Raw genomic sequence first — 121,896 nt, 5'->3', positions numbered from 1 at the left:
TGGGTCTAATAGTGGGATGAAAATCAAAAAGATATGTAGGCACAATTACAAACTTTTTTTTTCTTTTTGCACCATCAATTCGACAAACAAATGGTATATGTAAAGTAGGGTGTAAACCTTAAGCCCCCCTTCAAACCTCAGTATTCTGGGGCAATAGGTTAATGCATCTTTTAAAATGAAACAAATTATCATTTGTAACACAGAAAGAAGTTATATTTATTGGTAGCTGTCTTTTTCAATGCATAAAAGGACAAATCATCAATTATAAGGCTACATACTGTAGAGAACATATCAGGAATACCAAAAGGCTATAAAAGCCCATATTGGCACGTGGCAGTACACAATTGTGACCTAACTGGTTCAAATGTATAGGGATAGAAAAGGCTAAAATATATTGGGGAGGGAGAAATATTAGGAAAACCTTATCACAAAAAGGATAGTGTATTTACAAGTTGGAAGTATTTCAAGCCAAAGGTCATAACACTGATTTTGATACCTTTACAGGCAGGATTTAAATGGAAGAAAGTAGGAGAGGTATCAAATAATAGTCCAAGGACTGGAATCCTGAAGAAGGATACAGTTGTGTTTGAAATGCTTGAGAAGGTCCTTGGCTATTTGAGTAGCCTTGACAGCAGTGTATTGCCAGCAACATGGCAAAACACAAGCTCACAAGGTGTTAAAATGGTCCAGTCAAAGTCCAGACCTAAATCCAATTGAGAATCTGTGGCAAGACATCAACATTGCTGTTCATAGATGCTCTCCATCCAATCTGAAAGAGCTTGAGCTATTTTGCTATTTTACGTTTTTGGTTGTAACATGACAATATGTGGAAAATTTCAAGGGGTACGAATACTTTTTCAAGGCACTGAACATGTGGATTTTTTTCGTTTTTTTTATTTTGAATACATTTGCAAGATTTCAAACTTCTTTCACATTGTCATTATATGGTATTGTTTGTAGAATTTTGTGGAAAATTACATTTTATCCATTTTGGAATAAGGCTGTAACATAACAAAATGTGGAAAAAGTGAAGCGATGTGACTACTTTCCGGATGCACTGTATAATCCAAAATCACCTTCCTGCCATTCCTCTCATACTTGGTAGTCTTCAGTCTCCCAAATATTATTGCAGCCTAACAAAATGTTTACTTTTCAAATTTGTTCTTAATAAAAAGGCCAAATAACCACAAGGCTGAAAATCCCTAAATTATACTTGACTGCTTGTCTTTCCTGTTTCATTTAACCAGACTTCCAGTTTTTTATTTGACCACTGTTGATGGATAATACAGGCATACCCCACTTTTAAGTACACAATGGGACCAGAGCATGTATGTAAAATGAAAATGTACTTAAAGCGGAGTTACTCTTAAAAAAAAATATTCAAAGTCAGCAGCTACAAATACTGTAGCTGCTGACTTTTAATAATCGGACACTTACCTGTCCCATGGTCCAGCGATGCAGGGGAATGAAGCCCTGCTCGTCTCTTGCTCCCCCTCCCCCATTGTCACTTTGTGAGCCCGGCTTTGGCTTCACAGCCGGGCATGCACTGCGCATGCGCAAGACGCATGGCGACTTGGCCGAGCAATCATCTGAGACCTGTGACGATAATTGCAGAAGGGGAGGGGGAGAAGTGAACTGACTTCCGGCACCACGGAGCCCCCAGAGGAAGTGGGAGCTGGAGCCCTCTAAAAAGAGTAGGAGGAAAAGATTTGCCGCCTTGTCAGGGCCTATAATTGGCTCTAAGCCAGGGATCTCAAACTGGCGGCTCTCCAGCTGTTGCAAAACTACAAGTCCCATGAGGCATTGCAAGCCTGACAGTTACAAGCATGACTCTCACAGGCAAAAGCATGATGGGACTTGTAGTTTTGCAACAGCTGGAGGGCCGCAAGTTTGAGACCCCTGCTCTAAGCCCTGGTTCACATTGGTAAGATTTGACATGAAAAGTAGTTTCTGTACTACTTTTTGCGATTTTGGGCTGTGATTTACATTGACATGTCTCTGAAATTGCGGTCGAAATCGGGACTGACATGCAGGAGTGAAATCGTGTGAGTTCAGCTGAACTTGCACAGCTTCATTCCCGTAGCTTAGTGTGAACTTGGGCTTAGACTTAAGTGGTGGTTATGTTTTTTAATCCTTTGGAGGTCAGGGATCTAAATTAATTACTGGAGAAACATGTATAGTGGATAAAGCCAATTGTCTGCATGTCAGCCTATCAGATATACTGTAAATTAACAGAATACTTTGTTAAGCTGATGTTGCTTTTAAGGCACACATATAGCATGTCTGCAGTCTCTGACTATCACCTGTAGCATTCCTGCAATCTCTGACCATCTCCCGTAGCATGTCTACAGCCCTTGACAAGTTTTGTAGCATTACATTCATTGAATAGTATGTGCATTTATTTTGGTGATGTCAGTGGCTGCCCCTTGAGGCCCATTATATCAAGTGTCCACCATTGATATTGGCTGTATATCCAATATCAACTCTATTAGCAGAGTCATCTAAGTGGTGCAGATTTATAAAAGTGTAGTGGGATCACTTTGAGAAGTAATAAGCAGCTCTTAACCTGGCTATACACATGTCAGAAAGAGCAATCATACTTTATTATATATTTTTTTCAAAGTAACAAAGCAATTAAAAACATAGAACAATGGATTCAAGTAACTGCAGTAAATTACCCTAATCGAGTGTGGTGGAAAAATCTGATCGGTATGATCTTATGCCGCATACACACGTAGCCGACTATTCAAAGGACTTAGTCTGGCGGACTTCCCGCCTGACTGTCCGTCCAACTTTCCGAACGGGCTACTTGCCCACACACGGCACTTTTTCAGCGGACTAATACGGCATACTAAGTCCGCCGTACTTTTGAAATGAACGGACTCGCCCACACACGTGGAGGAAAGTGCGCTCATTTTTAGCGCATCTCCAGGTAGGCGGGGCCCGCGAAGGAGACGTCGCTGGCCCCGCCACCTGGTATGGACTTAAAGGGCTACCCCAATGCCGAAAAAAATTGGCGTGGGGGCCCCCCCCAGGTCCACATCAGACCCTTGTCTGAGCACGCTACCCGGCCGGCCAGGAAAAGGGGGGACGAGCGAGTGGCCCCCCTCCTGAGCCGTACCAGGCCGCGTGCCCTCAACATGGGGGGGTGCCTTGGGGAAGGGGGGCCGCGCAGCCCCCCTACCCCAAAGCACCTTGTCCCCATGTTGTTGAGGACAAGGGCCTCTTCCCGACAACCCTGGCCGTTGGTTGTCGGGGTCTGCGGGCGGAGGGCTTATGTAAGGGGGCCCCCGGATACCGCCCCCCCACCCTATGTGAATGAGTATTGTCTGCCGAAATGCGAGTCCGGCGGGAAGATTGGAGTGCAAAACTACTTTCTAAGTCCGCCGTACTTTCGGGTCAAAAAAGTCTGCCGGAGGCTACACACGGGGGATTGTCCGGTGGACTTGAGTTTGCCGGACTTTTCCACCCGATTGTTTGATCGTGTGTACGCGGCATAACTCTTATGCCGTGTACACACGACCGGACTTTTTGACAGCAAAGATCCGACGGAACGAATCCGCCAGACAATTCGATCGTGTGTGGGCTCCATCAGACCTTTGCTGTCTAAAAATCTGACGGACTTTAGAAATAGAACATTCAAATCTTTCCGCCGGAACCAGTTCCTATTGAGAAATCCATTCATCTGTATGCTAGTTTGATGGACAAAAACCGATGCTAGGGCAGCTATTGGCTACTGGCTATGAACTTCCTTATTCTAGTTCGGTCGTACGTCATCACATTCAAATCCGTTGGACTTTGGTGAGATTGTGTTTGTCCAAGCCCGTCGTTCGGAAAGTCCGTCGGAACTCTGCCGAAAGTCCGTTGGGAAGATCGTCGGACCTAGTTTTCCGGAAAGTCCGGTCGTGTGTACGCGGCATTAGCTGGTAGATTGCTTAGTTTCTGTTTATTTCTTAGCAATTCCAGGTAACTGGTTGTAATTGAAGGAAATATGTGATCTGACCAACATTACCAGACCATTTTTTGCTATTCGGCACTGTGTTACTTTACCTGGCAATTGTAGGGTCATGCCACACTGTACACAAATTACATTTTGCTTTATTATTATTATTTTTATTGTGTTTAAAATTTAGATACAAAACAGAGCCTATTGGGCATACCCAGGCTCAGCCCACATACATCACAATAAAATAAACAATATAAAAATAAAATCTTAACAGTAGTGCCGCTTGGCACTAGAACAAGACTACATGCTCCAGTAGCTTCTGAGATTGCTAGAATATTGTAGGTATCAGCCACTCAGGGGTAATATTAAGCCACATTTAATAAGATGGAAGTGACAATTAGTAGACATGTGGGTTAGATGTGGGTTCCACAAATATTACATTTTCATCTTTTTTTTTTCACACAAATAGAGCTTTTGGTGGTATTTGATTTTTTTTTTTGTGATATAAACGAAAAAAGACTGAACAATTTGAACCCCCCCCCCTCCCCCCCGATATTTTCTACTTTCTGTTATAAAACATGTCCAATAAAAAAAATCAGAAAATCAAATTTCTTCATAAATTTAGGCTATATATATTATATATATATATATATATATATATTATATATATATATATATATATATATATATATATATATATATATATATATATGTATATGAGCTGAAATCTGCTGCCAAACATGTGCTGTGTCCAATCACAGCACGGGTAGGCAGGGGGCAGGTTCAAAAAAAGTTTTCTTCAGAGCAGAAGCAGGTAGGAATATAAACTGTCTGAAAAAAGTGCAGCTCTATCTCAGGTATTATCACTCATGTAAACCAAGTTACCTCTAAGCCCTTGTACACACGGTCAGACATTCCGACAGAAAATGTCCGATCGGACCGTGTTGTCGGATAATCCGACTGTGTGTGTGGGCCCCATCGGACTGTTTCTATCAGAATATCTGACGGACAAAGTTTTAGAGCTGGGCTACATGATCCGATCGGACTTTGTCCGATTGTGTGTACAGAATTCCGATCGGACAAAGTGCCACGCATGCTCAGATCAAATTCCTAGACTAAAGCTATTGGCTACTAGCCTGAACGTAGTCCCGTCGTAACAAAATAACATCATCACGTTCAGAACGATCGGATTTTCCAACAACTTTGTCCAACCGTATGTATGCACCGGTTTCGGACAAAATCCGTCGGACACCGGTTTCGGACAAAATCCGTCGGACAAAATCCTAAGGATTTTGTTGTTGGAGTGTCCGACCGTGTGTACAAGGGCTAAGACACCAAATAATGTCAAAATTTTATATAGAAAACAAAATATTCCAATACTTACTAAACAAGTGTCAATCAATTCAATACAAAATTATGAAAAATGTGTATCATAACAATATCTTATCCCAATATACAGTATATATTAAAAAAATTGTGTTTGAAAACAATTGTCTTTTGCCTCCACAAAGTGTCTCTTCTTTATTTCATGCTTATCAAACCACTCACTTTAAACTTATGCCGCGTACACACGATCGGAATTATGGTCGGAAAAAGCTCTGATGGTTTTCCCGACTGAATTCCTAAGGAATTCCACTCAAGCTGTCTTGCCTACATACGGTCACACTAAATTCCAACCGTCAAGAACGCGGTGACATACAACACTATGACGAGTCAAGCTGCTACAAACTATCGTAATTTCCGAAAACTTGTTCCGTCTGAAAAATTGAGAACATGCTCTCAAATTTTTGCTGGCGGGAATTCCCGCCAGCTAAATTCCGATGGAGCCTACACACGGTCGCATTTTCCAATGAAAAGCTCTCGTCGGTCTTTTGCTGACCGAAATTCCGATCGTGTGTACGCGGCATTAGACCTCTTAAATCATAGGAGGTCATATTGCGCCTGACATGTATAAGGGTAGAAATCTTTTGCATCAGTTTTCAGAAGCAATGGTAGCAGCAAAGCGCAGTGGTGGGTTACCAATCTCCTTTATTAGATAAAAAACAAAACATGCACAAATGGAAGGAGGATAATAGAGTCCAAATTATTTTATTTGCCTGCCTGCACAAAATCTGCTGGTAACTCTCCTTTATCCAACAATCAGCTTCCCTACACAGATTCGCAAAGGAATGCTCTATTTTGACTCCATTCAGCCTGGGTTCACACTCATGTGAATTTACAGATGGTTTGATACATTTAGGAACACACAGATTCGCAGATCATGTAAAAAGCATAGTATTCCATGACTTTGGTTCACATCTATGTGTTACGAATTTGGTGTGAGAAAAAAAAAAGGGACCTGTGCTTGACTGCGGGTGCGATGTAAATTCCTATGGTGCAGTGTGAATTTTATCTCCATAGGCTTCAACTGAACTTGCAGTCAAATCGCAGCACACAGTTCATATCTCTGCATATTGTCTGCCTCCTGAAATTTCAAGACAAAAAACGGATCAAATTCGCAGTACATCGCAATGCAGTAGTGCGAACCTAGGCTCAAGATTCTTATTTGAACTGAAGCCCTGATGAAGGGGGGTTTTTTCCTGACTCCTGAAATACCTTGATTGTTTTTTCGTACAAACTAATAAATGAGTTTGGACTCTTATCATATGGTCTGGCGCACCTTCCACTTGTGCATGTTTTTCTCTGGTAACCTACTGGGGTACTCATTGGAGGGTAACTTTGTCTGTTGTGAGCATCCTAACCTGAGCCAGTGAGTTCTCTGAATGTATTTGTCCAATAACTATTATGTATGACCTCACATCAACATTCCAGTGCCTGCTTTTTTTCTTCTGCGAAAAGGCTACATTATTTCAGACGCCAGAAAGTAAAAAATAGTCCTAAAGTTTTTTTTGGGTGGTAGGAATGGGGCCTGCAGGATACAAAGATTTCATTTTATGGATTGCTATACCAGATTATAATATATTTACAATTATGACTTGTGCAATGCTTTACTTCATCCTTCTATTTACCCGTTTTATTTTATTTTCACATGGGGCTGACTCCATTTTGATTAGCAAGGGATCTGTTCAATGATCAGAGCAGGCAGATAACAGGTCTGTGTCCGCTCAGTTTATGCAGAGCTGACATGGACAAAGCCCACCCTGCTCTATGGAAAGCCAGGTGTAAACGGACTCTGCTGTCCACTTACACCTGACTGCCCTCCGCTCTGATCCGCCTAGATGGAGGGGGACAGATACCCTTCTGTTTTTGTTTAGTGGACCCAATCGGATTGGCGGTAGGAGGGTTTAAATGGACACAAGTCTCTTTACATCCACCGATCCATAGGGCTTAATGGAGGGCCTGATCAGGTCCACCTGAAAAACTGACAATTAAACCTAAATGGACCCTTCAGGTGAAAGGGCCAAACTCATTATTTAGGTTTACTTTATGATTGAGTTGGAAATAAGGCATGCCTATATTCCCTTACAAAAAACAGTGGGAGTCAAGCTTTACCTTCCCAACTGTCATTCTTCAGCAAGGAACCTGATTAGTTACTCAGGGACATCAGGGCCATTTTTAAGGCAGGGCAAAAGGGGCAGCTTCCCTGGGCCCTGTCATTGTTGTGGGGCCCAAAGCAGCTGCTTCATACTTGCCAACTATCCTGGTTTAAATTCCCTCATCCCTTGAGGTTTTTAGTCCCGTGCTTTGTCCCAATATCTCAGTGTGAATTGTTGCTACTAATGCTGGCCAGCTCTGCCCTATTGTGGTGTACAGATGACTCACATGCAGACCCCGTGCTTACATGTAAATTACTGCAATTTGTATGTAAATAGTGGTGGCATTCATATGTAAATAGCAGCAGCAGGCGGCATTGGTATACAGTGGTGTGAAAAAGTGTTTGCCCCCTTCCTCATTTCCTCTTCCTTTGCATGTTTGTCACACTTAAGTGTTTTGGAACATCAAACCAATTTAAACAATAGTCAAGGACAACACAAGTAAACACAAAATGCAATTTGTAAATGAAGGTGTTTATTATTAAAGGTGAAAAAAAATCCAAACCATCATGACCCTGTGTGAAAAAGTGATTGCCCCCTAAACCTAATAACTGGTTGGGCCACCCTTAGCAGCAACAACTGCAACCAAGTGTTTGCGATAACGTGCAATGAGGCTTTTACAGCGTCCTGGAGGAATTTTGGCCCACTCATCTTTGCAGAATTGTCCTAATTCAGTTACATTAGAGGGTTTTCGAGCATGAACGGCCTTTTTAAGGTCATACCACAACATCTCAATAGGATTCAGGTCAGGACTTTGGCTAGGCCACTCCAAAGTCTTCATTTTGTTTTTCTTCAGCCATTCGGTGGTGGACTTGCTGGTGTGTTTAGGATCATTGTCCTGCTGCAGAACCCAAGTTCGTTTCAACTTGAGTACACAAACAGATGGTCGGACATTCTCCTTCAGGATCTCTTGGTAGACAGCAGAATTCATAGTTCCTTTTATCACGGCAAGTCTTCCAGGTCCTGAAGCAGCAAAACAGCCCCAGACCATCACACTACCACCACCATATTTTACTGTTGGTATAATGTTCTTTTTATGAAATGCAGTGTTCCTTCTACGCCAGATATACTTGGACACACACCTTCCAAAGAGTTCCACTTTTGTCTCATCGGTCCACAGAATGTTGTCCCAAAAGTCTTGGGGATCATCAAGATGTGTTGTGGAGAAATTGAGACGGGCTTTGATGTTCTTTTTGCTCAGCAGTGGTTTTCTCCTTGGAACTCTGCCATGCAGGCCATTTTTGCCCAGTCTTTTCCTGATGGTGGAGGCATGAACGCTGACCTTAACTGAGGCAAGTGAGGCCTGCAGTTCCTTGGACGTTGTTGTGGGGTCTTTTGTGACCTCTTGGATGAGTCGTCGCTGCGCTCTTGGGGTAATTTTGGGCGGCCGGCCACTCCTGGGAAGGTTCACCACTGTTCCATGTCTTCGCCATTTGTGGATAATGGCTCTCACTGTGGTTCGCTGGATTCCCAAAGCTTTGGAAATGGCTTTATAACCCTTTCCAGACTGATAGATCTCAATTACTTTCTTTCTCAATTGTTCCTGAATTTCTTTGGGTCTCGGCATGATGTGTAGCTTTTAAGGATCTTCTGGTGGACCTTACTGTGTCAAGCAGCTCCTATTTAAGTGATGCCTTGATTGTGAACAGGTGTGGCAATAATCAGGCCTGGGTGTGGCTAGAGAAATTGAACTCAGGTGTGGACAACCACAGTTATAGTATGTTTTAACAAGGGGGGCAAACACTTTTTCACACAGGACCATGATGGTTTGGATTTTTTTTCACCTTTAATAATAAACACCTTCATTTACAAATTGCATTTTGTGTTTACTTGTGTTGTCCTTGACTATTGTTTAAATTGGTTTGATGTTCCGAAACACTTAAGTGTGACAAACATGCAAAGGAACAGGAAATGAGGAAGGGGCAAACACTTTTTCACACCACTGTATATACCATACCCCCCTGAGGTCATATCCACAGTAATCTCTAGCAACCAATCAACAAGCAGAAATCATGTGTTGTACCTCTAGCAACTAATCAGTGAGCCGTAATGTGTGCTATACTTTTGGCCACCACTCAGTGAGTGTTAATGATACACTGTAACCATTGGCAACCAATCACAATAGCTGCCTGATCTGATTCAGTAAACTGAATTTGAGTTTAGCTGCTTTTTATTTTATGTCTCAGAGCAGGTGGAAAGCAAAACTCCATGGAGGAGGGCCCAAGAAAAGTTTTGCTTAGGGTCCAATCTATATTAAAAACGGCTCTGAGGAACATTGCGGATAGTTTTTAAGAAATGCACTTCCACAAATAATGGTGGAATGCAATTTTATTACAGATTTTTTTCCCCCCCTTAATCAGAACAAATTTTAACTGTGTAGCTGACACTTTGAGGGTTCCCTGTTCTGTCTGGATTTAAAATTGCACACAGAAACATTCACTATTTTTAAAAAGGTAATTTCGAATAAAATAAACTGCAATCTTGTGGCAGAGACGCCACGTACATCGGCTGACATCTGCATCCCTGCCATTTGGTTCTGTTTAAAAGAAGGAGGGGTGAGCTTTGGGCCAAGAATGGGAGGATTTCCCTTCTGCCACGTCCTCAGCCCAATCAGCTCTCTACTGAATGTTTAAGTGAGCCTCAGCCCAGATGTTTTGTGTCTTGTAGAGACATGTACTGTATGAGCAGCTGCTGCTTTGAAGGCTATAATCAGGTCTGTGTTTGGAACAGACTGTAATAATCCATTTCGGAAAACACTCAATCCAGGCCATGGCAAAATATGTCCATCATGGGCTCCTGCACCATACATTTAGGCCTTCCTTACACAGGATTAAGCTTCAATAAGAGCAATGGGTAAAGCAAACTTTTGCAGAGCATTTGCAAAGCTTTCAGCAAGCTTCAAAAGTTTTTTTAAAGGCCATGCAGTTACATTGTAGGAAAGAATGCAAGCACGTGTTATATTGAACAGCTGGGATTGAGACTCTTTAGTCTTATGCCGCGTACACACGATCAGACTTGGTCCGTCAGACAATTCGATCGCGTGTGGGCTCCAGCGGACTTTTTCTTCCCAAAAGTCCGGCGGACCTAGAAATAAGACTGACTTCAAATTTGTCCGCCGGACTCAGCTTTTAGCGGACAATCCGTTTGTCTGTATGCTGGTCCGATGGACTAAAACCAAAGCTAGTGCAGCTATTGGCTACTGGCTATGAACTTCCTTATTCTACGTCATCATGTCCAAATCCGTCTGACTTTTGGAGTGATCGTGTGTGGCCAAGTCTGTTCGTTTGAAAGTCCGGCGGACCTCAGCTGCAAAGTCCGCTGGATTGTCCGACGGACCAAGTCCGCCAGAAAGTCAGATCGTGTGTACGCGGCATTAGCCTTTATTGTCACATACTTAAAAACTGTAGGCACAATTTTGTGCATTTCAAATTGTTAACTATGGTCGTAACTATCAAATTTTCTGCCTATCAGATTTTCTGATGATTTTTTCCTTCAGATTTACCAAAACCATATAATATGAGGTCAAACCTTAGGAGTTTCAATGTGTATGCAATCAGGCAGGCCCTTGCACTACATGGTTTTGGTAAATGTGAAGACAAAAATCAGCAGAAAATCTGATAGTGTGTATGGGGCTTAAGAGTGTTTTAAAAGCAGTTAGATTGTAACTATGACAAATTAATAAAATATAGCTAAATAACGGTAGGAAAATAACATATTATTCTACTACCCATGGCATTACTGTTGTTGTTGTTGTGGCCTGAGAAAAACTAAATGGCCTGTGTAAATTTTTCTTTTTTGTCTAAAAGGAAAAAAAAAAACCTCAATACTTTTTCTTTGGGTCTCTTTGCATATGTATCATCAAGACCATTGCTTTAGTTTTAATCATTCTTTACATATTTATTTGTTATAGGTACTTATATGGCGCCCGCAATCTATTCAGCACTATCCCTGCCCTCGAGGAGCTTACAGTCTAAGGTCCCATTTATACATACACATGGGGCCAATTTAGACAGTATCCAATTAACCAGTATGTCTTTGGCGTTTGGAAGGAAACCTGAGTACCTGGAGGAAACCCACGTAGGCACAGGGAGAACATGCAAACTCCATGCAGGTAATCACCACCATGCTGCCTGGCATATTCGTGAAAAAGTTATCTAGATCTACATAGATCTAGAGGAAAAAATACAAAGGACACCAATATTTAAAGAACTCCTCTCTAGGTGAACTATGTACAGAGATTTTTTCATGAGGACCTGCAGTACAAGGATCTACCTGCTTTTGCTTCAGCCATACTTCCTACACCTCTCTTGTTGCTTCTGGATCATTACCCCGCCAGTCATCAGAACACCAGTAATCAGGGGATATCTCCTGGCAGCTCTCACTGGTTCCTCCTGTATTAATTTGAAAGAACCAGTAAGAGCTTGCAAAGAAAATCCAATCACCTGCAAGGAGGAAAAAAACAGCATTTTTGCTTCCACGTGATTGGATGATGGAAGTCAGTCGAGCTCCACTTCATTTACTAAGCTCTGGAGCAAATGCCGAGTGCAACTGCACTTTACAAAGTGCAGTTTATTTGTCTTTAGTAAATCAACCCCTCAGCCACATTAAAATCTTAGCAGCTTGTAATTTATATGCACAATACGATTCCCTTATATAATACGATCATTTGCTCTCTGGCCAAATAAAATTTTGCAGTTATTCATAACCAGTGCAGCAAACAGATCATTCAGAGGACACCAATGTCTCAGTGCAGGTAATGGGTTTCCTATCTATTTATGGGGGTGCAAGAGCTGTGGTTGATGCCTGACCACATGTTTACACCTGGAAAAACCTCAGACCAAATATATGAATAGCCTGTTGTAGTTTTGTATATTTTCTACTGCCAGGCAGGAAGTATAACTCACACAGCTGTCAGCCCCGCTCTTACAAGCAAGTGTCTATTGAAAACTCAGATCCCTGTAGTAGGACATATGGTTTGTAAGGCCTCATTGACAATCACAAACTGGTTGGAAGTGTTTAATAAATACAACTTATAGTGAAATTGCACTTTGCCTATACTAGGCAAGATGACAGGTCCGCTTTACAGGAGGGATGTTAAAGTGATTGTATACAACCCATTAAGTTTAAAATAGAAATGAATGGCAAACCATTTTTGTATAGTTATAAAAATAAATTATAAATACAGTTTTTCCCTTTTTTATAAGTGATCACATTCCCTCTGTTCTTAGCTGCATATTAGCTGGGGGAGGGGGGAGAAGCAACAGCACATTGAGCTTTCCATTGAATGGCTGTGCAGCGGGGGGGTTGGGTGCCTGGACATGCCTGATCACATTGGAGGAGAGCAGGCAGAGTTCCCAGCATAGCTAGAGAACTGACCATGGTGTGTTCTCCTGCTTAGTGGGGTTAGTTTTTATTAGGAAAGTAAGGGGACTGGCAGAAACACCAGGGATTTCACATAAAGGAAGCAATAGGATACCTTCTCATACAAGTACATGGCACAGCAGGCACATATCAGGAATACGAAGTGTTGGTAACAAATTTTAAGCAGTCAAAATGTACTTCTCTTGTGCTCTCCCACCTCCACAATTTGCTGCCAGGGCACCTACGATTCTTGTATAATGTTCAACTTTCTGAGCAAGGTAAAAATATATACAGTGCTGTATGCTGTATGTTCTTCCCACAATCACACTCACTCTTGATGTGAATTGTGGTATGACTCGTATATTATTTTGCAGAGGTTTAACTAGTGGGGTGAAGAAATATATCTGAAACATTGTAACATCAGGTTATGGGTCCATACCATTGGCACCCCCCCACTCACCCATCCCCCTTTACCCAAACAAGAAGGCTGTGCATGTTTTTATAGATAGTGTGAAGACGGGTTGGAGCCACTATTATCATATTATTACTGTCAGGACAGGAAGTGATGGGAAATCTCTTGAATGGGGACGCAGACAAAAACACAATTGTAGTACAGTGAAGAAGGGTTGGAACTGCTGAAATTTTTTTTCTTTTTGTCACAGAAAACCTACCAGCCTTACTTTTACAATACTTTTACAATACTTATTTGACTATTGGTTTACATAGGTCCTGTTATTTTTAGTTACACCTCTACTGTCCACTAATGTAAGAGAGCAATCAGGGATTGGTCAACTATTTTTTAACAGTGGAAATAAAATGTATTTCTATAGTAGAACATGATTAAATGGATCTGGAGTGTTGACAACAGGGAGATTAAAGTAGGGTATACACCCTGAGTTTTTTTTTTTTTTATGAAAAAATGAACAGATCCCCACATCCACACAAGCAATGTAGATGCAGGGATCCTCTATGCTGCTCTATTGTATTCTGACAGCGGGGACTACACCCTCATTCAGGCATGTACTGACCATCGGGACTACCGGGAGATTCCCGGAGAGCCACTCCTCTCTGACAGTGAGTGATCACGATTTCACTCCTGTCAGGAGGAGCAGCTTTCATCATATGCTGGAGTGAGCATTAGGCTTGGGAGTCTGATGTAAGGGGCTGGTGATGGGACTCTGATGTAAGGGGGCTGCTGATGGGACTCTGATGTAAGGGGCTTGTGATGGGACTCTGATGTAAGGGGCTGGTGATGGGACTCTGATGTAAGGGGCTGGTGATGGGACTCTGATGTAAGGGGGCTGCTGATGGGACTCTGATGTAAGAGGCTGGTGATGGGACACTCAAAATGTAAGTGGGCCGGTCTGGATGAAATCCAGGGCCAAATTTCTGTCCCAGTCCAGCCCTGCCCCCATCGGAATACACAGATCAGTGCTACAGCCATAGGCTGTGACTGTCAATCAAATGCTGGTTTTCCAACAGGACAGTTCAACAGAAACCAGTCATTAGGCTGTCTTCTGTGCAAATGGCAGTGGTACACACAGAACAAAATTTGAAACCAGGCCGATTTTCAGTCCATGTATACCCTGCTTTACAGGTGAGAGGGGGATGAATATTTCTTACCAAGTATTCCAGATTCCATCAAGAGTCTCCTTGACAATGATCACTAAGATAAATAGTGAAGGTGAACTACACAGACAGCAATAACATCTGACAGAGGTTCCAACCTTTTCCAACTCTCATTCAAAACTTAGTAAAGCTTTGTCTACAGAAGACATCACTAAATGGTGGACCATGGTCTGGATACGGACCAAGTGACAGTTCTGTTTGGACTGCCACGGCCTTGCCATTTAGCTGCCTGTGTGTCCTTTCTTCATCCTGCTGATGCCACTACTGTCATCTTTACAGCAGGACAGAGGGCGGGAAGTGTAATCAGTCTGCATGGAGGGTAGGAGCTGCCCCGCTTTCCAGTTAACAAGCGGCTGGTTGATTACTAGGACGCAGGGCGGTTCTAGCAATCAATCATCCACTTGTTAATAAGAGAAGTTGGGAAGCTTCCACCCTCATCCAGACTGATCACACCTCCCACCCTCTGCTATGAAAGGTAGGAGAGGAAGGGGAGATGAGCACACTGAAGGAAGGGAGTGCTGGCTGCTATCTAAACAGTGGACCGCCATGTAAAGTGCAGGCACTGAGCTGTAACAGGGGGTGCTATAATATAGAAGTAGGGGTTGTACTGTAAAAGGGGGACTTTAATGTGAAGAAGGGCTGCAATGTAAAGGGGTACTCTGATGTAAAGGGGGTGCTATTATGTAAAGGGAAACTGTGTTGTAAAAGGGGGATTTTTTATGTGAAAGGGGCAGTAATGTAAAGTGGAGACTGCAATATAAACATGGGAGACTGTAGAAGAGGGCTGCAATGTTAAAATGCGAAAGGGGGCGGGATTGTAATGCAAAAGGGGGGCTGAGATGTAAAGATGGAGGACTGCAATGCAAAGGGGGGGACTGTATTGTACAGAGGGGCTGTGATATAAAGGGGGAGACTGTGATGAAAAAAGATTGCAATGGGATGTAAATTGAGAGGCACTGTAAAGGGGGTTGGGACTGTGATGCAAATGGGAATAATGTTATGTAAAGAGGGGACTGTATTTTAAACTTCTTGGAAGCAGGGACTTATGTGAATGCACAATATGTAAGGTGCTGTGCAAAAACCTGTAATACATAAAGGCCCTTACCCTTTTCTCCACAGAAGGAGGAATGGTTGCCTCCAGCATGTGAGATGATCCCTACATAAAAGAGCCTCCAACTCTAAGAAGAGCTCTGCTGTTAAAGGAGAAGTATATGGAAATATATTTCTCCTCAGGGCTTTTTCTCAGTGAATAGGTGCAGGTACTCCCCCTTCCTTAGTCACCCCTTTTCCGTACCCTTACCCACCGTTCTTTGGTTACACCCCCCTACCCACCTCTAGATACTGCCCTTTTAGAGAATACAGAACCAAGTATAATTTTATTAATGATAACAAGAAAAGCAGTATAATAAAATCCCCTGTAGCCAGTAACAATATAGCCCTCTCCAGCAACAATAGATTCCCGACAACAATGGACCACCCAAAACAAAATCCCCCTGGCAGCAGCAATAGACCCCTGGCAGCAACAACAGATCTCCCCACAGCCAGCATCAATAGACTCACTGGCAGCCAGCAACAATAGACCCCTCCCTCAACAGTATATCTCTCCTAGCAATAACTGACCCCAGCAATATAAGAACCACCCCCAGCAACAGTAGGTCCCCCAACAGCAACAATAGACTCACCTGCATAAATAGTTCCAGCTAGAATAGATGCCCCAGCAGCCAGCGTCACTAGACCCTGCAGCACACTCCAGCACCCCCGGAGCCAAAACTGTGTTCCCCCATGTTCCTGCTGAAAAAAAGCCCTGCTTCTCCCATAGATCATAGGAGTGCACTTAGCTCTGCACTGCTGTGACCCAGACATCACAGAGCTGGTCCAGGCTCTGCAGGGATCCAAAGAATAATATCGGGATCCCAACAATAATATCCAAAACCATTGAGAGCACAAGCCAGCCACTCCTGCCTCCTCCAAAATCCGGTGCCCCAGTGAGCGCCGAAGAGGCATAGTACAGAACGGCGACTGACAGTCATGGCTCTGTGCTCATAGCAGACCTGGGAACTGAGCTATCAGCGGTCTTTGATGGCTCAGTTCACACTGTAGAACCAGCAAGAGACAGCTGCCGCATCAGATTGACTTCTAGATGACTATGTACTGTATGTTTGTTTTTGTTTTTTATTCCCATGCCTCTCTTTTAAACTCTTCACGCTGCTTGAATTTTTTATGCTTTTCCACACTATTATTGGCTTTTGTTACCAACACCTGGAAAAACATTCAGAAAGTTTGGTTGCACTGTTGCTATTTATTGCCATTGTTTCCTACAAACTATACAAGTTTCATCAAACTAACATTGTTCAACCAACAGACCAGATACCTTCTATTCATATTACCCATTTCCTCTCTAGGTTTAGGAGACTCTATGGATTGTTCTGGTCTGAAATCTGAGGTTACTTTTTTTTTTATGTACTTTTGGCTTCATCCTTAGAATAGGCTTGTCGGGGGGCTGGATGAGTTTGCACAGCCTCCCCTGAAAAAAAAAAAGACAGAATGAGAAAGACAGACAGCTCAGTCCCACCCATCCTGCTTCTGCTCTGTGCTAAGTTATTGTGCACCCTTCAGATTTCTTCAGACCATCCCTGAGGCTCAAGCTCTCTCTCCTCTCGTGTTGCAAGGTATGAACTATCTCCTGAACAGGCTTCCTATACCTATATCTCCATATAATGCAGCTGTCTCTATCATCATGGAACTTTCCAAGTAGAACTGCAAGTTCTCACCCTGGAAACTAAGTATAGAAATGCTGCTCTATAGGAAATGGGTACATCTTGAGAAGCATAATTATTAACGACCTGAATTATAGGTGTGGCGACATAATTACTATAGCTACATCTTATATATCGTATTGATATTCTAGAATACTTAATTAATTAATTATCCTTAATTAATTGTTACATTTATGCTTATATCATTTTAATCCATTGCATTAAATATGTCAAAAGGGAAATATTTTTGCATTGTTCACAAAAAATGTTAATTTAACCCTGTGTACTTTGTCTGCCACTGATAGGCACACTTTTACTCTTGCTCGAAGGGACCTAAGGGGTTAATTTTTTTCCCCCTGCTCTTAAGACAACATGTTTTAAAAATTCTAGAGATAAGGAATTATGTTGGCAACATTGGAGAGATGCACAAGAATTTGAACAATCCACTTCATAAAAAGGTGTGATTAGAACAGTAAAGGGAAAAGGATTTAAAACAAGAAAAAACAATTGTGTATGTAAATAATGGTAGCTTTTGTAGCATGTTTCTATCTATCTATCTATCTATATATATATATATATCTATATATATATCTATATATATATCTATCTATCTATCTATCTATATATATATATATATATATATATATATATATATATCTATATATCTATATATATATATATATATATATATATATATATATATATAGATATAGATATATATATATATATATATATATATATATATATATATATATATATATATATAGATATATATAGATATATAGATATATATAGATATATCTATAGATAGATATATAGATATATATACACAAACACACATCTACTGAAACATTTTCTTGGAATGTATGGAGTATTTCTCTAAAGCATGTCAGCCAATGATCTTTGAGATCTTTGATAAGCTTTAAAGCAACAGCCAAACTGGTTAAGTTATCATTATATAAATGTTATACTGATTTTTTTATTTACTTTTATTTACATGTACAAGTATGTATTAGAAATATCCCTTTTAGCCAGGAGGTGTGGTCAGATGTTGTACTTTACTCCCTATAGTTGCCAACCTACATTAACATCCTTACTCTTTTAACGTAACACAGATTACGATTTTATCACCATTATTTTACATACTTAACTTAAAGTTACAATTTTAAATATATTTTTCAAAATAAAGTTTGGACATTTTGGTGAGACTTACAGCTAAGTTATGCTTAAAAAATGAGAAATGAGCCTCTCTATGTTTTTTTTAAGTATGATCATAACCCTAAACCTTAAACCTTTTATCTCACTGTGAAATGCAAGTGCCATAGGAGGTGTTAGTTGATATATGCAATATAGAGTGGTCTGTTGTGGATCACATAATAGATGTTAGAGAAGGATGAGGACAAGCAGGAGTGCTTTCTATCACTGGAATGTTATTAAAGTATTTTAAGCATGCCCTTGAGGAGCAGTGACTGGAAAATAGTCCAGAGATAAACAACTGATATTGAGTATAACAATGTTGCGTAGAAGAGTGTTAAAAAAAAATGAAAAGAAAAAGACATATTATGCTATTTTGGAATATCACGTTAAATTCTAATAATAATTCTAAATATAATATGTTATAATATAAAAAAAATGTAAACATGTTTTTCTTTAATTGGTGCAGAAATGGCAATATACATTGCCAATAGTCAACAGATGATGGACAGCAAAATTAGCCATAAAGCATGCCTGTCATTGCGTGGCAGGTCCCTATATAGAGTTGTAAAAAGGGGTTAACACAGCCATTGTCTGCCACATAGGCAGAAAAAGGGGGATGGGTGGGATGAGAGAAAGGAAAGGAGGGGGGGGGGAGGGTTGAGGCTGATGTTGTGTGGGAGAGAATCAACTTTTCAAACTTGCTCTTAGTTGAGCTCCACCCTGCCTGGCTCCCCTCTCGCATTACTCAGGCCCAGAGGAATGCTAGTTGCTGTGGTAACTTAGTCAGGTCCTAAATGGTATGACGGAGCACGCTTATGTCAAATCTTTATTTTCTCCACTGTCCACCTCCATCACAAGTTATTTTCTCCGCTGTCCACCTTCATTACAAGTCACAAAGTTGTACAGCATGCAAGCATTGTTTGATGGCTACAGTTACCTAGACAAAGAAAGGCCAATGTTCATCTAGTTTAGCCACCACTAATCCCAATGGTTTAGGTCCATATAGAGAGTTGGGCCATTGATAAAAATATTCCCACAAAATCCTTTCATAACATTTGGGTATTTGTAGTGTCATTAAGTTATGTTGTAGATTTCACCATTAATACTTCTTTAGGGTATGGCGTTCCTTCCACACTTAACCGTTTTCACTATGCTATCTAAGCTCATTCCAAACTGATGTCCCTTTGCTCTGTGTACAGTTCTTGAGATAATGTTTTATGTGTCAAAACCTTTTTTAATTGTTATTAAGTTAAATTGTACTTATTAAATAATATCTTTAATCGAAGCAACACAAGATACATTTGTCTAACCATTCACTATGAGACCCTTTTATTAAGTTGCCCACTTTTGACCCCTTTCCAAATGTCCTGCACACAGTGCACCTCATATATGGCCTTACAAGTGATTTATACATCTGTAATACAATTGCGGAATTAAATCTGGACTCCAGGAATCGTGTGTGTTACACAGAGACTTTGGTCCAGCTTGGCACAATGGAAGTATGTATATCTAATTTCTGATAGACCCCAGGGCAAAATCAATGTAGTAGTTGGTGCAAGGTGGAGATTGTGACATTACTGCTCATCCTCTCCACCTCGTGAAATCAAAGAACACTTCTTTTTAATGAAAAAATACTAGGTGTTCCATGAATGGTGGTAATGCCAAACCAGCAATCGCTCTGTATTTAATATACAGAGGGGGAACCTCTTGCACTGAACCCGAGTAGAACCTGGAAGATTGCAGCAGTCGCTGTAGTAGCGCAAACTACAACAGTGATTGTCTACTTCCTCAGGAATCCCTCAGGTATACAATAGGCACATTTACATTGTGCTAAGCTGGATCAATGTAAATATGCAATAAAGATCATTCCTGGAGTACAGATTTAAATTTTTTTACCTTTCTATTTTTACATTATAAGATTTTACTTGACTTTGCAGCTGCTGCCTCTGGTGTTCTCCTCCTCTCTCCAATGCTCCATGTTGTGGGTTTCCTCCCATACCCACCTGTCCTCACGTACAATGCAGGACTATTGGCCTTGCAGTGTAGTTGATGATGTCAGCATGTCACTGCTGGAGCATCTTAGAAGAGGTTTCGGAGGACTGGTTGCACAGAAAACCCTAGACTTAACTGTTAGGACAACATAAAACTTTAACTCTATGCTTAATGAGCTTTTGACTCTGGCAGTGTGGAAGGGCCATTGCAAGGGTAGTTGTTTTTTTTTTTAATAAGGCTTTAAATATCTGTCTCTGTAGCAGAGTAATACATGGAATTTGGGGACTTTGGATCTGCTTTATGTCTGAAAGACACATTTTTATTAAAATGGCTGCACCCAGAGTCAATTTTGTACTGCTTTAAGAATTAAAGTTAGCTATAGTCTGACTGTAAACTCTCCTTTAGATTTATCCATATTACATAGTAGTGACCTACCTGATTACATACAAATCAAATGGATTGTTAGAAATCTAATGAAGATTGAAAACTCTTTGTAACAAGGCTGGCTAACCTAAACAGTCTAGGAGCCTTGTGTTTTTCTAATAATTGACCTACCATTTGTCCATTTACAGTCACCCTTTCCTTTGATGAAAAACTCCTTTTAGTGTCATTGCCTCATCTAAAATATATTTTTTTGTTACTGCTAGAAATGCTCACCTTAAGTAAAGTGAGCAATAACTTCACGCCAACCAATCAGAAATGGCCTATATGAGTCGCCGAGTCGTGATTTCTAATTGGTTGTTTTACCATTGCTGATTATTTTTATATCACATTATAAGAGTTCCAGTCTGAAGGGCAATCTTTATGTAGAATGAACTAAAGTTTGCATAAAGTACAAATAAAAAATATGATATTTTCAATTGTTCTTTAACCTCCCTGGCGGTATGATTCAGTCTGGAATAAGGTGCTGAAAGCGGTACAATTATTTTGCATGGAAATCTGGCTTTTATTTTGTAGTCCAGTAATTCTTAGGAATAACGCTCTGAAATCTCTTCAAACCAGAGTCTAGCGGACATCCCGGGTATGATAAAGTTTATAATATAATAAAGAATAATAAAAATTATTCAATAATGTAATCAAATCCAAAAAAAAATGAAAAAGGGACATGTTTTGGTTGCTATGGACAATCTCCAAATTACAAGCAGTAAAAAACAGTATTTATAATATAAAAGTGCATGCAGGGCATTGCACAAACCACTAGGGACAAAGGGGGTGTGTATTTTTTACTACAGCACTGTAATCTGTAAGATTACAGTGCTGTGTGTGTTTTGTGTCTTTTTACATTTTTGAATTTGCCGCCGTTCTCCGCTCCCGTGCGTCGTAACGTCGCAGGGAACGGAGCTCGGCGGCATTCGGCACTGTGAATCGAGCGCAGGACGGCTCGATCACACAGCGCGGCGGACATCGCTGGATCCAGGGGACAAGGTAAGTAACGTTACCTGTGTCCTCCCCTGCATCGAGCGGTGCAAGCCCGAGTCTGGCTCGGGGTTACCGCTATTGTAATGAAATTCCCAACCCGAGCCAGACTCGGGATTACCGCTGAGGAGGTTAAGAGGAACTGCAGTCTGCTCACATAATTTGTAATAAAAACATCAAAACATCTTTGCTATTCTGAAGCTTCCCATCAAAACCACTTTGCATATTATTTTATATATATACTGTGATTCTGTACTTGCCAAATATGCTGCAGAAATCTCCCTCCACTAAGTCTGACTGCAGCCATTTTAACTGTGGGCAGCTGAAGCTGCTTCCTCTTCACTTCCTGGATTTACACAGACACACAGGGGCACGCCTCCAGCTCTGCAGCTCTCATTGGCCCTCTTATGACTCAACCCCCTCCCTTCCTGTCAAATTCTCACGAGAGTGAGAGAGAGAAAGCAGTGCATGATGTCATAATCCTAGGCTTTTTCCCAGACAAGAAACAGGAAGTGGGCTGTATTTAGTTATTTACTGGCAGAAAAGTTTTTTTTTTTTTTAATATCCAAAGTTAAAACAACAAGAGCAGAAGATTTAATAGATAGAAAGATGAAAAATGACTGAAGTTCCACTTTAATGTGTTAGTTCTATGGCAGCCTACATTTCCTTTGTTTGGTCTTTTTACATATAAGAGTATTTTCTCAATGGCTAACCTTTGCCATATTTTTGTATTTTCATTGTCTGTATGTCAGCATATAGCAAATATATGTAGCAGTTGGTGAAATAATACCAATTGCAAAATAAACCATCTATACATTTTATTATTCTGAGTAGGGTCAGGAGTAAAACAAATTGATTGTCTTAAACTACTAAGCACATAGAAACTTAATACATATAGACACAATAAAAAAAAAAGAAAAAAAAAGTAAAGAATTATTTAAATTAACTTAAACCTATGTGTAAGGGAATCTGAAGCTGGTGGTTGGGAGTATATAATGCCAGTCCATTCCTTTTTAAGATATAGCCCTCTGGTAACTGGAGAGTAAATAGAGAAGCAGCAGACTGATGAGCTCATCTCTCTGTCACTTTGTTCTCTCTTCAGCATTATCTGCTGTACAGGGACTGCAAAGGGCTGATACCAAGTCAAATTTAGGAACTTACACTGCTTACATTTACAGAAATACAATTAAAGTGGAGTATAGCTCAAAAAAAGTGAAGATTTGCTGTTATATGGAACATTTAGAATTGTGTCTAAGCAGTACCCTGAAAATTTACCTTTTGACTGGAATGTGAATGAACCAAGGCACTCCAACACCTACAACCACCATAGCTGTGTATCTTTAGGGCTGACTGCTAGTCTTGAGATTTGGTTGCTCTCCTTGCTGGAGGCTCTGACATGAGGAAGAAAATCCCTTCCTCTACAAAGATGGCTCCATTCTGAGACACAGTGCAGAACAAGGGATGGAAAGTCAGTAATGGGAAAAGAACAACAACAAGTAATATTGGTGTCCCCCCCTCCCCAGGGAAATAAATGTGGGGTATGCGGGCCCCCCCCCTCATGAGACAGACAGCCTCCTTTCTTCCTCACTCTGATCTCCCCTCCCTCCTCTGTCCGAGCCGGGGAGCGCCATTGCGGTTGAGACAATTCAGTGGCGGCTGGTGGGTCGGCGGGTCTTCTCCTCCAGCCATGCTCTCCTCTCTCCTCCCTCCTCTTAGGCATCTAATAGGATCGCCTGTCTTTTTTTACCAATCTGGAAACGGGTCTCATAACCCGCTTCCTGATTGGCCAGAAGGAGGATTAGTATTGAGAATAGCGAATATTTATTTGCTGTTGTCACGCAACTGGGTGGGCTCGGAGCTCAGTGCTCTGTGCCCCAAGCCCATCCTTGTTTGAAGCCTATTAGAGCCTCTGGCTCTAATCACATGCTTCAACCCCCCCATTGGAATCCATGGTCCAGCGTCCTGCATGTAGATCAGGGGGCCGAAATCATGGATAGGGGGGCAGCACCTGTGTGCCCTCTATGGACGGGCCGCCAATGGTGTTACTAAAGGTTATTTTTTTTAATTAAAATAACAAACATGTCATACTTACTTGCTCTGTGCAATGGTTTTCTACAGAGCAGCCCTGATCCTCCTCTTCTTGATCCTCCTCTCCTGTGGTCCCCCACCAGCGATCCTGGCTCTTCCCCCTGCTGAGTGTCCCCACAGCAAGCTGCTTGCTCTGGGGGCACTCATGTATGCTCATTCTTATAAGACAGACAAAGTGGGGCTCAGCCCCCTCCAATGGCTCCCACTGCTGTCTCTGAGCCACGAGGAGGCAGAGAGCTGGGACAGCTGCTGCTCTCATGCACATCACTGGATCGAGATTTGGTTCAGGTAAGTATTGGGGGGGCTGGGGGAGCTGCATACTGGAGGCTTTTTAGCTTCATGCATAGAATGCATGAAGGTAAAAAAATCTTCAGTGTTTACAACTTAGTCATGTATTAAAGTGGAACGTCACTCTTTCAATTAACATTGACTATTTTTAATACTTATGCTACTAACCTTAGTAAACTGATAGGAAAGTATATCATATTTACTTGTTTTAATTTTTTTTGTTACTTCCTGGTTTCCAGGCCTTGGCAAATAATGTCAAACATCCCACGAGTCTTCAGGAGGGATTTTCTCAGCTAAGCACACCCTCCTGCCTGCATGTCTGAGCTAAGGGCAGTTGGATTCTAAGTAGTACATGCTACATGAATAATCTGCCCTTATCCAGGATGGCCATTGTTAGAAATGCTAGGGGGTGATTTCTCAGCAAAATAAAGCATGGAGGCATGGGTGTATAGGTAAGTTTCCTTTGAATATAAAAAAGGAAATGAATAGCATTTTTGGTTTGTGGTGCTCAGATGCAGTGTAGTTCCACATTAAAGTGGTTGTAAACCCTTACATATACCTATGAAGTGACTGGTCTAAGGTGATATATAGAGATTAAACAAATCCCCCTACATAAGTTGTACCTGTTTATCTGCAGTCTTTTCTACATCCGTTCAAAGTCAATCATTTATCAACTTGTCTGAGAGTTCAGAAAAAAGGGGGCGGAGAGCCGAATTTACACTCTGAGGAGAACTCCGAGAGCTGATTAGAGAGAAAGGACACACCCCCTTCAAACAACTCTCAGGAACATAGCTGAGTCAATAAGCTAGAGCTCCCTCACCTGTCATCGTTTTTCTCTTGGTGTCAGGAAAACTTGTCAGAAGTGACTCATGCTGAAAGCAGAGGAATGAAGTAGCAGAGGAATGAAGCAGCCGAGAGAAATAACACTATGAGGTTGATTTACAAAAAGGCAAATTCACTTTGCACTGCAAGTGCACTTGGAAGTGCAGTCGCTGTAGATCTGAGGGAAACATGTGAAATGAGGGGAATCTGCTGATTTTATCATCCAATCATGTACAAGCAAAAATTATTTTTCTTATTTTCCTTGCATGTCCTCCTCAGATCTACAGCGACTGCACTTCCAAGTGCACTTGTAGTGCAAAGTGGATTTGCCTTTAGTAAATAAACCCCTAAGTGTTCTTAATTGAGATAAGTACTGTGGAGTGATATGCTTTGCTCATATTTCATGTCTGAGGTTTACAATCACTTTAATGTTTACAGAGCTGCATTAATGGGAGCTGCATTAATGGGTGCCTTTTATATTAGCCCAGTTTTTAGCTTTAAGCTACTCTTATGCATAATCCAGTACAGGCAGGGGACGGAAGGTCAAAGCCACAGCTTCCCAAATGAAATCAGTATTTGCATAACAGAGTAGCCCATACCACTGCAAACATAAAATAAGTAATATATAGCCACCTGAAAGTGTCTACTTTTTCATTCAGCTGGGTATTTACTAACTATAAAATAGCTAATGCTTCACTGCAATTTTTAATATATGAGAGGTCTAAAATTATGTTTTATGGTGCCTTATTATCCTACAAGCTTGTCCCTGCTGATTCATAAAAACTAGATGAGCAAAAAGTGTATATCCATAGCAGCAAACGTTTTGTAACCTGCATTAGAAATGGCTGCTGAGATCTGAAAGATTAAAATGGACAACATTTTTAATTTCAATCGGTCAATCATTATCAACAATTTTTCATAGCCAATCCTTCCCACATCACCCCAGCACCCACCTTCCATGACATAATCTTAGCATAACATATTTATGGATGGTTTAGTAATCTAAATTTCAGTTTGTACAGATGCCCAAACACTTTCCCTGGCATGATTCAGTTTATGACTTCGCTGGGCGATGACGTTAGTGCGATGATCTGTATGTACACACAACTCTGTTTCACAGGTGGATGTCTTTGGGCTGCAGACCAAGATAAATTTCCTTCTCCATCCTTACCTCATTCATGATGGACATGCAAGTGTAATATACCTGTGGTTCTTGAATAAATACTACGGCTCTGATAAAACTCAGATACATGACTTGGGCTGATTTACATTGATGAACGTTTGTTGGGCATAACAACCAATCAGAGTTCAGCTGTTGTTTTTATATATGTAAGATAGAAGATAAAAAAAAAAGGTACTTCTTTGGTTGCTACTAAAACATGGACATGTTTTCTTCTTTTTTTTATATTTTCTTCTAGGTTTTTTAATATATTTTCTTTTTTAATTTTCATATAGTCTCATTTTAGTAGGCCATGATTGTTTTCCAAAGGAAACAGCAGTACATGATAGAAGTTCTACTTACAAGAACCAAAGGCACATGGGACCTTCTCCCCTTTATTATTTACAGAACAATCCTTTGTGTTTCGTAGCCATGCCACTTTAGACAAAATTTCTTGTTTTTTTTCTTCAAAAGATTTGAACCAAACAGCTGAAATTTTCAGATGTCCACTAGAAAAATTATAAGAATGTTTAACAAAAGTAACTTTGCTTGACCTAATGTAGGACCATATGAAATGTTCAACTTTTTTTTTTAGTATGGTTAAAAGTAAAACCGACGCACATACAAACACCTCATCAGTGAGCATGTTCTATAAGCAAAGAAGTGCATCTTCCAACCAAGCCATCTACCGCCTGTCTCCAGCAAAGGAGAAGAGAGTATGAACAGGCAGTAAATAGCAATATGTTATCTTACAACTTCCTATCATCAGTGTACATTAAGAAAGTTGGAGAAGTCTGAAGTCTCAGCATAGATTCAAAACAAGACACTAGAACATTATAAGTTACATGTGCAGCCATTTTTAAAAGTTTTGAGATACAGTGGGTAAGGATTATAGCTCTACCCCAGATTTTATTGCTGTCTAAAGCTGGCCATAGATGGATCGAAAACAACTGGTTCAGCAGGGACCAGCTAAATTTCAATCCATCTATGACCCTTCCCGCCCGACAGAATATGATCTAGGGATTGACTTCTGTCAAATGGGACTGTTCGAAAATCTTTGCCAATCAGTGGGCTGCATGGCTGCAGCACTGACTAGTATATTCTGACAGTGGAGGAGTCTCTGCTGTCAGAATACAGCGACACAATAGGGAGGATACCTTCATCCACCTCACTTGTGTGAATGGGGGATTCCGTTCATTTTCAGGCTAATCAAAAAACAAAACAAAAAAAAAAAACGAATAATCTATGGGCAGCCTAAGGCTGGCCATACATTATACAATTTTCTTATTCAATTTCCTTTAGATTGACCTTCAACTATGTAGGATAAGGGTCTGCCTGATTGGACACAAATTTAAAGTGTTTAGGTTTGATTTCATATTGTATGGGTTTGGTAAATCTAAAGAAAAACTGCATAATGTATGGCCAGCCTAATGGCGCGTACACATGAGGGGATTTTCCATTGGAAAATCTTGGATGGTTTTTCCGACGGAATTCCGCTCAAGCTTGGCTTGCATACACACGGTCACACAAAAGTTCGCTGAACTTTCCACGGTCAAGAACGTGGTGGCGTACAATACTACGACGAGCCGAGAAAATTAAGTTCAATGCTTCTGAGCATGCGTCAAATTGATTCTGAGCATGTGTAGGAATTTTGCGTGTCGGAATTGCTACAGACAATCGAAATTTCTGATCAAAACTTTTTCCGACCGAAAAATTGAGAACCTGCTCTCAATCTTTTGCTGGCGAGAATTCGGCCAGCAAAAGTCCGATGGAGCATACACACAGTTGCATTTTACGACCAAAAGCTCTCATCGGTCTTTTGCTGGCCGAACTTCTGATCGTGTGTAGACTAGATTGTTTTTGAAACTGATGAATGCGTTGGAAAAAAGAGTTAACCCCCCTAGCGGTAATCCCGAGTCTGGCTCGGGTTGGGATTTTAATAACAGGAGCGGTAACCCAGAGCCAGACTCGGGATCGCATCGCTGGATGCAGGGGAGGACACAGGGAGAGTTACTTACCTTGTCCCCTGGATCCAGCGATGTCCTCCGCGCTGTGTGATCGAGCTGTCCTCCGCTCGATTCACAGTGCTGAATGCCTCCGAGCTCCGTTCCCTGCGACGTTACGGCGTACGGGAGCGGAGAACGGCGGCAAATTCAAAAAAGTAAAAAACACACAAAACACACACAGCACTGTAATCTTACAGATTACAGTACTGTATTAAAAAATTACACACCCCCTTTGTCCCTAGTGGTCTGTGCAGTGCCCTGCATGCACTTTTATATTATAAATACTGTTTTTTTTCTGCCTGAAATTTGGAGATTGTCCATAGCAACCAGAAAGTCTCTCTTTTTCAGTGTTTTAGGATTTGATTACATTATTGAATCATTTTTATTATTCTTTATTATATTATAAACGTTATCATACCCGGGATGTCTGCTAGACTCTGGTTTGAACAGATTTAAGAGAGTTATTCCTAGGAATTACAGGACTACATTATAAAACGCCAAATTTCCATGCAAAATAATTGTACTGCTTTCAGCACCTAAATCCAGACTGAATCATACCGCCAGGCTGGTTAATTCAAGTTTGATGGTGAACAATTATATACTTTTTGTAGACTGAGGTATGGAAATGGTTTGCCAACGTGTACCTGGACACACCTTAAAAAGTCTTAACTCAGACATGATGATGCATTGTTGATGGCTTAATTGAGCTCCAATGGCAATTAAAATACAATATTGTAGAAAATTTAGGCTCAGGGAACTCACTGCAGTCTGCTATTTGCATAGTTAGTTACTGATAATGATATACTGATTTGCGAAGCATGGCATCAGGATATCTGTGTACTGATCTTTGAAGAGATGTTTTGGTAAAGTGGTGTGAAGCCAAATTTATGTGACAAACAAGGAGTACTTTTTTAACTCCCAGTAGACCTCACATACCAGAAAAGTATTTTAAAAACAATGTTGTACACATCAACTAATTGTATTTTTCATATCATTTTGCAACTCCTTAGCTGGTATTTTAATTAGCACGGCAAATAGTAATAAAAACTTGAAATTTCTCCAATTTTATATTCATTTCTGAGACCATTTTTATAGAGAAGTAGGAAAGTCAAATCTCTACCCCTCTATGGAAGATCATGCTTAGCAATGTTCATACTGGGTTAATTGGATCTTCTGGTCAATCTTCCATGATGAACCAGCCAATGTGTATTTCTCTGTCCTGGAAGTGTACAAAGTGAAGTATTTCCAGACATAGATGAGGCTCAGGCATAAGTCTCTTTTCATAAACTTAGTTTACTCTTCTGAAATAAACTTGTTTTTTCCTTGCAATGAGATCATGTGGACCTGAGGTTTGTTTGACACAGGACACGGTTCCTCTTCACAGCTTTCCAACCAAAACACACAAAGTTCTTTACTTCTGCGTCTATGGGTTCAGCAGTTAAGGACCATCTGTTACTTTGCTGGGGGCAGTTGGAAAAAATAAACAGTTCAATCTAATGGTGCTCACAGATTAAATATTATGGCTTAAAAAGTTAAAATAAAAGAAAGTTCACCCTATATAATGTTATTTTGTAATCTGAGAGATCTTAATGATATACCTGCTTGGGTACATTTACTCAAGAGCAACCAGTTTGTTGCTTTTTGGTGATTGGTCCTACTAAATTGGATGAAACCTAAATTCTGAGAAACATGGAAGCTACTATTATTGGCTCTCATTTGTTTAAAATATTGATTTTTGGGATTTCAGATCAGCATAAACAAATCAGTTTTAGGTTAAGAGCGAGGTCATTATTTTTAGTGGGTATTAGGTGTTTTGACTTGACCTGGTTACATTTTGTATGTTATTCTTGACTGTTCCTAGCATGTGTCTAGATTTCCTTTTTTTTACCTTTACTTTGGCTATTTAGGGTAAAACAAACGTTCACACAATGCACCACTTCTCAGTAGCACATAATTATTTTCTCGTACCCTCTTCCATTCTATCCAAAATTAAAAAAAAGGTTTGGCTGGACATTTACTTTAAAGGAAACATTTTTAAAGAAGTAAAGAATAAAAGAATATGCTTGCCATTTTTGACTGGCTGTCTTTAGCCTCGGGCAAGTCAGAAAAATGGTCGTACTTCCAATCTACATACTTGTTCCAAGGCAGTGAGAAAGTATTGAAGGCCTAGGGTTATCATGACAGCCATGCATCTAGCAGTTTCAAAATCAGAGCCCAGCAATGGCAGTCCACATGTTTTTTTAGGCGTTTGTGTTGATGGGCTTGAAGACATCAGTTTGACATCAGATTAAGACACTTCTGAGATCATTTAAAATGCATTGGCAGGTTTATTTGACCTGAAGTTTCTTTTGACCTATATTTGACCTGTTTCACATTGTTTTTTCTTTTCCTTATGCATTGTACACACGGTCGGACATTCCGATGTATTTTGTCCTAAACTGGTGTTGCATACACAAGGTCGGACAAAGTTGTCGTAAAATCCGATCGCTCGGAATGTGATGACGTTGGTTCGTTACGACCAGACTACGTTGAGGCTAGTAGCCAATAGCTTTGGTCTCGTAATTTGATCTGAGCATGTGTAGCACTTTGTCCGATCGGAATACTCTACAAACGATCGGAAAAAGCCCAATCGGATTTTTTTTGTTGGAAAATTTGAGATCCTGCTCTCAAATTTTTTCCGGAGGAATTTCTGATGGAAAAAGTCCGATAGAGCTCACACATGATCGGATTTTCTGACAATATAATCAGATCAGACCTTTTCCGTCTGAATTTTCAACCATGTGTACAAGGCATTAGACTTATATGGGAATGCAAAACCTGTTTGAAGTGGACAAAAGATTATCTCACATGGAAACCCCTGTGAGTATAGGGGGGGCTTTGAAGTCCCAACATGATATGTACACAAGTAATTTCTATAAAAATTATATTTATTTAACCAATCATTAAAAATATATGAGTAAAAAAACAGGGTTTAAGAGCAAAGCCAAAAGGCAGGGGGAGAAGTAGCGCACCTACAAAGATTTATGTGTACCCTTAACTCGAACACAGACAGGAGTGATAGTAAATACACAAAATATTGATGCATAACATCCAAATACTCTTATCTGATAGGCAATCAACGCGTTTCACTGAGCAGTAGCTTCTTCAAGACTGTTTGGTTGTGGCGGTACAGGCAAAGTTATCTTAAAGCAAAGATTTGTTAAGAATTTTAGAAATCATTTTACATAATTCAATCTATAAGATCATGTAGTATAATTATATGGCTTACATTTAGCGGTATTCTCGTGGTCCCTGATATAAAGCAGTCTGTGGCGCAGACACAGAATCTCAAGCCAACCCAAGGGTAAGTGCATGGAGGCAGGTGGGAGTTCTAAGTATAGAATATATTGGAACTAGTGAGTATAACGTTCAACCGAAGAGCATTCTATTAATGAATGTTATAGGTTGTTATATGTGTATTTACTGTCACTCTTGCCTGTTTGAGTTGAGGGTACACATACATCTTTGCCGGGGGCTCCACTTCTCCCCCTGCCTGTTGGCTTTGCCCTTAAAGCCCGTTTGTTATTCATACATTTTTAAATATTTAAATAATATTGCGATTTCAGCCATACATTTTGTATGGCTAAATTCGCATCACACAGACATCCCAGGTGATCTGCACAGTAATGCAGTGCGAAACACATGCAATGTCTGTGATCGCACCAGTTTGAACCCAGCCTTAGATAGCCAAACACCCATAGAGTTATACCTGTGGCCTTTGTGTGCAGCTTTCCTGTAGGTAGATAACATTTCATACATTTATTTTGAATAGTAATTAGGAAACACTTATATTGAAACATAGAACGTTTTAAAGAGGCTTTGTTGAACTTTTACTTGTTACACAATAATGAATGTAAAAAACAAGTTAAAGAAAGATGGATGCGGTTCTTACAGTAATAAATTAAATATCTCTTTTGATTTTCTTATCAACATTATAAAAATGACAGTTGTAATGCCTTTAGTCTTAATGGACTTCATGTATGAAAGTTTGTCCTTTGCCTACATAGGTTGTGCTGAAAGTTATCCCTCATTTTTTCTCATTTCAGAAAGTTGGGAGGTATGCTCCAGACATTTCCTAGTTCAGTGATGGCGAACCTCGGCACCCCAGATGTTTTGGAACTACATTTCCCATGATGCTCATGTATTCTGCAGTGTAGTTGAGCATCATGGGAAATGTAGTTCCAAAACATCTGGGGTGCCAAGGTTCACCATCACTGTCCTAGTTGGTAGATTTCCAGCCCTGATTATACAAAATAGGTGTTCTCTTTTGACACTTTACAACCTGTGGTCCTCTATAAGTACTTGTGACACTGCAATGTGTGAAAATTCTAGATGGAAGGAAGGGAAGACACATAAGAAAGTTTAAGTGTATGTCCAGCCAAAGCTTTTTTTCTTAGTTTTGGATAGAGCGGGAAAGGTTTTCACTGGTATCCGTTGGAGAGATTTCCCATCACTTCCTGTCTGGTAAAGCCAGTGTGAGAATCTCTCCAGCAGCAGTACAGACAGATATACCAATGTTTTTCTTTAGTAGCATAGGAAGGGGCTAAAACTCCTGTCAGATTTTTATTCCTTTCTTTGACCCCATTACAGTTTTTTTCTCAATTCCTGCCTAGTGAAACTGTTGTCACCAGGACAGGAAGTGAGGGGAAATCTCTCTAACAGAGCCCCACATAGCAACAAAAACCTAGTTCTTATCCTTCCCTGCTCACTCCAAATGGAAGGAACATTTTTTCGCTTAGTATACACATTAAAGCTGAACTTCATGAGCAAATAATTGTCTAAATACAATAATCATGCATATTCTTACTTTACCTTTGTGTAAGAGCTTCCTGAGATATACTGTAGACCAGTCATTGCTTCTTGTTTTCCTTGTGCAGGGTGACTGGTCTTGTATCCACTCCCTCTGTAGTTTTCTGCAGGCAGCCTGTAGTAGGTAGAGCTTCTGGTGTCCTCCCACAGGATTGATCTCTAGGCAAGCAATGTGCAGCACAGTGATGATGTCACTATTGTGTTTGCAAACCACTAAACTAACTTGTAAATGCAATTGGCACATTCAAAGTGAATTTATATCCTCTTTGGCTATAGTGGATTATATTCCAAATAAAGTATTTAAGCCCGTAGTTCATTTTTAAGTTTTAAAATGTGCCTTTGGGATAACCTTGAAGAGGCAGTGAGATTAAAAGAAAAACCTTTCCAAAGCTTCTTGAAAATATTGGGGACACCACAGTCATCTCCAACCTGCTGTTGATTTTGGTCAGGGAAAGTGTTTTCGCTCTCTGATCTACAATGTGATTAAATAACCATGTTTATCTTCTAGCTGTGGACATAAGGAATGTACTCCCAGAATGCATATACTGCGTGCCAGGAGGGATCCAAATAAAACAAGGTGCCCCAGTCTGTGTATACTGGGAAAGGGGCACTGAGTTCTGCCAACGGTGGCAGTAATTTTCCACCCAGACACTCATCAAAGTTTCAAAAAAGCTGAAATGACCTCAGTGTGAGAGAAAAAGCACAGAGACAGAGCACAGAGGGGATGGTGTGGCCAGAGAAAATAGGATGAAAGGAAGTTTGCTGGCTGCACAAGCCCGGCCACTTTACATGGTGTACGGGGCAGCTGACAAAGATAAACACTGACCGGAAAAAACATTAAGGGTACATGTGTAGACATATCCTAGGTTAACATATGGAGAATAAAAGTCTTAATAAATACGATGCTTTAAATATGATACATTTGCTGTATAGGAGTTTATGTAATGAAAGAGTGCAAATAATAATATATATTTAACTACTATAGCCTATAATTTTTGAGTACGACTTACTGTACATATGCATTTTCTTTCCCTTCTGTCCAAGCCAGGCTTTTGTAAATGAACCATTTTGGGTCTACTCATTAAAAACTGCTATTTCACCTGTCTCTGAGAAATAATCCCCACTGGCTTGCAACTTCTGTCACCAATTGCAAAAATAAGATTTCCCAGCTGTACTTCTTCATCCCTTTGTTCAAGGCCACCTTGAAAGTGTCACTCTTCCATCTGGCTAGTCCCACCATTGAAGTCCCAAGAGGTATAGGAAGACAAAATATGGCACAATTTGCTAGAAACCGGAGGTGGATTGTAAAGTGTCCTATTTTACCTCATGCATAGGGTGGTGAGGGGTTAGAATATCTGGTAGATTTTTTTTTCTGTATCTTATTACAGAGACTTACTCTCTTTTTTTGTCCTGGTGGCCAATGCAGATTATGTCCTGGACCTTTAACCATGGCAAGTTTTATGTCTCTTAAGCCACATACACACTATCAGATTTTCTGCAGATTTTTTTTCCTTCAGATTTACCAAAACCATATAATATAAGATCAAACCTTAGGAGTTTCAATTTGTATGCAATCAGGCAGGCCCTTGCACTACATGGTTTTGGTAAATCTGAAGACAAAAATCAGCCGAAAATCTGATAGTGTGTATGGGGTTTTACGTTGTATTTCAGCCCAACTAGCAACTACAAGTTTCAAAATCCTCACATCAAATATTTAATTTATTATACCTGATGGTGGATAATAAAGTATTAGAATTTAATCAGGTATCACTATAATATAGGTTTAATTTTACATTGAATTATAAGTGTTTACATATTTTTATATTTTTTAACTAGTTTAAATGTCTTGGTATTTATCTAAGAGTCAAATCACAGGCTTAATTATGCAAAGCTAATACTCAGATTTCAGGATTCATCCATTTAGTGCCATTTGAGTAATGAAATAATAATAACTGACTGGTAGCTGGTAGCTGTTGGTTACTGCACTTCACATATTGTTCTTTGTTTTATTTAGGGCCCCTAAAATAATTTGAGGTCTGTTGTGGTCTTAATGCACCTGCAACACCCATCAAGGCACCAAAAACCAGACCTGCAGCGTGTGTTGGGATAGACTGCAGCACAGGTCCCTTGACATCCACTGTATTTGTGTCTTCGAGTGCCATTTTTAACCACTTGAGGATTTTGAACATGATATACAGTATATCCTAAAAAAATGTCAACAAAGCTTATAGAGTGCATCTCCTATGTACTGCTCTACTTCACCTGCCCCTTCTTCTCCAGCAATTCCTGGCTGTAAAAATGACAGCTGTGAATTGCTTTGTAATACACAGCAAGAGTGTCTGTCAAAATGAAGCTTGTGGATAGTCTACATATGTCATTTTAGTAAATATAATGTATTGTTGCATTGTATTTTCTATTTCAATGATATGTAGAGGTATGATCTTTGATCTGCATATGTCATCAGTTAAAGGAACCCTACAAGATAAAAAAAATAAAAAATTTAATAATATTACTAATTAAACCATTCTTAACTTTTATTTAAACCTAATCAGCCCTAACTAACACCTTTCTTGCCTACTCTGATGAACTACTATTTTAATATTACAATTTTTTACCATTACGATTCGGATTTATTTTTCGCATTCATTTGTTTTTGTTTTTTAGTGCTACAAATTACTTTGCTATGCTTTGCACCAGAAACATCATTTTTAGTGTAGACAAATTATTAAATAAAGTTTATACATTTTTAACTGTAAATCTACCTTCTTTTTATGGTTTAATATTTCCTCTTTTACAGCTATTTGTCTATAAATTTAATAAAAATTCAAATTATTTTTGCATGTCAATATTACCAATAAAAACATATTGTGTTAGATTGGTCCATGTTACTGTGCATTACTGCAACGCATAACTTAAGAGAGGCCTTTAAAGATGATGCACTTTTTAAGGATAACAGGAATTGCCACAAAGGATAATGCATGTTCACAGATGCCAAGGTACATATAGGGGCTGTCATTATCTTCTTTGGCACTAACCATCACCCCCTTAGAACATGGCCAGGCTAAGTGAAGTAAAATCGTTTTTCTGGTAGGTAGTCCAACAGAGTAATTTTTTTTCTCTGTTTTTTTTTATAACGTGGGGAAGTAATAAATCTTCTGCTAGGTTTTCATTTTTGTCTGTGTCCCTACTGAAGATAAATTTCCTTATTTCCTGTGTGGTCACTGGTGCAGAAAACAAGGGGAATTCTCCTCAACAGGACACAGTCTGTCAAAAAATCCTGACAGAGATTTTGTTATGCTATCCACACACATGTGCGGATATGCATCTGCACCCTGTAGCAATCAATTGCACCTAACTGAGGCATTGTGCAGTCATCAAAGATTAACTGCTGCTACTGTACATGATACTGCATGCTAAATGTGTAACTTACATTTTGGGGCTCTCTTAGACCTGTGGTTGGGGGTGTTAAAAAAAACGGGGTTGAGGCATCCCTAAACTGCCCCCCTTTTAAGCTGCCAAAGCAGTGGAAGGTGGTGTTCACAAGGGAAGCTATGCTATGCTGAAAAATGAATACAAATAGACTTCTTTTTATCAACATAAGTTCAGGGACAGAAAAGAGTACAATATACTGTAAAGGTAATTCCAAATTTCTCCAGTGCTTAGGCACTTTAGGCACCTTTGCCAGTACATAGAATCTTGGGGAATTGACACGAGGAGGCTATCTGACTATCCCCCCTCCATGATTCCTAATTACTGTATGGCACATGATACTCTTTTAGGTATCTTTAGATTTTCTCGGTTCACTGCAAGCTAAAGCCTAATATAGTAATATGTAAGTTACAACATGGGGTTGATTTACTAAAACTGTAGAGTGCAAAATCTGGTTCAGCTCTGAATGGAAACCAATCAGCTTCCAGGTTTTTTTGTCAAAGTTTAAAGTGGTTGTAAAACCCGCTTTGGGATTTTTACCGACAGGTAAGCCTATAATAAGGCTTATCTATAGGTAAAATTAATATCTCCTAAACATGCACAGTTTAGGAGATATTCACCCTGCATGCAGACACTGTTGTCAATGGCGCATGTGCTCTGAAGGTCCGACTTATTCTGCCAGAACTCCAGAGCTTCTATCCGGAACCAAGGGCTCCCGCACGCAGAAGTGATGTAATCGTGGCTCCGGCCATTCACAGCGCCAGAGCCCAGGAACCCGGAAGAAAGGACGGGAGAAAATGTCAGCCCTATCAGTGGTGACTGGGCCCTGCTGAGAGGGCTTTGTTCCTAGCACAGTATTTCATGTGCTAGTATGCATCACATACTAGCACAGTATTTCATACTGTGCTAGTATGTGATGCATACTAGCACATTATGTCTTTGTCTTGCATGTTTTTTTTTCTTTGGTTTACTGCTTTAATTGAACAAGCTGAAGTTAGAAGCTGATTGACTACCATGCATAGCTGCACCAGATTTTGCACTCTCCAGTTTTAATAAATAAACCCCTATGTGTCTATCACATGTACAGGCATACCCCACTTTTAAGTACACAATGGGGTTTATTTACTAAAGCTGGAAAGTGCAAATCAGGCTCACTTCTGCATAGAAACCAATGAGCTTCCAGGTTTTAGTTTCAAAGCTTAATTGAACAAGCTGGGGTTAGAAGCTCATTGGTTTCTATGCAGCAGTGAGCCTGAGTTTGCACTTTCCAGCTTTAGTAAATAAACCCCATTGTGTACTTAAAAGTGGGGTATGCCTCTACACTTACTTTTCCATTATAGCGTATATATCACTAGTGTCAGTTCTTAACTAGATACTAGTTAGTTGTAGTTAGTCGCATTCAACTGGACGAAGTTGAGAAAAGTCTTCAACATTATAAAAAAGTCCAGTTGAATGTGACTAACTACCATGAGATGGATGAATGAGAATCTTCACAAACCTTTTACCAGATACTCATGAAAAGTTCTTTTTGTCTTCAGGTCTGACTGCACAATGAGGGTCTGGATCTTCTTCGTCTTGTGCCTGGCTGGCAGAGCACTAGCTGCACCTGTAAGTGTTTTTTATATAGATGTTATATACCAGTGATGGTGAACCTTGGCACCCCAGATGATTTGGAACTACATTTCCCATGATGCTCATGCACTCTGCAGTGTAGTTAAGCATCATGGGAAATGTTTCAAAACATCTGGGGTGCCAAGGTTCACCATCACTGTTATATACAGTAATGGTTATTGAATAATAGTATTTAGAATTAGTATTTTTTTAGTAACTAACCTAACTCTTATACTTATAATCTTACACAGCAACAGGATGCTTTGCCGGAAGAGGAGGAGGTGATTGAAGATGTCGTGCAAGAGGTAAAACTACACATATTTTTGTGTTACGCATGCTTATTTAGCAAGGCAAATACTCAGGGAAAAGTTATAAACAGACCTGCTGTATTCAATGCCAGTTAATGAAGTTTACCTGGTTTTGGGGGTCCTGCACTGTCCACACTAAAAATAGGAAATTAGGGCCATGTCTAACTGCTTGCAGATTTAAAAGACAGATATTATCGCAGCCCCCTCCCCCCTACAAACTGCAAAGGCAGCCGGAAAGGTTTGTACACATGCTTTGTTTTGTTGCATGGCAAAATTTGTCATGTGATTTGGTGTACATATTTGCCAGCACACCATGGATCTTCAAATAGGGTTCCACTGAGGAGTGATCATATTGGGGAAAAGTGCAATTTTTCAGAGCCTCCCTGGACCTCTTTGTCAGGCATGTGATATCACATACCTGAGGAAGGTGTCCTACGTGGCTCCGAAACAATGCACTTTGCCCACTGTGATGTGATCATTCTTCAATAAAACCTTTAGATGTTATTTGAAGATCTATGGTGAGCTGTAAAATATTTACACTGAATTGTGATGCTTCCAGTCTACAGCTGGCTATTTCTAAAGCACCCACTACCCTAAGCTCATTCCAGAAACCTGTGCAATGGGAAAATTCACATTTGTGTTGATTGGGCCATGCCATAAATGCTAGGCTTGTGGTTGTAGCTCTGTATTCCCATTCAAAAACCCTTTAGACTGTCAACTCCCCCCCCCCCCCCCAAAAAAAAAAACAGGCATTCAGGAAGCAGCATTATCTCCTCCTGAATGCCTGTCAGCCGCTCCTGCACAACGCTTTCTGAAAAGCGATCCACCATGGACCTTCAGAGAGCAATGCAAACGCAAATGAGCCATAATATAGTCATTTAATTTTCGTTTAATATAAGCAGTTTAAGTACCTGAAGTTAGTGTGTGATTAGCCTTTTGCAGTCACTGTACAGAGCTCAGACTGGTGGATAAACAGCGCAAGCACTACTATGTGAATTGGAATTGTATTTGTGTATTTATCTGTTTTAAAGGGCTGTTTTGGGAGGGCAGATTTAAATACAATACATTCATTGAAGAGGCAGTAAAGGGTGTTAAAAGCAGACTCTGGTAGCATTGCACACAAGGAAGAATGCCACATTTGATAGTACATTGCCCAAAAAGTCCCACAAAAATAAGGAGATAATATACATAACAATATATGTATAATACATGTATAGTACAATATAATATACATAACAACTGCATGAAAGCTATCCCTAAGTGGAATTTACCAAGGATGCTAGAGGTACACACCATCAATGCCAACCTCCTGAGGAAGAAGTTACAATATGCAGTTTTTTCACATTTACACTTTGCTGATTACAGGAGGCAGCAGTTGGAGCAAATCCTGTGCAGGTAGAAGTTGGTGAATTTGATGAAGCGATTGCTGAAGAGGAAGAGGAAGAGACCACAACTGAGAGTAAGTATTGGGTAAAAATGGCATCCTAAATTATATGAGTTCATAGAGTTGATTTACACATAAGGAATTTTCCTCAGAGCTTAGTGAATGAGGGCAAGCGCTGCTGACCTCCATCATCCAATTATGTTCAAGAAGAAATACTATTTGTTTTTTGTTTCCTTTTATTCTTTGCAAAGTGAATTTTTTTACTACCTTCACTAAGCTAAGGGAAAGGTCACCTGCAAAGAAAACAACTGATTTGCCTTTAAGTAAATCAATCTCAATTAGTCTTAATGTTCAGTTATAGCATCTAAGGTGTTGATTGAATGTTGGTTTTCCAGCAGGACCATTCCACAGAAGTGAGTCTAATGAGCTTCTGTTGAACAGAGCGGGTACACACAGATCAAAATTTGTCAGGGTCTTACTGAACTGGCTGAATTTCGAATTTCGATACTTGTAACCAAAGTGAGATTAAAGCTTATTTTTTTTTTTTTTATTAAAATAACAAACATGGTATACTTACTTGCTTTGTATCCTCTTGTTCTGGTGTCATCCGCCCACACTCCAGGCTCCTCCTCTATGACAAGTACCCCCATGAAAAGCCGCTTTAAGGATGACAATTTTCTGTCCAATGGGTACCATTAGATATTCCTGCAAGACCGTTCTTAAGGAACTAAGTGATATAGAACATTTTGCTATTGATTTCTCCTCCACCACCATGTTTTAAATTCAAAGCTTATGCATCCACACTAACATGCAGCTACCTCAACAGGGGCACAACAATAAAAATCTGGAATACCTTTTCTCACTCTATTTGAAATTCAGAAAAATATGTGTTGGATGGAGTTCCACTTATGTTTTACAGCTTTTTCATCAAATGATTTATTTTTTTACAGATCCATGCCTTAACCACCACTGCAAACATGGCAAGGTGTGTGAAGTTGATGAGAGCAACAAACCAATGTGCGTGTGCCAAGATCCTTCTACCTGCCCCGAAAGTGTAGGAGAGTTTGAGAAGGTAAGAAAACAAATAGAGCATATACAATTCACTGTAATTAATACAATAAAAAAAATACAGTACATTAGTGACAATATATTAGTGTACAAATCATGGCATAGATTATATGACTGTAAGAGCGGACTACAAAATGGGATGGGAATTAAAGAAAAATAAAGTTGTCATGAATTGACTAGTATATATTCATTAGTGCCACTATGTACATTCTGAATGGTGTGCTACAAATCCAGAATATAATTTCTGATACATCACATAAGTGAGTCCCAGTGTGTAACCCTGATAAAAAAAAAAATACACATATAGCCCAGTGGCATTTAAAGGATTTTATTTTCTGATTACATTGATGTCAACTATGCTAATATGTATCTATTGTTAAGCTGTTGCTTAAAAAATTACCTTTCTCAATTTTCTCCTGCAGGTCTGTGGTAATGACAACAAGACCTATGATTCTTCATGCCACTTCTTTGCCACCAAGTGCACCTTGGAGGGCACAAAGAAGGGCCACAAACTGCACCTTGACTACATTGGACCATGCAAATGTGAGTCATGCATCTATTTAATAACAGGGTACTATTTTAAAAGTTTGTCAAGGTCAAGGTAAAATGCACTGCTTCAACCCTTTAAGTGCCCCCCTCATATGCTGCCATTAGGTGCTGGCTCTCCATACATCACTTCTCCACATGTGGCTCAGTATAATCCAAAAGAAAAGCCTTACATTGATGATGTTGTGACAGGCAAAACTTTAATAAGTGGACTAGCACATGGCGCCCCCCCATAATCAACCCTCCAACATATTTCACCCGATGGGCTTAATCATAGATTTTGGTGGTCCTGGGGGTAGGATTATGTGCAGAGGCTTGTTGGCTGATTAATTTTTGCCTGTGAAGGCATTATCAGTGTGCACCTTTTTTTATACTGAGCATATTCTTGTAAGTCTTGTAAGCAAATCAAATCAAACCAAAAACTTTTTTGAAAGTACCATCAGCCCTGTAAAATGAGAGTGATGAATTAAACTTTGACTACCTTGGTTGAATACCTGTTTAGTACCCCAATCTGCATGCTGCAATTTCCTTTGCCATTCAGCTCTGGGACAAGTGGTCAACTTCCATGTCTCTCCGGGTGTCAGAGAATTCTCCATTTTGATTTACAAATTTGACACATCACATCACAGAGATACAGAAACGGTCAAGAAGTTCTAGAAGTGGGTTGGTCCAATTTTTATGAAACTGGGAACTTCTTCAATTAAAAAAGACAGTAGGGCTGAAGAGCATATTCTTACGTAGTCATAAAACGTCAGGACATAGATGGGGCCTAAAGGGAAACGCATGGGGATAGTAATATTGCATCTGCCATTTGTAATTTGTTTTTTAGAATTCTTACTTTTAACACATAGTAACCTTGTCATTAAAGTAATATGATTACTCCCATTTATGGTTTGGAAATGTAAGCCCCTAAGTGACATTTTCCAATAGAATGTTGTAACAGGGCCCCAGGGTGACTGAATTTTAAATGACTGGTTCCAGCAAGTGTAGGTCCCAAGAGGGAAGATGTGATACCCAGCTGCTGGGAGTGAGCCGTCAGTTTCCTGCTGGCTCAGCCAACAATCAGTGAAGCCACCCTTAGGGATTAATTCCTACAATACACAGATGTGTTTAGGCTTGCTGTGTTTTATATAGAACATTCCAGTTTTTTTAAAGATGGATGTCTGTGCAAAATAAATCCATTTTTTTTTTCAAATGCTTGCAAAAAGGAAACAAATTTTCTTTTAAAAAAAAATAATGTTGCTACTTATTAAACTTTACCTTTAGTACAGGTATCATTCAAATGTACCACCTCTCCTCAGCAACCCCCTAAGCCCTCTAATCAAGACCTCTGCTGTTCAGACATCTCTGGTATGACCAGAGGCCCTGTTTATTAAACTCCTGCTAATACTGAAATGTTAGTTTCAGTTACTTTCATTTTGGATGGGTGTTGACAAGTTGAATCACCCATTGCCTACAAACCTAGAGATAAAAGGTAGCAAGATCTCTGTTCCCACCTCTGTTGACCTACCACAGTAATTTACGAGGATTTCATTATGGTTAAGTAATTCATTTATATAATGTTGTTTATGCAAGCCATTTTGTGCAATATCTAGAGTGTGGACGACCAGCATAGACATACTGGTGGAGTCCTCATGACATTTAAGAAGCCAATGGCTGATTCATCCTACCATAATCCACACATTTCACTGAACCCATCTCTTCAAACATTCCTATGTATATATATATATATATATATATATATATATATATATATATATATATGTTTCTCTGTAAAATTCTCATTTTAACTAAGAAGGTGAGTTTTTGGGTATAAATATCTTGCTGTCAAGGAGATCCTTTCTAATGACTGTGGCATGTTAACTGTTTCTGTCATCGTAAGTGAGAAACACAATCAGTGAAGTACTCCAATCCACTAAGGGAGGCAGTAGATCAGAAGGGCAAACAAAAGCTCCATTTTGACTGAAATTCTTCTACAGTAACTATTCAGATAACAACAGGCTGTATAATAGATGCTAGTGCTCTAACAATGAGGCTTCTGTTCCGATTGAGAACCTTGAGCTGTAGAGTCAAGAACTGACCTACTAAATACCTCCTTTCAGGGATCCTTGGAGGATGTAAACAGTGCCAATGGGGATTTCAGCAAAGTGTATTACTTAATCCCCTGTAGTGATGACATTGCTTGATATCTTTTTTTGTATAAAACATACCTGGGCTAAATGAACCAGCTGTACAGACATGGTTACTCATATTGTCATACTTTGGAAATATGTTAACAATGTATATGAAGATTGTGCAGATGGCTGAGCTCTTCGCTTATCTCATTAGTTAAGAAATGTAAACTTTTCTCCACTTGGTCTTTCAGACATCCCTGCATGCATGGATTCTGAGCTGACTGAATTCCCTCTGCGTATGCGCGACTGGCTGAAGAATGTCCTGGTCAGCCTGTATGAGCGTGATGAGAACAACAATTTACTCAATGAGAAGCAGAAGCTGAGGGTATGGAATCAGATGTGAAGATAACCAAATCTTGTCTCAAAGTACATCTGTCATACAATTGTTGTCCTTATGTAAATGTTAGTTGCTTGGCTGCTAAAACTTCACTTTTTTGAGTCTCAGAATAAACTCAGAATAAGTGTGCAGTTAAGATACTGTAAATTAGGTTTGAATTTAGAAGTCCTTATCTGCATGTTTTTTGAAGGTCATTGACTCAATGTATTGAAACAAGAAGGTAAATGGTATATTACAATGTACATTGGTCTTATATACTAGGATATTCTAGCCTCTCATACTGTATGTCAGAATGTATGGTAGTACTTTAGACCAATGACCATGTTACAACAACAAAATGCCACACACATGATGTAAAGCAGGCCATATGACTAAGCTTCCTAAGAAGCCCAGTGACAATCTGCTTGCAAATTTACTGAATGCAGTTGGAAGATTACAAGCAAAATTGTCATCTTCCAGGGCTGAGAGCCCTTGATGACATCACTGGCTTTAAAATAAAATAAGATACGTTATGAAATTGGAAAGGTTTAATTTACAAATGTAACTAGCATGTAGCTAGGGAAGGGGGGAAGAACCAGAAAAAGCAAAATCCCAGCCCCTTACCACGTGATCAGCTGTCAGACAATGACAGCTGATCATGTGTGTAAACAAAAGCTCAGCATGAGGAGAAAAAAAAAGCAGATCACTGGCTTATGTGCAAGGGACATCAGTCCCGAAGAGGAAAGAGGCACATCTGCCCCATCTGTGCCAGTCAGCACCCCCTGCAAGGGCCACCTGCCATTGCCACCTGCCAGTGCCCAACAGTGCCACCCATCAGTGCCCATCACTGCCAGCTATCAGTGTCACCTATTAGTGCGACTTCTCAGTGCCACTTATCAATGCCCTTCAGTGCCACCCATCAGTGCCACCTCTCAATGTCACCTCTCAGTGCACACCAGTGCCACCTATCAGTGCCCACCAGTGCCACCTTATCGGTGCCCATTAGTGCAGCCCATCGGTGCCCATCAGTGCAGCCTCATCAGCGTACATCAATGAAGGAGAAAAATTACCTGTTTGCAAAATTTTATAACAAAATATAAAAATAAATAATCTTTTTAAAAAAAAATTCAGTCTTTTAAAAAAAAATGTAACAGTGTTGTATGACCGCGCAATTGTCATTCAAAGTGCTACAAAATTGGTCTGGACAGGAGGGGGGTTTGAGTGCCCAGTAAAAAAGTTGTTAAACATAAAATCTTTAATATTAAAGTAATTAGTGTTGACAATGATCGCTATGCTGAATTTGTCATACCCAGTGTGGGTATATCCCTTGTTAACCACTTCAGCCCCAGACCATTTGGTGGTATTTGATCCCCCCTGCGGTTTTTATTTTTTGCACTATAAACAAAAATAGAGCGACAATTTTGAAAAAAACGCATTATTTTTTACTTTTTGCTATAATAAATATCCCCAAAAAAATATAAAAATACTTTTTTTTTCTCAGTTTAGGCTGATACATATTCTTCTACATATTTTTGGTAAACAAAATTGCAATAAGCGTTTATTGATTGGTTTGCACAAAAGTTATAGCGTCTACAAAATAGGGGATAGTTTTATGGCATTTTTATAATTTTTTTTTTACTAGTAATGGCGGCGATCTGTGATTTTTATCATGACTGCGACATTGTGGCAGACACGTCGGACAATTTTGACACATCTTTGGGACCATTATCATTTTTACAGCGATCAGTGCTATAAAATTGCACTGATTACTGTAAAAATTACACTGGCGGTGAAGGGGTTAACCACTAGCTGGCTAGGAAGGGGTTAAGTGTGTCCTAGAGAGTGATTTTAACTTCAGGGGGCATGGCTACGAGTGACACATCACTGATCACTGCTCCCGTTCACAGAGAGCTATGATCAGTGACAGTGTCACTAGGCAGCATGGGGAGATGCTTGTTTACATTAGCATCTCCCCGTTCTTCCTCTCTGTGAGACGATCGCGGGTATCCCCGCAGACATTGTTTCATCTGAGGGAAATCCTGAAAACATGACCTGTTGGGGCACCTTGAGGACTGGAGTTGAGAAACACAGCTTTAAGGCATTGTCAAACTGACATTTAGGATTCCAGGGTCTAATATTTGAAGACCCTGCATATAAAAGCCCACAACACCCATTGATGTTGACTATGAATATTATGTTAGCAATACTATTAAATGTACTAATGGCGTAGGGCACAGTGGGCTTCCCAGAAGTCTGGCAGTGATTCTAACTGTAATAATATGATTCTTTATAATAGGTAAAGAAAATCCATGAAAACGAGAAGCGTCTGGAGGCTGGAGACCACCCCGTTGAGCTGCTTGCTCGTGACTTTGAGAAGAACTACAACATGTACATCTTCCCAGTTCACTGGCAGTTTGGACAGCTGGACCAGCACCCCATTGATGGGTATGTAAAACCTTTTACTCTAGTTAAGGTAGATAAGTAGGGGCAATATTTTATGGCATTTATTCTGTTTGGTATATTATTATATGTGCACTTTTTTAGGGCACATGCTGGAACTTGTTTTCCTACATAATGTCATGTATATGATTGTATGTATACCTGGGTAACTGCCTTCTTCACCTGCCACAGATTGGTTGAATTGTCATGACTTCACAGGAAGGGACAGGGCTTAGTTGTGTTAGAACATGAGCATATTCCAGAAATGTCACCTTACATTCAGACTTGCTCAGAAGCCAAGTTCTACTAAATCATAGAAGAACAGTGCAGAAGTACTTTCATGGATTGAATGCTGTGTGATACACCATGTATGTTTTTGTTCTTCTATGGTAGCACTTTCTCATAGGAGCACTCTATGTTTTAGATCGTCTTCCATTCTGAGAAATGTCATTTTCTGCTGCCTACAGAAATGGTCACCTTTTGCTACGAGGGTCTTCACACTTTTTTTTTAAGTCTATCAAATATAAACAAAGTGCAAAAGCTTTTTGAAGACCCCTCATATAAAGATTCTACAGATACAGCTAATTCAGTGATCTATTGTTGTTTATGGAAGGGTCATGTAGACTAATGAGTCCATTCCTTTCCAATTTGCATGAGCAGAATTTGAAGATTTCCCATGGGGATTGTTAAAAAACCTGTGGGGAAGTTGTATAAAAAAGTAGATTGGGAAATCCTGTCAGGCCACTCTAGGAGCAAACACTTTAAGAACCCAGTCACACTGTTGGGTTCTGATGCATTGTGTTATCACACATGCATTAAAGTACCTTGTGCAACATTTTCACATGCATTGTGTTAAGGCAGCCCATTCATGTGAACCTTACCAGACTGTATTAAAAATTGAACGTGCATTATTTTTTGCAACCCAGTACATCACAACACACAGCCGTGCAATACCATGTGTTACAACACAGGTGTGCTGGCAAGGTGCGTTAGGATACCATTACTATGGATTACAGTATTGCATAAGTTACTGAACCACAACAGTGTACATTGGGTCCTAAGTAGCCAAGTAATTTGTGTGTACATTGATAGCGATAGTAAGGATTCCTAAAAGTAGGGCTGGGATTTTTACATACATTGTCTATTCAGAGAAACGAGGCAGGGTGGATAATGTAAATGCTGAGTAGGTAATATTTTAGAAAAGGAAGGAGTACATGAAGAAAGACCCAGTCACATGTATTTTTATTATTTCTGCTTACCTTTATGTCCTATATTTACCTACAGATACCTCTCCCACACCGAGCTGTCTCCTCTCCGTGCCCCTCTCATCCCTATGGAGCACTGCACCACCCGTTTCTTTGAAGAGTGTGACCTTGACAACGACAAATACATTGCATTGGATGAATGGGCTAAGTGCTTTGGAATCAAGGATGGTACGTATTGTTACATAACATGTACAGCATCTACATTTAGAAGTGACTCCATCTACCCAAATGACCTGCAGGGAAGTTCCAGTTGTGAGAGTGACAACGTTCTTGCCTAATTTTTAGGTTCCTTAGTTTCAGAATAGTATGGATTATTAACAAAATATAGATCATGAAATGGGGTTGTGCATGCAAAAACATTCTTTATCTTGGCTGGAGTTCCAATTTAGGTTTAGTGTCTGTGAGCTGTTAGCAGACTTCACCCACTGAAGTCTTGATCTCTAGAATGATAAAGATTAGGCCATCACACTTAAGCCTAGTATGCACGGGCTGAATGTTGGGTGGCATTGTGTGTACTGGAGTTGGTCCTACAGAAACCAGCCGAACAAAGGAGCATGACCAAACAAGGTCTGCCGACTGGCTCCCAATCAGCACTCTCAGCCAATGGCTGAGGGCGCTGACTGAAGTGTTCTGGTGGGTTAGCGCCTCCCTGTCAGAACACAATAGCACAGCAGGGAGAAGGCTATACTAACGTAGGATTGTTACTATAGCGGCTCCTCTTGAGCTGTCAGTTTTTCTCATTCAGCCCCCTGCTGGGTTGAACTTAAAGACAACAAACAAAACACTAGTGCCTATGGGGCTTTAAGATGTTGTCATCTATTGCTCACCTCCTGGTCCCATCTGTTCATCTTTTGGCTTCCCGACCCTTCCACCCCCATTCTCCAATTTTCCCTTACCCCGCACTGTTTATACAGGCCACTAATAATGAAATTGGTATATCAGTGTTGTAACCAGTCACTTTACACTACAGTAATGTCTACATATGTGCTGAAAGAAGCTCTCCTGTACCCTAAACTCTTCCCTCAACAACCCTCTGCTGCAGATCAGACCAAAATATAGTTTATAAATACTGTATACTTTTACAGTGTTTCCTATAAGACTTGTCTAGTAGTTATTTTTGTACTTAAGCCTAGTCTACAGTTGCCCCGAGACAGGCAGATGTCTTATGTACAACAGATTGTAATAGTTTCAAACATGCAGTGAAGCGGTCGTTTTCACTTCCTGTAGTAAAGAAAATTTTAAGTAATTTAAAGTGAATTTCAAACATTATTTAAACAGGTATAAATGAGTATTTAACCTCCCTGGCGGTACGATTATTTCGGATTTTAGGTGCTAAAAGCGGTACCATTATTTTGCATGAAAATTTGGCGTTTTATATTGTAGTCCTGCAATTCTTAGGAATAACTCACTTAAATCTGTCCAAACCAGAGTCTAGCAGACATCTCGGGTATAATAAAGTTTGAAAAATGAAATCATAAATTATAATATAATAAATAATTATAAATAATTGTACCAAATAATAATATAACAATAATAAAAATTATTCAATAATGTAATCAAATCAAAAACACTGAAATTTGCTCAGTTGCAGAATTGTCACTGTCATTACTTTTCAGTATTTGAGGACGGATCTCCTCACAAATCGCTATCGCTCAATTCTGCGAGTGATTCCAATTTATTATCGCTGTTTTCTAGCTGGTCTAAAACCATTTTTGATGTAAAAGGACAGTTTTGGTTGCTATGGACAATCTCCAGTTTCCAGGCATAAAGAACAGTTTTTATTACATAAAACTGCATGCAGGACACTGGGCAGACCACTAGGGACAACAAGGATGTGAAATATTTACATACAGCAATGTAATCTCTAAGATTACATTATACTGTATGTTTACTGTTTGTTTCACTTTTTGAATTTGGCGCCGATCTCCGTCCCCGTGCGTCGCAACGCTCGCAGGGCACGGAGATCGGCGATGTGATGCATCGAGCGAGACACGGCTCGCTCGTACAGCGGGGAGACAACGCTGGATCCGAGGGAGAAGGTGAGTAAACGTCCTCCTGGATCCAGCGATGCAGTCCCGAGTCTGGCTCGGGGATACTGCTTTTGGTATGAAAATTCCACCCCGAGCCAGACTCGGGAATACCGCCAGGGGGGTTAAACAACCATTGTGGATACTGATCAGAGCAATGTTAGTCTAATGCTGCATACACACGATCGGATTTTCCGACAACAAATGTTGGATGTGAGCTTGTTGGCGGAAAGTCCGACCATGTGTATGCTCCATCGAACATTTGTTGTCGGAATTTCCACCAACAAATGTTGGCTAGCAGGTTCCCAAATTTTCCGCCAACAAGTTTTTGTTGTCGGACTTTCCGATCGTGTGTACACAAGTCTGTCACACAAGTCCCCGCATGCTCAGAATCAAGTACAAGCTGGAAACGCTCGGTCTTGTAAAACTAGCGATTGTAATGGAGATATCAAATGATTATCGATCTTCCTTTTTATCGGCTTGCTGTACGTCTTGCACGTCACTACGTTTGTAATTGTTGGCCAACATTTGTGTGACCGTGTGTATGCAAGACAAGTTGGAGCCAACAACCTTCGAACAAAGTTCCACGGTTTTGTTGTCAGAAAGTCCGATCGTGTGTATGGGGCATTAGGCTCCATTCACACTGGGCTTAAAAAAAAACTGTTCTCTTTGGAGTAAAAAACTCTCGGAGCATTTTTTGTACAATGTTTAGACGAGTTTAGGAGAGTTCTACGTTTTTTCTGCCCGTGAACTCCAATCAGAAAAGCGAAGGAGATGTTTTTTTTCCCCTGCCTCTAAATGTTGATCTTAAAATATGCCTGCATGGACACCTAGGATAACATTGAGTTGCTTCTACAAGCAGAACACAAAACTCCTGTTGAAGTAACTTTTTTTTACGCCAGTGTGCATGGAGCCTAAGGAAGAAAATATCTGATTGGTTGATTTCTTTATTGTATCCATTGTTGTTAGGGTTTAAAGTATGAATTTGGACCTCAGAGCAAAATCTAGTTTGATTTGAGTTAAATATTTACTATGAATGTTTTACAGTGTTTCTAAAGCCATAAGACTGTAATAATAAAACAAAACTTACACATATCTGTACTTCTCTATTGCAGATGACGTGGATCAAGACATGATCGTCTAAGCCACTCCAGTTATTTTTTATTTTTTGTCTCATCTGAAATTATTTGTGTAATATTTTATTTCGTATCTCCTCTTACACACTCTAGTTTGTAATATTTGTCTCTTGGGGTTGGGCGGCAAAAAGACAAAAAAATGGTGCTAACTTAGAACAGGTTCTATTAACGGTGCTAAAGACCTTCGAAGCAAGACACATTAGCGATTGGAGGAGATGACAGCGTGTTACCACTCGCTCAGAATTTCATTGTTCATCCAGTTCAAATTTCTCTCTCTCTTCCTCTCTGCTTTCTACACCCCTTCAATTCCTGACTTTCATGTTCTTTCACTCTCCTGAGAACAAAGGTTGAATAGAATGGCTTTCAACTCCAACTTCAAGAAAGCAAAGACTTTTTTCTGTTCCAGTGTTGCTTACCATTTTTTGTTCTAGTTCAGGGATAGCCAGTTAAAGATAAGGGAGCGTTAAAGCTGGACTTTAACCCCTTCCCTGCTGGAGTAGCCCCCCAATTATTGCAGAGACACTTCAGCAATGAAGGGGTTAACACCTGACTCGTACCCCGGGGTCAGGCAGGTGGCGGGATCTGACATAAGACAGGAGCTTCTTTATTCTTTGGTGTAGGGAAGTTCCCATCTAAGCCACGCACAAGGCTGGGTTATCTGGAATGTTAATTTCAATTTTTCTAGAAAATTTGGCATTAATTCATCGAAACTGAGGCACAAGACTCCACAAAGAATAAAAGATTAAAAAATCTCTCTCCTTTATTCCTTTCAGTTTCCTGTGGTTGCGCTGTGTCTTACGCTTTATTAATGAAATAAAATTTATACATTTGGATAGATGCTTACTCTAAAAAAGCTAGTTCTGGTTTGAAGATTGATTATTGTGTTCTGAAAGTGAAGAGTAATTTATACATATTTTAGGGGCATTTTTTTTTAATCAAAGTGCCTTTTTTTACTTTGACCCTGATTTACTAATGGAGTAGAATATGTTCCCTTTTAAAGTAAAATTTCACTTATCTTAGTAAGTGAGATGAAACAAATGATTGAAAATTCACTTTGCAAAGAATACTCAATCCTGCACAAGAAAAATGGAAGAAACAGGATCTCTGCACGTGCACGATTGGGATGATTGACGTCAGCACAACCTAAACTCATTAATTTAGCTAAATAAAAATTCACTTACAGTAACAATTTACTTGGGAAGTGAACATGCTCTAATCCTTTGGTATATCAATCCCCTTCCACCATTTTTCCAGAGACAGTGTGAATCTCACTGGTTGTAAATACAAATGTAGGCAGTCAAAACAACTTTAGAATGTGAAATTTAAATTGTAAAAAAAAAAAAGTTTTAATACAAACCTGTACTTATTTGGGACATCTATCACACATATCAAAACATGAGACAACACACAATGGACCGTTCATTTAGCAAGTACATTTTTACTGGACATAGTCAATGGGGTTAAAGAGGAGCTCCATGCTCCCCCCCCCCCAAAAAAAATAATACTGTAGCCGCTGACTTTTGGTATAAGGACATTTACCTGTCCAGGGATCCAGCAATGTCATCACCCGAGCTGTTTCTTCAATCAGTTTTGGGTGCAGGTGCCAGCATCTGACGTAAGGGAAACAGGAAGTGAAGCCTTGCGGCTTCACAGCCGTCTTCCTGCTGTGTGTACATGAGTCACACTGCTCCTGGTGAATGGTCCCATGGTCTTCTGGGACCTGTGATGTGTCCCAGAAGACTGCAGGGGAAGGAGGGCTGGCCGAACTTCAGGCTACGTTTGCCGTGGCCATCTGAGGCGGAAGTTGGAGAGGGTACCTGTCAAAGCCAGGTACCCACTCCCACCCAAAAAGTGTCAAATGTGGCAGTGGAAGGTGCAAACAAGTGAAATTTCCCCTTTTGGGTGGAGCTCCGCTTTAAGCTGTGTCGACTTCAAAAAAACAATCATGTGAAAGAAAAAATCCTGTTTTCATTTTTTCTTGCACATGATTGTAAGATTTTCTTTGCAATGTGTATTTTACCTATAAAACATCCACACTTCTTGCTGCAGTAAAACAATAAATAATAACACTCATGCTTTTACTAAAGTAAACGATAAAATAAAATAATGTAATAAAGGATATTTGGCTATATCAGAAAGTGAGATCTTACAGCAAATTGTAAAATTGTTATGTTAAGGTCTTTAAATGAGATTAAAGTATACCTGAACTCAATAACAAAAGTGAATTATATTGCTAGTTAAAAATAATGGTAATATATATTATTACAAGTTTTTAGTTGTGGTGGCTGTATTTATATACTTTTTTTGAGCTCAGTAATCCAAAATCAGGAGAACACTCTAAGACAGGATAATTGTTACTGGCAGGATCATGGGGCAAAAATAAAGAGAAAAATAGCCTAAACAGCCCAAAAATAAGAAAATGAATGCAGCTAACACATCTAATGATATTTGTTATTTGGTTCCTATAAACTTTAATATAGCTACAAATTTAATCTATAGCACAAAATGAAGCACACATTGTTGACATGGCACCACATCCAATAAATATTGGATCGAAAAACAAAGAAAGAAAGGGCTTTGTAGGTTTTACCAATAACCCCCAAATAAAGGAGATTAGTACTAGAGTTTTCTGTATAAAAGTATACAGGCATACCCCACTTTTAAGCACACATTGGGGTTTATTTACTAAAGCTGTAAAGTGCAAAATCAGGCTCACTTCTGCATAGAAACCAATGAGCTTCTAACCCCAGCTTGTTCAATTAAACTTTGGTAATAAAACCTTGTGTACTTAAAAGCGGGGTATGCCTGTATAAAGTTTATTCAAAATCCAAAAGTAAAAAAAAAACAATATAAAAGAACTGTATTCATCCTTGATGGGTGTAATTCTATTCCCAAATGAGATAACACTGCATATAGCCCACACAGATCTAGCCCATAGATGTAAACAGCATAACTACAAATGTAATCTACGTGGATGGGTATTAATTGTAGGTGTTTTATTTTTGTTTTGTTTTTTGGCTGTTTTTTTTGCTTAAAATGTAATATTTTTATTAATGAAGTTGGTTGAATGCAAAAAATGACATATCCTTTTAAGAAACTTTGAGAAATGAGGCCCAGTACAGATTATGAAGCTACTTTGGTTATCCAGTATCCTGTTAGTATATAGATAAAAGGTACACCGCATGATGACAATACTAGACATAATAAAACAGCTGATAGTAACGATTACAACAGACTTGCTATACGCAGACAGAATTCGGGCAGAAAATGCTTTTTGGCAAGCTGGATCCCAATAGTAGTGAAGTTACATAACTAGCACCACAGTAACAGCCTATTGTTGTTTCTGGTCAGTATTAACATTTTACCTTGCTGTATGATGGAGGTGGTTTAGTGGCTTTGTTGAAATTTAAGTCCATGAAAACAAAACTAAAAGTTCACTTTAGTAGAGTCACTTACATTTGGCCAAAAACTTTGCAGATTCACTGTCAGAAATAAGGAACACATATAATTCACAGCATACCCTATGCCCTTAGAGGGCTTAGGCACCAAGTGGCCCCAGGCATAGGCAGTAAAGCGGCTCTAAAAAAACGCTGTTTTAGCTGCACTAAACTCCCCCGCTAGTGGCCAAAAAGGGGTTAAACCCACCCGCAAAACGCCGCTGGAGCTGCATTTTGCCAGCGGCATCGATTGATTTCAATGGGGTGCAGCGGGGGAGTTCACCGCTCCGTCACCATTCAAAAGAAGATGCTGGCAGGACTTTTGGAGTGAATGGAGTCGCTTTTTTCAGGTGCTATACAGGCGCTATTTTTAGCGCTGAAGCAACTGAAAAATGCTGGCAGTGTGAAAGGGGTCTTCAATGAGTCATGAGAGTCAATTTGACATTAGAACGTGTCTCCTATGGCAGTGCCCTGATCGAATACCAAGATTTGCTGCCCATAGAGTTCAATGGGGTACACTGCAAAGTTTGAAAGCTTCAAACTTAGAATGACATTTTTGAAATGATTAACAAATAAACCCAGGCAGATTTGCTCATCCATACTCATTTAGATGAATGAGATCTACTTTCATGGCACAGCACTGTTGACACTGTTTACATCTTTAGCCTCCCATCGTCAACATGGTCACCCATGCCAAAAGAAGAAGAGGAGAAAGAGTTGTTTAAACATTATGAGACTCATTAAACTTGTGGCAACTGGAGTAATTATTGTTTAATATTATTAATGAACTCCGTCCAAATTTGTACAACCATTATGTACAAAGAACAGTTTTTTACATCAGCCAATCAGATATCAATTTAACTCATCTGACTATAGTGATTGGTTACTATGAGATACTGGTTTTGGCAATGATTTATTAAATACAAGTATAAGGGTTCATTAGTGTCAACTATTTAGTAGGACACTGATGTGCTGTTCATTGCAGGGTTTAGAACATTGGTCTCCAAACTGCGGCCCTTTGCTTGCCTTTATCAGACCCTTAAGGCACTATTCCCCCCACTGATAGGAGACACTATTCTGCCACTATACTGTATACTATACTGACACCAACAATGTGGCAGCATTTCTCCCACTGACACCAACAATGGAGCACTATTCCTCCCAATGATACCAACAATGGGACACTATTCATCCCCTTAATAACTAATGGGAGGATATTTACTCCCACTGACGCCAGGAAAATTTCCACTCCCACTGGCAACAGCGCACCCCCCCCCCCTTAAAGTCTAAAGGACAATAAAATAGCCCTTTGTTTAGAAAGTTTGGAGACCCCTGGTTTAGAAGAAGAACTCAAATTATTGTTGCAAGCCTGATAAAGGTTGGAAACAAACGCAAAGAACTCTGCAATCACACTAGGGAAAATAAAATTACGTGGAAAAAAAACACTGCATGTACTGATCATGTTGAATGATTACAAAATGTTTTACCCCTGCGTGGTCATGCCCATGTTCAGTGTGTTACAGCTACACAGGCATTACACTTTGGCTATCATGACCCAATAAAAGCCTATTTTTTCACACGTAATTTCAATTTAAAGCACCCTTTTCCCCCAGGGTGGAAGTGCTGAATACAGATTATAATGGGAGTGCTGGCAGTAATTTTAAACAAGGCTTTTTTTAAATCCAGCGTAAAGCCTGTTTAAAACAGCAAATAGCATTCAGATTAAGATCCTATGCATAATTCCCAGTGTGGACGTGAGAGGTGATTTAAATAAATGCATTAATTAATATTTAATGCATAAATGCTTGCTGGTGCTCTACAAATCAGCAATTACAAGTGATAACTAAACCAGACCCACAAATGGTTTCTTGTTAAAATTTGGGGAAAAAGATCAAGACTGCAAAGTTTCAGTGATTTGCATGGGCGTAAAGCAATATTTTTTCTTATTCAACTGGGTTTTTCATGGAATTATCAACACAAAAAAAGAGACTGTAAAAAAAAAATCACTTGCATTGTTACACAGAGGGGCTTGGATACAGGCTAGGTTAAAGTAACTATTAGGATCTGTTACAATTACTAAAAGCTCTGTTCCTTGGATCTCTCCCCTGGCAGACTCTGGACAAATGCCCTTTTTACTGCTTCATTAAGACACTCTTGTGCTAGAGAACTTCCTGTCCTCACAGCACATACTGTTGGTGGTGGATTTAAAAAACAAAATGCTGTGAGGTTTTATAGATGACATTTTTATTATATATTATAGTATCCATAAATAAGTGCTCAATGCTGAATTTCAATCTGAATTTAGACAGGTCATCATTTTCACAAGGGTGCTAACACACCATCAATTGAGCATGCAAACCAGGGGACTGGGACACTTCTGACTATAGTCAAGCTGGCGGACTTCCACCTTCTATTTGAATTTGTGGACTTTCTGGCTAGACACAGGCCCTTACAGAGAAGTTACCTTTTGTATTACACAAAAGGGTTTCCTAAGATCACCCCAGGCCAATAAACAGTGTGCAGAAAGTAGAAAGTCTGTAGAATGCAAATTTGAGAAAATGAGAAAAAATATTTGAGGACAATACTCTTTGTAGGTGGCTTTAAAAAAAAAAAAATAACAAAAAATAAAATAAACCTTGTGTTCAAATTAAAAGAAATAGTAATCTACTACAACTTGATTGATTTTATATACTAGTTGCTAGTGCCATACTAGTCTACAAGTTGTCAGAGTTATCTGTGTAGCAGTGTGTTCTGTAGCTATTATATTTAAAAATCCTCAGAATGCATGGACACAGCGTCCTAGCTTCACCTGACCCTCGAACCCCATGAGATATATAGAGATACACAGAGATACACTAGATTACCAAAAGTATTGGGACACCTGCCTTTACATGCTCATGAACTAATGTCATCCCAGTCTTAGTCCATAGGGTTCAATATTGAGTTGGCCCACCCTTTGCAGCTATAACAGCTTCAGCTCTTCTGGGAAGGCTATCCACGAGGTTTAGGAGTGTGTATATGGGAATGTTTGACCATTCTTCCAGGAAGTGCATTCGTGAGGTCAGGCACTGATGTTGGACAGGAAGGCCTGGCTCGCAGTCTGCACTTTAATTAATTCCTAAAATCGGGTTGAGGTCAGGACTGTGCAGTCCAGTCAAGTTCCCCCACATCAAATTCTTCCTTTGTGCAGTCATGTTGGAACAGGAAGGGGCCATCCCACAAAGTTGGGAGCATGAAATTGTCCAACTGTCTTGGTATGCTGACACCTCAAGAGTTCCCTTCACTGGAACTAAGGGGCTTAGCCCAACCCCTGAAAAACAACCCCACACCATAATCCCCCCTCCAAGAAAATGATTTGGACAAGTGCACAAAGCAAGGTCCATAAAGACATGAATGAGCAAGTTTGGGGTGGAGGAATTTGACTGGCCTGCACAGAGTCCTTACCTCAAGCCAATAGAACAGCTTTGGGATGAATTAGAGCGGAGACTGTGAGCCTGGCCTTCACATCCACATCAGTGCCTGACCTCACAAATGCACTTCTGGAAGAAGGGTCAAACATTCCCATAGACACACTCCTAAACCTTATGGACAGCCTTCCAAGAAGAGTTGAAGCTGTTATAGCTGCAAAGGGTGGACCAACGCAATATTGAGCCCTACGGACTAAGACTGGGATGCCATTAATGTTCATATGTGCGTGTAAAGGTAGGTATCCCAAAACTTTTGGTAATATAGTGTATTTTTTGACCAGTTTAGGCAGGCATCAAATGATCTGACAGATTATTTTTGTGTAAGAAAATTATACTACATAGTGAAAAAGTATAAACACAAGGGGAGTAAAAAAAATCCATAATAGGGTTGTCTGTAGTAGGCATTAAAGTAGAACTAAATGCTCTAAATGCCTAAAGTAGATCTATATGCAAAACTTTTTTTCCATTTTGGATAGAGTAAGGGAGGGCAGTAACCCCTGTCAATTTTATTTTTGTTGGTATCTGTGTCCCATTGGAGAGATTTCCCTTCACTTGCTGTACCATAGCCAAAACACAAAGCAAGAAGAACTCCCCCCAAAGTTAGAGACTCTCTGGTTGTTATAAGGGTCACCAGAACTAGTGTCCCCTTTAGTACTGTTCTGGGGACAACCCAAAATTTGTGATTTTCTTTAACTTTTACTTTCAACGAAAAAAAGTCAAAGATAGAGGATGAATCTCACTAACAGGGTCATAGACAACAATAAAAGCCTGTCGGGCTCTAATCCCTGTCCACTCTAACTAAAGAAAAAAAAAAGATTTTGCCTTTAATTTTACTTTAAACAATCTCAACATCTTCATAAAAATGTAGCCATTCTAGCCAACCAAGCCAAATGTAACCAGTAGCAGTTATATAAAGAAGAGCACGTCTAAGTGGAGCAGATTGAATTATTTATTAGTGCAAAAAATGTAAATGCCACTGACATGAAGTGGGAGCCAGTCTGACAGGATGGGAATTTGGCTGATGACATTAGATGCTGGAGGACGTGGAGGTGGCATGGCTACATGTTTGGAGGTGGCAACGCCTCTTTCTCAAGCCTGTCATCTAGTAGCAGCTATATGGTAGAACTCTATCCAGTGGTAAACCAGACAAAGGGTTCTAAAGCCTTCCCACAAAAAAAGTTTTGCTGTGCCATCTGCATTCCTGATGTCCTCCTATTTCCTGTTATGTCTGACACTTCTTTCCTGGACAATAATTGAGGTGAAATATCCTCAACTGGGACATTTTCAGCAATAAAAATAGATGGATATTCCAACTTAACCCCACACAACTCCATCTTATTCTAAAAGTCCTGAATTCAGATTCACTTCAATCACTGTTCCAGGTTCCAATTTTTCTATAACAAGAAGTCTTGGCAAATGTTTGTATGTGTTGGAATAATTACTGAAAAAAGTCATTTTCAGCAGTAATTAGAATGTATCATATAGGCAATGGGCATTAGACCTAATATGACGAAACCTGTTATTTATTTTTTTAAAGCCCTGACAACTTGAGTTTATTTTTTTATTCTTAAACCTTTTATTTATATTTCAACACATCTCAATTTAATTTTTTTCTTAAACTGAATTCTAGTTTTTGTTTTAATTTTGAATGGAGTTAGGCAAATTAGAATCCCTTGCAGATCTTTTCTGCTGTCCATGGCCTTGGAGGGAATCTCCACCTATAGCCTGCTCCATTGAGATTGCTTGAGCTCTGTTGTGAATTGAGTTTTTTGCCTCTTCTCTCTCAGATACTTTATTCATACTGTATATTTATATAAGCAATGGTCACATTTGAGTGGAGTTGAATGATTATTATTTTTTTCTCTATTTCCTCAGTTCTTTACTGACCTGCAACATAAAGACAGTTTATTGGAGAGTGGATGCTGAAGAAAGATAACAAGGGACATGTTACGATGATGAACCCATCCACATCCCCTACACATAATAGAGCAACCTATAAATCAACATAGAAATCTAACTCATGATCCACGGGGAAGGCTTCAACCATTAAGACAACGCATCATATGGATGTAATTTCTTCCAGTAAAATGATTAATTTTTCTAAAGTGTGTAGAGGAAAAGTTGTGTTAATACAAACCTCAGTTCTGGCCATGTAATAGTACCTACTACCAAAAAAAACAACCAAAAGCAACTGAAATAGATATTTTATAGATAGGCAACTCTCTATTACTCCCTCATATTGATTAGTGGTTCCAAATTAATAATAACTACTGCAGTAGGGAACAGACACAAAAGATAGGCTCAGCATCTTTCCAAACAACCGTTCTCCTTTATTATGACGCATTTGAAGGTTTTTATACACATGATTACGTAGGTATCACATTAATATTACAATTGTACATTTATGGTAACAAAGGGCGTTACATAGGCAGGCTAATTCTAATCAGGACTTGAAAGAATGCAAAACATGTACTGAAAACTAGTGATGGACGAACTTCCGACGGGACGTTTCGCGAACGCGAAATGCGAACGGACCCAAACGTTCGCGAAACCGACCGTTCGCCGCGGGCCCCATTGACTTCAATGGGAGGCGAACTTTGCAAACCTTCATGTCGAATTTGCGGCCACGTGGTAATTATTAGGGGGTAAAACGTAGTCCCACCATCTGGACAATGACATAATACATGTATGAGGTGAATTTGGGATCGATAACTACAAGCATTTTTATTTTATTTGGGAAATTGTTCTAACAATTCAGGACTATGGAGCTAATGAAGGCAATGGAGGAGAGGGAAGGTCAGGGACCAGGGTAGGCAAAGAAGAGGGTGCAGGAGATGATCACCAGCAGCGTGACATACCGGAATGACACATGCACCGTGATAGAGGCATCTGACAGCAGCACCGTAATACAGAGCACTGACAGCAGCACCGTGACATACAGCGCTGACAGCAGCACCGTGACATACAGCGCTGACAGCAGCACCGTGACATACAGCGCTGACAGCAGCACCGTGACATACAGCGCTGACAGCAGCACCGTGACATACAGCGCTGACAGCAGCACCGTGACATACAGCGCTGACAGCAGCACCGTGACATACAGCGCTGACAGCAGCACCGTGACATACAGCGCTGACAGCAGCACCGTGACATACAGCGCTGACAGCAGCACCGTGACATACAGCGCTGACAGCAGCACCGTGACATACAGCACTGACAGCAGCACCGTAAGCAGCCCCAGGAGGAAGTCAGCACAGCACAGGGATGGTGTGATCCCCTCATAATAAGAACCCCCAGGAGGAAGTCAGCACAGCACAGGGATAGTGTGATCCCTTCATAATAAGAACCCCCAGGAGGAAGTCAGCACAGCACAGGGATATCATAAGCAGCCCCAGTAGAAATATGACACCGCTCAACCTCTTCAAAGAGGAGGGTAGGGGCATATAGTACGGTGTGCTTTTTTGGGTCAAGGAAGTGAGCCAAATGAATTAAGAAGGTCTGTGTGCTTGATTAAAAAAATAGTTTATAGACATATACATGGTCTACTGGTCACATGTGTTGAATTCCTCCGAGATCCATGCCTCATTCATTTTTAGAAATGTGAGGTAGTTAACACTGTGGTGAGCTAGGCGAGTACGCTTATCGGTCACAATCCCCCCTGCTGCGCTGAACGTCCTTTCGGACAGGACACTGGATGAGGGGCAAGCCAACAGTTCGATTGCAAATTGGGCAAGCTCTGGCCAGAGGTCAAGCCTGCCCACCCAGTAGTCTAGGGGTTCATCACTCCTCAGAGCGTCCACATCGGCCGTTAACCCAATGTAGTCGGACACCTGACGGTCTAGGCGTTCCCTGATGCTGGATCCGGATGACACCTGTCGATGGGTCGGCTGAAAGAATGACCTCATATCCGAAGTCACCAACACATCTTCAAACCGGCCTCTTCTTGCAGGCGCTGTTGGATTGGTACCCGCAAATCCTTCTCTGGGAGTGGGAATTGCTCCTCTGCCAGCGCACGCAAAAGCAGAATGCAGCATTTCTCGAAGCAAGGCCTGGAAGTGCTGCATTCTGACAGCCCTCTGCGACGGCGGTAACATTTCCGCCATTTTGTGTTTGTACCGGGGGTCTAAGTACGTTGCCACCCAGTACTGGTCCTTGACCCTCATGCTTTTTATACGGGGGTCCCTATTAAAACACTGGAGCATGAAGGCCCCCATTTGCACTAAAGTGGAAGCGGTGTGGTGGCCTGGCTCCTGCTCATCATCCAGGATAATGTCGTCCTCTTCATTCTCCTCTCCCCATCCTCGCACAACAGGGATCCCAGAAAGGTTTAAAGCATGCTCTTCTTGCTCCTGCTCATCCGCCCCGGCACCATCCTCCTCTGACTCCTCATCAGACTCCTGTTGTTGACTTGTCTCAGATAGAGTAGCCCCCCCTGGGAATTCATCCAGCATTGCGACTTCCTCATCTTCCCGCTCCTGCTCCTCCACAGCCTGATCAATGACACGACGCAATGCACGCTCCAGAAAGAAGGCATAAGGTACCATGTCACTGATGGCGCCATGGCTGCGACTGACCAGTTTGGTGATCTCCTCAAATGGCCGCAGAAGTCTGCATGTGTCGCGCATGAGCAGCCACTGGCGCGGTGAAAAAAAACCCAGCTCCCCAGAACCGTTTCTTTCGCAGAGTTCATACAGGTAGACGTTAACTGCACGTTTCTGCTGGAGCAGCCTATCAAGCATATAGAAGGTTGAGTTCCATCGCGTCGGGCAATCGCAAATAAGACGTCTGACCGGCAGATGGTGTCGCCGCTGAATGTCAGCAAGGCGAGCCATGGCCGTGTAAGATCTTCTGAAATGGGCCGAGATTTTCCTTGCCTGCCGCAAGATGTCCTGGACCCCAGGGTATTTGACAAGGAATCGCTGCACGACCAAGTTTAAGACGTGTGCCATGCACGGCACGTGCGTGATTTTGCCCTGTTTCAATGCGCTAAGCAGATTGGCACCGTTGTCACACACCACTTTACCAACTGTCAAATTGAGCGGTGTTAGCCACTCATCTGCCTGTGAACGCAAAGCTGAAAGGAGTGCCGGGCCAGTGTGGCTCTTTGCTTCCAGGCACAACAGACGCAGCACGGCATGGCAACGTCTCACCTGGCATGTGGAATAGGTTCTGGGGAGCTTGGGCGGTGCAGTGGAAGAGACGCTAGCAGCGGAAAAGGAGGAGGCAGCTGAGGAGGAGAGGGAGGAGGATGGAGTAGGAGGAGGAGAAGAAGAGTCAGGCCTGCATGCAATCCGTGGCGGTAAAACCAAATCTACACGGGTGCCACGGGTTACATGCTTGACGGCCGTCAGAAGGTTCACCCAGTGGGCAGTAAAACTGATATACCTTCCCTGCCCGTGTTTGCTAGACCACGTGTCTGTGGTCAGATGTATCTTGGCACCGACACTGTGTGCCAGAGATACATTCACTTGCCGCTGAACATGGCCATATAGCTCTGGGATGCCCTTCTCTGAGAAATACTTCCTTCCTGGGACCTTCCATTGTGGTGTTCCAATGGCCACAAATTTGCGAAAGGCCTCCGAGTCCACCAGTTTATATGGCAGTAGTTGGCGGGCTATGAGTTCTGACAAGCCAGCCGCCAACCGTTGGGCAAGAGGGTTATCCGGCATCATCATTTTTTTACGCTCAAACATTAGGCCCACGGAAGCCTGCCTTTTTGCAGAAAAATGTGAGCTTGGCGTGATGGAAGGTGGAGTGGAGGACAATTGTGAGGAGAGAGGAGAAGGAGAAGTAGAAGACGAGGCTGGACGGTGAGAGCCTGCAGTGTGGCTTTGTGTGTTCCGTTGCTCCCACTGGGCTCGGTGATGGCTGCTCATGTGCCTTCTTAAGGCGGTCGTCCCTAGGTGAGTATTGGGCTTACCGCGACTAACGCGTTGACTGCAAAGATTGCAGATGGCAACGCTATTGTCAGCAGCGGACACGTTAAAAAAAGCCCACACTGCGGAGCCATGTGCCGGTGTCCTGGGAGCGCCAGATGTGACCGTACATGGTCGATGACTCGCTCCTGATACATTTGCAGTCTGCTTTGTCCCTGCTGTGCAATGTAAGTCATTGCTGCTTCTCCTCCCTATCTGCTGGTCCATATCTCCCTCTGAACTCCCCTCCTCTTCCTCTCTTGTGGGCACCCACGTGACATCACTAGACACGTCATCATCAACGTCACCTTCCCCACCGCTATAAGTAGAGATCTCGGAGTAGGCAGCAACACCGGGGACCAACCTCCTCCTTGGGCTGATCTGGGTACTGGCGTCAGACTGCTGAGTAGCGCTTGTTGCTACCTCCTCTTCCTGATCCAATACCAAGAGTGGCTGCGCATCAGAAATGTCCTCTTGATATGGATCGGAAAATAATTCCAGTGACTCAAGCGGAAGGTATGTGGTGGTGGTGGTGGTGGTCGTGTTGTTGGTGGTAGTGTCTTTGGGGGTGCACATAGCAGAGAGTGAAGAAGAGGGTGCAGATCGAGAGGATGAGGAGGGTGCAGAAGAGTAAGGCTGAGCGAGCCACTCAACCAAGTCTGGTGCATCCTTTAAAGTAATTGAACGCACCTTCTGCAACTTCCCACTTTGGCTCAAGCCTGTTGCTCCTGCCCTACCCCTACCACCCCTGCGGAAGGGCCTGCCTCTTCCTCTGCATGTCATTTTTTAAATGACCCTGTGACAAAACTCTTAGTCCCTATACCGCTGAAGGACTGCTGCAGTATAGGTGAGCGGTCAGCAGTGGTGCACGTCAACCCTATCTATTGTGGACCTATAGCGGTCCTTACAGAACAGCAGACTGTACCGCACTCAAGCCTATGTACCGTAGCACCCTATACCAAGTTACCAGTCCTTATAAGAACTTTTGTGGACCAAGCAGGTTGTGTATTAGTGTTTAGCAGACTGTACGTCAGTCCCTATACCGCTGAAGGACTGCTGCAGTATAGGGCAGCGGTCAGCAGTGGTGCACGTCAACCCTATCTATTGTGGACCGATAGCGGTCCTTACAGAACAGCAGACTGTACCGCACTCAAGCCTATGTACCGTAGCACCCTATACCAAGTTACCAGTCCTTATAAGAACTTTTGTGGACCAAGCAGGTTGTGTATTAGTGTTTAGCAGACTGTACGTCAGTCCCTATACCGCTGAAGGACTGCTGCAGTATAGGGCAGCGGTCAGCAGTGGTGCACGTCAACCCTATCTATTGTGGACCGATAGCGGTCCTTACAGAACAGCAGACTGTACCGCACTCAAGCCTATGTACCGTAGCACCCTATACCAAGTTACCAGTCCTTATAAGAACTTTTGTGGAACAAGCAGGTTGTGTGTTAGTGATTAGCAGACTGTACGTCAGTCCCTATACCGCTGAAGGACTGCTGCAGTATAGGTGAGCGGTCAGCAGTGGTGCACGTCAACCCTATCTATTGTGGACCGATAGCGGTCCTTACAGAACAGCAGACTGTACCGCACTCAAGCCTATGTACCGTAGCACCCTATACCAAGTTACCAGTCCTTATAAGAACTTTTGTGGAACAAGCAGGTTGTGTGTTAGTGATTAGCAGACTGTACGTCAGTCCCTATACCGCTGAAGGACTGCTGCAGTATAGGTGAGCGGTCAGCAGTGGTGCACGTCAACCCTATCTATTGTGGACCGATAGCGGTCCTTACAGAACAGCAGACTGTACCGCACTCAAGCCTATGTACCGTAGCACCCTATACCAAGTTACCAGTCCTTATAAGAACTTTTGTGGACCAAGCAGGTTGTGTATTAGTGTTTAGCAGACTGTACGTCAGTCCCTATACCGCTGAAGGACTGCTGCAGTATAGGGCAGCGGTCAGCAGTGGTGCACGTCAACCCTATCTATTGTGGACCGATAGCGGTCCTTACAGAACAGCAGACTGTACCGCACTCAAGCCTATGTACCGTAGCACCCTATACCAAGTTACCAGTCCTTATAAGAACTTTTGTGGAACAAGCAGGTTGTGTGTTAGTGATTAGCAGACTGTACGTCAGTCCCTATACCGCTGAAGGACTGCTGCAGTATAGGTGAGCGGTCAGCAGTGGTGCACGTCAACCCTATCTATTGTGGACCGATAGCGGTCCTTACAGAACAGCAGACTGTACCGCACTCAAGCCTATGTACCGTAGCACCCTATACCAAGTTACCAGTCCTTATAAGAACTTTTGTGGACCAAGCAGGTTGTGTATTAGTGTTTAGCAGACTGTACGTCAGTCCCTATACCGCTGAAGGACTGCTGCAGTATAGGGCAGCGGTCAGCAGTGGTGCACGTCAACCCTATCTATTGTGGACCGATAGCGGTCCTTACAGAACAGCAGACTGTACCGCACTCAAGCCTATGTACCGTAGCACCCTATACCAAGTTACCAGTCCTTATAAGAACTTTTGTGGAACAAGCAGGTTGTGTGTTAGTGATTAGCAGACTGTACGTCAGTCCCTATACCGCTGAAGGACTGCTGCAGTATAGGTGAGCGGTCAGCAGTGGTGCACGTCAACCCTATCTATTGTGGACCGATAGCGGTCCTTACAGAACAGCAGACTGTACCGCACTCAAGCCTATGTACCGTAGCACCCTATACCAAGTTACCAGTCCTTATAAGAACTTTTGTGGACCAAGCAGGTTGTGTATTAGTGTTTAGCAGACTGTACGTCAGTCCCTATACCGCTGAAGGACTGCTGCAGTATAGGGCAGCGGTCAGCAGTGGTGCACGTCAACCCTATCTATTGTGGACCGATAGCGGTCCTTACAGAACAGCAGACTGTACCGCACTCAAGCCTATGTACCGTAGCACCCTATACCAAGTTACCAGTCCTTATAAGAACTTTTGTGGAACAAGCAGGTTGTGTATTAGTGTTTAGCAGACTGTACGTCAGTCCCTATACCGCTGAAGGACTGCTGCAGTATAGGTGAGCGGTCAGCAGTGGTGCACGTCAACCCTATCTATTGTGGACCGATAGCGGTCCTTACAGAACAGCAGACTGTACCGCACTCAAGCCTATGTACCGTAGCACCCTATACCAAGTTACCAGTCCTTATAAGAACTTTTGTGGACCAAGCAGGTTGTGTATTAGTTTTTAGCAGACTGTACGTCAGTCCCTATACCGCTGAAGGACTGCTGCAGTATAGGGCAGCGGTCAGCAGTGGTGCACGTCAACCCTATCTATTGTGGACCGATAGCGGTCCTTACAGAACAGCAGACTGTACCGCACTCAAGCCTATGTACCGTAGCACCCTATACCAAGTTACCAGTCCTTATAAGAACTTTTGTGGAACAAGCAGGTTGTGTGTTAGTGATTAGCAGACTGTACGTCAGTCCCTATACCGCTGAAGGACTGCTGCAGTATAGGGCAGCGGTCAGCAGTGGTGCACGTCAACCCTATCTATTGTGGACCGATAGCGGTCCTTACAGAACAGCAGACTGTACCGCACTCAAGCCTATGTACCGTAGCACCCTATACCAAGTTACCAGTCCTTATAAGAACTTTTGTGGAACAAGTGAGTTGTGAATGTTTAGCAGACTGCAGCAGAAGGGCAGCAGTCAAGTATAATATCCTTTCTATATTTGGAAGAAAGAATATTATACATGTACAAGCCTATTACTGTACCACTGATACCAGTCCTGAAAAGAACCTTTGTGGAACTAATAATAACAGCAAGTCTTTAAAATTACCCTCACTGCCTGACAACACTGCTTCCTTCCTGTCCCTATACAAATTGGCAAAAAAAGAGAACGATTAGTGGTTACTGGAACAGCTCTTTTGTGGACCTTGATAGTAACAGCTAATGATGATGATGATGATGATGATGATGAAAGACTAATCTGGCTGTCCCTGTAGCATACACCGTCCTTTCCCTTTCTCTAAACTAACAAAAGACACTCAGGCTGCTGCAAGAATCAGCAGCACAGCAAACCTATCAACACCTAACACCTATACCAGTCCTGAAAAGAACTTTTGTGTACCAAATAGCTAGTGGTTTATCTCTCCCTACTCCACACAGGAACCTGTCCCTATCTTAACAGAAGAAAGAATGTAAAATGGCCACCGGATCGGGTGTATTTATAGGTTAGGGGGAATGTACAAGTGTCCATGTGCTGTCATGTCTCAATTGGCTGTCCTGTATCACATGATAAACGTGTCACCAAAGGTTAAAGTTCTTGTATACATTAAACACGTAAGTCCGCCGCGGCGAACGACGGAAAAAGGCGTTCGAACGTGCGGACCGCGAATGTCGGAAATTCGCCGCGAAACGACCGCCGGGCGAACCGTTCGGCCATCACTACTGAAAACATTATTAGTGCCGTGTGCACAGTGAGGGCATTGTGCAATACATATAAAATAGAATACAATTATATACAGAACCTACAAATTTACATTACAGCAACTGCATTCTAAAACAGTCATAAATCCAGGATTCTTGTGAGGCATTTATATTATTAACGATAAAATAGTACAGCATTCAGCTGGAGTCATCTTACATACCAGACTAGTTATTCTAATACTTTAACACAGTAGCTATCACAAGGATCTATGCAAGTTCCTGCATTTGAAAAAAGTTTTCCATTGACTTTCTTTTGTCATAGATTAAAACCTGAATAAGGGTCTGCTCACATTTTGGTAGGGCACCATGCATGTATTAGTACACTGCATTGTCATTCATTTTAAATGGAACATAGTTGAGTTGTGCAACAGAAAACCACAACTATGTGCTGCAAAATTATGTAGCAAGACCTATTTTTTTTAACTGCACTAAAGTGCATTGCAGTGCATTCATTTTGAATATGCTGCCTAATACAGGGCACCACAATGCATTTTTACCTGTTGCCCACATAACACATCTATGCAGCAACAAGGGTGGGCATTAACGCTTGCACACTGCACATATATATCACTGGGTGACCAATGTTTCTGTGCAGAGAGCGTGCTTACTGCACACACCCAGCACAGGTACTGAGCTCCCAAAGACAGTTCTTAAATCCTGCTAGCGATTAGTAGCTGGAAAGACTGGCTCCTGATTATGTGACCACTGTTACAACCAATCACAATGGTTACATGCTCACCGATCCTTCCTCAAGGGATTAACTGCTTCCCGACCAGCCGCCGTCATTATACTGCAGCAGGTTAGCTTCCATAGGCGAGTCATTGTAGCTATACGTCATCCACTTTAAGACCACTAGGGGGCATGCCTGCGGCGCGACAACGGAGGCGATGTGCATGCCTGGCAGTCGCGATGTTCACCGGGCACCGGAGATCTCTCCACACAGAGACAGAATGGAGGTCTGTAAATGTAAACAGACAGATCTCCGTTCTGTCAGGGGAGAGGAGCCATATCTGTTGTTCATACCAAGTATGAACAACCATTGGTCTCCTCCCCCAGGCAGTGGTCACAATCACAATGGTTACATGCTCACTGATCCTTCCTGAAGGGGTTAACTGCTTCCTGACCAGCTGCCGTCATTATACTGCAGCAGGTTGGCTTCCATGGGCGAGCCATCGTAGCTATACGTCGGTCAATTTAAGACCATTAGGGGGCATGCCTGCGGCGCGACAATGGAGCCGATGTACATGCCTGGCAGTCACGATGTTCGCCGGGCATCCACGATCACTCCACACAGAGACAGAATGTCTCTGTCAGGGGAGAGGAGCCATATCTGTTATTCCTGCCAAGTACGAACAACTATTGGTCTCCTCCCCCAGGCCGTCCCATCCCCCCACAGTTAGAATCACTCCCTAGGACACACAATTAATCCCTAGATCGCCCCTAGTGCTAACCCCTTCCCTGCCAATAGCATTTATACAGTACTCAGTGGCTATTTTTAGCTCTGATGGCTGTATAAATGTCAATGGTCCCAAAAAAGTGTCAAAAGTGTCCAATCTGTCCACCGCAATTTTGCAGTCCTGATAAAAATCAGAAGCAGATTGCTGCCATTACTAGCAAAAAAAAAAATTAATAATAAAAATGCCATAAATATATCCCCATATTCTGTAGACACTATAACTTTTGAGCAAACCAATCAATATACGCTTATTGCAATTTTTGTTTACCAAAAATATGTAGAAGAATATATATTGGCCTAAACTGAAGAAGAAATTATTATTATGTTTTTTTTAATTTGGGGATATTTATTATAGCAAACAGTAAAAAATGTTGTTTCTTTTTCAAAATTATAGCTCTTTTTTTGTTTATAGTGCAAAAAAATAAAAATCACAGAGGTGATCAAATACCAACAACAGAAAGCTCTATTTGTGGGAGAAAAAAGGCGTCAAAAACATTTTGTTTTTGTATAACGTTGCACGACCGCGCAATTGTCAGTTAAAACGACGCAGTGTCATATCACTAAAAATGGCCTGGTCATTAAGAAGACAAATCTTCTGGGGCTGAAGTGGTTAATTAATACACAATAAAACTCAGGCTGTGATGTACTGCAGTCTTATGTGATTGGGCCTGCAAATTCTAGCCAGAACTTTTTTTTTTGGATATAGCCAGTTATCTCCTGTTGGTTTTTTATCACTGTGCTCCCACCTTCAATAGCAAGTGAGAGTAAAATATCCCCAATCGACAGCAATAAAAGCATCACAGACGCTCTTATCCCTACGGTAAAAAAAAGGCATTCTTCAAAAAGGAGATAATCAGGAGCAATGGGACTGCTCTCTAGTGGCTATTTCACTATGCACTGCTGTTTGTACTGCTTTGTTGCTTAAACACAGCTCGCATGATCCTGTTAATTTAACCCAACTGTTTAAACTAATTACAGTCCTACAACTGTGATCATTTGTATCTCTTCCACACATTCCCAGGCACTATTTACAGTGTAGTGACAGCTGTTATTATCTAGAAGTATATGTGGAGTAAAATCCACTACAAGTCTGGGTCACGTGGCCACCCACCAGCTGGTATCCCCATCCTAATAGGCACAACATTTTCTCAACCTGCTATCCATCAGCTCCTTCATAGCCTGTGCCTCCAGCTGCAGTGCTCCCTCCTCCAGCACTTAGCTGCATTCCTTCCCACTGAGTCCTCCCAGCTCTTTGCCAGCAGCCAACCACATCCAGGCAGATGTGTTCACAAAATACAAGCTGACGGATTCGGCTTCCATAACCCCTGGCTGTCTGGAAAAGCTCATTATTTCCATTGCTGGGCTATCATATTTAGCAGAACATCTTACGAAGCATACTACTCGGACAATAACGTGTGGAAAGCAGCTTTGTACAGCATGGACGCATTCCAGATCTGTGCTGCAATTCTACTAGGAGTCATTTTTCATCAAGGCTCCCATAGATTTTTCCATTGTGCATGAACAATCTGTGTAGAGCAGTGCATTGTTTGTGCTACAAAAAAAAGTTTGCAGACTATAATAAAAATGTGTACGCTATTAGGTAACTTCACCAAAACTGACTGCTTGCGTTCATTTGGACTTTGGTAGGTTTCATCATTGAGACTGTGACTGTGAGAATGTGAGATTCCTTCATGCCCTAATATTCTTACGACACCTCAGATACGTGTGCTAATGTCATTTTTTATGGAAGTTACCTGCCAAAGAATTTGTATTTCTGACCATCCATTCCTGTGATTTAAATAGCCTTTACAAATGTAGCACATTGACCGGATTGGTTTGGCAGTTTGATCCCGGCTTCCATTCCCTGATAGGTACATGGCAGCCAAGCACACGACATTTCCACACACACTTGAGCCAGTAACCAGGCTGTGCATGTTTTTTTTTTCTGTGGTTTTTATTTTTGGGTAAAACTAGGATAGGATGAGGGTGAGCCTGGGGATACTCCAATATACAATACAATATACAATTGAAAATGAGGACACTAACTCTGCATTAAGACTTTAGGGCAAGGACACCCCCTTTGAAGTGTATGGATGAATGGGACCACACAGGAACCCTTAACAGGAATACGGTCTTGAATGAGTATTAGCTGGTGAACTCACAGAAAAGCTAAGGAAAGTCTTTAGGACTTCAGGGTGATGACACCCCATTTGAAGCGTATATGTGAACAACAGTACCAAACAGGAATTCCACAACGGGAATAGTCCTGCGTGTACAAAATAGTAACTACTGATCTTCCAGAGAAGCTAGGAAAGGCTTTAGGCCCAGAAGGCTAATGCTCACTGTTTCCTGATCTCAGTGCAGCCATGTGCAAAGTCAGTCAGCTTCTGTACTACAGTCGCCTGTGTCTTGGCTCCTTAGGGGGCTTTCTGTAAATGCTCCAGGAGGGTAGAATGGAGGTGCCCCAGCTAAGCAGTAGGTGGGACCCCACAAATAATGCTGGCTGTTCTGGGCAGATCTCCCTCAGGCTGAGTCTTACTCCACAAGGAACAAGAGGCCTCTACTCTGGACTCTAGCCCATTCATACCCCCCTCGGCCCCCTGCTGGTCACCTGACAAATTGACCAGGGATTGGCAGGGGAGATATTAACATGCAGGCTGAGGTCATGTTCTCCCACCCACTATGTCCCAGGGTCCCCTGGTTCCCGGGCATTTCACATGTGGGTAATGTAAGGACAGGTCACCTGTCTGGCAGGGACAGTAATAAGCGGCAGGAAGAGGTTCCAGATGAGTAGGGAAAGTTCAGGGACATGCCATCCTTCCTGGAAGCCTCTCTTCTTAAGGTGGAAACCATCCAGGATGCATTACGCTCCTCTGATACAGACACTGTCTGCACACCTGAGGCCTATTAATACACCCAACACTGTAACATTCTGTGAGAGTACCCGGTTAGGTTGTCTCGCCCACTGGGTTAGTTGTGCTTTGCTGAACTTTAACTTCAATACAGTTCTGTTTCTGCAACTGGACTCTGAGTGTTTACTGCAGCCACACCATGCTGTCCAGTCACAGGCTAAGAGAGTGGAAAGACCTGTAAGTGTCAAGGTATTCATAGTCATGGAAGATAGGGGCCAATTCTAATACATTTGAATGTGTTGGAGCTTCAAGCTGCTTTCAAAGCTTTAAGGTATTTCTTCTATTGCCAGAGGTGTTGTCTTGTAAAACCAAGTTTAAACAATAGAATGGTGCTCCCGTACATCATTCTTCAGGGAGGAACGAAATATGAATTTCTAGCCACAGAGCTGTTTTCCCGGCCAGAGAAACCTAGAAGATCGAATGGCACCTGCTAGCAGCATTCTGGAGAATTCAGTTGGGGATAAGCTAAGTAGAGTCTTCATCGACCACAAGTGGTCACTGAACATAGTTTATCTCAACCCCATATTCAAAGGATGGAGGACTCCTTAGATGAATCTAATGCACGAGTTCCAAGATTCGTAACTCAATATTACTGCCCAGAGGCCTTAGGGCAAGATGCCCTTTCAACATCATGAAGCCTCCAGCTGGTTTACATCTACCTACCTCTGATAATGTTATGTACTCATGAAGATAGACAGGGAGGAAGTTTCACCCATACTCATTCTTCCATGCTGGCCAAGGCTGCAATGATTTCCTTTATGGCTAGAGTTGGTAACAGTGCCTCCTCTTCCCCTTCCTCTAGAGAGGGATCACATCCCTCAGGATGGTCATTCTCATCCCATTGTCACTTGCCTGAATTTAATGGTGTAGAAATTGAAAGGAGGGGCTTCTTCAGAAGAAGAAACCATTCTTAAAACTGAAGTTTAATTTGCTTATTTTTTATCTTCTCTGGTTTATCCCTCTCCCTACTTGCTAATGAAAGTTTTAACTAAAACCTGTTCTCATTACACACATTATTATAGACTCAGTAATATCATTATTGGGTTTCTAACTTTTTAATGACCATGTTCACCACTGTTTCAGTGCTTACAATCATGCTCAACAGCTATTTTATGTCTGGCAAATGCTGAGGAATATCTCCTAGGGGGTGATAATACTAAGATGACTCGTTAAAAAGGAGCGTCCATTGTATTTTTTTTTTTTACTCCTGGCCAGTATTAATCATCACCCACACAACTGTGTCCTTTTTAGCATTACACTAGCGATAAAAATAGTTGGTATTCAGCAATGATGCACTGACACAGGTAACAATTCTGCATGTATTAATACTGCATAGACTAATACTGAAACAACAATGCATCTGACAAAAGCACCAATAGCACCCACAGAACCTGTGGGACCTGCAATCTGCTCTTCATACAATATTAACAAGAGTACACTGCAGGGCATTTCCCCCACATGTCTTATCTGGAACAGGAGAAACAACTGCAGGGAATTCTTCCATATCTGTTCAGTGATAAAGAAGGACATCTGTGTGCTGAACAGTTTTCCTAAATACTAACAACATTTTTATGGTCTTAATTCTGGTGCTTATTTAAATCATCTTCGTAAAAGCAAAAAAGTAAAGTAAAAAAGAGAAAGTGACCGTTAGTCCCCCATTGAGCTTCTGCTCTGCCTTTGTGCTGGGTCCTCCTTTTTATTTTTTATTATTATTATTATTATTATTTTTATACAGGATTAATATAGTGCCAACAGTTTATGCAGCACTTTATAACGTGGGGGCTGACAATACAATTCAACACAGGAGGAATCAGAGGGCCCTGCTCCTTAGAGCTTACAATCTAGAAGGGAAGGTCAAGTAATACAAAAGGTAATAATTGTGGAGATGAGCTGATGATGAAAATTAAAGTACAGTTGTTAGGTGGAGGCAGAATAGACTTCTCTGAAAAGAAAAGTTTTCAGGGATCACTTAAAAGTGGATAGAGTTGGAGATAGTCGGACAGATTGGGGTAGGGAATTCCAAAGGATACGAGAGGCTTTTTGTGTCAAAATAGTATCACTTGCCATGCAGGCAATAAACCTGCCCTGTATCATACTGATAAATATAGTTGACTGTTACCTCTTGATATGGCAGTAGTAAGTGTAGCCCTCTTTTGGGGTGGGAGGGAGGTATGAAAAATGTCCCACTCCAAACAGGATATTGCACTAAACCTGTAGGTAAATAAGTGAACCAGAACCTTCGCTAAGTGGAAAAGTGGGTTTTAATAATAAAATTGTCAGTGTCTCCACCCAGGACAGTGTCTCTGCAAACAGTAGACATGTGCATTCCTTTTCATCCGAATGCATTTTCGTCCGAATTTCATGTATTTTCGCTATCATTTTAACAAACGATAAAGAAAGTGCAGAATCCAAAAAACGAAAGATCTGACATAAACAAATGCTTTATTTTCGTTTTCGTTGTGACAACAGTTCGATATAGATAGGAGATTCGACATGATGCTCACAATAAATTTTATTGGCTGATTGTAACCAAAGAGGAGGAGCAGTAAAATAGCTAGAACTAAGTACACACGTACAGCCAACTTACTTTCACTTACGATTGCTAGCAGAGAGAGACACACACACTGAATCATTTCAGAAGACAGTCAATATTATCTGATCTGTTTGTCAGAGAACCTGAATTATTTAGCAATTAAGCATAAGCACAACAGCAGAACAATAGTGAAGCAAGCTACAGTTTAACTTAACTTTTTCATAATAATCTGCTGCTATTGTGTTAGTGTTGTAAACCTGATAGTGATACTAGTGTTGCTAGTGTTGTGATAGCCTCAGAGGCTGCCTGTGTTGTGGGGGGGGGGAGGGGGATTTATTATTATAGATTCTATATTATAGATTGAGATTCTATATAGATTCTATATACCCTATCTTGTTACCTGTCTGATCAGTGATCCCTATCACCAGTCCATTTTCTGTTTGAACTATATACATTCAACATGAACGGCAAAGATTCGACAAAGCAGCGAAAAACATACAAACATTGAATCTTTTGCTTATGGTGTCTGTTAGAAGTTCTAAGAAGATTTGACAGAGCAGCTGAACTATACTGAGTCATACAGTAGCCTTCAATGACAGATTTGACCTTAATTAATTTGGATTTTCGGACAAATGTAATTTTTTATGAAAAACGAAATAAATAAAAACAAATTTCGTGAATAACTAAATAAATGTGTTTTTGGGATGTAAATGAAGTTCCAAAACAAAATATTTCAGTGTGCACATGTCTAGCAAATGGGATTCCCTTCCTTGGAAATGAACCAGTAATCCAATCAAAGTAACTGGAAACACAGGGACACCTGCAACCAGCATATAACATTAACTATAAGTATATTCTCTTCTGTTATAGTATATAGATACACCTTGGTATGTAAATAAATCAAGCTTTCATAAGCATTTGAAGGGGGTGTGCCTGGTGTGCCTGGGCACACCCTAAACACCTCCCGTGCCAGTAGAATAGGTCGGTGCCATCTGTCGGGGGATGAGTGGCTCTGACCCCTCTGCACAAACAGGAGAGGAGACAGTCTCCATCTGCTCCACTTCCCACCCGTCTCCCCCTGTGCATGCCCACAGAGGGAGCCCAGGATGGGTTCGGAGGAGGTGGAAGAAACATCTTCCCAACATTAAGGGGATCGCCGGTGATGGTAAGAGAGCAAAGGAGGTGGTGGCAGCAGTGTCCTCAGTTCTGATCCAATAAGAAGATGGAGTGGCAGAGCGGGGCCAGTGTCCTGGGCTGTGATCATTTATGCCTCGGTAGCGCAGCTGGGGGTGGTGCTGGCAGGCAGCAGGAAGGTGAGAGTGTGCGTCCTATTAGCTGAAATGGCTGCACACTGACTACTTCACCAAGGGTGATGGAGGGTAGACCTTCTCAGCCTTTTAAAACAGAGCAACCCACATCAAACATGGTGATCAGGAAACTTGGTAAATTACTGGCATCTGAAAGCCATATAACATTATACAGGTACAATATAAAAACATCTACTGGTGGGGGTGGGGGGATCTACTGGTGTAATTTTGTGGGGATGGGGGGGGGGTCTCCTGGAGTAGTATGGAGGGATAAGGAGGTCCTCTAGTGTGTACAATATGGAGGAAGGTGTCTCCCAGTGTGTACTGTATTCTCCTGGTGGGGAAGGGGATCCGTTGTTAATTACACCACCCAGTAGGTCAAACAGGGTTTGGCAGGCTGTATGGTGTTCAGTCTCCTGGCAGTCCCTAGGTTAGGGCTTACATGTCTCTCATGAAACACTGTGCCGCTCGTTGACACAGAAATGATTTGGGCACTCCTCCTCCGCTCTCCTCACCGTCACCCCATCCCGGGCCCTCCTCCTGTGCTCCCCTCACCATCACCCCATCCTGGGCCCTCCTCCTCTTCTCCCCTCACTGTCACCCCATCCCCGGCCCCACTCCTCTGCTCCCCTCACCGTCACCCCATCCCCGGGCCTCCTCCTCTGCTCCCCTCACTTTCACCCCATTCCCAACCCTTCCTCTCTGTTCCCCTCATTGTCACCCCATCCCTAGCCCTCCTCCTCTGCTCCCCTCATGACACCCTATCTCTGGCCCACCTCCTCCGCTCTCCTCGCCGTCACCCCATCCCGGGCCCTCCTCCTCTGCTCCCCTCACTGTCACCCCATCGCCGGCCCTCCTCCTCTGCTCCCCTCACCTTCACTCAATCGCTGGCCTCCTCCTTGGCTCCCCTCACTGGCACCCCATCCCTGGCCCTCCTCCTTTGCTCCCCACACCATCATTCCATCCCCGGTCCTCTTCCTCCCCTCCCCTCACCATCATTTCATCCCCAGCCCCCATGTTCACTCTGCACCACCCCCACTCTGAGGCAGTCTTAAAAACGTGTCCAGGTTTCAGGGGAATCCCAGACAGGTGTCTGTGTCCAGCTTAAAAAAGTTCTGCACTATACTGCACATTACACACTCCTCCTGCACTACTGTATATACACTATATTGCACATTGCACACTCCTCCCGCACTATATACACTATAGTGTACATTACACACTTCTGCACTATATAAACTGTATTGTACGTTACACGCTCCAGCAATATATACACTATATTGTACATTACATGTCTCTGTACTATATAAACTATATTGTGCATTATGTGTTCCTGCGATATATATATATATATATATATATATATATATATATATATATATATATATATATATATACTGTTTTATTCATTACACACTCCTGCAATATATACACTATATTGTACATTACATCCTCCTGCAATACATACACTATATTTTACATTACATGCTCTTGCACTATATACACTGTATTGTACATTACACGTTCCTGCACTATATACATTATATTGTACATTACACGCTCTTGCACTATATACACTGTATTGTACATTACATGCTCCTGTACTATATACACTGTATTGTACACTACACGTTCCTGAAATATATACACTATATTGTACATTACACCCTCCTGCAATACATACACTATATTGTAAATTACACGCTCTTGCACCAAAGACACTGTATTGTACATTACACACCCCTGCACTATGTACACTGTATTGTACATTACATGCTCCTGCACTATATACACTATATTGTACATAACACGCTCTTGCACTAAATACACTACAATATACATTACATGCTGCTGCATTATATACATTATATTGTACATTACAGACTGCACAAAATTATACACTATATTGTATATTACATACCGTATATACTCGAGTATAGGCCGACCCGAATATAAGCCGAGGCCCCCAATTTACCCCCAAAAAAACTGGCAAACTTATTGACTCGTGTATAAGCCGAGGGTGAGACATGCCTGTCCATCCCTGTGTGTGTGTCCGTCCATCCCTGTGTGTCCGTCCATCCCTGTGTGTCCGTCCATCCATCCCTGTGTGTGTGTGTGTCCATCCATCCATCCATCCCTGTGTGTGTGTGTCTCCATCCATCCATCCATCCATCCCTGTGTGTGTGTGTCTCCATCCATCCATCCATCCATCCCTGTGTGTGTGTGTCTCCATCCATCCATCCATCCCTGTGTGTGTGTGTATCCATCCATCCCTGTGTGTGTGTGTGTCTCCATCCATCCATCCATCCGTGTGTGTGTGTCTCCATCCGTGTGTGTGTGTGTGTGTGTGTGTGTGTGTGTGTGTGTGTGTGTGTGTGTGTGTGTGTGTGTCCAGCCTACCTGCACCTACACCCGCAGCAGATCGCAAAACGCAGTGCGGAAATGAATAGGGTTTGCAGTGTTAGCTGCATGGCAATATAGTGTGAACCAGGGCTGAGGACCCATTCACTTTGGCAGGGAAAAGGGAATAGTTGAGTCGCAGATTTATTCCCGCTGGCCACCCACACAGAGAAGACCATCCAGCAGCCACTTTGCGTCATAGCCACGACAAAAATCCCATCATGTTTAGTGGGCAGTACAGGTGTGTGTGTGTGTGTGTGTGTGTGTGTGTGTGTGTGTGTGTGTCCAGCCTACCTGTGTCCCGAGCCTTTGTCCCGAGCCTCCGTCCCGTGTCGTGCCTTGCCTTCGTCCCGTCCCGTCCCGTCCCGTCCCGTACCGTGCCTTGCCTTGCCTCCGTCCCGTGCCCTCTTCGTCGGCGGCCATTGTAAAATTCAAAAGCCGCGCCTCCTCCTTCGCCTGTGATAGGCGGAACACTGAATTTCCCAGCAGCCTGTGTTCCGCCTATCACGGACGTCGTATCATCCTCGTCCGTAGTACGAGGATGAGACGATGCCCGTGATAGGCGGAACACAGGCTGCTGGGAAATTCAGTGTTCCGCCTATCACAGGCGAAGGCGGAGCCGGAGGCGCGGCTTTTGAATCATAGAATGGCCGCTGTCTGTCTGCTCGACACGCTGATCGAGCGGGCAGACAGCGATGACTCGAGTATAAGCCGAGGGGGGCACTTTCAGCCTCAAAAAAGAGGCTGAAAATCTCGGCTTATACTCGAGTATATACGGTACTTCTCATTAAAGTGTTCAGTTTCTTAACAGCTGCTGGTTGTTAGGCAGTCCATGACTATTTTAATTGATTGCCGACCAGCCGCCGCAGTTTTAATGCGGCAGAATGGCACGGCTGGTCGAAACAACGTTACCTTATGTCGCTTTGCCTTTTGGCCACTAGGGGCACGTGTGCGCCACCTGCACTATGTACACTGTATTGTACATTACATGCTCCTGTACTATATTGTACATTACACACTCTTGCACTAAATACACTACAATGTATATTACACGCTCCTGCACTATATACATTATATTGTACATTACAGACTGCACAAAATTATACACTATATTGTACATTACATGCTTCTCATTAAAGTGTTCAGTTTCTTAACAGTTGCTGGTTGTTAGGCAGTCCATGACTAGTTTAACTGATTGCCGACCAGCCGCCGCAGTTTTACTGCGACAGAATGGTGCAGCTGGGCGAAACAACGTTACCTTATGTTGCTTTGACTTTTGCCCACTAGGGGCACGCGCACGCCACCAGAGGCACGTGTCTGCAGCGTATCCCCTGAGCTGATGCGAGTGACCGCTCGTGAGTGAAAACCGGGATCTGTGTGTGTAAACTCAGGGGAGAGGAGACAGATTGTGGGTTCATACTGTGTATGAACACCCATCTCTCTCCTCCTAGACAGTCCCATCCCCCCACAGTTAGAACATAGTGGGGGAACACATTTAACCTCTTGATCGCCCCTATTAACCCCTTCCCTGCCAGTGACATTTATACAGTAATCAGAGCATACTTTAAACATAGTGTAGAGAAGTTCTGTGAAGAACGCATGTAATTTGCGCAGTGCAATATGTAGGTGGGGCTTTGAGTGGGTGTGGCTTGAGTGTGTGTGGGGACACAGGGGGCCCAGTGATCTCCTATTGCCCAGGGACCCCATGAGGGATATATAATGTTAAGGGTGATTTCAGACTGTATGGAGGAAAATGTATGGAGGAAGGTGCTCTGGTCTCATGAGACTACAATTTAACTTTTTGGCCATCAAAGAAAATGCTATGTCTGGCGCAAACCCAACACATCACATCACCCAAAGAACACCATCCCCACAGTGAAACATGGTGGTGGCAGCATCATGCTGTGGGGATATTTTTCAGCAGTTGGGACTGGGAAACTGGTCAGAGTTGAGAGAAAGCTGGATGGTGCTAAATACAGGGATATTCTTGAGCAAAACCTGTGCCACTCTGTGTGATTTGAGGCTAGGACGGAGGTTCAACTTTCAGCGGAAAATGACCCCAAACACACTGCTAAAGCAACACTTACCGTATATACTCGAGTATAGGCCGACCCGAATATAAGCCGAGGCCCCCAATTTACCCCCAAAAAAACTGGCAAACTTATTGACTCGTGTATAAGCCGAGGGTGAGACATGCCTGTCCATCCCTGTGTGTGTGTCCGTCCATCCCTGTGTGTCCGTCCATCCCTGTGTGTCCGTCCATCCCTGTGTGTCCGTCCATCCCTGTGTGTCCGTCCATCCATCCCTGTGTGTGTGTGTGTCCATCCATCCATCCATCCCTGTGTGTGTGTGTCTCCATCCATCCATCCATCCATCCCTGTGTGTGTGTGTCTCCATCCATCCATCCATCCATCCATCCCTGTGTGTGTGTGTCTCCATCCATCCATCCATCCATCCCTGTGTGTGTCTCCATCCGTGTGTGTGTGTGTGTGTGTGTGTGTGTGTGTGTGTGTGTGTGTGTGTGTGTGTGTGTGTGTCCAGCCTACCTTTGTCCCGAGCCTCCGTCCCGTGCCTTGCCTCCTTGCCTCCGTCCCGTGCCGTGCCTTGCCTCCTTGCATCCGTCCCGTGTCGTGCCTTGCCTTGCCCCCGTCCCGTCCCGTCCCGTGCCGTGCCGTCCCGTGCCCTCTTCGTCGGCGGCCATTGTAAAGTTCAAAAGCTGCGCCGCCGCCTTCGCCTGTGATAGGCGGAACACTGAATTTCCCAGCAGCCTGTGTTCCGCCTATCACAGACGTCGTATCATCCTCGTCCGTAGTACGAGGATGATACGACGTCCGTGATAGGCGGAACACAGGCTGCTGGGAAATTCAGTGTTCCGCCTATCACAGGCGAAGGCGGAGCCGGAGGCGTGGCTTTTGAATAGAATGGCCGCTGTCTGTCTGCTCGACACGCTGATCGAGCGGGCAGACAGCGATGACTCGAGTATAAGCCGAGGGGGGCACTTTCAGCCTCAAAAAAGAGGCTGAAAATCTCGGCTTATACTCGAGTATATACGGTAAGTGGTTTAAGGGGAAAAATATAAATGTGTTGGAATGGCCTAGTCAAAACCCAGACCTCAATCCAATAGAAAATCCGTGGTCAGACTTAAAGATTGCTGTTCACAAGCACAAACTATGCAACTTGAAGGAGCTGGAGCAGTTTTGCAAGGAGGAATGGGCAAAAATCCCAGTGGTAAGATATGGCAATCTCATAGAGACATATCAAAAGCGACTTGGAGCTGTGATAGCCGCAAAAGGTGGCTCTACAAAGTATTGACTTTAGGGGGGCAGGTAAATAGTTATGCACATTGACTTTTTCTGTTATTTTGTCATATTTGTTGTTTGCTTCAGAATAAAAAAAAATCTTCAAAGTTGTGGGCATGTTCTGTAAATTAAATGATACAAATCCTCAAACAATCCATGTTAATTCCAGGTTGTGAAGCAACAAAACACGAGAAACGCGAAGGGGGTGAATACTTTTGCAAGGCAGTGTATACTGAGATTAAATTACACACAGGTGGACTCTATTTACTAATTAGGTGACTTCTGAAGGTAATTGGTTCCACTAGATTTTAGTTAGGGTTATCAGAGTAAATGGGGCTGAATACAAATGCACACCACACTTTTCAGGTATTTATTTGTAAAAAATGTTAAAAACCATTTATCATTTTCCTTCCACTTCAAATTTATGTGCCACTTTGTGTTGATCTATAACATAAAATCCCAATAAAATACATTTATGTTTTTGGTTGACAGCAATAGAAGGTATGTTTTACATTTAAAATTAGAATATAATTTTTTTTTCTTTTTAAATTTAGTGTCACTGCCATCTGCTGGTTAAATTTATTAAAAACATTTTGCCGTAGTGAAAGAAAAAATGTTTTAAAAAAATGTAACAAGATTAGCAGACTGCCTGCCTTATTTGTATGTATATATTTTTTTCAGTTACATAAAAGCAAATTTTGTCTGGGTTTGGGGTCCTGCACATGTCTGTCAAATTTGCTTGCAGCTGATGCCTGCAAGCAGCTCAGGGCAGATGCAGGTGGAAAAATAAGCACATCATTCACGTGGAAGGGGTGCCAGCACCCGTGTGAATCAGGCCTAAAAAATGTAAGTGCAAAAGAAAAACAGGAGAGGCTGTGATCAGTGGCGTAACTAGAACCTTCAGGGCCCCGATGCAAGAAACCATGAAGGGCCCCCCTGAACCCCAGCCAGGGCCCTTCCCTCCGAGCCCTGCGGTGGAACTCCAGGGAGTGGTCACAGGTATGACCTTTGTGAGCCCTGTAGTTCCACCACTGGTATCAGTAGTTTTTTTTATTATTAAATTTTTTTAGGTGCCCCATTGGGGGACTGTCCCTAGGCAGGATGGGGTCCCCGTCCCCAGAAGAGATGAGGTCCTTTTCTCCAGGGCAGATGAAGTTACTGCCCCCAGGTGAGAAGGGGGTCCCTGTCCCCAGGGGGAGATGGAGGGGTATGTAATGGTGTGTGGGGGATGGGGCCCTCTCACTCACCATGACCAAGCTGTAGGCCGCTCACTCATCCATGTTGGCCTGGGCTCCATCCAGTGTTCTGGACGGGCGATCAGCATATCTCCCAGAAAGACCTTTCATCATCTGTGTATGACGGGGGAGGAGGAGGGCTGGCAAACAAGCCTGCAGTGTCCTCCGGGAGCTGGCTCTCATAGGGCTGCACTGCATCTGTGTGCTTAAAGTTTGTTTACCCGGGAGAAGTATGCAGTGCAGAGTGGGCCGGACTCGGGGGGGGGGGGGGATAGTCGAGCATGGAGCTCTGCTAGTCACCCTCCACCTCCAGCCACCCGTGTGCATGGTGCACTGGTACGCCTAGCTGCCTATGCTGCTGCCGGCCATATGTAGAGGGGGCTGCATGGGCCCCCTGCATCACAGGGCCCGGTTGCGGTCGCGACTGCTGCACCCCCTATAGTTACGCCCCTGGCTGTGATCAAGTAGAGGATTAAATCTCCGATTATCTGATGATTAAGGGCTCATTCACACTATGAATTGTATTATTGCATGTCGTGCTGTGTAAAGGCAGCCCCGTTTATTTTAATCAACCTGACAGTGCAACTTAATGCATGAAAAATCTGCATCTGTAGCAATCCAGCCAACCATAATACCGCGGTGTAAAAGAGGATGTTGGATACTTGCCTGTCTGGTAAGCAGTGAGTCCATTACACTCTGGTACAGTTATGAGCACCGTGCTTTGGATAGCATGTCACCTACTATGCACTGCGGTTGTACCTGCTAGCTACTAGGTCACTACTGTCAAGAGTTTCTCCACCTTGAGGAAGGAAGTGAAAGAAGGGACATGATTAAAATATTAGGGGCAGGGCTATCTTTGATATTGATTGGACCTTGGGCAAACATTTTTTTGCCCTCCCCCCCCCCCCCCCCCTCCATTCTGAGACATACAAAAAATATCAGGTGGACTCAAAATCAGTTTACTGCAGCAGATCAAACAGCGATTGCAATTGGTTGCCAGAGGTTACCGCCTTTCCTCACTAGCTGGTTGCTAAAGGTTACTGCTAAAGGTTACTGCACATAACACATCATTTCTGCTTGCTGATTGGTTGCTAGAGGTTACTGCAGATTACTATTGTAGCACTGACCCCTGAAGGAGCTTCTGAATTTGTTTGGGCCTGTTCTCTGCTAATGAACCCCCACTGACTTGGCTCAGTCCCCTTGACACAGCTGAGGTGTGGAACTAATGGTGAAGGATAACCCCACAATATGCAATATAATAACAGTATACCTTTGTTATTATCTGAGTATCCAATGGCTCCACCTGCTGGAAAAGGAACAATACTCCACACCAAAGTTCTTAACCAAAATGTATCTTTACTATGGTTATGTTTAAAGTAGTAATCTCAACAGTTGCACTGTCACATCAACATAACATGACAGTGCAGATGGTTTAGCCAATAAAAATATGGCACAACACAACTACAAGGGAGCTCCCTCTACTTTAATGAAGGTGCAAGGCCTTGCAATAACACACAGTCTTTGATCTTCTTTCTTCTGCTAGCTATAAAGGTCTGTAATAATTTGTAATCCAAGAAGTGAGAGAGTAAGGGTTCATTTAAAAGAGATCCTGGAATTGTTCCTGTAGATACTCCAATTGTTATTGCCTCTGGTATGACACAGTGTTAAAGTGCAGTGAGGGGTGGGCTTTAGGCCTGCCTAATGTCAGTCTTTGTTAGATCCTCCTCCGTGGGACTACATGTCCCAGCACCACTGTGTAAAAGTCTAACTGTATGCAAGTGTGTAATAAACTGTTGTCAAGTGCCCTCTCACCAAACTAGATTTGAAGAAATGCAACAGCTCTGCTCTGCTGGTCTCAGTCTATTTGCTGTGGCCTCGCCATCCCGCTGTTCCACTTCACAAGGTCATCAGGAGCTCTCAGTTACCACCACTGTCCATAGGCTTACATTGTATTCACATTAACATTGCATTAGTAGGCAAAAATGCCAGCGCTACATTGCTGTCCACTGATTGGTTTCTACAGGTTAATGCACATCATTACCACTCACTAAGCACTGGAGCATTTCCAAATAATTGAGCAAGTAAAGTGGCACATTAACACACATACTACAGGAAAGGATCAGAGACAGCAAATATACTGCAAGAGAGCATCAAAGACTGCGGACATGCTACAGGAGACAATCAGAGACTACGGACATGCTACAAGAGACAATCAGAGACTGCGGACATACTACAGGTGACAATCCAAGACTGCGGACATGCTACAGGTGACAAGTAGAGACTGCGGACATGCTACAGGTGACAATCAGAGACTGCAGACATGCTAGAGGTGACAATAAGAGACTGCGGGCATTATACAGGAGACAACCAGAAACTGCAGGCATACTACAGGTGACAATCATAGACTGTGAACATTATACAGGAGACAATCAGAGACTGCAGAAATGCTACAGGTGACAATCAGAGACTGCAGGCATTATACAGGAGACAATCAGAGATTGCGGACATGCGACAGGAGACAATCAGAGACTGCGGACATGCTACAGGAGACAATCAGAGACTGCGGACATTATACAGGAGATGGTCAGAGAACTTTCAGCAATGCACAGCTTTACAGTTGAATACCACAGCTTAGAGTTTCAGCAGTCAGGCATTTTATGGGTGTAAGGACATACCTGGCCATCCGTGCAAACTGCATACAGCCAGAGGTCCGGGGGCGAGGCTTCCACTCTCTGCTCTCACTACAACTGCTCCCCCCTGAGCATACAGGCATGGAGCGGGGTTAGAGCATCAGTGGAGCTCCTGGCCCCGCCCCTGGACTTCTGTATTCCCGAGCCTGTATAGAGGGGCGGAGCCGGGAGCCCCACTGATGCTCCCACTCCGATCACTGCTCTCACAACAGCTGCTCTGTTCTGAGCATAAAGGCTGCATGGGGAGGGGGGGGGGGGGTCAGAGTGTCAGTGTAGCTCCTGGCCCCGCCCCCTCTCTACTGGCTAGCTCGGCAATACAGCCTCCCGCGTCCTCTGTGCGCTCTGCAAAGCCATCATCGGGGCCCTATTTGTGGGCAGTGCGGGCTCAATACTTTGGGCCCCCAACACAGATTGGGCCCTGGGTAGGTGCCTCGCTTGCCTGCATTAAATACACCCCTGATATTTAAATTTACTCAGAACAGAATTAAATCGATTAAGAACATTCCTCCAGCACAGGAAATAGCCTTATTAGGAAATCATTTATCCAGTACATAAACATTATTTTTTTTACTCTATTCACACAGAACATGGATTTTACTGGAAGAATTGCTCTGGAATTTATTTATTTTTTGTTTAAAGTTACACCCCAAGGGTGTGAATAAGATTCAGGAAGGCAATATTTTTAATGGCATTTTAAATTTGAGCATTGTCAAGCCTCGTACACACGATCGGATTGCTGTCTGACTTTTAGCCGAAGGTCGTGTGCCTGTATTTTGTCTTGCATACTAACGGCACACAATTGTCGGCCAACAAACACAACGTACTGATGTACTAGACCTACTAGACGTACTACGCGGCATTTCAGATCTTGAGTGCCACCCTTTGGTCACCTTCTGCTAATGTTGTGTTTGGATTCTGAGCATGTGTGTTTGTACTTTTGGACTTTTGTGTGATGGACTTGTGTACAAACGATAGGAAAATCTGACAACAGACCATTGTCCGTTGAAAATTTACTAGCCTACCATCCAATATTTGTTGGCCAAAAGTTGGACAACAATTGTCTGAAGGAGCGTACTAAGGGTTGGATTTTAGACAAACAGTCTGTCATCACACAATTTCCTGCCGAAAATCCGATCATGTGTACGAGGCTTATCTCAGGGGTAGGCAACTTTAAAGTGGTGGAGATCTACTTGAACAACATGAGATAAGTCAAAGATCACCGGGCACAGTGTCTCCTCCTCACACCTGATTTAAACGTCTAATTGCAGTACTACCGTGTCGCAAACGTCACGGCAATCATGGGTTTAAATCAGGTAGCGAGAAGGCAACATATCACCTCCTCCCCACCTATCAACACACTTGGATCGCTCTTCAGAGGAGCAGCACTTGAATGAGCCCTTAGTTGCATTCACCTTAGGGCTCAAACGTAAAGTCGGGGGTGTTAAAACAGCAGGATATAATAGAAGTCTGTGGCTAAGTGCAGCAAACCCGCAGGAAAGCTGCAGGTACACTGCACTGCACCCACGGTGTGGGCAAACCACAGCACATCAATGTGAAAGCAGCCCTTTATTATTATGCCCAGTGTATTGCTTCACACTGACTTGAAGATCTTTTCATACCTGCTGCTGGCACCACTCTGGAGACAGCTACCTGGCATAAGAGGTGGACTTCAGTTGATACCACTCCTCATGAGACAGGAGCCAGAGGAGGCATCAGCTTATGCAGCTCTTGCTCCCTTCTACAGCTCTAACTTTACAACTAGTCCTTCTGCACTGCACTCTGTCTGATGCTCTGGAATGAGGGGTCAGCAAACCCAGACTGAGATCTACCAGTACCTGTTCATGATCTACTGGTAGATCATGATCTACAGCTTGCTTACCCCCGCTCTCTCTGCAAATGAAAAGTTTGTTTTGACTCACGATCCAAAATATGCCCCTGCCAAACCCCTCAACAAATTTCAGGTGTTCATGGATGTGCAAAAGTACATCCAGAAAACTAATGCCAGACATTTAATATCCAATCCTTTTAAACATAATCGGGTTGCTACTGATGGTACTAGACATTCTGGTTTGTCTAACGCTTCCCTTTTTACCCCTCCTTTCAATGTAGCTTCCATCTTGGTCTTTAAGGATCTGATTGGGAAAACCTGTATCGGACTTGTGATTTTACATATATATTATGCTTATGGTTGCATTCCTATGTAATTTTCATAAAGCATGGATTCTGTGTGAAACGCGTCAACCTTGTCGCCCCCTGCCTGTCTATGCTTGGTTGTTTTCATGAATTTTTGTTCACTTCAATAAAGCCATATTGCATCGTGTAGGAGTGCTGCCATCATATCTTTTTGTTCACATCAATTTCTGTTAGAAGTGACAGGGCATGCACCCCACCACCTGCATCACACCAGGTGGATTATGGCCGTAGGTACTCACCTGTGAGCAGTGGAACTTCGCTATCACTTTCGGTCTGGATGCATTGCAGACTAAATGTAATAAAAAGAATACCATTTTTTTCTGATGGGCTTCGTTGTTTAAAATAGTGGAATGTTAATGTTGTCCACCCTGTGGAAAATAGGGGTGGTATTGTGGTCCTTGACAAGACCTTAAATATTGGTGAAATTAATAGGATACTGCCCGATGATCAGACATATATTCCTCTTCAGTGAGATCCTACTGTTAAATATAAAAAGGAATTATTGAGTATTATTAACCAGGGTTTTAGAGACGGCATTTTAACTATTAAAGAAAAGGCTTACCTGGTACTTGTGGCTCCTCGGGTCCCTTCGTGCCGACTGCACAGATATATGCGGCCTCATGGAACTGGGCTTTTTTTAGTGGGGCTCCATATATGCGTACCTCCAGTTGCGGCTCATCCACTAGGGGCACACAGCGGGACACCAGATGAATGGATTCCAATGGGGGGTTTGAAACACATGAATAGAGCCAGAGTCTTTAATATGCTTCAAAATAGGGTGGGCTCGGGGCATAAAGCACTGCGCTATGAGCCCACCCATGTGTGTTACAATAGCGAATGAATATTCGCTATTGTAACATTGAATCTCCTTCCGGCCAATCAGGAAGCGGGTCATGAGACCCATCACCCGATTGGCCAAAAGAAGATCCGATCGGACTTGCCAGCTGCAGGAGGAGGGAGGAGATGCATAGAAGAGAGGAGGGAAAAGATGGGAACCAAGCCAACAAGCAGCCCGCAACCCAGGAGAGAAGCTGACACCGCTGACACCGCCGCAACACCACCCGCAAAATGAGGTAAGTGCGGGGTGTTCTCCAACCTGCCGAGAACTCCAGCCATGAGCCCTCATGCACACACCTTAAACAGCTACAGAAAGCCTGTGCATGAGAGTTGGAGTTTATGTTAAACCCCATGTACAGAGCTATCCACCACACACAGAATCAGTATAATTGTGAACATCCCTATTAAGCCTCACTATATGCCTCCCTATTAGCTTGAATTATCTACACCACAATGTCTGAGAGTTGGAGTTTTTAGCAAACCCTGTACAAAGGCCTATCCACCACAGTAATGTAGACAAAGACTCACCCAAGTTCTACCGCACAGTTGTAAAGTAATGAGCTGAATATCGGTGCTCAGGCTTGTTCTGTGCCATGAACATCAAAATAGCAAGAAATGCCAGAAACGCGATTGCTTCTTCTTACAAATCTTTATTTGGCACAAACAGCAGTGCTACATCTATAGTGCTAATGTGTTTCATTTAGCATACAGGTTTACAATAAAATCCATTCTTCCTAAAAAGGGGGCTGTACAATCCAATTTAAAATCAATTGACAATAAAAAACATGTGACCCAGTGCAGTGTTCATATTTTTCCTTGATCGCTGTACTGATGTCATTTGTGACACTAGTCAGCATTAGGGTACTTAGTAGTAGCCCCAGATAGGTCTAGGGATCCCCCTAACCCCACCAAATAAAGGTTTAACCCCTTGATCACCCCTTGTCACCAGTGATCACCGAAATAGTGTCACGGGTGACACTGGTTAGCTAGTTATTTTTTTATAGCGTCAGGGCACCCGCCGCATATTACCTAATAAAAGGTTTAATCCCCTGATCACCTGGCGGATGCTATTAGTTAGGTTTTAGTGTCAATTAGGGTCTGCGTCACCCCCAGGCAGCGTCAGATTAGTGTCAGTATCGGTAACACCCACGCACGCACCATACACATCCCTTAGTAGTATAGTGTCTGAACGGATAAATACCTGATCTGATCAGATCTATACTAGGGTCCCCAGTAGTTTAGGGTTCCCAAAAATGCAGTGTTAACAGGATCAGCCCAGATACCTGCTAGCATCTGCGTTTAGCCCCTCTGCCCAGCCCAGCCAACCCAAGTGCAGTATCAATCAATCAAATCACATAACTGCAGCATTCGCAAAGTCAGGCCTGATCCCTGCAAATGCTAACAGTTCTTTTGGTAGCATTTGAAGCAGTCACTGACAGTCAGGTGCTCTTTCTCCTGTGAGTCTCACTAGTGTACCAGTAAATTTAAAGGCCAAAATGTCCAATTGAAGATACGCTAGTGAAGAGAGACAGATGAGAGTGAAGAGGAAGCCAGCCATCTGTCCGATTCTGGCTCAGAATACAGTAGACAGCAGCGGCACCCTGTTAGATAGCTCTGACAACAGAGTTGTGGTCCCTGCCAAGGTCAGGCGTACTGACCCCGTTCTTCTGCTGTTGTGGAGGTGCAAGAACTGCAGGGCTCTCGTATGGAGCAGAGAGTCGGTACTCGTGCCACTCATCCTTCTGGTGAACTGGCAAGCATCAGCAGCCTAGTACATCCTGGTCATACATCCAGCACTGCAGTATCACATGGTGACTTGGCGAGTCCCATAAGTGCAGTCCAAGCAGGTGAGGTAGCTAGCATAACTAGTGTCCTGCAGCCACCAAGAAGACAAAGACAAGCCCATAGTGCCCTTCCTGCTACATTTGTCAATCCAAATTGGGAGCCCACCACTTCTGCAGCACCTGCACTTCCCCCATTCACCGGCCAACCCGGAATTCAGGTGGAAACAGTTGATTTTACGTCACTTTTTTTTTTCAGGGAAGATCTGTATAGATCTATTGTGGACCAAATTTGTATGCAGGTCAATTCATCGCCGCTAATCCCCAGTTGCCCCTTGCCAGAGATTGGAGGTCTCTGAATATAAGACATTTCTGGGCCTATCCCTCCTCATGGGCGCAGTTAAAAAAAGTGAGTTGCTGTCATATTGGTCCACTGACCCAATTCACCATATGCTCGTGTTCTTTGCCTCCATGACCAGGACACAATATGAGCAGATCTTGCGGTTCATGCATTTCAATGACAATTGAATCTGTCATCCTCAATCTGTCATCCTTGGGCTCCACAAAATTTGGCCCGTCTTAAACCACTTCAACCAACGGTTTGCAGCCTTGTTTACTCCCGATCAAGTTGTCTGTGTTGATGAGTCCCTGATTACGTTTTTTGGCCACTTGTCTATCAAACAGTATCTTCCCAGCAAGCGTGCCAGATATGGGGTCAAAATGTATAAGCTCTGTGACAGGGCAACAGGCTATACATATAGTTTTATGGTTTAAAAGGGAAAAGATAGTCATGTGAAGCACTGCCCAGACTAAACGGCTTGTAGAATCCTGACTTAGACGGAGGGAGAGAGCCTGCTTGAAATGTAATAATTTGTTAGCAGTGAAGTGAAGGGATACACGGAATGTTTTTATTCTGTCTTCCCTTCACGCAGTTCCGACAGTCCAAATTCCTACAGCGACTGGTGTTGTGTGTCTCTGTCCACGAATACAACCTTAAATGGGAGAGATGGACCTCAATGACCAGTTGTTGGTGCCATACCTAATTGCCCGTAAGGCTAGACGCTGGTATAAAAAAAGTGTCTGTATATTTATTCCAATTGGCTCTGCTGAATGCTTTTGTGCTATACAAAGCTTCAGGTCGAACTGGATCCTTCCTAAATTCCAGGAAGAGATCATCATAGCCCTTCTGTTTCCAGACAGTGCTGTGGCCCATCTTCCCAACGCAAATGCAGTAAGCCGGCTGTATTAGAGGCATTTTCTGTATGTCCTTCCTGGCATCCCTACTCAAAGAAATCCCCAAAGAAGATGTTGTGTCTGCCACAATCTCTCCAGCACAAGGAGGAGTGTGTTGGATACATCCTGGCGAGTTGGTCTGGATGACACCCACTTTTATTGTCCCTCCTGGTCAGGCCAACCTGGGCTCTGCATCGGCAACTGTTTCAAACGCTACCACTCACTAGTGGAGTATTAGCGTAGGGTAATTCAGTTTGCTGATGCTGTGCACAATTATAACACATAGCACAGAATTGTGTGCTCAACACTTTAATAGGCTATCTCCTTCTTTTATTTCCCAATTTGCTCTCATCTCCAAACAAGTCTACTGTACTATGGGTGAACAGGTCCTGCTATCAATCCTCTGTAAAGGGGTACACTCTCTTCCCACACTTTACAGCTGAGACTTCATGCACAGAAGTGACAGCAGAAAAGAGATTTACAGCAAACATTGTATTCTTGTGTAGTGTAGTCGCAAAGTGGACTGTCTACAATCTCTTTTTAGCCCTTTGCACAGTGAACTGCCTAAAGTAATTTTTTTTGAGCATTTTTTTCTATGTGAGGTGAAAGACAAGACAAGACAAACATATACTACTGTGGCAGGACAAGATGTGGATCCTCCTTCTCTGTGTGAAGTAGTTGTGTACTGTAATGTGTTCTTTGTTTTCATGGGCCTGTTGCACAATTTGCTCTTGTCTCCAAACAATTCTTCCGTACTCTGGGCGAACAGGTCCTGCTGTCTATCCTCTGTAAAGGGGTACACTCTATTCCCACACTTTACAGCTAAGACTGTGCGCACACAGACGGGACAGCAGAGAAGAGATGTACAGCAAACACTGTATTCTTGTGTAGTGTAGTCCCAAAGTGGACTGCCTACAATCTCTTTTTAGCCCTTTGCACAGTGAACTGCCTAAAGCTCTTTTTTTTTTTTTTAGCATTTTTCTTTCTATGTGAGGTGAAGGACAAGACAGACAAACATATAATACTGCAGGGTTGGCAACTGCCAGTAAATTTACTGACAGTATGTAAAAATCAGTGATTTTTTTTACAACTGTCAGGAGATATCAGGGGCTGATAATTTCATGCTGTGTTGACTTTTTAAGTGTAAGTTAAGCAAATTACTTTGGTATTGTCAGTGTTTCCATATCATGTTTATACTGTTCAAAGTTTCACTGTGTTAGCTTTCAATAGTTCTGTAATTTCTCAGGTTGCCAGTAAAAAATGTGTGCCGCCATTAGATTTTCCATGTTTTGTCAGTAAAAATATGCTGCGGGAGGTTGGCAACCCTGTAACTACAGTAACAGGACGAGATGCAGATCCTCCTTCTCTGTGTGGCTGCAACACACACAAAAAAAAGTCAACATAGCATGAAATTATCAGCCCCCGATATTTACTGGCAGTTGTAAAAAAATTCACAGATTTTTACAATCTGTCCGTAAATTCACTGGTGGTTGGCAACCCTGCCATCAGTGTCCCCCTAAAATCAGGTGTTCCCATCAGAGTCTCCCTAAAATCAAGTGTTACAATCAGATTGATGATTGGTTGCATTCTCAGAGACATGTGGAGGAGAGCACAGCTGCCCCCCCATACAGACCTGTATGTATGGCATTGTAAATCTGATGATTTTTTTATGACAACCCCTCCTGTACACACATCACATTCATGTCTCACAATGATTTCTGATATATTGGATAAAAATTTGTCACCCCCTACATTAGATGACACTGTGCAGACTCCCTACAGCTACAACATGTCCTCCTCTCTGAGGTCTCAATTTGCTCTGGGCGGAGCACCAGTGACACAGTTATATTCAGGGTGAGGTGCATGCAGCTAGGAGACGGGGACCAGGCATGCACAGGTAGGAAGGGGTGGGGCTGTGTACCGCACTGTAGCATTTACATTTGGTTGCTAGGTGACACTGTGCCTGGGGAGCTGAGCGGCGCTGGGATTGGTGGGTTTCTCCAGAAACCTATAGCTCTAACAGACAGGGTCATCTTAACGCATGGGCCAACCTGGGCACTGCAGGGGCCGCAAGTGTATGGGGAGCTTCTTGCAATCCCCCCACCACTCCTGCACTTTCCAGCACTCCTCTAGCACTTTCAGGGTGTAAGGAGGATGCCCGAGGCAGATCATGTTACTACTATCTATGTGGGTGGGATGTGTACTGCTCCAATCACAGGGGATGGAGAGGAGAGGGGTGGAGATCGGAGCAGTGGTAAGATCATGGGTGAATCTAGGGGGGGTATAGGGGGTGGGTGGACTTCCCCTTCCAACCCCCTCACCACCCCTGACACTTGCCAGCCGTCTTCTATCCCACACTAGGAGCTCCTCCCCCCCATCCCATTCCCTTACAGATACCATGTGCACACCTCCCAACTTTATAACTTCACAATGAGGGACACTTGAGGGCGGAGTTAACCCACAGCGGGTGCCACACACTGTGCCAGAAAGCACATGGGGCCAAACTCTTAACAGTGGGAGGGGCTTAACCACTTCTGCCTGCCATATAGCAAAATGACGACCGTTGTTCTTTCAAAATAGCCTGTTCATCAAGATCTCCAATTATGTCACATCCGGTTACTAGTGTAGACTGTCAGTATTTGGAGATTTCGACGAATTGCTGTTTTGACACAAACCAGCAACCATATACACTCCGGTACACGGTATTATGAGCGCATATTGTTACCCTGCTCCAATACTAACCAACAAAATGGCTGCCTCCATGGCGGTGACAACTTTTTCCTTGTTACCCACTATTATGTCAAAACAGCAAAGCCTTTGTGTACCAGAGTGTACATGCTTGCTGGTGTTGTGTCAAAATGGCAAGTCATTGAAATCTTTACAGTTTACAGTAGCAGGAAGTGATGTAATTGGAGATCTTAATGCATTGGCTATTTTGACAGAGCACCAGGAAGTGGGTCTGTTATCCTGACTGATGTCCAGCAGAATAAGCTGGAGCATGCGGGGGGTGCGCAGGGCAGAGATTGTTGGTGTGGTGTGTCAGTCTGACACACCACATTACCGATCTCGGTAAAGAACTTCTGAAGTAAGCTCTTTACCATGTGATCATCCAATCACAGCTGATCACAGTGTAAACAGGAAGAGCTATGTATCGGCTTTTCGCCACTCACACTGACACACGAGTAGAGGAGAGCTGATCGTCTGCTCTCCTGACAGGGGGTGTCTGCAATGATTGATTATCAGTGCAGTCCACCCGTGCCCACGAGGAAGGACCACCAGATATGTCAATAAGTGCCCAATAGAGGTGCCAATCAGTGCTCAGCAGTAAGGCCTGCCAGTGCCTTCTCATCGGCGCTGCCTATCAAAGCCATCTATCAGTGCCACCTATCAGTGTCCCATATAATTGGCCATCAGTGCGGCCTTTCAGTGTCACCTATCAATGCCCATCAGTGTTGCATATCAGTGTCACCTATCAGTGCCCATCAGTGGTGCCTAACAGTGCTGCATGTTAGTGCCCCATCATCAGTGCCGCCTTATCAGTGCCATCAGTGCAGCTTATCAGTGACCATCAGTGAAGGAGAAAATGTACTTATTTACAAAATTTTATAACAGAAACAAAGAAAAACTTTTTTTTTTCAAAATTTTCTTTTTTTTTTATTTGTTTAGCAAACAATAAAAACCCCAGTGGTTATCAAATACCACCAAAAGAAAGCTCTATTTATGGAAACAAAATGATAAGATTTTTGTTTAGGTACAGTGTAGCATAACCGTGCAGTTGTAGTTTAAAATGCGACAGCTCTGAAAGCTGAAAATGACCTGGGCAGGAAGGGGGGAAGTGCCCTGTATTGAAGTGGTTAAGGGGCATGATTGAACAAAACCTTGTACCTACAAAACATGCTTTGATTGTTGTGAAACAAGCAAGAGTTTCACAGACACATTTAAACTAGAGGTTCACTGAAATTTCGACTGCCAAAAATTATCGGGCAAAAACTGTTATCAACCAAAGGAAAAAAAAATAGCTGATATCAAAAGGAGGCAAAGTCTGCCCCAGGTTCCGCCCATTGTGGGAGTGTCACCCTGGCTACTCCCTCCTTTTCCCCTCCCTCCTCCTCTCCTCGCCGTGATTTCTGTGTGTTACGGAGCTGAAATGTCCGGGCCGTAGTAACAATGTCCCACCTCCTGTGATAGACAACACACTGATCCAATGCCGGGACTTGAATCAGTGTGACGTGATCACAGGAGGCGGGACATTGTTATTGCGGCTTGGCCAATTCAAATCCATCTCAGTGACACACGGAAATCCCTGCTCTGATCCGGGGCATGGGCAGGCTGCATATGATGGGCACTGGTGAGGTTGCTGGGCACAGGCAGGTTGTATATGACAGGCACTGGGTAGGCTGCCAGGCACGGGTTGGCTAAATATGACAGGCACTTGTGAGGCTGCTGGGCACAGGCAGGCTGCATATGACAGGCACTGGTGAGGCTGCTGGGCACAGGTAGGCTGCATATGACGGGCACTGGTGAGGCTGCTGTGCACTGGTAGGCTGCATATGATGGGCACTGGTTAGGCTGCTGGGCACTGGTAGGCTGCATATGATAGGCACTGGAGAGATTGCATATGAAGGGCACTGGTAAGGCTGCTGGGCACTGGTATCCTGCATATGGCGGTACTGGTGAGGCTGCATATGACAGGCACTGGTTAGGCTGCTGGGCACTGGTGGGCTGTATATGATGGGCACTGGTTAGGCTGCTGGGCACTGGTGGGCTGCATATGATGGGCACTGGTGAGGCTGCTGGGCACTGGTAGCCTGCATATGACGGGCACTGGTGAGGCTGCTGGGCACAGGCAGGTTGCATATGATGGGCACTGGTGAGGCTGCATATGAAGGGCACTGGTAGGCTCCATATGATGGGCACTGGTGAGGCTGCTGGGCACAGGCAGGCTGCATATGACAGGCACTGGTGAGGCTGCATATGAAGGGCACTGGTGGGGCTGCTGGGCACAGGCAGGCTCCTTATGACAGGTACTGGTGAGGCTGTTGGGCACTGGTAGGCTGCATATGATGGGCACTGGTGAAACTGCATATGACGGGCACTAGTTAGGCTGCTGAGTTCTGGTGGGCTGCATATGACAGGCACTGGTGAGGCTGCTGGGCACACCCAGGCTGCATATGATGGGCACTGGTGAGGCTGCATATGATGGGCACTGGTAGGCTGCATATGACGGGCACTGGGGAGGCTGCTGGGGACAGGCAGACTGCATCTGAAGGGCACTGGTGAGGCTGCGTTGATCTCTGTACCATGTCTGCAGTCTCTGACCATATCCTGTATCATGTCTGCAGTTTCTGACCATTTTCTGACCATCTCCTGTACTATGTCTGCAGCCTCTGACCATCTCCTGTATCATATCTGCTAAAGGTGCACCAAATGGAAATTGTGCTAATACTATTAGCAAAGTGTTTAAGTTTAATAAGAGATTGCAGACATGGTGCAAGAGATGGTTAGAGACTGCAGACATTATACAAAAGATGGTTAGAGACTGAGGACATGATACAAGAGATGGTTAGCGACTGTGGACATGATACAAGAGATGGTTAGAGATTGAGGACATGATACAAGAGATGGTTAGAGACTGCAGACTGCATTTTTCTTGACCTTGACTAGTGTAGCCTGAATGTTCCCCTTCTATTTTACCTTTCCCAAAACACCTTACCCCTTAGAAACGAGACCATAGCATTAATTGGAGTAAACTGGCCACAACAGCCTTTATTAAACATTAAATAAAACTCACTCCAATAAACTTGTATATATGATAAATATATAAATATATAAATAACTTTTTTTAACATCAACAACATAAAATGCCCATTCTGGTGATCTCTGACGGTGACCCCACTTAAACCAACACCAACTCACTGCGGTACACCTGACCAACTTTTCCAAGGCCTACTACCAGTGCCCATCAGCGCAGCCTCATTAGTGCCCATCAGCGCCGCTGTTCTGTCAAAATAGCTAATTCATCAAGATCTATCTATATTCACTCAACTTCTGAAAGTGTGTGGCTGGCCGAGTTTTGTTACATGCAGAAGGCTCAGAGGGACTATTGGAGTGCTGGCAATGCAAGCTGGAACCACAAAATAAATACTGTACATTTCAAAGTCCCCTTACTGAGCAGAAGACAGGAAGTGGTGCCAGAATTGAGGGCGGAGATGGGACCTCCTGAAGTGGCTTTCGTGGAGGTAGTTTCTTTCTAGTGTGTGTGCCGGCAAAGCGCGCCATTGGTTGCTGGGACATGGGCGGTCCTAGCAACCAATGATAGGAAGATTGAGGTGGAGGGAGCGGAGAGGGCAGGCATGCAGGTATGCTCAATGGGAGCAGTACGTGAGAGCATGCATGCACTGAATGAATCCCACTGCTGGAACTTGTTCCAGCTCTGGATTCCGGGACACCAGTCCAGATCCACTGGACCACGGGACTGACTTGAAATATCTGGACGGTCCCGCAAAATCCAAAACGTTGTGAGGTATGCATGTGCATAGATTGGAATGTCACAGGATGGAACTGCAACCAGTACCAGAATTTGTCTACAAAAAGTACTGATTTAAACATGTAAACAACAAATGTTACAAAAAGGCTGTGTCCTTAAAGCGGGATTCCGCTCTTTTTTTTTTTTTTCTTACCTGTGTCACAGGTGGGCAACTGCTACCTTCGCTTAGCATCCACGTCCGGCGTTTTTTTGACCCCCGGCGCGACGATTCTTTTCCTCGGGATGACTTTTAAAAAAGTGCTCTGGCGTTTTCCATTTTAAGTGTGGGCGTCTGAAGCCCACAGGCATTTACTTCCTGTATATCGATGACGCTCGGCTCCCAGCATGCTCCGCTCCATCTCGCGCATGCTCAGTGATAGCAGTGGTAATGGCAGATACAGCTGCCTGCCCACTTTAAAAATGGCAAATTCGGAGACGCCCTCGTCACGTGACCGGCGTCCTAACGAAATCTCACGAGATTTCGTAATTTCATTGTCCCCCCATGGATTCTTGGGAAATAGCTTAGAAATTTCCCAGGGACCATTGCGAGGACGATAACCACGCCTACTCCCACGGGAGGACAACCCGGAAGTCAGCAGAAACATCTGAAATAAAAGGTAAGTAAAGAATATTTTTTTTTTCAGGGTTCATTTAGGTAAGTATTCTATCTTGTGATTTTAATAATATGAAGTTTAATTTTTAGGTACCAAACCGCTTTAAGTGGAGATAGGCACATCTGTTTCATTCATAAGTGACCTCTAAAACTTATAAGATCTAATTTTTCATCACTTGATCTTCGACCAATATTGTTTATTTAATGCAATGTCCATGTGGCCTACAATATGTGGGCTGCACAGTCAGGACTATGCAGGTAAGAATTAAAGAATGCGTGGCTAATATTAGATGGGGGTTCCCTGGACATAGTGAGTCAAAACACTACACACATTATTATAATAAAAATCCTGTAGGCACTTTATTTCTTGATATAGACAAGCTCATTCCAAATTGAAGAGGACGTTATATCCGATGGGAAATTTCTATGTTAGAAACCCGCTGGATATACAACTGCTAATATACTTTCATTCTATATATTTTTTTACTTATATTCCTTTTTTTAATATGTATATAAGGTGTTTTTTATGTGGATGTATTATATATATATATATATATATATATATATATATATATATATATATATATATATATATATATATATATATATATATATATATATATATATATAAATATAAATATATACAGTATATTATTTTTGTAATTTGGGATTTTATTTTCTAAAACTGTTGTAAAACTGTAATCATATTACGTTATGCCATTCTGTAGCAAACCCACAAGATGGCGCAACAGCGTGATTGTTTATAATTGCCAATATTAGGTTTTTTTCTTTAGCCATGTGAATAATTTTAATAGAAGAGACTCTTAATGTTTTAATATATTATAAATTACACTTTGCAGTCCTTTGTTGGCTGTGCCTCGTTATGAGGATTATTCTGGGTAATAACAGTTTTTTTTTAAAGATGTTACCGTGTACTAATGGGTGGAGCGCCAGATGCTAAGACTGAAGCTCCTGCTACTTCCGGTATTTGGAATGCACAGTAAATGTTTTTTTTTCTCAGTATACAATGCATGCTGCTGCTGCATCATCGTGCCTCTGATGAGGTCAACTGTGATGAAGCGCGTTCGGTGGGACCTATCACATATGACGTCTGTACACTAGACGCTGCCGCCATCTTTTTGCTTTGAAACGAATCGCTTTTACTTTTTGTGACGTGAGTTGATTGCCTCAATAAAGAGATTGATTTTATCTGTACATACGTCACCATGAAAGTATTACTGAGGATATGTCCGCTCACTTCTGTGATCTGTGCTGGATATAAAGTGACAATCCAACCCTTGAAGCATTGGCTGCAGGTTGTGGGAGACAAGCAGAAGACTGACAACCCACACTGCCACAAGGGACACTTCACGCTGAATGTAATGTTACTTGTGCTGATTTAAAAAAAAAAATTGCCAAAACTTAGGTATTAAATACGCTGAATACAAAGGACAAAAAATAATAAATAAATAAATTCAATTCAATTCAATTCAAATATAACCTTAATGAACTATTTAGTCACTCTTCTTTTAGGGCCAGTTCACACCATAGAAATGCAGTCCGGCTGCTTTCCAGATGTTTGTCACGCTTTTTTTTATGCGTTTTTGATGCTTTTTACAGTGTTCCAATCCAGTGCAGGAAAAATGCAGCATGTTCTACTTTTTTTTCCTGGAACTGCAAGCACTGGTGTGAACTATGCCAGTGAAAACCATATAACCTACTTTTTTGTGTTTTTGATACAGAAATACACTGGACTGCATATGGTGTGAACTGGCCATTAATGCCACTATTAGGCTGACTGGAGTCATGACTTCAGAGACAGCTTAACATCACATTTTTAAAATATATTAAAATCTTTATAACTGGAGAAAACTGGCCTAGCATCTATTGTATACCCCTCTTCCCCCACCTCTTGCAACACATCTCTTCAATAGTGCCACCAAGAACTGGCAGTTCTTATTTCTATAATTACTGCTGCCACCCCAGACACATCCATCCTACCAACTATTTCTACTATAAATTCCTACATTTCCTATAGAAGGCAATGTAGTATAACAGAACAGCATACAGCTACCTAGGAACATAATTCCTTCAGCCTAATTTAAAAACATACAGTAGGGGGCACTGCAGGGACACTATATATATCTATAGCTCATAATTTTCAAAACGCAAACATGTAAACCGTGAAATGAATTAAAGACATTATTTAAAGTAGAAGTCTGATCTTAAACCTGCTCCTACCTCCATTCTAAGTCCTATACTAACTACCCTGTAAATCAATGTTTCTCAACTCCAGTCCTCAAGTACCCCCAACAGGTCATGTTTTAAGGATTTCCCTCAGATGAAATGGCTGTGGTAATTACTAATGCCCCGTACACACGACCGGACTTTTCAACATCAAAAGTCTGATGGAATGATTCCGGCAGACTATTCGATCATGTGTGGGCTGCAACGGACTTTTGATTCGCAAAAGTCTGACAGACTTTAGAAATGGAACATGCTTCAAATTTTTCCGCAAGAACTCTGCCGGACCCAGTTCCTACCGAGAAATCCGCTCGTGTGTATGCTAGTCCGACGGACAAAAACCAACGCTAGGGCAGCTATTGGCTACTGGCTATGAACTTCCTTATTCAAGTCCAGTCGTACGTCATCACGTTCGAATCCGTCAGAGTTTGGTGTGATTGTGTGTGGCCAAGTCCGCTCATTTGGAAAGTACGTCAGAACTCTGTCAGAACTCCGGCAGAACTCCTTCGAAAGTCTGTCGGACATAAGTCTGGTCGTGTGTACGCGGCATAAGGCAGTGAAACTGATCATATCACCTGTGCAAAATAATGGAATACCTGAAAACATGACCTGTTAGGGGTACTTACTTGCCAACTGGCTCACACTGATATACGTCGGCAGAATGGCACGTACAGGCATATTTATGTACCTGTACGTTGCCCTTTAAGGCGCGGCATTGTGGGCGCATGAGTGTGCCGCAAGCTCTGTAAGCGTGAGAGCGTGATCGCGGATCCCGCAGACTCGATGTCTACGGGAATATCCGCAATCGTCTCACGGAGAGGAAGAACGGGGAAATGCTGATGTAAACAAGCATTTCCCCATTCTTCCTAGTGACAGGGCACTGATCACAGCTCCCTGTGATCGGGAGAGGTGATCAGTGTCGTGACACACGTAGTCCATCCACCCCACAGTTAGGACACATCCCTAGGACACACTTAACCCCTCTACTGGTTAACCCCTTCACTGCCAGTCACATTTACACAGTAATCAATGCATTTTTAATCACACCAATCGCTGTATAAATGTGAATGGTCCCAAAATAGCACCAAAAGTGTCAGATCTGTCTGCCATAATGTCGCAATAAAAATCGCAGATCGCCGCCATTACTAGTAAAAAAAAATTATTAATAAAAATGTCATAAAAATCCACTATTTTGTAAACGCTATAACTTTTGCACAAACCAATTATTAAACGCTTATTGCGATTTTTTTCTTACCAAAAATATGTAGAAAAATACGTATTGGTCTAAACTGAGGGAAAAAAAAAATGTCAAATGGCCAAATGGTCTGGGGCTGAAGTGGTTAAGGACTGGAGTTGAGAAACATTGCTGTAGAGCAGGGATATACAATTAGCGGACCTCCAGCTGTTGCAGAACTACAAATCCCATGAGGCATAGCAAGACACTGACAGCCACAAGCATGAAACGCAGAGGCAAAGGCATGCTGGGACTTGTAGTTTTGCAACAGCTGGAGGTCCGCTAATTGCAGATCCCTGCTGCAGAGGAAAGATATGTATACTTACTTGTTCCCTGGGCACTCTGATCCGGTCATGTGATCAGCTCCCAGCACCGGCTTCAGGGGCGAGGAGAGATCGCCAATTACCTCTGCCATGCTTGGGCAGTGATGTCACCCATAGGCTTACTATGGGGAATTTATTGTAAGCTCTCCGTCTCCTGAAGCCCGTGCTGGAAAATGGTCATGTGAACAGAGCGGAGAGCGCAGGGAATAGGTAAGTATAGATATCATTTCTCTACAGGATAGATAGTATAGGACTTAGAATGGAGTTGGTAGCAGATTTAAGATTAGATTTAGACCAGACTTCCACTTTACGTAATGTCTTTACCTGCACCTTCTCTAGTGAGCCTATTCTCTGAGGGGGTTCAAGAATTTCTGCTTGTTTCAGCCTCGTGATCCCGCCAGTTTTAGGGTTCATGTTGCACTCTATTCAAAGGCTGAGTTTGCCATTCTAACACAAATGGCAACATAGCATTTGACAAGAAAAGGCTACATATACATATGACATGCTTTGCCGGTGGTTCAAATGTACCTAAATAAGACATGCTGCGCCCAAAGAAATGCAGCGCAGCACAAAACAGGTCAAATGCAGCCTTTGAACTGCCATGTATGTTGCTCAATTAAAGTTACTAGAATTGACATTCCAAACACTTGTCAAATGCAGAAAAACAATTCTGTATTATGTAGTATAGAAATTCTGTATATAGCCCTACCGAACATACAGTGCACAGTCCATATGTGTTTATCTGCTACTTAACTGCAGACAGGAACAGGAACTTTATTCAGGGAAAAGACATAGAGTATTACCATAGATGTAGCTACAAACTTGCAAACACTGCTATCTACTGGTTGAATATATCTTTACTAAATACTTTTGTTGATTTAGTTGTTGCATAAAATACAAATGAACATTGTAATCCAACAGTGAAATTAAAGCCTAATGCATTTTTACAATTTCTACCGCAGATGTTATGACCTGAGGCATTTGTACATTATTATTATTATTCAAGATTTATATAGCACCAACAGTTTGCGCAGCGCTATACAATGTAGAGGGGGGCAGCACAATTACAGTACAGTTCAATACAGAAGGGACAGGAGGGCCCTGCTCATAGAGCTTACATTCTAAAGGGAGGGGCACATGGGCACCTAAGCCCATTCAATGTAAATTCCAGCATTTTTCCAGGCCAGGTGCTGTATACAGCCTTCCATAAGCATAAACTGTGCTCGGCTGTACTCGTACTCGTATATGGCGGTGCTATCATAAACATGAGTATAGCATATGGTCATATAAAAAAAAATAGGAAAATGTCTAATTTTTGTATGCTATACTCATGTTTATGCTATACTCATGTTTACGTGAGTACTACAATATACAAAGACCAAGAGCATGTACTACCATTCATGTCTATGGAAGGCTGTATGCAGCATCTGGGTGGGCCAGGTGGTGAAAACACCAGAATTTACAATAAATGGGTTCAGGCGCTCATATGCAAGAGGCCAACACTGTATGGCACTTGTTTTTTATTAAGGCTTTCTTTGGTGTAGTTTATACTGGTCTTCTATGTGCTGGTCCCATATTCTATTTTAAGGATGACTTCTTCCCCTTAGAGGATCCCATGTAGCCCTGCTGTAGCCACTCTTACATGTGCTCACCCTGGGAGGACTACAGGGTGCTTGGGCACAGGCAACATCCTTAAATCAACAATAAACTTCTGTAACACGTGTACACGCTGGTGATGTGTATAATCAGACATGTTGTCCCAATGAATGCAAGCTAGTAGGTGAAGGAATGCGAGTGCATAATGTCAGAATAGTATGTTTTTATTAACTTATATTTAGGCCCTGTTCACATATGGGGGGGTTAGAAATTGCGCACAGAATAGCACATCTTGAATAGCAAACTAAACATGGCGTGATTTTGCAGCGGCTGTTGTGTGAAAACACAAGTATTGAGGCAAAACACGATTGTAAAATCGCTCGCGGTGCATGGCCAAAATTTGGTCCCTGAGCTTCTTTTGGAGCAACAATTGTGCATAAGACAGCCCATTCAAGTGAATAGACTGCCCTATGCTCGACATGCATTTCCACGTGAGAATCACGCATACAAAATCGCAAGTGGGAACACAAGTTCTCGCTATGCTATGCACAGGCGGTTTCCAGGGCCAACAGATGGGCGAAACAACTAAGAAGCTGTGCTGGGGATGGATCCGATACTGTGAGGAAGAGCCAGCAATCCAGGCCCTCCACGCCTGGGGTGCCAAGAGCACCAAGGGTGGAGAAGCAGCAGCTTCCAGCAGAGCAGTCCGAAGTACAGCTGCCATGCTCTGAGTAGGAGGAGTTGCGGAACCAGCCAGCACCGGTGGATTCGGGAGTGGCGGCTGTTGGGGTCTCCCCTGGTCAGCCCCGTAAGTCTGTCTCTTTAACTACTACCTCTTTAAATGCTGCATTGGGCGGGTTGTTGGGTTTAAGAGACCGGGGATTTGGTGGATGTCAGGTTTGCACCGCAGGCTGGGGACTCACAAGGGACAGGAAACCGGGTGGCCCCGCCCTCCTTTATATAAGAAGTGTCAGAAGAAGAGAAGCGTCACACAGCTGGAGCCTCCCATTGATGTGGAGCGGCCCAAGAACGATGCGGCGAAGAAGACGCCATGGTGGAAGATGCCGGACGAGAACCCTGGAGCAAGAAGCAGAAGATCGGAGGAAGAAGATGGAGGAAGGAAGAAGGATGAAAGAAGGAAGGAGATCCGAAGAAGATGGAAAGAAGAATACTTTAAATAAAGGAATTGTCAAAAACGGTCTCTTGCCATTTTTAACATTTTTGACACTTTTTTTTGTGAAATAGTAGGGGTACATTTGTACCCCCTTACCATTTCTCATGGGGGGGGCAGGATCTGGGGGTCCCCTTGTTAAAGGGGGCTTCCAGATTCTGATAAGCCCCTTGCCAACAGACCTCCACAACCACCGGGCAAGGGTTGTGGGGACAAGGTGCATTGGGGTAGGACCCCAAAGCACTCTCCTAATGTTGAGGGCATGTGGCCTGGTAAGGTTCAGGAGGGAGGGGGCGCTCTCTCATCCCCCCTCTTTTCCTGCAGCCTGCCAGGTTGCATGCTCGGATAAGACTCTGGTATGGATTTTGAGGGGGACCCCCACGCCATTTTTTTTTAAATTTTGGCACGGGGTTCCCCTTAAAATCCATACCAGACCTGAAGGGCCTGTTATGGATTTCTAGGGGGACCCCCCACGCCATTTAAAAAAAAAATTTGGCACGTATTTCCCCGTAACATCCATACTATACCTAAGGGCCTGGTATGCTCTTGGTGGGAAACCCATTCCGCATTTGTTAGCTGATTAGCTGATCATGGGGGGGGGGGGGGGGGGGCGACCTTGTATGGGAATGAGTTAGTCATGGTGGTCTTGGTGTTATCCTGTGGTCCTCATTTCTTTTCTTTCAGATGGAGTGCAGATATGCCTCATCTGGATTTTGGGCCATTCATACATATTTTGGGGGGCCAGGCGAGCTGATGTTAGGCCGGATGGCAGGCAGCTAGGTATTTCAAGGAGGGAGGCGTGCATTCATTGGCTAGGCGTACCAGGCATGATGTGGAACAGGGTGGTGCCGGAGGTGCATTGTTTTGTACTCCTTGACCGGTCACCCGACATTATAGTGCTCTATGTTGGAGGGAACGAATTTGAGTTCCAGTGGGGAGCTTATCATGGATATCAAGATAGATTTCCTGCGGCTCCGTGCGGCCACCCCCGATATGCTGGTCTTGTGGTCTGACATGGTGGCTCAGATGACTTGGCGCATGGTAAGTTCGGTTGCAAGACCCAACAAGACTCGCATTTAAGTAAATAAAGTGGTGGGCTGATTTCTTATTCAAAATGGGGACATGATCATTCTCCATAGGGAATTAGAGCTGGATACCAGGCTGTACCTAAGGGGGGATAATGTCCATCTATGTCCATCTATCGGCAGTGGGGATAGATATGTGGTCCTTGGGGTTGCATGATGGGATTCAACATGCCCTAAGGGTGTGGAGGGGCCCTTGAGGGGCCCTTAAGCATAAGGTGTCACCCCTACGAGCGGTGATGGTAGTTTGGTCTGTGCCGATGTAAGAAATTACATGTAAGTTGGAAGTGCAGGGGACTTATTGGTTTAACTGGAATAGGTTAATGGTTGCACTGCAAGTAGTGGGGTTGTCTCCGAGCTGGTGTGGATGGCTGGAGGCCTTATCATGGTAACGGTCCCGCAGTGTAGCAGTGGAACATGTTTTGGAATTTTGGGGTTGCCGTCATAGACCAACAGGCCTGAGGACTGTTTATTTTGGTTTGAGATGTTGATGTATAGAATGTTATTTGAATAAGTATTTGTTAATAAAAAGGCTGCTTTGGCCATTTGTACTCATGTTACATGTCTGGTCTCGTTAATCTAGGTAATGAGAAGGGGTGGGGTGAGTACTTAAGGTCGGGCAGGAAAAGGGAAAGTTGGGCACATCTGATCTACATGGGTCATGTAATTTCTCGGAACGAAACCCATATACACCGTTAGAAATTCATTGGTTCAAAAAAATATTTTTCATCTTGCTCCTTCGAATTTCCTGTGGCTAAATATGAATGTTAATTTGACCCCAATAATGATTAGAAAAACCAATGAATTTCTTAAAACGAAAAATTTCTAACTAAATTCTACTAGTGAATAGCCAGCTTTACAAGACTACTGGCTTCAGCTGAATTCTTCTAGCATTTTGTTTTACTGTCACTGTTTCCCAGCAGTTTATTACTAGACGAGCTTAGTGGCATATAAAATTTATTAGTGACATTATTGTAACGATAAGACACAATCCATTTGTAGTATACTGTATGACTGGATATATTTGCTCAGATAAGGAAGAGATAAGGATATAGTTTATTTCTGTCTCAAGTTGTTTTACTTCGGAAAGTCCCATATATCACATTTGGTGTATTAAAATTAATTTTACATTTTCAGATAGAACTTATCTTCCCTGAGGGACGGGGTGCATAAAACCTCCACTGGAGTAGCTGACTTTCCAGTATTGACATGCAACTCTGAGACTACTATGTACATAAAAAGTGTTGCGCTAAAAAACGTGTTACATGAAAGATATGGCAAAAGTGACCTATGTATTTTACCAAATTTAAATTCTGAAAATTATTTAGCATCTGAAACCGTACTTAATACAAAGCCACTATAAACATATATGTATAAGAAAAAGTCCTTTCAAAGAAAGTCAAAATGTGATCCCCCTTGGTGCAAAAATGAAGAGATGGAAAAATCCTTCAGTCCATAGAAATGTTGATCATAAACACCCTAGTGCTGACACCGCCACACAAAGAAGGATGTAAGCTTACCGACTCCAATTGATCCAGGCAAGCATATGCTCCAAGGGTCAAATGCGCTTTAGTATCGTACAGCTGAAGGGCCCTCTAGCAGGAAAAGCTGGACACTCAATGCTGAAAATCGCTCCACAATTGCTTCACAGACTGAGTTGAACACGAAGCTAGTGCTCACAGAACAGGTAACACTCCCCGCAAGGAACCATGCAGAACGAAAAGATTGGGCCAAATAGCGTAATTCCATAAAACAAACTACTTTATTAAAAATTAAATCTCACTTACATTTATGCAGTGAATTGAGCGCTTGTCATATAAAAATTGGCAGCAGTGGAGTCCTCCCGACGTGTTTTGTCTCCTTGGACATCGTCTGGGACTACTGGTTTCGGAGCTTTCATTAATAGGCTTCAAAAGAATGGCTTCCAAAGAATGGCTTCCAAAGAATGGCACCCCAACACACACATACAGTAGCTGTTACAGCAATCTGTGATTGTTGTGTTCCAACTTTGAGGTGTTATCTATTGTTGCATTGTAGTGCATTCTGTTTTTATGCTCTAATGTATGCTGTCATCTAGTGGTAGTTTAACTACACTACAGCATGCTTGTTTTCTACATTTGGTATACCCCCCTGCTCTCCCCTCCTGCTTAAAGTTAGTTAGTTCATTCCTAGCCAGACCCTACTTGCTTCTTCCATGTTTCCTCAGTCAGTATTAGTCATTGCAGGGTCACAGCGCAGAAAACGTTTGTCTTCTTACACGTCATGGAAAATCATCCTCTGTGCTGTACTTCGAGAAGTGTGTTGGATTCAAATTCTCTACTTAGTTAAGCCCGGCCCAGCTTCTGTCAGACAAACATGCTGGAAAACCAACCGCCTCCCGATCAGCACTCTCACCCAATGGCTGAGAGCGCTGAACGAAGTGTTCTGGCGGGGGGGGGGGGGGGGGTCGTTCCTCTGTCAGAACAGAATAGACTAGAACAGAATAGGGGAGATCACTGTGCTAACATCGTATTGTTAGTACAGTGGCTCTGACCGGAGCTGTCAGGTCTTTTGTTCATCCTGATGGGTTGAAGGATAAAAAAAATAGTGGTGTGTACTAGGCTTAAAGAATTAAGCTGCCTGTACATGGCACCAAGTCTGCAAGTGGTCATATTGTCAACACAGATTGCGTCTAAGGAGGTATATCATTGCATATATCGAATTTCGAAACATGGGCAGTTATACATCAGACCAAAGCATATGTACTGCGCCTTGTGGTGCAGTACTGATTTAGAAATTTGTTTACAGGTTGACTTCTGTTGAGGGGGTGGCGCTACTGATCAAAAGCCAGTCAGTCAGTCCTTGCTCAACTACAATTTTGATCAGTGTATGGCCAGTTTAGAGGCTAAGTTCACCTTTTCCAGAAAATAGTCTATGAAGTCAAGTAACCCCAGTCGATATTAAATATATGTGCAGATTTGTAAAATGATCATTCATTGTCATGCCTGTAGGCCCTTTGTGCCTAGGGTGACCACATTTTCAAACTGCCATTTAGGGACACCCCCCTGAAAAAAATTTTGCCGATATTTGGGGCAGGGCATATGAAATCAGCGGGCCCATCCGCAAGATCAAAAGTGGGCCCTAGTCATCAAGAAGAACAACAATATGGCGTGCAAAGTGCGTCATGATGAACAGTGGACATGTCCTAAATTTCACTAAATATTGGCTTAAAGGGGGTGTTAAAGAGAGTCTGAGATGACTTATATAGTGCAGAATGTGGTAATGTTAAATAGGGAAAGCAGAGTGTATGGTGGTGAGTACTATGTACAGGAAAGGAGTGTGGAATGTATGGCAGTGGGTAATATGTACAGGAGAGGAATGCGGAGTGTATGGTGGGGGGTAATATGTACAGAAGAGGAGTGTATGGTGGGGGGGTAATATGTACAGGAGAGGAGTGCGGAGTGTATAGCGGTGGGTAATATGTACAGGAGAGGAGTGCGGAGTGTATGGCGGGGGGGGGGGTAATATGTACAGGAGGGGCGTGCGGAGTGTATGGCGGGAAGGTATTATGTACAGGAGAGGTGTGCGGAGTGTATGCGGAGTGTAGTGCGGAGTGTATAACCGGGGGTAGTTAATTCAGAGAGGAGGAAGAGGAGCGCAATACAACCTCCTGATAGTCTGTCAGCCACTGCTATACCACCTTGGTGTTGGGGCACTCTGAAGGATGTAAGGAGGCACTCTGGAGGAAGTAAAGGGGCACTCTGGAGGCACTAAGGGGGCACCCCGGAGGTTGTAAGGGGGGATGTAAGGGGGAAATCTGGCGGTACTAACTTAGTCAGAGCCCCCTTACATCCTCCAGGGTGCCCCCTTAGCGCCTCCTTACATCCTCTGGAGAGCGCCTTATATTCTCCTCCAAAGTGCCCCCTTACACCCCCCTCCAGAGTGCCCCCTTACATCCCCCTCCAGCGTGCACCCTTACATCCCCCTCCAGCGTGCTATGGTGCACTCTGGAGAAAGTAAAGGGGCACTCTGCAAAAAGTAAGGGGAGGAAGGAAGGGAGCACTCTGGAGGCACACAGAGAGTCCTGAGGAGTGATGGCCATTAATCCATGCCAGGTGAATGTTAGGAAAAGCAGAGCACACCACCCACCTCATGGCTGCCCTATTCCGCTATTGCTTGCTCTCTCCCTGCCACAGCCCTGACATAAGCCCGGACCAGCCTGTGGTGTATGTGTGAGATATACAGTACCGAGTGTGAGATATACAGTACCCTGCATCTGAGAACCAGCACAATAGGATCGCGCTGGAAACATTGTCACGGGCAGGTGCTGTAGCTGTGTCGTATTTGGACCAGCATACAGACGAATGGGCTTCCCGCTAGGAACTGGGTCTGGCGGAGTTCCAGCGGGAAGATTTAAAACATGTTCTATTTCTAAAGTCTGTCGGATTTTTGGACAGCAAAGGTCCAATGGAGCCCACACACGATCCGTCTGACCTTTGCTGTCAAAAAGTCAAGTCGTGTGTACGTGGCATTAGCCTTTAAGGCAGTAGATTTAGGGGGGCACCACCAAGCCTCAAAATGAACAAACTCTGATAACTCTTCCCCTGTTTTTTTTTTTCTGCCTGGTTTTGAACATTTGTAGCTAAATTCAGCAAGAGCCTTCTAAAAGATTCTTCATGGGAATAAAAGGATCCATCATTGTCAACAGTAGCTCAGATGAAAAGCGCAGTTTGGCCTATCAAGAGATGGCAAACCATTTTGATAAATCATCATTCATAAATAGCACAATGATATAAAATATCCAGTTAGTCTAAATATCACCATAACATTATTTGCTCAGTCAGAAAGGGCTTTCTGAATGCCTGCACTGACAGGGTCTCATGAGGTGTACAAGATAAGCAGGTGTGTAATATTTACCTCTGTGCTCCCCCCATTTTCCTTGTACAACACATCTTGCAGTTGAGGTGACAACAGACATATTACAGTTGGGTATGTCAGCTTGTTGACAAATTGATGGTGTGTGTTTAGTGATAACTTATCAGCTGTGATAACACAACTTATCCGCCAGCTAACACATCAGCCTTTCATCCTGATGAAGTATAAAGAAGCCGGCGGCCTGCCGAAGAAAGAAGCAAGACGAGACCTTCCACTGATCACGGTGATATTTATTCACAGCTTGACTGCCCTGTCATAACCCTCCACAAACAATTCTTGTAGGTATTAACGGAAGAGCAAAGGGCAAAGTCCAGTAACCCCTAGCAACCAATCAGAGATTAACAATTTACGCACGAAAACTGCTTAAAGGAAAACTAAACCCAAAAACATTTTACATATAGCAGCTTACCAGTTCCTATGTGTGGTGACTGCATTCATTTTTTTTTTTTTAAGTATTCTTTTTTCCTTTGTTTTCACCTGGTGATCCTGCCAGTAACACACTTCCTGTCCCAGGCTGACAATGCTCACTCACTGAATAATTATGGAGAAGCAGAATTATCACCTAAAGAAAAGAAGTGTTTTAGGACTTGAGAGCACATCCAATTCTCCTCATCTTTACCACATGAGCTAAGAGGGCAGCATGCACAAGCCACATTCACAGTAAGTTGCACTAACTCTACACTAACACCAGTACACGGAGGTACACTTGTCACCCCCGATCACCCCCCCACTTAACCCCTTGACTCCCTGTCACAGTGTCACAAAGTGCAGTGTTCATAATTTTCTTTGATCACTGTACTGGTGTCATTTGTGACAATAATCAGTGTCAGGGTACTTAGTAGTAGGTCCAGATAGGTCTAGGGACCCCACTAAACCCCCATAATAAAAGTTTAACCCCTTGATCACCCCCTTTCACAAGTGATCACTGTATTAGTGTCACGGGTGACACTGGTTAGTTAGTTATTTCTTTATAGCATCAGGGCACCCCCCTGATCACCCAGTGGCTGATATGAGTTTTAGCGTCAGTTAGGGTCTGCATCTCCCCAGGCAGCGTCAAATTTGTGCCAGTAGTACACCCAGGCACACACCATACACCTCTCTTAGTAGTATAGTGTCTGAACGGATCGATATCTTTGATCTGATCAGAATTATATTAGCATCCCCAATAGTTTAGGGTTCCCAAAAATGCAGCGTTAGCGGGATCAGCCCATATACCTGCTAGTACCTGCATTTAGCCCTTCTGCCCAGCACAGCCCACCCAAGTGCAGTATCAATCGATCACTGTCACTTACAAAGCACTAAACACATAACTGCAGAATTCGCAGAGTCAGGCCTGATCCCTGCAAACGCTAACAGTTTTTTTGGTAGCAATTGAAGCAGTCGCTGGCAGGTGCTCTTTTTTCCTGCGAGTTGCATTAGTGTGTCAGTAAATTTAGAGGCCAAAATGTCCAGCCGAAGGTACACTAGTGAAGAGGCCTACACGTTTCTGAGCCTGACATATGAGAGTGAGGAGGAAGTCACCCATCTGTCAGATTCAGGATCAGAATACGAACCGCTAGACATCAGCGGCATCCTGACAGGTAGCTCTGACGACGGAGTAGTGGTACCTGACCCTGTTTTTCTGCTGTTGTTAAGGTGCAAGAACCACAAGGCTCTTGTATGGAGCAGAGAGCCAGTACTAGTGCCACTCATCCTGGTGAACTGGCAAGCACCACCGGCCTAGTACATCCTGGTTGTACACATACCTCCCAACTTTTGAACTTCAGAATGAGGGACACTTGAGGAAGGAAGTAACATTGCATAGTGCGCTTCAGCAAATGTGGGAGTGGTCAAACTTCTGACAGTGGGAGGAGCTTAATGGGCATCATTAAACAAAACTTGGGCTTCCTTGTACCTATAAAATATGCTTTTATTATTGTTCCACAAGCAAGACACTCGTGGATACATGAAAACCCCAGCACATTCATTAAAAAAAAAGGATAAAAGCATGCAGTGTTTGGAGTGCATTACGTACAGAGTGCAGGGTTCTAGGATAAGCTATATACAGAGTGCAGGGTTCTGGCATGAGCCATGTACAGAGTGCAGGGTTCTGGCATGAGCTATGTACAGAGTGCAGGGATGTAGGATGAGCTATATACAGAGTGCAGGGATGTAGGATGAGCTATATACAGAGCGCAGAGTTGTAGGATGAGCTATGTACAGAGTGCAGGGATGTAGGATGAGCTATGTACAGAGTGCAGGGATGTAGGATGAGCTATATACAGAGTGCAGGGTTCTGGCATGAGCTATGTACAGAGTCCAGGGGTCAGTAGGGCAGTGGACATGGTCAGTAGAGCAGTGGACGTGGACAGAAGGGCAGTGCTTGTGGCCAGTAGAGCAGTGGACATAATCAGTAGGGCAGTGGACAAGATCAGTAGTTTTTTAAATTTTTGTTACTTTATTTTTTTTATTATTTTTTACCATTATATTTTATTTGAGTTGTTTTTATGCCGCATACACACAATCAGACTGTCCATCCTCTGGGACTGTGACATCATAATGGGCGGGGACATCACCCAGAAGAAGACCCCCGGGCGGCGACGAAGAAGAAAGCCGGGCTCCTCCGCTAGTAAAAGAGCTAGCAAAAGAGCAGAAGATAGCGGAGGAGTCCGGCAAGAAGACCCCCCAAGATGGAAGAAGACCCCCCCGGAGCTGTGCAATAAACTATTTTAAACCCTTATTTAAAGCACCCCCCCATGTTGAGGTTGAGGGCATGCGGCCTAGTACGGCTCAGGAGGGGGGCGCTCGCTCATCCCCACCCCCTTTCCTGACCGGCCGGGCTGCATGCTCGGATAAGGGTCTGATGTGGACCATGGGGGGGGACCCCCACGCTGTTTTTTTGGCGTAGGGCTTCCCCTTTCAGTCCATACCAGGTGACGGGGCCAGCAGTGTGCCAATCTCCCCGCCAAAGGTGGCGACATTGACCTCCTTCGCTAGTCCCGGCTACCTGAAGCCATGTTCAAAATTAATGGACTTTACTCCGTGTGTGGGCAAGTCCGTTCATTTTCAAAAGTATGGCGGACTAGCACATAGACGGCCGCGAGTACGGCAGACAATTTTTGAGTCAAAACTACTTTCTAAGTCCGCTGGACTTTTGGGGGAAAAAAAGGGTTACCTGTCCAAAACATCTACCCATTATCTCCCCCCGACCCTAAAATTTGTCTCATGGGCCACCAGAGGGAGTGATGAATCGGATAAGTTGACCTTACATTTTTGTCTTTAAATACTCATTTAAGTTGGCTAAGCATGTTTGTGTCAAATCTGTTTGCAATGTTATGTGCAGAAGTAGTAATTTATTTTCTCTTTTTTTTTAATCCACAGCTTCCTTCCAACCCAGAGCAATGGCAGGATGTTGCAGACCAGTTCCAGCATTAGTGGGATTTTCCCAACTGTGGAGTTGCTATTAATGTAAGCATATCCATATTGTTCCACCACCCAACTCTGGCTCGTATTATTTTAATTATAAGGGCTTTTGCAGCATAGTCATGTTAGCTGTAGTGTCTGCCAACTATGAGTTTTTGTATCTGGATGTTGGGAAGAACGACCACAACTCTGAAGGAGGGGTGATTATGCAGAGTTCTACAAGCGGCTCCAGAATGGCACCCTAAACTTTCCACTTGCTGCCGAGAATGTTGAGGGCCTCAATTTTGTTTTTGTTGCAGATGAGGCCTTTGCTCTGGAGGAACATCTGATAAAGCTATTTCCTATGAGGAACCTCACCCCCAGCAGAGAATATTCAATTACAGGCTCTCTCGTGCCAAAAGGTTGGTCGAAAACACCTTTTACATCCTATCAAGTAGTTTCAGGCTATTTTTGACTCCAATAAACCTGGCACTCTACAAGATCAACCATGTGATCCTGTGGTCCTCTGCTGTTGTATTTTACATAATTTTTTTAAGGAGGAATGCTACCAGCTACCTTGCCTCACTGCCAAATGACGTGCACCCTGCAGTGGCAGGCCCAGCTGAAGAGGCTGAAGCTTGTAGAGGCATAGCAATAAAATTTCCCTTATGATCCCATGCTGCAAATTTGTGCAGTTACAACTCATATTTCATTTGAACTTCTGTTGTCTGTGTTTCTTACCTGTCTAATAGCTTCACAAATGGGCTTTATTTTTGCCATTTGCTCCAATAGTACAAATGTATCTTATTTACTACATGAGGTGACAATATCATCTTCAGCTAACTATTATAGTGTGCTGTGGGTCTACTACACACAATGGTTTTGTTCTTAATGCATCTAATGCATGAAGTTCAAAAATATTATGCCTTTTCAACTCTTTTGGGAGGACTAAAAATTGCAGGAGTTGGCTACATTAAGAGCACATTGTCACTGTAACTACAACAACTTAACAAGATACTCTGGTATTGAGCATTTAAATAATAAGCCACACATCGTTTAGTAAAAAACATTTTACTCAAAGCACATTCACATGTGCATTTTTAGGTTTTAAAACAAACATCTTGTGGTATAACATGTATGTTTACCATTATTTCTCCTTTTTTGTGGCTAAACAGGCATGTTCTAAAACATTAGATACACATCCCAAACTGAGACATTAGTATCCCAAGACTGTGTGGATGATGCCTTCCTCAGATGGGGTGATCTCACCCCTCTAAAATCCACAATTTGAAGCGCGTAGAGGCATAACAATAAAATTTCCTTTATGATCCCATGCCGCAAATGTGTGCAGTTACAAACATCTTTTTTTCTAAACCCACACACAGTGTGTCAACATGTGCTATCTCCCATCACAGGGTGTCATCAGACGTGTTTCGGGGTGAAACCTCTTCCCCTGAGCTTCTTTAGTTATGAGGAAGGGGTTGCACCCCCAAAACGTGTCCATTGATACCCAGTGATGGCAGATAGCACATGTAACACACTGTGTGTTAAAATACACACATTTTAGACATGGGATCATGAGGGAAATAAGAATGTTAAGGCACAATTTGAGGGCACCTTCAAATTTGGGTTTTTATATTCTAAAAAAACCACAGAAACATTACAATTCACATTAGTTAGGGCAGTGTTTTCCAACTCTCCTCCTCAAGATGCAAACTCAGGTCATGTTTTCTATACTTATAGAATTTGGCACAGGTAATGTTCACTTTTAGTAATTCGCACAGTTGTTATTAGAATGAGGAAAATACATAAAACATGACCTGGTGGTGCACCTAGAGGAGTGGAGTGGAGAAACACTGAGTTGTGTCCCTAAACTTTCACATTTCAAAGTCAGCAAAACATGGTAAAAATTAAAAGGGCAAATAGGAGCCAACAAGTGGAACAATAAACTTCTGAACAGGCAAGAGGAAATTAAAATTTGGCAAGCATGTCCACAAAATCTCTGATTCTTCACTGTAAAGCAGTGGCAGCCTCCTTGATTTGCTCCAGATCCTTCAAACAATGCAACGTATCAGCACTCATTCTGCCAATAGTGCATCATGGAAGATCATGACCTAGTAAGAAGAGTAAAAAGTATTAAAGGAATGATGGTCAAGTGGCTGAGGCCCTACATAGTGAGTTATGGTCTAGTCACTAGTCAAATTCAGGAAATACTTACCTACCCAGTCTATTGTTGCTTGAAACCTGCTTGCCCTTCAGACACCTACACTACTAGGAATGTACACATTGAAACTACTCTGTAATCTTGACCCTGGTACCTGGGTCTCCAAAACTCAGGTACCTAGCAACACTGCCAGCTCATTCCACTGCTTCCTTCTCAGAATCATAGTCTTTTCTATTAGTCCACATTCGATTTGCAACAGTGGGGAGATCAAAATTGTGTGTGATTGATGAACAAACCCTAAAAAAGTTTCAAATTATGTCTCATTTTCATACACAGATAGGTGTCAGTCTGGAGGAGCCAGCGGTCAGCAGCCAGACAGAGCCCCAGATCCCTCCCCTAGCCCTCCTGCTAAAAGAGCCAGGAAGAGCAGGAATCTGGAGGAGGCCACAGCTGCCTTTCTCAGCTAGGCCACTACTGCCATACGGACAGACCCAGATGAGGCTAAGGGATTTGCCGTGGTGACAGCCAAAAAATTAAGGGAGATGGCCGGTGAGCAAAGGAGCAGGTGGGTGGAACTCATCCTGCAGCTCCTCAACAAGGGGGGAGGGGCCAAATCTCTGAAAACACACACCTGTGTGATTTTGTGGCCCCCACATCCATCACGTCCACAACCAACCCACACACCACAGCCACCCCACTCACCACAGCAGCATGGCGGTCGGTGGCAATACCAGCCACAAGACCCTCAACAAGCCTGCTGGACTGGGGATTTTCACTTCTTCACCACTTACTAATTTATTTATTTTTTTTGTAAACATAGAATGCACTTTTTGGTTAAATTCTTTCTGTCAGATAGCATCTCTAATTTAAGTTTTTTTTTTATCTGCACAATAAAAAAAATTGTGGAGAATAATAATTGGCTATGTCAGTTTGTGAGTAGCCAGTTACATTTTAAAAAATACAATGTAAAATTAACAAGGGACACCAACATAGTTGTATCTTTGATCTTAATAACTACAGGATAATGGTGTTGTGGTAACTTCCCCAAAAAATAAAACAACACGCATAATAATATTATTCTTGATCTCACAAAAAAAAGCCTTTTAAAATATGTTTGCCATAACTACATCAGTATCATCAGCAAAGCAGCTTTATTATTATCCCATTAAAGAAAAAGAGAATGTGCGCTGCATTTCGATGTTTCATGATTTGCCGCATCACGAATGTGGCTATTTCTTGCTTCCAATCATGCGTGTTTGTACTTTTGACTTTTGTGTGACGGACTTGTGTACAAACGATACAAAAATCAGACAACAGACCGTTGGCAGGCTAGTAAATTTTCGAGCGGACAACAACATTTGTTGACTGAAAATTGGACAACAATTGTCTGAAGGAGTGTACTAACGGTCAGACTTTAGGACAACAGTCTATCAACAGACAATATCCTGCCAACAATTGGATCACGTGTACGAGGCTTAAGGGCATAAAAGGGTGATTTCACTTCCTCACTACCTATCACAGTTTCGGAGGCCATGAAATGTCAAAATAGCATGAAACCCCCACAAATTACCCCATTTTGGAAAGTAGACACTTCAAGTTACTTGCTGAGAGGCATGTTGTGTCCATGGTATATTTTATATTTTGCCACAAGTTTTGGGAAAATTAAAATTTTATTTATGTTATATTTTTTTTACACAAAGTTGTCGCTAAATTATATATTGTTCAAACATGGCATGGTTATATATGGAATAAAATACATTCTGCTGCTTCTCCTGAGTATGGGAATAGCACATGTGTGAGACTTTTTGGAACCCAAAAAATCAAGCACCGCCTGCAGACTTTCTAAAGGCGTAAAATTGTAATTTTATTCCACAGTTACAGAGGCCCTGAAATGTCCAGATAATACAACCCCCCCCCCCCCCCCCCCCAAATGACCCCAAGGTATTTTCTAAGTGACATGGTGAGTATTTTGCAGCTCTCATTTGTTTTGGAAAATTAAAAAAAGAAAAAAATGTTTTTTCTTTTTTCAGTTTTCAAAACTTTGTGACAAAAAGTGAGATCTGAAAAATACTCAACATGCCTCTCAGCAAATAGCTTGGGGTGTAATTTTCCAAAATTGGGTCATTTAGGGTTTTTTTTCTGCTATCTGGGCATTTCATGGCCTCCGAAACTGTGATAGACAGTGAGGAGTGAAATCAAAAATTGACGCCCTTGGAAAGCCTGAAGGTGGTGATTGGTTTTTGGGGTCCTGTACACGGTTAGACTGCCAAAAAGTCCCACACCTGTGGTATCTCCATACTCCATTTTGGGGTGTAATTCTATATATAACCATGCCATATTTGAACAATATATAATTTAGTGACAACTTTGTGTAAAAATAATTAATTAATTAATTTTCCCAAAACTTCTGGCAAAATATAAAATATTCCATGGACTCAATATGCCTCTCAGCAAATAGCTTGAAGTGTCTTCTTTCCAAAATGGGGTCATTTGGGAGGGGTTTTGTGCTATACTGACATTTCATGGCCTCTGAAACTAATAGGTAGTGAGGAAGTGAAATCACCATTTTATGCCCTTAGAAAGCCTGAAGGCGGTGATTGGTTTTTGGGGTCCTGTACATGGCTAGGCTCCCAAAAAGTCTCACAGATGCGGTATCCTCATACTCATACTCAGGAGAAGCAGCAGAATGTATTTTGGGGTGTAATTTTACATTTGCCCATGACATGTTTGTGAAATATATCATTTAGTGGCAACTTTGTGCAAAAAATAAAAAAAAAGTTTGTCATTTTCCCACAACTTGTGTCAAAATATAAAATATTCCATGGACTCAACATGCCCCTCAGAAAATATCTTGGGGTGTCTACTTTCCAAAATGGGGTCATTTGGGGGGGGGGGTTGTGCTATCTTGGTATTTTATGGCCTTCCAAACTGTGATATGTGGTTTTTAGGCATGTGAGGAGTGAAATCAAAAATGTACACCCTTTTAAAGCCTGAAGGTGGTGATTGGATTTTGGGGTCCTGTATGTGGCTAGGCTCCCAAAAAGTCTCACACATGTGGTATCTCCATACATGATTTTTCAATCACTTGTGACAAGAAAAATAAAATATTCAATGGGCTCAACATGCCTCTCAGCAATTTCCTTGGGGTGTCTATTTTCCAAAATTGGGTCATTGGGGGGGGGGGGGTCATTTTGGGTTGTACTGCCCTGCCATTTTAGCACCTCAAGAAATTAGATAGGCAGTCGTAAACTAAAAGCTGCATAAATTCCAGAAAATTAACCCTAGTTTGTAGACACTATAACTTTTGTGCAAACAAATAAATATATGCTTATTGACATTTATTTTTTACCAAAGACATGGCTGAATACATTTTGGCCTAAATGTATTGCTAAAATTTAGTTTATTGGATTTTTTTATAACAAAAAGTAGAAAATATCATTTCTTTTTCCATTTAAATCGCAAAAAAATTAAATCACAGAGGCAATCAAATGCCATCAAAAGAATGCTCTATTTGTGGGGAAAAAAGGATGCAAATTTTGCTTGGGTACAACATTGCATGACCACGCAATTACCAGTTAAACAGAGCAGTGCCAAACTGTAAAAAGTGCTCTGGTCATTGAGGGGCCAATTCTTCCAGGGCTGAAGTGGTTAAGTTTAGATTAAGTCATGTGTGTGCCATTCCAGAGATTTCCTTTTACTTCCTGTTCTATAGACACAACAGGAAGTGAGAAAAAAATCTCTCCACAGTAAGATGAAATGCTCCCTTTGGCAGTTGTCCTTAGAATGGGTATTCTCCTGATTGCACAAAAACACCAGGATTTGATGCACTGGGGCACATGAGGCCTAAAGCCTGCTTTAAAGTCTGCCTGATTGGCTATGCTGAGCATGGCACTGGCCCTTCCAATGCCAATTGTTGTACTGGAGCCTGGCCCACTTAAAACCACCAGGTAGATCAGTAAAGACAGCACTTTGATGTCAGCTACTCAATTGAATAAAAGCAGTACTTCCCTATAAACACACTCACTCTGCACTGGTCAGGGGCTCACATTCTGCTGCTCAGAGCCAAGACCTTCACTGTAGCACATCCCTTGGATCCCCCTCCTTTTTCTAGCACACAAAGAGCAGCTAAGGGCTCTGAGAAGTGGATGGTGGCAGCACTGGAGGAGGCACCCTCTCCTAGCTGCTAGGGGAGTGACTGCTCCGGTAAAGAAGGGGGCAGAGATGCAGGAAAGGTTAGACAGTTACTTTTAGTAGGGGACTCAATTATTAGGAGGACAGAGAGAGCAATCTCTCACAAAGACTGCGGTCCCCGAACAGTATATTTTTTACCAGGTGCTTGGGTTGGGCATATCGCAGATCAGGTGGACAGATTATTGGGCGAGGCTGGGGAGGAAGCAGCTGTCATGGTACATGTTGGCACCAATGACAAAGTGAAAGGAAGGTGGAGAGTCCTACAAAAAAGATTTCAGGGACTTAGGCCGCGTACACACGCGGGGACTGTTCGCCCAACTTTGTCCGCTGAACAGTGTTTCGGCGGACAGTCCGCTCGTGTGTGGGCTTTCAGCGGACAGTTTCAGCGAACAGTCCGCTGAACAAGGTTTTTCGGAAATTCCGAAAAACTGTCCGCTGAAACTTTGTTTCAGCGAACAGTCCCCTCGTGTGTAGGCTTGTTCGTCAAACTAAGTTCCGCGCATGCTCAGAAAGGATTTACACGCCGAAAGTTATAATGCAGTGTATAGGACGTTGTA

At 42.6% G+C, this 121,896-nt stretch overlaps 1 protein-coding gene across 1 annotated transcript; it reads left to right on the top strand.

The window, feature by feature from the left end:
- Nucleotides 1-16,991: 16,991 nt before the first annotated feature.
- SPARC (secreted protein acidic and cysteine rich) lies at nt 16,992-51,496 on the top strand. Its single transcript, XM_077468340.1, has 10 exons — nt 16,992-17,138; nt 38,009-38,078; nt 38,333-38,386; nt 39,755-39,848; nt 40,724-40,845; nt 41,264-41,384; nt 43,753-43,886; nt 46,174-46,322; nt 47,601-47,749; nt 50,724-51,496. The coding sequence occupies exons 2-10, from the start codon at nt 38,022-38,024 to the stop codon at nt 50,750-50,752; spliced, it is 909 nt and encodes a 302-aa protein (XP_077324466.1). The 5' UTR covers nt 16,992-17,138; nt 38,009-38,021; the 3' UTR covers nt 50,753-51,496.
- Nucleotides 51,497-121,896: the final 70,400 nt, after the last annotated feature.

The sequence above is a fragment of the Lithobates pipiens genome, unplaced genomic scaffold (genome assembly GCF_037356315.1).
Source record: "Lithobates pipiens isolate NorthernLeopardFrog02 unplaced genomic scaffold, aLitPip1_a1.2 Scaffold_8, whole genome shotgun sequence".
In the NCBI taxonomy this organism is placed as follows: Eukaryota; Metazoa; Chordata; class Amphibia; order Anura; family Ranidae; genus Lithobates; species Lithobates pipiens.
The sequence above is the reverse complement of the archived record's forward strand: the minus strand, read 5'-3'. Positions and strand labels throughout refer to the sequence as shown.

Excerpts from the sequence above, each read along its gene's own strand:
- SPARC (XM_077468340.1), top strand. The coding sequence starts at position 38,022 with ATGAGGGTCTGGATCTTCTTCGTCTTGTGCCTGGCTGGCAGAGCACTA. Across the intron at positions 38,079-38,332 it reads GCAGAGCACTAGCTGCACCT|CAACAGGATGCTTTGCCGGA; the intron begins GTAAGTGTTTTT and ends AATCTTACACAG. Across the intron at positions 40,846-41,263 it reads GTGTAGGAGAGTTTGAGAAG|GTCTGTGGTAATGACAACAA; the intron begins GTAAGAAAACAA and ends TTTCTCCTGCAG.